Genomic DNA, 144,179 nt, shown 5'->3' with positions numbered 1-144,179 from the left:
CCCAAGTTATTGATGAGCAGAAATCTGAAGAGGAAGAAGAACCACTCCGGCCTACCCAAATTAGTGATGAGCAGAAATCTGAAGAAGAAGAACCACTCCGGCCTACCCAAATTATTGATGAGCAGAAATCTGAAGAGGAAACAGAACCACTCCGGCCTACCCAGGTTAGTGATGAGCAGAAATCAGAGGAAGAAATGGAACCACCCCGGCCTACCCAAGTTATTGATGAGCAGAAATCAGAGGAAGAAATGGAACCACCCCGGCCTAGTAGAATATGAGCTTTCCCAAGGAAAGGCATTTCAACAGCAGAAATCATTATGGTTTAACTATGCCTATAGGAATTGGGAAGCAATGGAACAGTCTCGTGCACAGAACAAAGAAAATAAGAAATTAAAAGCCAGACTTTCCCTTATCCTTGATCTGGTCCAGCGCTTACTGGCTTCAAGAAAGCCTTCTTTTAATTACTCTGTATTCTTGAGAGAATGCTTGGCGTTCCTCCAATTGAAAGCAATAAAGGATGGCAGACCACACCAGGTCTCTACACCACAGCAATTCATTGAAACTTTTGCAGAAGCACCAAACAATGATCAGAATTTGTTGTGCGAACTCTATCTTCATAACGAGGCTATGCCTGAAGATAGAAAGATTAATTTACTTCCTATTTGTGGTGATATTCAAATAAGAGCTTTTATTTCCTTTTTGGCCAACCAATTCACTTGGCAGAATGCTTTCATGTCTGCACAACACAATGAGGAGAACTGTCTTCTCTGGATTCGCCCGGAACCACAGAATGCAGCCATCTTCCTCATGGAACATCAACGGAATCTACGAGAGACAGGCATGACCGATCATATTAGGAATCTGCAAGTAGAAATCTTGGAAGACTGCCAGCATTATGTCAAAGCTAAAGGACCTTTGGCCATAAAAGCAAATGACTTTTTCTGGGAACAGTGTCCCAAAGAAAGAAGGGAATACCATCCCTACAATCCCCTCAATCTGCAGGCAGCAATCTCAAGGATACCTACTTATGTAAAATGCATGAGACAATGTGCTGAACGGTGGATTGGGTACCGTTTTCATTTCCCTCTCTTATGGCTTCCTGGAGAACAATACAAGGCTCAATTTTCATTGACTAAAAAGTAAGAATTGGCAGCATGGAAAAGCATTCAAAATGCCCAAGGGTTCAGAGACGTGGCTGACAAAACTTTTTACACTTACTATATAAGCAATCTACACTGTTCAGCCCAGTATTCTGATTCCGATTCAGATTAGGCGTTGCATGCGGACATGCAACATTTTCAGTTGGGGGGGATGTTAGGTTCCCATTTTGTCTATTTTTGACTATATATTTTTCCATTGTATTACCCTCTTCAACCCTTAAGTGAAATCCTTTGCTAAGTGTTTTGGCTTAATCACTCCAAAAGGTACAAAATAACTTTCCTCATTACTACATGTTTAATTATTTAACATGTAATCATGCTATCTTTATAATTATTTCCTGAAGTTGATTAAAGTGTTGACTAATTGCTGAAACTGCCTAACTGGCACGATCACATTCTGTCGTTGCTGAAACAGTGGAAACATCGCAAAATGTGAAGCTAAAACAGCAAGAACAGCATGAAACTCGATGCTGAAATGCCACAAACAGCATGCGCACGTTGAGGAACAGTTGGGATTTGCGTAACAAATCTGCATTGGCAAAAGAGTCTGACCAATTACTATATTGGTCGTAATGATCATGATCCTCATGGCTGTAACAATATTTTGTTATCAAGAACTGGCTTTCTTATTTTTGGTACAAAAGGGTTGAAACTGAATGTATGAAAATCTGTTGTAATAGATGTCTCCTCTATAAAGAGGAGACATCTACATTAGAGAGGGGGTAACAACTGGTAACACTGAACTTGTAGTGAAGTGATGAGAATGAATCTCTTTCTGTAATATGGTTTATTGGCAGATGAATACAATTCTGTTCTGAGCATTTTATTTTAATTCTTGTGTTCTAGGGAATCTTGTGAGAAGGACAGGGCCCACCTTCATCACAAGATTCACCCATCTTCTTTCTGTTATGTGGTGTGTGTGTGTGATTTCTATTTATATTACAGTTACTGCTTCTAATGATATTTACTTTTGCTGAAACTCTGTTTTCCTTTTAGTTGATTGATGTTGCATATGAGTACCTCACCGGTGATTAGGATTCACAAAGTGTATGTGTGAACTGGACAACAGAGGTAGGTGCTGAAAGTCCTTACTCTGAGGATACGGTTTTGATCCTTTGTTGCAGGACAACCATCACTTCCTTTTGCAGACTTGTTTCTTTTAAGTTATTTGTTCTTACTTCATTTTCTGCAATAGGCTGTAACTATTGTAACTGTTGTAACACAGAGTAGGGATTTCATAAGATAGTAGACTGTTTATACTACAGCTTTTAATACCATTAAGATTGAGTACATACAGTACGTAGTCACCTTTGGAATAATCAGACTTTCCCGGGTTGATAATTAATGTGGCACTCGACTGTTTTATCATTAAACAATTAAAGTGACCAACAGCTCTCATAGTCGTGGACTGGCTCCATATAGTGTGATCCTTCATTAGGGTCCAAGGGTATTATTATACGCATCAGCTTCTTCTCAAAGATCATTTTGCGCTTCTTCAGATTAATTACCCCGTTCATATGAGTAGCCCAATCAATTCCCAGGAGCGTGGGGTAGGGATTGCTGCCATCAACAATCTTTATCACTTTGGAATTTTCTGGCATGCTCACTCCCTCAATATCCATGGTTATTCCCTGCAATCACCCCATGGGTATTATTTTTTGCTGATTAACCATCCTTAGTTGAATTGGAGACCATTACAGTGCAAGTTGCCCCATTTGTTCCCATGTCTGTTTCGGTAGAACATCCACATCTGATCCCAAATCCAGGATGACTTGCTCCATTTTGTATTCTCCGATCTACATGGTGAGTGTCATTTCTCGTCCCATTCTTGTCTTATGTTTTCCAATCTTCCGGACTACCCACGGTTCTCCTGGCGTGGTCCCAACACATCTATTGATAAGTTCCTGTAAACCTTTCACAACGTTACTGTCACGCAGTAACTTCATACACGTTTCCATGAAATTTGTGAGCATAGATGGGTCCATCGCCGGCTCCAGTTTATCTTTGCTTCCTAAACTGGAGGCCTTAGCAAAGCTCTTATTAGCTTCCATGAAAGTTTCCCAAGCACACTCCAAATCAAACTTAGCTTCTTTTGTCGAGGCTTTGCGAACCCAAGTACTATCTTCTGGCTATTTTCCTTTGTCATCTCCCATCATGATTCCACTTCAGAGCACAATGTTTACATTTGGATCTTCCTTGCACGGCTCAGACATCATCATCTGCAGGTTCTGAGTCGGGGGAGGCAGTAATGCTACTTTTTCACGTATCCTAGCTATCATTGTAGGACAATCTTCTATCTCATGATCAAACATCATGCAATACTTGCACGACGAGCGTGTTGGATTCATGCAATCCTGGGCATAGTGTCCCGGCCCTCCACAATTGTAGCAAATCAATTGTCCGTGACCTCTACCAGGTCCTCCTCTACCTTGGCCTCGTCCACGCCCTTGAAATCCTATCTGTGCAATCCCTGCATTCTGGTCAAGGGATCACGTTTTGGCCTGAACTTTGTAATCAGGCATTATATCCATCATCAACTCATAGATTCTGTAAGTACGCTCGTCATGTCCCACCGACCTACAAAAGTTTTAGAACATTTACTTCGAATTTTGCATATACTTCTATAACAAGTGAAAATTGTTCGTGGCGTGTTTTTTGGTTATTTGATAGATCTCATGCCAAAAAGCAGGTGCCGCACTAGGTCCTACTTGAGCTTTTGGCCTTAAAGGCATCAGCCATCCTCCTGCAAGGTAATTCATAAAAACCGTGTAGTGGTCTTTTTCATGACCCTGACTCTTGCATTTTACGCACCACACTTCTTCACGTACCCCTGGTCGAACTGTCTTGTCCTGTTTTAGATTCTGCATCTCAAGGCATAGATTCTTCAGCTGCGTGTAGATCTGCTGAACTCCTAGGTTAGGATCTTGCATCGAGGTCTCATGTAGCCTCATAGAAATCTCCAAGGCCTCTGCCTAAGTTGTTATCTTCTGTTACGATAGCGCAAACCTTAAATGTGGTAGTAACGAAGAAAAAAACCACTCGCGATGCTAGCCATCTGTCAGATTCATATTAGCTTTGTGAATCGTACATTTTAGCCTTTGATCTAGCTCCCAAGGAGTCTCGCCTGCTAGCATCGTGATCCCTTTGAATCCCACAATCGACTGCGCTTCAGACTTAGGCCTGCTAAATTCTCTATTTATCACTGTTTGGATATCCGCGACTCTCGCATTTGGCTTATTGTTGGAGTACTTAACATACAAGGTTAGTGCGTGATCCTACAGGGTGTAATTAACATCACTTTCTTTATATGGTCATCTGTAACACCTTGCACTTCCCATACATCTCTTACAACAAACTAGAATTAGTTTGGATCCTCGTTTCCCAAACCTTTGAACACAGGCAACTTCACTATGATTTTCATACTAAATCGCGGTGGTGGTGGAGTTGTTATGGGTGAAGATGGAGGTGATGGCAGTGAAGCCAATGGTGGTGTGGATAGAGGTAGGATTCATGGGATTCTTTGTCTTATTAGGTGAATAGAACTTCGTGGAGAGACCTTCGTGAGATCTTCCTCATCCCCTCGCAGAGGTGAAATCAAGGGACTATTTTCTAGACCCTTATGTCCATCATTCCTATAAACCTTTCCACTTCACATAGCCTCGAAAATCAAGTTAACTACATAACCCTCTTTTCGCACAACAACATTTTAATCCAAGTATTTAAAAACTTTACGTACTTACCTCGCGGTCCTTTGAGAAAGCATCGCTCTGCCTCGCTATAGCTGATTGAGGTGTCAACCATGAATTTAGTAACGAATCCTCCTATAATACAATCGAGCCAGTGATCGACGGCGCGCGTAATCTTATCCTCCGATGCTTCCAACCTTCACACTAGCTCTGGGGTCCACACAATAGGACCGTCAAGCTTCCACCTTCCTTGGCTATTGGTTAGCTTTGAGATCCATTCGTATAGCTCAGTAGGGAAGGACGCAAAAAAAATTCCATTGATCTCTGTATACAGGTAGCTATCTAACCACTCTTCTTTCACTAGTTGCGAGTTTCTGTTCTCCTGTGTCGTGAACCTGTGAATTCTTCTATCCAACCAGCCTTTCATTTCTTTCTTAGTTGGATTTTAGTGATACAACATCACACATCTCTTATGCAGATTTTGGTCCCAGCAACGGAATCATTTGTTTGCTTATGGGGGCCTAACCCAGGTTTAGAGTTATTTAGCCAAATAAATCCCTACACTACTGGCCCATTCGGCATCAGTTCGCGGAGCACAAAATGAAGTCTCACCTGAAGCCATATGGGGGAATGCTGGAGCCAAGTTTTTGCACCCTTGAGATGGTTGTGATGTCGGTTTATTCCAACTATTCCTGCGTTTGTGTAGGTTGCTTCGCGCTCTGTTCTAACCTTCAGTACCTTCGCGATCTATTACAATCAGTCTTCGCGTAGCCCTAACTAGGGGCTGAAGTCCTTTCGTGCTATTAGGGCGGCTAACTGCACTAATTCCCGAATTATACTAAGTATCTTACTTAGCTTATTAACAGATCTTGATTATCTTCACGTAAACAGATATTCTAACTTGCATTCACTTAGCCAATACAGTTATACACAATCGTGCATCATAGAAGCATTAGAAGTTAAATTCATACCCAATGTAACAGATGCATAAACAAGAAATAAATACACAGAATTTATAGGAAAATTCTCTTTATTAATTCTTCCAAATGATTATAGACTCAACTCGCCCTGTGCACTTAGCTGCAGGGGTCCACGCACTCAGCTATAGACTACTAGGTGTCTGTGCGCTTAGCTGCAAAGCCTCTTCCTATGCTATGACCCAAAACTAGACTTTACACTTCAGAGCTATCTCGCATACATCTTCATTATTCGATCTATTTCTTATTAGATGCCTTAAATAATTAGAGCTTCGCTCTATTTATACAATCCCATGGTCTGCGGACCATGGGTAGATCTTCTACAGCCGACATTACATTATCAAAATAGGGGCAGACAACCCTATGACTCTTTAACAACTACGCGCTCTGTGCCCACAAAATGTGGAGTCTTTACATTGGAATTACAAACTTGGACCAAAATCTGGGCTCTAAGCCCCAAAAGTACCCTTGGGGGATCCGTGCCCAACAGTCACACACATGTAACTGATTATTCTTTACCCCAATCGCACACACATAGTGGTCAAAGGTGCGACTGGGAGGTCTCAGTTTCTTGCACACAAGCTTGAAGGGAGCATCTAGTGTTTTTGAAGCAGATCAGGCATTTCGGTCCCCAGACACATGCAAAAAGTGGTAAAGGGTGTGACTGAGTAGCCATAGTCACTCACACAGTAGCCTAAAGGGTGTGACTAGGGGTTTGAGGTAGATAGAAGTGTATCTTTCCCCAGTCGCATGCATACAGTTCACGAGGGAACAACTAGGACTACCATAGTCACTCGCACATCTCCTCCTCTGTGTGACTGGGACTAAAAGATGAAATTTCAGTATTCCAAAGACTCCACTCAGTGACAAAAATGATTATCAGTTGACTATAGAAAATGGCAGTACATTATAGTCCTTAGAATCAGGGTTTTGAGTATAAGCATGATTAGGTTCATTCCATGGATGTCATAGTTGTTTTACTTGTTAGTTTCATAGACGAATATATGGATCATTGTACTCTCTTTTGCTGAATCATTTGATGACGATCTAATAAGAAGAAGAATTTACAAGGGTTTTCCCCATAGTTTTTTTTTCCCTAGTCTTGGACCAATCCTGGTCTCTCTATGTGTGCATGCTTTTCTTCTATTGTTCCTTTATGTTTCATTTCATTGATAATAATCATGTTGTTCTTTCTACATAGTTTCATGATGATCAATAATGATGTAAATGTGAATAATGTAATGATGATATGGGGTAATATTAATGCGTTAATGAAGAAATTAAATTATCTAAGAAAAGAATAGTATAGACCTTAAAATAAAATTAACAGTTACGTGCCCTTTAACTAATCAAAATATCTCAATTAAACTATGGAGGTTATAACTAACAATCCTCTTGAAAATCTACATTTGTCCCTCTTCTAGAAATTATTTGCACTTCAACTAACGTATTTTTTCCATATTTTTTCCTCTCTACGAATTAAAAAATATATCAGCCTTAATACTTGTCTCTTTTGCAATGTGCCTGATGGCTAAGGAAGCAAAACTAGATTCATTCTGGAACTAAGACACTTGTATTTGCATGAGAAATTCAAATTTACACAAATTTCATTTAATGCAGTCTACTCCCTTTTGGAAATTCCAATACCTATTATGTCTAGGAAACAAATGACAGACTTTGCTTTATGCTCCTGCATTAGACTCCCAAGGGGAAAATTATTCATGATCTCCCAGTCATGTGCTTCTATTGAAGTCCTCTTGGATCACAAACTTGATTTTGTCGATGTCCACATGCTTGGTTTCTTTGTAGTCCTGCTACAACTTCTTGACACCCTACAAAATCCCAAGATCATGTTTGTTGTTGTCAACTTGTCTTTCTAACATTAACATATTTAGAACAAATTGTTCTAGTGTTGAACTTTCTCATTAAATCTATTGCCTTTTCTCATTTTAGCTATTGATTTCTTGTTAGTGTCCTCAACTTCCTACTTGTCCATACTCCACTTGCTCTATTTAAGTATTTACATGTGGTCAATTGATTTTTGTTGTTTCATTTCTTTTTTACTTCATTATGCCCCTTCTTAGTCAAATCCTCCATTATCATACACAACTTATAAAATTGAATGTCCAGTTCATCCTTTTGTTGGTACATACAATTAGCATTGCTCAATTGCAACTTTGCTTCAAAATTCAAAAATTTAATGGCTTTAATTGCCATTCCTTTGTTTCCACAAGTCTTCAAGTCTCATTGTTCATCACCATACATTGTTTCAAGGATATTTAAGGCATTCAACTACCTCCCCTATGGCTCTTTCATGAAATATCGACTTTCATTTACCAAACCTACATCTGCACATGAAGCAAATTTACCACAACAAATATTTGATCTCCAAAATCACCATCATTCAAAAGAATGGTTTTTTTCTTATCTTTGTTGTTGTTTACAAAAATGTATTATGATTTTCTTCCATGTGCAATGGACTCCTTTTGAACTTGTAATTCCTCTTTTATAGCCGACCAATGACATTACTATTGTATTCCTTCTTACTCTTCTTGTCTGCAATCTCTATGCAGTCCTCCGCAATCCGTATATTGAATAACCTTCCTTATAAGTTCATTATATCTTCACTAAATTATACATTTATAATAGTTTCATCCTTCATTCAATCTGCTGGAACCTTCTCATCCATCTCATCACCTCTTTCTTTGAATGAAATAATGTTTCATTTTCGGTTTCTCTTAGAAACTCCTTCAACATCAATTTGATTTCCTCATTAAATTCCATTAACATTGCATCAAAATGTTTTTGTTCATCCCTTCATCCTTCTTTCGGTTATCTTAATAAGCCAACTTATCATGCTCTCTTTATTAACCAGTCCTTGCAACTATCTCCCATAGTAGAATTTGTCCATTATATATGATGTCCACTTGGATTTCCTTTAGAATATAATTATGCCCTTCCTTCTCCTTTAATAGAATATCAGTTCTACTCTTCTTCAATTCGTTTAAAAGGAACTCCTTCATCTCCCTCTATCTTTATGATAGTTGTATATGGTTATCCATCTTCACTATTCTTGTGACCTAAATCATACACAAAATATCATTTTTAAAAACATAAGGCTCTCTAGTTCCATTTGATGCATTTATCATCAATTATTCATGTTGATTGAACTCTTCAACCAATCAACAAGCTCTCATGAAGTTTCTCATGAGCATAATCATCATCTCCAAGGATTTCTCCTTTCTCTGGTTCACAATAATGAAATTCATCTTCCTCAAATTCTCATCATGTTCCTTAGCTTCTTCGTCAAATTTCTTGCAAATAGTTTCTTAATAGACCATTTAACCTGCTTCTTCATTCTCCATTCACATCTTTGGTCCTTTTCACTTTTCTATAGAAACATCATCATTATACTAATTTGTTCCTTCATCTCAACAAATCTTAATTCAAATTCCTCTTAACTCATCATTTTCATCGCTATGTCGGTCTCGTTGGCATCTTCATATATTTTGTCGCGGCTTTCACTTGAACCATTGTCATGACCATCAGTAGTCATCTCTGTCTCCTTCTCTAAAAGTAACAAGTCTATTTCACATTAGTACAAGACACTTCACTAATCTTCTCTCCTTTGAGCTTTTTTCTCTCCTCTAGAACCTTATAAGCTTCCTCTACTCTTAAGCTTCTACACTCTACTCACTTTAAAGAGCTTCACTAGTTCCTTTCTTTTTGGACAAACCCTACCCACATTTTCAACTTTAGAGTTGTCTTTATAGCTCCTATCCAACGTCAGTTGGAATTTTTTCTCCACTCTATCATGCAATCTCTATTCCAAGGGTTACCACAAATTATTTCCTTCTCTATTGCTAATTATAATAAAAGAACACTTTGTCCAACTTAAATTAGAAACAGTAAGACCATAATATCTATCATATCTCAACAGATCTTCTCCAAGAACATTTGAGTTTTTTAATTCACACTATGTAACAACCGCGGGTTAGCTTTCCATGAAATCAAAATAAGACCAATGTCATGGGACATGTCTTCTAAGCTTAATGGTGAGAAAAACATCCTAGTGGGTGTCACTTTTGGTTAATTAATGGCTATGGAAATTGACAACGACATTGCAAAGGAAAAGAGGCAATAATTGACATTTTATTTATGAAATAAAGGAAAATAGGAGAAAAGGGAGTGATAAAAAAGGCTTTTGAGGAACTGTTCAGAGTATTTTGTCAGGTCATTCATTGGCTCTCTTATTCATTCTCTCATTCTGTCATCTCTTGAACACTTAGAGTATTCTTGGAGCATACTTGGAGCAATCTAGTATTCAATTGGATTGAAGAAACAAGGCAAAGAAAAGTAGGGAAAGCGTAATGGAATAATTGGATCAAAAGATACAACTTGATTACTTTGCAGGTATCGAGTGTTGGGTAAAGTTAATTTCTTAATAAATAAATAAAACAACTAATCACCTAGACATTAATTGTCAACCCGAGGAGCGTCTTTTTATTTCAAGGCAATCGGCAAAATATATGCATAACAATACCAATAGCTAACACTGTTTCTATATGATTGTGTTCTATACTATCAAGCTCATTCAACAAGAAACAAAATGTAAGACTTGAATAATAAAATTAAAAAGAAGAAAGTAAATGATAGGAAAAAAAATTAAACTAATCACACATCGTTGAATTGGAATTTTAATCTATTGCACCCAACATAATTCAAATGCTAATCTAGAGCAACATATCAAATGAAATCTAGAAGTTACTGGAAATAACAAATCTGGAAAATGCAACAACTTAACAAATTACTTGATTAAAATGGAAATTTAAATTAAAGAATAATGATTGAAATTCAAAGAAACAAGCACTCAACTAAGCTACTATAGATGTTCAAGGCAACACCTTGTCCAAGGTAGTGGGCCCAACTACCCAAGACTAAGTTTTTCCTTGAGAAATAACTCAGATGAGATTAAAAATAATAGATGTAGAACTCAATGGATAACTTCCTTCATTAAAACATATGAGAGAAATAATTACAGCATAATGAAGTTCTTAACTTTCCTCAAATTCAACAATTGTTCATCTCCATCTCTCATCTCTTGTCTCTTCTCCTACATCCTATCTAAGAAATTTCCATCTCCTATCTCCTCATTGTCTCCTAATTATCCCCCCCAATTATCCTCTTTCCTCTTTAATCTCTATTTTCATTTAAATACACAGAGAGCAAAGGGAAGTTACAAAAAAGTTGATTACAAACTGATTTCCATTACAAATTTGGATTGTACAAAAAAAATTGACCAGTAAGATCATATTTGAAAAATATTTCCATCAACATTCAGCAGGAACAAGTCGAATTTAGTATTGCAATTGGAAGAATTCGAAAAATGGCCGGAACAAAAAATCTGAGAAAATTAGCTTCGAAAGACCTTGCGTGTCTCTCAATCCAAACCTAATTTTCAAAAACTTCACATTAAAAAACTAATTTGGTCCATTCTGGACAAAACCCATGTTTTGGAATTTCAATATTCTCCTTCATTTGTCCGAAACTTCCAATGAAAAACTGTCACTTCTTATTCCAATGAATTTCTGAGTTGGAATATTTAATTATGAGTTGGAGATCAAATTTGCAGTTTGGAAAAGATCTTGGAGGTTAAAATAGTGAATGATGGTATAAAAAAATTCATTAATAAACCATCATTGGTAAAATAATGCATAATAATCATCAATTTATTAAAAATAAATGAGAAGAAATAATATTTATCCATGAGAGCATAAATAATTATAAAATGGAATTATATGATAATTTATGATAAATGATGTGATAAAGAATGGTAGAAATCTATGAAATAGATGTTAAAAAGTGATAATAATAATAATGGCAAATTAGTGGCTCAACATCGAGTTGCATGTATGATTTACTTGCTATTTTTGGCATGCATGTTATATGCATGTGGTTTCATTGTCATAGTGATTTTCCTGGATTGACGGTGGTTTTAGCCTTGCCTTGCCATTTTCTTAATAGCCATGGTGTTGTGGGTTTTTTCACTTGTTGTTTTTTTATATTGGTGCTCATGTTCCTTATGGCTTTGGGTTGGAACAAATTCTCTGGAAACCCTAGAACACCATAGGTTAAGTTACTAGTCCCAAAGCCTAGGTTGGAACAAATGATATGTTTCCCTTGGTGGGTTGAGTTACTAGTCGCTAGAGTTGGGTTTAACAAACACTTTGGATCCCTGAAAGGTTGTGGACTCAGTTACTAGTTCCATGAACCCTAGACAACTTGGGTAGAGATCGATCTGCTTGGTGTTAGTGATGTCTCACAATGAGGTGGAATCATTGTTTGAGGATTGAGGTAGTTTGGCCACTGGAAGCCTTGGTTTATTTTTTCTTGGTTTATTACATGAGATCCCACATTCATTCTTGGAATATGGTGCGGGGGTGACTGGCTGAAAGAAAGATTTAGTTCAACCTAGTCTATGGTCGGGTGGTACATGGAAGTCCCTGACATGGTTGGTACTTGCATATGTTAATATGTGTTATTATTTATTGATGATCAATGAGCATAATTGTTGATTTACTATTGTTTATGTTATCACTCAGGTTGTCCCTGAAGGTTAAGAAAGGGATACAGCCGAGGTAACCACAAACCAACTTTGGACTGCAGGTTCTAGCCTGCCTGCAGTCAGAGAGGGCTCTCTCTTATAGATTTAGCTTTGTTTGAAAGTATTTTAGGCTAGGTCTTGGGTTCAGGGGGTTCTTTGTTTTGTTTTGGTGGGAAAATTGACACTTTCAGGTAGAGAGGCAGAGTATAGCCTGAATGTTTCAAACCATTGGGCGTGGAGTCGAGGAGGGGAACTGCAAGTGCGTCTTCTTAATAACAGTGAGGGAACATGGAACAAGATAGCCGAGGTTGAAACAATTTTCAGATTTAAAGGATGAAATGAATGCTAAAGAAGGAGAGGCAGTTAAGAATCTCTCCAACAGATTAGCAGAGAAAGTAACATGGCGCTACCTAAGGGCAGTTAAGAATCCCTAGATAATTGGCCAACACAGGTGAATTGGGGTAAACATGAGCCAAAAGGAATTAAATATTGATAACCAATTCATTCAGTGGAAAACATCAAAAAACAACAGGAATCGAGCATAGAGAGTATTTAAACTAATTCTAGGCTACTCTTTTTTCCTGCTATTTAGATAATGGTAAACACATAAACAAAGATAAGAGGCACTTATTGTTTCAGGCCGCAGCACAAGAATTCCATCTTTAGTCTCCAAAAGCATTTATCAATGACAGACAGTTTTCTCTCCAAGCTTTCGACAATCTTTGATTACAGAAAAATCCAGGTATACACAGCGAGTCTCTAGTGAAGAATTCTCAATTTTCCAACCCTTAAAACTATACAGAGGGTGGTATATATAGGGAAAAACTTTCTATCTACTGTTTTTTATTACATCTTGACCTAATCAGGTCATAATTAACTGACCTAACTCTACCAGAAATAAATGCATGAAATAACTCGGGCTGCGCTGGGGCGGACGTGAACAATAATGAATAAGTGATGTAGTCCTGGGTGCCTTGGGGCAGTGTCTTCGGAAATAAATATGCATGGGTTCCTGCTTCCTTACTGTCCTGGTGCTTTGAATGCCTTAATGGTGATTTGAGGGCAAGGATGGGCTAATGCTTATTGATTTGACTTTCTGGGGGCTTCATCAATGCGCAGGTGCTTCGAGCCCCTAAACAAATCTTTGCTGATACTCTTTGGCGTCTTTTCTTCCACTGATACTCTTTGACAAAATCTGGACTGCTGATCTGATATGCTGCGGGTCTAATCACCAGTAAATGGCCACTGTTCGGCCTCTGTATCAACTGGAATTGTTTTTTGTTCCTTCCGGTATGCTCTGTGAAGAAAACGGGTCATTTTTGCGCCTTTTCGGGCTTCCTGGGGCCGCATGATGAGAAGATTCCCTAAAGATTCCTTGAAGATTCTCCATTTCGGCCTAAAAAATCCTGCGATGAGCGATTTGCGCAAATCGCTCATCAAAAACTGCCTGAGAATTGGATTCCGGGGCCCCGAAGTGCGATTTTCGCGCCCAAAAAAGTGTTGATGACGTCAGCATGATGTGACATTGTATGGCGGGTGACGTCAACATGACGTCAGCAAAGCGATGTGGCGGGATGACATCAGCATGACATCATCCTGTACGGATGATGACGTGGCAGGTACAGCGGCTGGGACACGTGGCAGTGATGTGGCAGGAGGCCACGTAGGCGGGTGACGCGACATGTGACTGGGCGAGGGGGTGATGTAAATGGTGACGTGGGGTGTGATGTGGGAAAGTGACGTGGGGTGTGACGTCACCGGGCAGGGCGGTAAGCAGTATTAGGGCACACCGCTTTTTGGGGATGGTGGTTTCGGGGGATGGGGCTCCGCCACAGCCCAACGCTTGATGCATGGTGGGAGTACGGCGGTAATACCGCCCATCCCCCAGACGCTAAAGCTCGGGCACTTTGGAGATGGGATGGTCCGCCCACCGTAGATCTGTGGGGCGGGGGATCTAACGGTTGGCGGCGGACGCGAAGTGACGGCGGGTTAGTGCGGGGTATATGCGGAGTATATTCATTTTTTCTTTTTAATATTTGCGCGGGTGGGTTTAAAACTTAGGGAAATGGGTTTATGTGGGTTTTACGGGCGCAGATTAATATTTACACATCGAAACTTTGGGTTAGGGGTGGAATATGGGTTTTTTACAGCGCTGGGGTGAAATTTTACAAGGAAAAAAGGTGACAACATGGGTTTTTTTGTTTGGGGGTTTTAGGGTTAGGGAAGAGGTTACTAGCTGACCAGACGTCAGACTAGCTCCTTAATGATGTGGATGGGCTAAAGACAGCCCCGGATGGACTGTGATTTCTCGGACTTCGTAGAATTATGGCTATAATGCCAGAGAGGGGATATTTACATAGGGGAGTCTTATATACATGATTTTAACAAGGGAAGTGGAAGACTGTTAAGGAGTTATATAATAAAGTTAATAGTTAATATGGAGATGAAAAGAGGGCGCTAAGGTGTGAGACCTTATGCCATTATGGGGAAAAGAAGGCTCACAGATGATGACTGAGCAGTCCTTGAGTGAAGCAGATCCTCACCAAGGCGAATGTCATGGAAATGATGAAACTGAGAGGCTCAAAAAGATCTTGACCTCTTGGGGGATGTTAGCAAGTGACTTGGGGGGAAATGAGGAGAGGGGAGGTTAGTGAATTCCAGCTCGAGTACCTCCTTTGAATGCAAGACTGCCTGACAACTATGATCTGAAAAGATAAGACATTGTGAGATACAAAATTGATCATCAGTCATCACTCTGCCACCGAACAGCTACCTACCCAGCCTACTGTCCTAACATTTTTTCTTCTTTTTGTTTTGGGTGCACTTAGACTTGCAGACCCAGATTCAAAATTTTTATTTTGGATTTTCCTATCTAGATCTGCACTTATTTCTGCCAGGGCCCAGATTAAACAGTTGGGTCCCTTTGATTCTCTACCTATCTACAAATCTGCCAAGATTAAACTGTTTGGACTGATGCATTCTCTATATTCTAAAGAAGGAAATTGAAACCTAGGGAGACCAAGATTGGACTGTTTGGACCTCCCTTCAAACTAGAAAAATTCTTAAAAATGGAACAACTCATCAAAATTCGAAACAACAGTGGCATCTGGATCAGCACACTTCATGGCTTTTTCTTTGGTCTCTTCTGGAAATATGGAACACTGCAGCTTGCAAAGTATGACATATTTGGCATGTAAAAATGTCAATCATGAAAAATGAAACCTTGTTGCAACAGGAGGCTAACAGTGGCTCCACTTGGGGATGGCTTTTCCTAGAGAAAAGTCAAGAACAGCAGGTCAGATTGCCTTGGTCTTCTGTTTGTTGCTGTGGACTGGGAAATGCTTTTTTGTTCTGACTGTTAAAGTATGAAACTTTGAAAATGTGAACCACTTTCTCTTCTCATCTGAGTTGCTGTGAATTGTACAGCATCGCCTGCTTTCTTCTGCGTGCTTTATTTTTATGTGCAATCCTTGAGCAACTACACTGATATAAAATGAAAGTTCTTGCTCTGTTTTGATGCTTCTGAGATTTGAAGAATTTGCATCGGCTGCGTCCTTTTCAATTTTACTGCTTTTCCTTAACAATCGGCCTGTTTACACAAATTAAACTGAATGCTGATATATACAAATAATATTGTACAAAAGGTATTTACAGAACTTGCATTGTTTCAGCAACAAGGATCATGATAATGTTTCAACATTCTGCCATTCACAGGGCCTTCTTCCAAGGTGCTGTCCTCCATAAATCTGAGAAAATAGGTGTTGTTTCCTTGAACAGCAGAAATTTCAAATGGACCTTTCCACAAAAAGTCGAACTTGGCATGTTTTCCCTTGTCTTCTCTTCGTGAATCCCACTTTAAAACTTTGTCACCGATTCTGAAATCTTCACCTTTAGCTCTCTTATCAAACATTTTTTTGAGCTTTTCTTGTAAGATTTGAGCTCTATCATAAACTTGTTCTCTGGTTTGCTGAAGGTGAATTGTCTGATTAATCCTTCTTTGAATGTCATTTGGTTCAGCCTGAATCTCTTGTAACAGCTTGATAGTAGAAATGCCCAGGGATGAAGGAAATCTAGCCTCCATGCCATATACCATCTCATAAGGGCTCATCCCAATGGATCTTTTGTTTGAAAGTCTGTCTTCCCATAGGGCATTCACTAGCTTCTTGTGCCAGTTCTTCTTTTTTTCTTCTAGTACCTTCTTTATGATGTTGATGAGGCTCTTGTTAGATGATTCGGCCAATCCATTACCTTGAGGGTAATACGCTATGGAGTGGCCCAGTGTAATATGGAATCTGTGGCAGAAATTGATCAGCTTTTTGGACTTAAAGGCAGCAGCATTGTCAGTGATGATTTTCTCGGGACAACCAAACCTGGAAAGGATGTTGCATTGAAGGAATTGGATAATGATGGTATCATTGGCTTGTCTACAGGGAATGGCTTCAACCCACTTAGTGAAATAGTCGATGGCTGTTAGGATCCATTTGTGCTAGCCTGAGGAAGAGGGATGAATTTCTCCAATGAAGTCAAGGCCCCATTGTTGAAAAGGATTTTCGGTGGAGATTGGTTTAAGGGGCAGGGGCAACACTTTTCTCTTTCCCTCAAAAATTTGGCATTTGTGACATGACGTGGAAAACTTTTTACATCTGCAAAAAGGGTGGGCCAATAGAAACCAGCCCTCAAGATTTTGTTTGCTATGGATTTCCAGTAGAGATGTCCTCCACAATCACCTACATGGAATTCTTTCATGACCTTCTTAGTTTCATTCATGGTTAAACAATTTAACAATATACCTTCATGATTTCTCCAAAATAATGCACTATCTATAACACAAAACTTTAAAGCCTTCATTTTCAAAAATCTTTTCTTCGTTCTGGACAATCTTGGGGGAGCACACAGGTTTAACAATACAAAGCAAATATCAGTGTACCAGGGGCATTGCAGAAATATTTCACTGATCTGTGGAGTCGCCAGCTCCAGTTCATTGTCCAGCTGGTTAATGTCTAAGGCCTGAAAGTTTGTTTCAGACATAATTTTAGCTAAACCTTGTCCCTTTATCAGCTTGGTTGGTTTTATTTCAATGTCATATTCGAGGATACTTGCAATCCACTTACCTCTTTTGCCTTCTAATCCGTCTTGAGTCAGTATGTCTTTTACAACAGCGTGTGGGACGTAGGCAATCACGTGTGAATACAGTATGTACACTCTAAAATCCTTGATGGCCTTGACAAGTGCGTAGGCCTGTTTTTCCATTATCGGGTACTTCAATGGGGCATATCTTAAGGTTCGACTGAAAAAAGCAATTGGCTTTTCAGCTCCCTGTTCATCCTTCTGCAGCAGGACAGCAGCTATTGTATGCTCGGATGCAAACGAAAATATGATAAAATCTTTATCGAACTGTGGACTAGTTAGGACAGGGGTTTGAGTTAAGGCAGATTTGATACTCTCAAATGCTTGCTTAGCTTCTAGGGACCATCTTACCTTGGCATCCTTCTTTAACATGTTGCTTAATAGTCTTATTAATTCAGCCAGATTTGGAATGAATCTTCTCAAAAAGTTGATTTTTCCAAGGAATGCGTGTAGCTCTTTTATGTTTCTGGGGTATGGAATTTGGAGGATGGCTTGTATTCTCTCAGGATCAATTTTGATCCCATCCTTTGATATAATGTGGCCACGTAATTTTCCTTCTTCAAGGCCAAATAAGGAATTCTTAGGATTCAAGGAAATTCCATATTTTCTGCATGTCATGAAAATTTGCCTGAGGTGCTTGAGATGTTCTTCATCAGATTTGGAAAATGGGGTTAGATCATCAAGGTAGACAACTAGGAAGTCATGTATTTCTTTGGCGAATGCAATGTCCATTGCTCGTTGAAAGGTAGCACCAGCGTTTTTAAGTCCAAATGGCATCTTTACATATTTAAATGTTCCCCAGGGTGTGGTAAAGGCAGTTTTGTCTTGGTCGTCTGGGTGAACAAGTATCTGGTTAAAACCTGAAAAACCATCTAGCAGGTAAATTCTAGATGATCCGACCACTCTCTGCAATATGTGGTCCATTTTGGGCAAAGGACAGTGGTCGTTTAAGGAGACTTGGTTTAAGTTTCTGAGATCAACACAACGTCTGATTTCACCTGTCTTCTTTCTTGTAGGAACAAGATTGGACACCCATTTAGAAAATCTGATAGGTGCTATGATGCCTGCTTCCCACATCCTTTTGCTTCCTTCTCAATCTGGGGAAGAAGAAGGGGGTTAATTCTTCTAAGTTTCTACTTGAAGGGTTTCTGGTTTGGTTTTAAAGGAATGGTGTGTTGAATCACCGATGTGTCATAGGATTTCAAATCCTCATAGCTCCAAGCAAATACGTCTTGGAATTCTTTGAATAGATCAATGTACTTGGGCTTTTGATCAGGTGGTAGATTTTTGGACAATTTGATCATTTTTGGGTTATCTGCTATCCCGATGTTGTGTTCTTCTATTTCGATGTTTATTGGTTGCAGTTTTGGTTTTCTGGGAACGTCGTTAGAGTCAAACATGTCTTCTAGCGGGGTTAGACCAGCAGGCAAAAAATTATCTTTCAGGTCAATGATTTCTGCCTCTGTTTTGTCTATTTCTTCTACCTGCGTTTGTTTCAGCTGTTCAATGTTTTCATTGTCAAAAATAGTTGGTTTCAGGATCTGTTTGGCTGTTGCAGCGTTTAGAATTTGCTGATTTTCTTGCTGATTTTCAGCTGTTTGCTGTTGTGGATCTGTCATAGCATCCATATCAATGTTGATGTTTGAAAATTCATGCGCAAGGGTAAGGAAATTATTAATCTGGGCATCGTTCTCGAACACTTGCCAATCTCTGACATTATTTGGGACAGTGGGCCTATGTTTTATTTCAGCCGTGAAGTGATGGCTGGGGTCAAAAGGGAGCTTGCACGTACTAGCAAAGGTGGCTAGGCTGTGTGCATGAATGTTGTGATTTCTAGAAATCTTGTCAAGCTTGAATTCAGTGAATGACTGGAGTATGTCAGTAGCAGCAGTTCTGTAGGCTCTCATTCTATTGTCATTGGTAACAAAATTACCTTTCATCTGTTGTATAACTAGATCAGAGTCACCCAGGATAGATATTTTAACAGCTCCTAGAGTTTTTAATAGTTTAAGGCCTAAAAGAAGAGCCTCATACTCTGCCATGTTGTTTGTGCATTTAAAGTTCAATCTGTAGGCATGTCCTTCTGCATGGTTATTGTATGCGTTATGAATCTAGACACCTGCCCCTGCTCCTAACTTGTTAACGGAACCATCAAACTCTAAGAACCATGTGATTTCTTGCTTGTTGACGATGCTAGGAGTTTGAGCTGTTACAGGACGGGGCAGATCTAAAATTTCTGTGTGGGGAGGTTCTTGTAACATGCTCGTTGCATTTGCTATTGTGACATTTTCGTTCATGTTGGTAACCGATTCCTCATTGATAGGTGTGTTTGTTTCTAAAACCAGCGGTTTATCATCAGTGGGCAGATTTATTTCATCATTAAATAAAATGAAGGAATCCATATCGGAATGAATCGAATAAATGGGAAAATTTTCAGGCCTGCTTTCACTACTTACTACATACTTCATGAGTGTTTCTCTGTACAATCTCTTTGGTTGCCCAAAGACTGAAATAGTAGCATAGGAAAGGTCTAATTGGAGGGATCCTTGGAGCTTTGCTCCCCATGATCTCGAGAGGAGCATACCATACTTTGGTGGGATATCAGCCACCACTACATCCATGAGGATGGTTTTGTTGGGATATTGGACTAAGGAGACACATAGATCGTTAATGAGGCCTAAACATTTCACTTTACTCGAGTCAAATGAGTATAAATCTTTGTAAGGTCTTGTGATGTCGAGGTTCAGTTTTTCCATAACTGCTTTGGGCATAAGATTGTGCGATGCCCCTGAGTCAAACATAGCGTTGTGTAAGACTTTGTCATGTATATGCAGACTAACATATAAGGGTGGAACAGGTCCTTGTGCTGACTTTCCATTAACTTCTGGACCAAACAATAGTTCAGGGGAATCATCCAAAACATTTACATCATCTTTGTTTTCTGGTAGTTGAAGTGACCTTTGAATTTGTTGCCTATATACATCATGTTTAGCCAATTCTGAAAGAGGAATGGCTATCTTGAGTTTTCCGATCTCTGTTTCTAAATTAAAAGGCTTCTCCAATGGAGTCTTAGTATTGGCATTGGCAGTTTTTTCCTTTTCATTTAAATTTTCAGCGACTTGCTCTTGCTTATCAGTGTTACTGGAAATATTTGCGTGCGGTTTGGCAACTTCAGGCATACTTCTTGGGACGGTGTTTGAATTTTGTTTTGAGAAAGAAGGTGGCTGAGGCTGCTCAACCGTAGGCAGCGTGTCTGTTATGTCCTCTACAGTCACTTGATTTGAGTTCGGGACAATTATATCAGCTGGTTCTGTTACAATAGCTTTGTTTTTAATCTTGTTGGGCTCAGAGATGTCAATGGTCCTAGTTCTGAGCTTATACTGTTTGTGTACTTCATACATAGTAGTATCATAACCCTGTTTGAAATCAAAAGATTCGCCAGTTTTAGTCTGAAATTGACTGCAATCATGTTCGTTTTGGTCTTCTTGTGTCAGGAAAGTTTGATGCTCACCCTTTAGATCCATTAAATTCATGTGATCGTCTTCTATGGGTTGACTAGAAGTAGATCCTTCTACATAGTTGTCTTGAAAAGGGGGTCTAATGTCATGGTCTTGGTTAGGCCTACCAGCATTTATGTTCTGTGTCTTCCTGAAGTTTGGGTTTCTTATGGTGTTGGACTGCTGTCCTTCCCATGATGCTTTTCTCTCAACATTTTCTACCCTTTCTCCTAGTCTTTGCAGGCCATTAATGATAGCATCAAGCTTCTGGTCAAAGGCTGAGGGTTCTTCCTTAAAGGTGGTTCTCTTTTCCATTCTGGCTCTATTTCTTTGGCAATTAAGTTGGCTTCTACCGTGAAAGCAACCTTTTGCACGTCTTCAAGTGTTTCAGGAGCTCTTTCTTTCAACTGATATGCCATATCAGGGTCAAAACCATCAGGAAATTTGTACAAGGCCAGATCAGGTGGAGGCCTCAAATTCTGTGGTATTGCATTGTAGACGTTATTGAATCTTGCACAGTACTCCAAAACAGTCTCTTGAGGACCTCGTTTAATTGTATCATATTCAGCCAGTATATGCAAGGGGTCTTTCTTTTTCTCCCATCTGTTGGTAAAAGATAGGTAAGGCTCATCATGAGTGGTTATGGAATTTGCAGCAAGTGATCTTAACCAAGTTCTTACATCACCTGTTAGACTCTGAACGAAAATTCTCATTCTCACACTGTCATCATCTATTTCATAGTTCTCGAAATAGTCTTGCATCTTTTTGGCATGCTGAATGGCTGTGAAGGAACCGGTGGAATCAAAATATGAGATTTTCAATTGGTAATCTTGAGGTAAAGCCGCAGCGTTAGCAGGTAATTGCAGGGGTGCATATCTATTAGCCATATTGGTGGGGATAACAGGAACAACAGGGATTACAGGGACAATAGGAGTAACTGGAACAGTAAAAACAACAGTAGTGTTAGCAACCGTAGTGGATGAAGGTGTGGAAGGAGTACCAGGGGACGTAGATGATGAACTAATGGAAATAGGGGTGGAACGGAACAAAACCTTGACAAGAGTCGGCATACAGCTAGGGCAAGATGTTTCAGGGGTTTTATCAGCAAAATTTTCCTGTCCTTGTTGCTTCCTAAGGATTTTAGGGATTATGTTAGGGTTTTCAAAAACAGCTGGAGGATGTGGGTCTGGGTTTGACCTTGTATATCGTGAACTTTTCTTGGGAGCCAGCTTCTGAATTGTTTTTATTTTTATTTTTTGGAAGATTTTTTGTATTTACAAGGGCCAGATAAGATTTTGGAATGGCTGTGCATATCTTAAAACTAGCATGAAGATTGACTGAAGCAGCTTTTATCTAAACCTGTTAATGTAAGACAAAAACAGTTTCAAAGGCTTCCTGGCTGACATTCAGGCTTCATCTGTATTTTTAGGAAATATATAGCAATTAGAAAATCGATTTCTACGGGGGATTTTTAACCTTCTTCGTGAAACTTTATAAAATTAACTGAGGAAGGTCCCCAGTGGAGTCGCCATTATGTTATCACTCAGGTTGTCCCTGAAGGTTAAGAAAGGGATACGACCGAGGTAACCACAATCCAACTTTGGACTGCAGGTTCTAGCCTGCCTGCAGTCAGAGAGGGCTCTCTCTTATAGATTTAGTTTTGTTTGAAAGGATTTTAGGCTAGGTCTTGGGTTCAGGGGGTTCTTTGTTTTGTTTTGGTGGGAAAATTGACACTTTCAGGTAGAGAGGCAGAGTATAGTCTGAATGTTTCAAACCATTGGGCGTCGAGTCGAGGAGGGGAACTGCAGGTGTGTCTTCTTAATAACAGTGAGGGAACATGGAGAAAGATAGCCGAGGTTGAAACAATTTTCATATTTAAAGGATGAAATGAATGCTAAAGAAGGAGAGGCAGTTAAGAATCTCTCCAACAGATTAGCAGAGAAAGTAACAGGGCGCTACCTAAGGGCAGTTAAGAATCCCTAGATAATTGGCCAACACAGGTGAATTGGGGTAAACATGAGCCAGAAGGAATTCAATATTCATAACCAATTCATTCAGAGGAAAACATCAAAAAACAACAGGAATCGAGCATAGAGAGTATTTAAACTAATTCTAGGCTATTCTTTTTTCCTGCTATTTAGATAATGGTAAACACATAAACAAAGATAAGAGGCACTTATTCTTTCAGGACGCAGCACAAGAATTCCATCTTCAGTCTCCAAAAGCATTTATCAACGGCAGACAGTTTGCTCTCCAAGCTTTTGGCAATCTTTGATTACAGAAAAATCCAGGTATACACAGCGAGTCTCTAGTGAAGAATTCTCAATTTTCCAACCCTTAAAACTATACAGAGGGTGGTATATATAGGGCAAAACTTTCTATCTACTGTTTTTTATTACATCTTGACCTAATCAGGTCATAATTAACTGACCTAACTTTACCAGAAATAAATGCATGAAATAACTCGGGCTGCGCTGGGGCGACCGTGAACAGTAATGAATAAGTGATGTAGTCCTGGGTGCCTTGGGGCAGTGTCTTCTGAAATAAATATGCATGGGTTCCTACTTCCTTACTGTCCTGGTGCTTTGAATGCCTTAATGGTGATTTGAGGGCAAGGATGGGCTGATGCTTATTGATTTGGGGGCTTCATCAATGCGCAGGTGCTTCGAGCCCCTAAACAAATCTTTGCTGATACTCTTTGGCGTCTTTTCTTCCACTGATACTTTTTGACAAAATATGGACTGCTGATCTGATATGCTGCGGGTCTAATCACCAGTAAATGGCCGCTGTTCGGCCTCTGTATCAACTGGAATTGTTTTCTGTTCCCTCCGGTATGCTCTGTGAAGAAAACGGGTCATTTTTGCGCCTTTTCGGGCTTCTTGGGGCTGCATGATGAGAAGATTCCCTAAAGAGTCCTTGAATATTCTCCATTTCGGCCTAAAAAATCCTCCGATGCAAATCGCTCATCAAAAACTGCCTCAGAATTGGATTCCGGCGCCCGAAGTGCGATTTTCGCGCCTTTGCGCCCAAAAAAGTGCTGATGACGTCAGCATGACGTCAGCATGATGTGACATTGTACGGCGGGTGACGTCAGCATGACATCAGCATGGTGTCATCCTGTACAGACGATGACGTGGTAGGTACAGCGGCTGGGACACGTGGCAGTGACGTGGCAGGAGGCCACGCAGGCGGGTGATGCGACATGTGACTGGGCGAGGGGGTGATGTAAACGGTGACGTGGGGTGTGACGTGGGTAGGTGACGTGGGGTGTGACGTCACCGGGCAGGGCGGTAAGCGGTATTAGGGCGCACCGCTTTTTGGGGATGGTGGTTTCGGGGGATGGGGCTCCGCCACAGCCCAACGCTTGACGCGTGGCGGGAGTACGGCGGTAATACCGCCCATCTCCCAGACGCTAAAGCTCGGGCGCTTTGGAGATGGGACGGCCCGCCCACCGTAGATCTGTGGGGCGGGGGATCTAACGGTTGGCGGCGGACGCGAAGTGACGGCGGGTTAGTGCGGGGTATATGCGGAGTATATTCGTTTTTTAATATTTGCGCGGGTGGGTTTAAAACTTAGGGAAACGGGTTTATGTGGGTTTTACGGGCGCGGATTAATATTTACACACCGAAACTTTGGGTTAGGGGTGGAATATGGGTTTTTTACAGCGCTGGGGTGAAATTTTACAAGGAAAAAAGGTGACAACATGGGTTTTTTTTTTGGGGGGTTTTAGGGTTAGGGAAGAGGTTACTAGCTGACCAGATGTTAGACTAGCTCCTTAATGACGCGGATGGGCTAAAGACAGCCCCAGATGGACTGTGATTTCCCGGACTTAGTAGAATTATGGCTATAATGCCAGGGAGGGGATATTTACATAGGGGAGTCTTATATACATGAGTTTAACAGGGGAAGTGGAAGACTGTTAGGGAGTTATATAATAAAGTTAATAGTTAATATGGAGATGAAAAGAGGGCGCTAAGATGTGAGACCTTATGCCATTTTGGGGAAAAGAAGGCTCACAGATGATGACTGAGCAGTCCTTGAGTGAAGCAGATCCTCACCAAGGCGAATGTCATGGAAATGATGAAACTGAGAGGCTCAAGCAGATCTTGACCTCTTGGGGGATGTTAGCAAGTGACTTGGGGGGAAATGAGGAGAGGGGAGGTTAGTGAATTCCAGCTCGAGTACCTCCTTTGAATGCAAGACTGCCTGACAACTGTGATCTGAAAAGATAAGACATTGTGAGATACAAAATTGATCATCAGTCATCACTCTGCCACCGAACAGCTACCTACCCAGCCTACTGTCCTAACATTTTTTCTTCTTTTTGTTTTGGGTGCACTTAGACTTGCAGACCCAGATTCACAATTTTTCTTTTGGATTTTCCTATCTAGATCTGCACGTATTTCTGCCAGGGCCCAGATTAAACAATTGGGTCCCTTTGATTCTCTACCTATCTACAAATCTGCCAAGATTAAACTGTTTGGACAGATGCATTCTCTATATTCTAAAGCAGGAAATTGAAACCTAGGGAGACCAAGATTGGACTGTTTGGACCTCCCTTCAAACTGGAAAAATTCTTAAAAATGGAACAACTCATCAAAATTGGAAACAGCAGTGGCATCTGGATCAGCACACTTCATGGCTTTTTCTTTGGTCTCTTCTGGAAATATGGAACACTGCAGCTTGCAAAGTATGACATATTTGGCATGTAAAAATGTCAATCATGAAAAATGAAACCCTATTGCAACAGGAAGCTAACAGTTTACATGACTAATTTTTCATGGCTTTATTGTTGTCTAAGTATATGCTACATGCATGGTGTATTTATTATTATATGATGTGGTCGTGATCTAGATCTAATTCATGGTTTGACAGGCTCGTGGTTATTTTATATGGATGTATGAACTAAGTGTTTGTTGCAGCAAGTATGTTGGGGAAGAAAACCTTCTTGATGAACATCTAATGGAACTAGTGTAAACATCAGTGACCAATATATGCATCCATTACTTACAGGTACTATGTGCACAAAGTGTTTTTAAAAATGAATAACATGTGCTGGCAGAGTAACTCTCAATTCATGTTTACCTTGGTAAGTATGTTAAAGTAGGTAAATGTGGGGTGGTGTGTTACAAAGTGGTATCAAATCTTCTAGGTTCAAACACTTGGAGTGGATGGCCTTTATCATAGATGAAACCAAGAACAAAGGGATCAATGAGTAAAATTGATTTCATTTTTGTTATATATTTTCTTTTGTGGAGTTTCAGAAACTAAAATTTTATCCACATTGAGGGTAAATCCCACTCATAATGTGGTTAAAATTTTAGATATTGGTTCACAATATTTTAGGAATTATGATCAGAGGAAGATGACCCTCTTGAATGCATCTTTAAATAGGTCATTTTGGAATTTTTGAAATTAATTATCTTCTTTTAGGTTCTAAAAGTTAAAAGAATTTCCGCATTTAGGGGAACAATAACTAATTTTTTGATATAAATTTCAGATATTGGATCACAATATTTTAGGCAATATGAGCAGAGGAAGTTAAGCCTTCTGAATGCTCTTAAAATCAAGCCTCAAATAGGTCACATTGGAATTTATAATATAACTTTTCTTCCAGGTGGTCTCAGGATCTGAAAATTTGTCCAAAGTTAGGGTAACTTGCACTAATATTGTGTTAAAAAAATTAGACATTGGGTCGCTATATTTTAGGATATATGACCAGTGGAAGTTGAGCTTCTTGAATGCTCCTAGAATTGTGCACCAAATACAATTGTGTTGGTATTTTCGTTATAATTTTTTATCTATGAAATTTTAGAAGTTGAGACTTGAACCACAGTGAGGGATACCCCCACTGATAATATGGTTTAATTTCCATAACTTTTACTACTACAATGTAGGATATATGCATTGAAACACTCACCATATTAGTTTGCATGTAAAGTGTTTGAAGAAATGCTTACATGCAAATGTAATAGTAGTGGTTGTTTGAAGAAAATGTAATAGTATGGTAATTGTTTGAAGAAAATGTTATTTTTTGCATGGGATAGTATTGTAATATGATAATATTATTGTATTTGATCTATGCCTATTTTCATGCAAAGAATTTGAAGAGTTGCATGCAAGGAGTTTGAAAGGTTTCATGCAAGGAATTTAAAAAGTTGCATGTAAAGAAATGACAATTAGCATGATTATGTGACATGTTTTTAGTTAGTATGCTACAAGTGGAATAAGTAATGTTTCTAATTTGATCTCATACAAAATGTATTAGAAATGAAAATCAAGTTGTGGCAAGTGTGATTAAATTTAGTAGAGCTTTGGACATCCCATTTCTAGAATTGGACATTGGAGATTGGGCCATTGTAGTAGCTAAGTCCTTCTACCTTAGTGTGGACCATGGAAAGAAAGGTGGTATGTTTATAGATTGTTTGAATTATTGATTAACTTCATGATATGAGTATGTTCTTGTAAGATTACATGAAGGAATGCTCTTATTTTAATATGACTATACTAACACGATATGTGTTGAGAAAGTTTATATGCACTTGAGCGCAAGTGGGTGCTAGTTGTATCACTATGACTATTGACTATGAGTTGATTGTAGACTATGAAATGATTTTTAGTATTGGTAAAGGATGATTTCAAATTAATAGACATGATGTCTTGATATTTGGAACATGTGACTCAGATGTGTGAACAATTGAGGAGCAACATGTTTGGTATTAACATGACAAGGTGTTGACGGTGCTGGACCCGCCAACATTCAGGGGATCACCCTAGTATGAAGTCCCAACTAGACCTCACACCATTTTGTGTGGGAGTCCCATCTAGTATGATGGCCTGATTTCCATTATCTTAAATATCTGCATCAACTCTTGCTTGTCAGCACAGGAGAGTGGTCTCCTTTGTCTTCGAGTAGTGAGGTTCGTGTGCTCGGTGATTGCTAGTGTTACTTGTTTCAATGGTTCTTTCATTATAGATGGAGAGGGTGGGAGTGAGTCCCAAGTCGGTTGGAAGGAAGTCCCAACTCTGTTAGGAACAAACAACACAACAGGATGTGCATAGCTTTCGGAAGAGAAGTCCACACGGATGCGGTAGTCACAACACACAAGGGAAGATAACATGTACGACACTCAGCAGATGAGTCCACGCGAGTGCAACGGTTGTTATAGCAAGTTTACATGAAAGGTCTGTTTGATGTCCAAGGAGGTAACCAACACGGGTAGGACAATGATAACAACTCATACAACACATTTTCATTAATATATATATGCATTACAACAATTGAATGAGTCCAAGTTTTAAACACAGGTTAAAGAAACATGCATTACAATTGTTTAAGATCAATCTTAAAATAGTTACAATACATGTGTGAAAACATGATGGCCTGTTAACAAGCTTATGAATTAAGCGAAAGTTCAAGACACATCGTTACACCATACATCACTTACCCCATGGGCGGGGCATTGGAGCCACTACTTACTCCTCAGAGAAAAGATTACAGACTCTCAAGATTATGTTGGAGGAGCTGAGGTGAAAAATTCCCTTGCATGTACAAATGAGGGGGTATTTATAGCCAAGGGTGAAACTGACCCTTGTGGTTGTTTGACTACACTCATGACTGTTTGACTTCCATGACTTTTCGACTTTACTTGACTCTTCATACAACAAGCAGGTCTCTTGGACTTACACATTACATTACCTTGATTGACAAGATGGCACACAGTAGAGATGTGGAGGACATGACTCATGAAAAGACTCAACATGACAGTGCTGGTACATTTGTTTTTTTGTTGATGTGCATGTTGAGCTGCAGTGTTGTTGGGTGATGGATGTCCTCATGGTGTGTCACAACTTCACCTCTGCATGGAAAAGTGGGCAAAGTCTTTGATGGTCATTGGGTTCACTTGATGTTGCATTTGCACATTGCTCCTTGATTGTATGTTGGTAAGCTTAACAAGTTTGCCCATTTGCGAAAAGTGCATGTTCGTTTGTCCGTCCGTCCTTTCATGAACACATCTTTGCATGATCATCCGTTCACGAGCACATCTCTTTGCATCCATCATTTGTTCATCTATTGGTGAAAATGTCCTTCTACATGTACTTCCTTTGTTCATCCCATCTGTTGTCGCGCCATGTTTTTTATGTATCTGTATTTGCAGTCACTCATGACGAGACAACATCAAATCCATAAACTTCCTAGTCTACCATGATGCATGATCATTTTGATTTAGTTGATCGAGAGAGGAGACAAGGTTGTGATATAGGATGGAGGCTCTAGACACTGCTGATGAAAATTATGAATTAGTCACTGGGTGATGGAGATGGGTAATTCGGATCGACAGTGATTGTCTGCAGGGTCTAGCTATGCTAGAGGAAAAAACTACACAGCTTTTGAGAGGAATATTCTGGGTTTCGAGAAGGATGGGCAAGAAAAATCTGTGCAATTGCTGGAAGGAGCAGGCAGCAGGAGCCTGGCAGCCAAAACTGCACAGCTGGCTACTGGGACACTATCAGCTGGCTACTTGGACACTGGCAGTAAAAGCTACACAATTCCTGAGGGGAAATGGTATTCAGTTGCCGTAGCTTGGCAGCAAAAATTGCACAATTCTTGTACGGAACTGTCAGTCAGTTGTTGGAGCTTGGCAACAAAAACTGCACAATTCCTGGAGAGAACTAGCAGTCGACTGCCGGGAGCTATTGGCGGGAAAAACTATGCTGATACTGGGAGGCTGGACTGCTAATCACCTTTGCATAGTTTATGAGCTGAGTGGACTGTTGGGTAGTAAAGGGCTTGCTCATGAAAATTGCATAGTTTTCTTGGTGAGAAATTGGTTGACTAACTAGACGTTTGGATGGAAAAATTGCACAATTTTCTCAGGGAGACCGGGACGGGCACTAGTGCTTGTTTGCGCAATTTTATCAGTCAACGGAGGAGGCAAGGTCTGCAGCCTCTGTGCAATTTTTGAGGGAAGTCAGTCCCAGGGTGACTGTTGGGTCAAACTCTTCGGTTGACCAACATGAAGGTTGATTGATCTACTTCTGGGCAGCGCAACTTGAAAAGGCTTGCTTAGTGCTTCTATGTTGTTCTAGGTGACAGTCGATGGCGAGGTAATGGTCTGGCTGTTAGAGGGGAATCCGGTCATTAGAACTTCAGTAAAATTACTAAATGCGTGAATGTGTGAAAATGTGCATACATGATCTTGCAAACACACACTTACATGACTTGATGATGAGACAACTCGAACCATTGAGACACATATCCTCAACATGACTAACCGATGATGTGAGTGATAAGTGTGATGCTTGTGTTTGATTGTTGTATGATCGCAATGATGCTTGCATAATAGTGTATATGACTCCGTGTGTGACCGTGACAAATGTTTACATAGCGAACACAACATGTACACACGAAGCAAAGACCTTGAGCATGATCATAACATGGTCATAAGCATGACATTGACATCAACATGCAAAAGCTATGGGTGGAATGATCAAGAAAGGTGGGTGCGAAGACTCACATGAGCTCACAGAGTGAACCTAAGTGCGTGCATTCATCAAGTAAAACTCTCAAAGGAGGCTCCAAAATTGGATGTGGACCGAAATTTTGGAGGGTGTTGCAACCACTACAACACTTGGCGACACACTGGTAGAACTCTAGCTTCTCTGTTTTGATTCATTGCCAGCACAGGGACTTAGTCATTTGGGGAGTATTGAATCACTGTGTGGATTACTTCGGATTCCCCACTAACCCCATGGACATACATGGTCACCTTTTGCTAACTCAGTCAAACACAAAAAAAGTTCATCTTGATCACAGTGTTTCGAAATCGGGAAGGGTGGTTTAGCTCGGGAGTTGAATATTTTCAGAGAATAAGTTTTCATCTCTAGTGTTTCTCCACTGCCAGTAGGCCTGGAGAATACCATGGCGGAGTCACGTAGGAACACACGCATTGCTCCACTATCGGCGAGCCTGTTCAGTATCCCGATGGAGTTGCATGCTTCACCTCTCTGCGCAGGAATCCTTTCTCTTCTTTTGCCTTTGTATTTTTTCAAGAGGACTGTGCATAGGCACTTATTTATTTTTTGGGGTGGAAGAGGGATCCCGACTTATTGAGAGAAGAATATGTTGTTCCTTCATAGAAGCATGTAAGACCTCTGACATAGGTTTTCTCGTTTAGGTTTTCCCTTCTCCGTTTCTACTAGTTGGATGGGCTTGAACGCACATAACAGAAGGCTGATTACTGGAATGGGGCTTTCCATTGTGGACGCAGGTTCATGGTTGGACCAAAAATCCCCTTGGAGACGGCTCATATTTTTCATCAAGATTTCATCGGCCGAAGGATATAACCAAGCATGGAGAAGATGAACATAAGACTAGCCAAGTGCTATAGTGTCACAAGTCTCTTCTTATCTCAGCCACATACTCGTTCAAAATTGAGAATGCAGTAGATGACAACACTTATTTCAAGAAAAAAAATAGTAAGGTATTAAGAAACTCAAACAAACGAAAATAAAAATAGTAAGCGAAGCAAACCAAATGAAAACAACGATAGTAAGAAAGGTGAAAAAATGAAAACAACAAGCAGTAAGAAGACTATGTACATGGCATAGGGCGCGACTCGGCCTACTGGAAGTAATTCTTGAGATCTTCTCGATTGATAAGAAGGTGGTCAATCCTCCCGTCAAGTGATTGCAAACAATATGTGTGTGGGTCAAGCTTCTCACGGACTATGTATAGACCAATCCATGGGGACTAGAACTTTGGATGCTTGCATTTGTCTTCATGAGACTTATCCCATTTCAGAACCAAGTCACCAACACTGAATTTATCCTTCCCAGCAGACTTATTATCGAACCATCTCTTAATACAATTCTGGTGGAGTGTAAATTTTTCTTTTTCTTTCATCCTTTCTTTCTGAAGCTTGTGGAGTGTATCCATCCTATGCTGAGCTCACTGGTAAGGCTTGCCTTGGGACTCTTTGGATAGTTGAAGTTCAAGAAAGTAGATATTGGGTGGAAGGATGGCTTTTTTACCATAGACCAGGAAGTACGGTGAGGTATTCAAAGAGTGTTTTGGTGTTACAAGATCATCCCATAATGCATTCGTCAAGGCGGTATGCCAGTTGCGTTGTTCAAAGAAAAGTATCTTTTTGATTATGCGGATGAGGTTTTTATTCATGGATTCTACTAGACCGTTTCCTTGGAGTTAGTAGTTAGATGAGTTTTTCAGCACAATACCACTTTGTAATGCAAATTCATAAAGTTTCAAAGATGAAAAGTACGTTTCATTTTAAAATACAAGTGATACCAGAATGTCGAAGTGTAAGATGATGTTCTGTTGGAGGAAGCTGATGACCTCCTAGTTGTTCACTTGTTTGAGTGGAACTACTTCTGTCCACCACATGAAGTAATGAGTTGTAGTTAGAATGTAGTGGTGTTTCTTTGGCGAATGTGTGAATATTTACCCAATGATGTCTAGGTCCCACTATTGGAATGGTTCGGTCACTGTAACAGGGTGCATTGGGGATGCTGACCTTCTTGCCCTGTCGATGCATCGCTGACAAACCGGGCACTTGCAGGCATAAGCATGGGCATCCTTGAATATTGTGGTCCAGTAGAAACTGGCTCGCATAACGTTTTGTGCAGCAGTGTTTCCCGAAAAGTGACCCATAGTAGGTCCATCATGCAGATCTTGTTGTACCTTCTTTGATTCATGTGTCTCTAGGTACCTGAGAAAACCTCTGTTGTTGGGCTTCCTGTAAATCACTCCATACACTGACTGATATGCTAAGGCTCTGAGGTGCAATTCCTTCTTCTGTGTGATAGAAAAGTGAGAGGGTATGTGTTGTTCTCAAGGTACTAGCACACATCTACGTACCAAGAGGTTCCGTCTTCAGTGGGTGTTGCTCGCCTTATATCATACATCTCAATTTCCTGCTCCCAATCGGTGAGCTCTTCTTCACTCTTCGGTGCATGTACTGCTTCAGCTGCAAGTCTGTAGAGCCCATGTCCTTTGATCGTGTGAACTGGCTTGATTTCAAGATCATACTCTTGCAAGCCTGTCATCCAGTTCGCACGTCGTTCACCCAGTTCTTGTTGTACAAGCAATGTGCGGACTGCTGGGTGAGGGACGTAGACTATGCAATGGTTCTTCAACAAGTAGGGCCTGAAGTGTTTCACTGCCTTGTAAACTACATAAGCTTGCTTGTCAATGATGGGGTAGTTGAGTTCTGGTCCCTGCATGATTACGCTCATGAAGGAGATTGGATGTTCATCGTTCATCTTGTCCTTTTGAGTGAGTATTGCAATGAGCGAATTATCAGAGGCGAAGGTGTGTAGTTGGAAATCTTTCTTGAAGTCTAGGTTGTAGAGTGTAGGAACTCCTGCAATAGATTGCTTGATCTGGGTGAATGCATAATTTTACCTCTTGCCCTAGTTGTAGAATTCTTCTTTCTTGATCATGTCCTGAATAGGCTTGATTATCTGCACATAATCCGAGATTTACTTCCGAAGGAAGTTTACCTTGCCTAAGAAGGACTGCATGGCTTTCTTATTGGATGGTTGAGTGATATGTGTAATAGTCTGGACCCGATTCGGATCCATCTTGACCCCACTTTTGGCAACAATGTGTTTGAGAAGGTTCCCCTCAGACACTATGAATACACTCTTTTTGGGTTTCAAGGAAATCCTATATCTCCGACATCACTCAATTTTTTTATTTAGATGACATATGTGGTCCTCATGTCTTCTTGAGAACACATTCACATCATCGAGGTATACCACTACGCTCTGTCCGATGATTCTGCGAAAAGTGATTTCCATGGTGAGTTGAAAGTTTACGCATGCATTTACAAGCCCAAATTCCATTTGTCTGTAAGCGAACGTACCCCACTTGGTACAAAAAGTAGTCTTAAGTCTGTCAGGTTCTCCTACCAGAACCTGATTATATCCTGAAAAACCGTTGAGTAGGGAAAACATCTATGCATGGGGTAGTTGTCTTTATCTGAGGCACATTTCACATTTTGGAAATCAACACACAAGTGGATTTCCTTGGAATTTTTGCATACAGGAACAAGGTTTGAAACCCATGTGGAATGACAAACTTTGTATATGATCCGTGCATCCAACATCTTAGTAAGCTCTTTCTATATGAGGGTTCAAGTGACAAATGTAATTTCCTCATCTTTTGTTGATATGGCTTTACCCCTTCTTTAACCGGAATGATGTGTTGGATTATCCACGTGTCATAAGTTTTCAGATCATCGTACGTCCACGAAAAAACATCTATGTACTATTTGAATGAGAGGACAAATGATTTTCTCTCTTGCTGTATGCAACATGTACCAAGATTGACAAAATTCGGATCTTGTTCTTTTCCTAGGTTGATCAGTTCGTGCATCATGGTGGAACTATGGGTCTTGCTGTTCCTCGGCCCTTGAAAATGTTCTAGGAAGTCATAAATCTTTTCAAATGATGCTACACCCTTCGTGATAAGGTGGCCATTCCTGTTACTAGCTTCTGCTTGCAGAGATCGCTCATGCTCATCATCATCTATCATTGCATCTTTGAAGATGTTAGTGTTGGCCATGAAATTCAGTATCTATTGATCATCATTAAACATGCGTAAATTAGTTATGTTATCTGGGATAGATGGTTTACAAAATTTCAATAGTAAACCCATCCCTAATCGGTGACATTCGTGAAGCTATGTTTGCCAGAGCATTGACAACTGCATTACGCGCACCTGGTCCAACAGTGATGTTAAATGCTTGGAAGTTAGAGATTAGTCACCATACCTCTTGCTGGTAACTTTTGAGATGTGGTGACAAATAGTGAATGGTGTTACATACCTTCTGTACCACTATCTCTTAATCATCTACCACTTTGAGCATGACCACGCTGAGGCTGATGGCTTTCTGCAATCCCAACATGAGTGATTCATACTCAGCAATGTGATTCGTGCACTCAAACTCCAAGCGACATGAAACTAGATGCTACCTATTGTATGGGTCGATCAAGGCACACCTGGCTCCTGATCTGTCCTGTGTCTTTGATCCGTCAAAGTACATGGTCCACAACTCGTCTATACACAGACCGTTTGACGTGCTTATATCGTTGCTACTACTATTGCTATTTCTACTACTACTATTGGTACAATGTACTATACATGTTTCATTACCATCATTTGGGCAAGGAAGTAGTCCCAACTACGTGCGTGGTGGGATTGGAGCTGGCCATGTAGGATAACACCCCAACGTTGTTTCCAGGAGGTAATTGCCAAACATGAGTTCTACAAAGGCCAGTGGTTCATTCTTGCCATTGAGGGGAGTGACACTGTGCTTCATATACCTCTCAGATAACACCCTTTGATTACATTTTCCCTTGTACAGAAGCCACATGTGCAACCAGTCTATAACAAAATATTCGTTCAGCTTGCTGGACTAGTCTCTTCTGAGTAGTAGACCATATGCTTCTAGTATGTACACAATGACAATGTTGATGCATTGTTGGAGTCGACCGTCATGAGATAGTCAGATGATCACGTCTCTAAGTTCACCAATGACTGGTACCGATGTGCAATCAAGTTGGATGATTGTCACAGATGTCTCACTCCATTGTGCATTGATATTTTTAGAAATGGAGAGAAACATGACATTGGCTGCCGTGCCATAATCAACCAAGCAGTTTTGAACATTGCAATTAAAAACTTCAAATGAGAGTAGGAATGGAAGGAAACCTGAGTTTTCTTCTTCCATCCAGAGTGTGTTAAGCACAATGGAAAGTGATCCAGGAGGTGTGCTTACTCCTTTGCTGGTAGAGGTTGCATTGTCCATTGATATCTGTTCCAATGCACACAGTAGGATGTCTCACTGAATCTGGATCTTAGCTAACTCGAACAAACTGATGTTCGCTTGAGTTTTCTTCATGTCATGTACAATGTTGTGGTCTAGAGGTGGTATACTCACTGAGGTGTCCAGGCTAGAACTGATGTTCATGTTGTCCAACAGAGTGTTCTACAGTTTCCTGCTCATGGACATACTCATCTGTCATTGTCTTCCCAGACCTTTTTTGTGTTTTCTTCTTTGGGGCAGTCGTGGATCAGTCTTCCTCAACAGTAGTTGATAAGCCTCATCATTGGGTAATTATATGGGCCTTAATTCACCCTCTAGCTAGTCAAATCAATTCTTCTCATAATTTATTACATGTTTTGATTATATTTTGTTTAATGAGATGAGTTAAAGTGAGATATTATGCCTAGTGGACTAATATGCATTGAATACAGGTTTGGAAGAGAAAATCAAGGAATTTTGGCAAGACTTGTTAACTCTGCTACATTTTTGGACACCTTTGAGGGTCAAATGTAGGCCGGGCTGGGTTGTTGTGGCTAAAAAGGGGCTTGTATCAGTTATCTTTCTCATTTCCTTTCACCCCGCTCACACTCTCATTACCCCCACCACCTCTATTTTTCCTCCAAAACTATGTATGAACCCTGTTTCTCGAAGCCCTGAGTGCAAAGCTTAAGGCCCCGCACAACCATATTTATGTGATCTCGCGCTCCCATAGTCCATCACCATTTTGATCCCAACCATTGATCACCATAACTTGATCTAACAGTCCCCACTGCATTCAATGAACAATCTGCCCGTTATTTCCTTCACCGTCCAATCAACTCCACCGCGATTGGATGACAGTCGCACCTCCTGTGCCTTCGAACCACTCACGCGTTAACTCGCGGTCAAAGTGGTTTCTGTCACATCCCATCCACCACGCGTTGCCAGTTGATAGGTATCGCTCCCCCGTGTACGATTACTAGACAACCCCCGATAGCGGTGCGGGGAATACCACTTACCACTCAAACTTGCTCTCCCTCCCAATAAACCCCGTGCAGCTTCCGCGTCCGATGACCATTGGATCTACCCGCCGAAGATCTAAAGGCCCGTGATCATCCCGCCTCCTTTGATCTCTCGGTTGACTCATCTCCGCCGTCTATCCATCCAATCTAACGGCCGAGTTTCCTCCTCCATTCGTCCACCATGCAGTCTTCTCGTCCTCAACCATTCCATTCTTCCAAAGCACGAAGGTGGCTAATGTTCAGTACTCTGCACAGTTATTCCTTAACAACTGCATTTAACAGGAAGGATGGCCACGAGAGAAAGGACCAGCCTCGAGCAGATAAATGTATTTAACAGTCATGGAATTTTATCCTCCACAACACTCCACCTGCCCGAGAAGGACAACAGAGCATCCAAGAAGATCAATTTTGTTCTTTAAAGAAGGAAGATTGCATCAAAAACTCTATAAGGTAGTTAAAGAAATTGGTGGTCCATTATGACCCCTCCATGCGTAGAATAACAGAGAATTTTTGTAATCAACCTCTATATATACCCAGAAAACAGATGTAATCAGGGTTGATGGTTGTTGTTTTGATGTAAGGTTCAACTTCTCGAGACTGTAACTACTTTGATACTTGCTGCGTCTCGTCGGCATTTTCAGCTAATACATGCTTCTTTTGCTGTTAATTGCACACTTTTCACCTCTTTTCTGTTTTGGGTTGTGCTTGGTTTGCATTCCTTCTTGAACTCTTGATGTGTGGCATTAAAGGGGATGTCATCCCACCTCTGTGTTATAGTCTTGCATGTCTCAGTGAATGTATTAATCAGGTTTCTTTTCACTTAGTGACAGAGAACTGTCATCCTGTCTGTTCACTAGTGAATTAGATTTGCAGACCTTTTACTGGTTGCAGTCGGCCATCACAGGGTCCTTTGCATTTGCTGGTGTGGTCAGTATTCTCTATATTCACCCAATACTCAAACTGTGAGTAATTGGTGGTCTAAATCCTCATAGTCTGGGGGTGTTCACACATGTCTAGAGTCAAGAAAAGTAGGAGTGGTTATCTGGCTTGAATATGCATCATTCCTTCCATTCATTCATTTCCAACATTTAGTTGAGTTTGTGATGTCCTGAGCATCTCCAAGCTACAACCTAGGAGAGTTTCTTGGGGAGATAACATCGATTAGCGCCATTGCCAGGGAGAGGATATTGAAGCTCAGCTTCCCTGGGAGAATGACATAGTTCCATGCTATGATGATAGACAAAGTCTGGACACATTTCTGGTTGTAATCATCTATCTGGCGACTCTACTGGAGAACCTACCTGGTGGTGACTCCACATCCCAGTTCTGGCTCAGTTTGTGAGGCATACCCGGAGAAATCCTAAGAAATCACCAGCTGACCCAGTGCATGACCCTGAGAAGATTGCTAAGTAGAAGAAAACTTCACAGAAAGGGGCATCAGGATCAGGTAAGCCCAAGAAAACTTATGCATCTCTGAAAGATAAGGTTATAGTTGAAGATAAACAGTTTGGAGATTTAGAGCCTAGCATTTTTAGGATAGAAATACCTTCAGAGATTCATATAGCCCCTTGTTTAGTTAGTTCCCTTTTGGATCTCAGTCCAAAGAAATCCCCCAATATAGTCCATCATATTCCTTCATTTCTGTCATCCATTTCATTCTTCCTACCATTCAATCTGCCAGTATCCTTCCACATATCCCAGTCATGGCAGGCTAGCAAGCTCCCACGAAGATGGAAAGAATCATTACTGCTAGGTATGGACCCCTGGTCTTGCCTATTCCTTTGAATTCCATGCCTGCAGGAGAGTATCGGAAATATATGCCCAAGTTCACTGGTACAGAGGGAGTAACAGCTGAAGAACACCTTGAATCTTTCTATAGTTATGCTGATAACTTAGATATCAGTGAAGATGATGTGTGGATGAGAGTGTTTGTCTAGAGCCTTGATGGAGAGGCTAGGAAATGGTTTAGAGAATTGCCCCATAGGTCCATAACAGAAATTGAAGCGTTGGATGATGCATTCCTAAAGCAATGGGGAGATAGAAAAGACCTGCTCTACTACCATACAGAGTTTGGAAACCTAAAGAGGGAGAATGGGGAATCTTTGCTTGATTTTAATAAAAGATTTAACCATATATATAGTAAGATACTAGCTGAAGTAAAGCCTACCCCCACCTCTGCCAAACTCACTTATGCTAATGCTTTTGACTTTGATTTTTGCCTGCTTTTGAGAGAAAGAAGATGTGCCACTCTCTAGCTGATGTGTAGGATGTAGCACTGGAGGTGGAATCAAATATCATGGCTACAAAAAAGCTTAAAAGTCATGCTAATAGAAGAAGGTAGAGAAGCGAGGCTTCTTCTTCCTTTTCTTCATCTTCAGAACCAAAACTAGATAAGATGACTAAAATGATAGAGTCATTGGCTGCTGAGATATCTAAGCTGAAAGTTGAGCAGAGTTCTGGGAAAGCAAGGTTTCAAAACACATTTGCTCCAAGAAATCCAAATCCATTCAGAAGAGCAAATGAACAATTGCAAATCATTCAAAGGGGTAAAGAAGCAAATGAAGAACAGAAGGTTAAGGCCCCTTTCCAAAATGTAGTCATGGAGGAGGAGCAGTTTGAAGAGGAGGATGAAATTCACTGCATGGAAGATAAAGGTAGTGCTACCTTTTTGACATTGGCTGCATATGAAGAATCATTACTACAGGACCAAACCAGTCAAGAGTGGGACAGAGAGGTTGTTTTGTAGACTGGTGAACAACAAAGATATAATCTGAGGTCAAAAGCAAACAATGTCAAGGAGAGTCCTGCCCAAAGAGCTGCCGTCCAAACAGAGTCACAGAATATCAAACAAAAAAAACCAGCAACTGATCCAGTCATCTTCAAAGCACCAACTCAAGAGGTAAGAGGTCCTGATAAGTCCCCTTCCCCTTTCAGTTTTTAGTCAGAAGACCAAAAGTTAAAAATATTTGTGCCTCTGATAGAACTGGTAAAGAGTGAAGTTTTTAGAAAGCCTATCCTTGAGGCTCTTGAGCTGAAATCCACACAAACCTCCACTGACTATGTCAATTTGCAAGATGACAAGCCTGCAGTTGTGCTTAGCCCTATGATCGAACTTGTTGATAATAATTCTCCATCATTTTATGTCTCCTTGACCATTCATGACAAAATCCTCCAAAACTACCTACTAGACACAAGGACCAACCACAATTTGATGCCTAAAGCTGTCATGGAAGAGTTAGGCCTAGACATCACTAAACCATTTCATGATTTATTCTCATTCGATTCAAGAAAGGTGCAATGCCTAAGATTAATTAAAGACCTGGACATTACCCTAACTCAGCTACCCATGAAGAGTATGATGATGGATATTGTGGTAGTGGATGTCCCTCCCAAGTTTGGCATGCTGTTGTCCAGAGGGTAGATTAAGAGACTAGGTGGGACACTACAGAATGATTTATCTTATGCCACTGTCTTAGTTTTTGGAGGAGGAAGCAGGAGAATCTACAAAGAAGCACAGCTAGCATACATCATTAGTGATGAGAAGAATCCTTCTAATCATCCCATATATGTCGTGGACACCGAATTTGGAGCACGTATCCTCTAGATTGAAGAATCCCAGAAGGCCTCAATGCAGATCAAGAAACCAGTCAGTCAAGCCGAGGGAGAGCAAGGAAGTTAGGTTTGGGAGATGTTCTTTGATGGAGCATGTTCCAGGGAAACTGCAGGAGTCGGGGTGGTGCTGATATCTCCAGAACAAGAAAGCACCCATCTGTCTTTCAAGCTGGCTTTTCAAGTCACAAACAATATAGCAGAGTATGAGGCTCTGATATTGGGTCTAAATGTAGCCAAATACGGAGGAATCAAAAACATAAAGGTGTTTGGAGATGCTGATCTAATCATTCAGCAAGTAAATAGAACATTTCAAGCAAAGCACCCAAGGCTGAAAGCATACAGAGATGAGGTATGGAGACTCAATGATTATTTTGATAATTTCTATATCTCATACATCCCTAGAGCCAAAAATCAGCTTGCTAATTCCCTTGTTGTGTCTGCCAACATGTTTATTCCTCCCATGCCTCCCAGACTGGTTTATGAAGTCCAAATGAAATATAAGCCATCCTTGCCTGATAATGTATAGCATTGGAAAGTTTTTGAGGACGATGCTGAAGTAAATAGGTTCCTACAAGTCATTGATGAATTTTCTGAAATGAAAATTGACCAAGAAAATGAATGAAGCCTTGGAAGAAGATCCCCAATCCCAGCTTAGAAACAAAATTGGTAAAGATAGCATTGTTCAACTGCCCAGCAATCATATACCCAAGGGTCTAATTCCATTAGAAAAGCTGTTTGACCAGAATGATGTGCCTTATAGGGCTGCCCAAAAAGAAGATCAATCTGTAGTCTGTAAGCATGATATAGGGAGTCTAGGTCAGCCAAGATATATAAATCTGTCTACCCGTTTATCTGCTGACCAAAGTGCTGAATACTGCAATTTAATGAAGCAATTCGCTGATGTTTTTGCCTGGGAATATAGTGACCTGAAAACATATGACAAAAATATCATCCAACATAAAATTCCTTTAGAGAAAGACACCATCCCTTTTAAGCAGAAGCTGAGACCGATAAATCCTTTGCTCCTTCCTTTGATTGAAAAAGAAATAAAAAAGTTACTGGCTACCAAAATCATAGTCCCTCTTAGATACTCCAAATGGGTAGCCAACTTAGTAGTAGTGAGGAAAAAGAGTGGAGAAATCAGACTCTATGTCAATTTCAGAAATCTGAACAGATGCTCTAAGAAAGACAACTATCCTCTACCAAAGATGGAGCATTTGTTGCAGAAGGTTTCAGGAGCCAAAGTGATGTCTTTCCTGGATGGATTTCGGGCTATAACTAGGTTGTTGTACATCCAAATGACCAAGAGAAGATTGCATTCACCACTCCTTGGGGCACTTTCATGTATTCCAAGATGCCTTTTGGGTTGATGAATGCTAGAGCCACCTTTCAGAGAGCTATGGATATAGCATTTGTGGAGAGAAGGACAAGTTTGTCCTCATTTACCTTGATGATATAACAGTATACTCCAGCAGCCATCATGACTATTTGCAGCATTTAAAGAAAGTGTTCCTGAAGTGCAGAAGGTTTGGAATTTCAGTCAATCCTAAAAAGTCACTGTTTGATTTAGAGGAGGGCAAGCTGTTAGGACATGTTGTTTCCGCTACAGGTGTCCGAATTGACCCAGAAAGAGTAAAAGAAATACAGACTTTTTCTGTACCAAGATCAAAGAAGGATATCCAGTCCTTTTTGGGAAAAATAAATTTCTAAGGAGGTTTATCCCAAATTTTGTATAACTTGTAAAACACATTACCTCCATGTTGAAAAAGGGGTTGGAGATCAAATGGATTGATTCAACAAGAAGATACTTTGAGTCCATTAAGAAGGCTATTATGGAGGCTCCTACTTTAATTAGTCCAAATTACAACAAGGAGTTTCACATATTTTCATTTGCCTTTGAAGATACCCTGGCAGTAGTTTTATTGCAAGCATATGAAGAAGGTTCAGAGCATCCAATGGCTTTTTCAGTAAGACCTTAAGGGATGATGAGTTAAGGTATGACATTATTGAAAAACATGCATATGCTTTCATTACGTCTTTGAAAGCTTTCAGGGTTTATATTCTGCATTCCAAGATAATTGCATATGTACCCTCTGCTTCAACAAAAGATGTCTTAACACAACTTGATGCTGATGGAAAAGGGGCTAAATGGATTGCAAAGCTGATTGAATTTAATATAGAATTGAAGCCTACCAAGTTGGTCAGAGGTTAGGGTCTTGCCAAGTTAATGGCTGAAGAAAATTGCAGATCATTGGACATAGATTTCATGGGCACAATTGCAGAAAATTGTCAAACAGAAGAAGAAGCAGCTAAACCAGGGAAAGAAGAGTTATTAGCAGAAAATCTATCTTCTTGTGATTGGTACTCTGCAATAGCTAAATTCTTGCTGAAGTTGGAAATCCCTCCAGGCTTTACTCAAATTCAAGCTAGAACTATTAAGCTCAGGGCAGCAAAATATTGTATCGATGAAAATCTGCTCTACTGGAGGGACCCATCTAGAATGCTTTTGAGGTGTATGGACAAAGACCAATCTATTGAGGTTATGTAGCATTTTCATTCCAGCATGTGTGGAGGGCATCATTATTGGAAAAATATAGCCCACAAAATTCTCAGAGCTGGGTACTATTGGCCCACCTTGTTTTCTAATGTCTTTTCATTTGTTAAATCTTGTGACAGGTGCCAAGGATTTGAAGGAAAGCAACAATTGAAGTCCCTTCCCTTGAAACCAATACATGCTAATGGACCTTTTCAGCAGTGGGGCTTGGATTTCATTGGAGAAATCAATCCACATTCCAGTGGCCAACACAGATGGATCTTAGAAGGTTGATCATAATGTGGTCATGAAGTTTTTGACAGAGAATATCTTCACCAGATTTGGGTGTCCACATAAATTAGTCACAGAAAATGCAGCAGCCTTCAGGGCAAAGGAATTGGTAGACATGTGTGATTCAATGGGCATTAAGCTAGTTCATTCCACCTCATATTACCCTCAAGGAAATGGTCTAGCAGAATCTTCCAACAAAAGCCTGATGAGGATAATTAAAAAGCTGCTGGAAGACAATAAAAAGAACTGGGATTCTAAGCTCAAATATGCACTATGGGCTGACAGAGTGACCATCAATAAATCCACAAGGAATTCTCCATTTAAGCTAGTGGATGGCACTGAAGCTGTATTCCTGATTCAGTTAACTCTCCCTGTGGCAAAGTTCCTACAAAAAGAGCTAAATGAGGAAGAAGACATGACAAAAAGGATCACTGATTTAGCAGAGGTACATCAAATCAGAGAACAGCTAGTTGAAAAGTCTGCAGCACATCAAAAGAAGATCAAAGAAGCTTTTGACAGAAAGGCCAAATTAGATAACTTTCAGGTGGGAGACGTGGTTCTGAAGTGGGATGCACTGAAAGAGAAAAAGAGAAAACATGGAAGGTTTGATGCTTTTTGGATGGGGCCTTTTATTATTTCTCAAATCCAAGGGAACAATACCTTCCTACTGAAAAGTATGGGAGGGGAGACATTTTTTGATGGCCCAGTTAATGGGTGTTTTCTGAAAATTTACGTGATTCGGGCCTTAAAGTTGTAAATATGTTGATTTATCAGTTTAGTGTAGGATCAGTCAGACTCCATGCCCAATGGAACACTAGGAGATTTTGCTATTTTGTTTTTACAGGAAAGGCATTGATCTGCAAGTTCTTGAGACCTCAGAGGGAGGATCCCATCCCCAGAAGGAGCCAGTGTTAGCTCTGCTACATTTTTGGACACTTTTGAGGGTCAAATGTAGGCCGGGTCATGTTGTTGTGGCTAAAAAGGGACTTGTATCAGTTATCTTTCTCATTTCCTTTCACCCAGCTCACACTCTAATTACCCCCGCCACCTCTGTTTTTCCTCCAAAACTCTGTATAATCCCTGTTTCTCCAAGCCCTGAGTGCAAAGCTTAAGCCCCCGCACAATCATATTTATGTGATCCCACGCTCCCATAGTCCATCACCACCTTTTGATCCCAGCCGTTGATCACCATAACTTGATCTAACTGTCCCTGCTGCATTCAATGAACAATCTGCCCGTTATTTCCTCCACCATTCGATCAACTCCACTACGATCGGACGACAGTCGCACCTCCCGCGCCTTCAAACCGCTCGTGCATTAACTCGCGATCAAAGTGGTTTCCGTCACATCCCATCCGCCACGCATCGCCCGTTGATAGGTATCGCTCCCTCGCGTACGATTACCGCCCGACCCCCGATAGCAGTGTGGGGAATACCACTTACCGCTCAAACTCGCTCTCCTGCCCAATAAACCCCGTGCAGCTTCCGCGTCCGATGACCATTGGATCTGCCCGTCGGAGATCCAACGGCCTGCGATCATCCCACCTCCTCTGATCTCCCGGTTGACTCATCTCCGCCATCTATCCGTCCGATCTAAAGGCCGAGTTTCCTCCTCCATTCATCCACCATGCAGTCTTCTCATCCTTAACTATTCCATTCTTCCAAAGCACGAAGGTGGCTAATGTTCAGTACTTTGCACAGTTATTCCTTAACAACTGCATTTAACAGGAAGGATGGCCACGAGAGAAAGGACCATCCTCGAGCAGATAAATGTATTTAATAGTCATGGAATTTTATCCTCCACAACACTCCACCTTCCTGAGAAGGACAACAGAGCATCCAAGAAGATCAATTTTGTTCATTATAGCAGGAAGATTTCATCAGAAACTCTATCAGGCAGTTAAAGCGATTGGTGGTCCATTATGACCCCTCCATGCGTAGAATAGCAGAGCATTTTTGTAATCAACCTCTATATATACCCAGAAAACAAATGTAATCAGGGTTGATGGTTGTTGTTTTGATGTAAGGTTCAACTTCTAGAGACTGTAACTGCTTTGATACTTGCAGTGTCTCGTTGGCATTTTCAGCTAATACAAGCTTCTTTTGTTGTTAATTGCTCACTTTCCACCTCTTTTCTGTTCTGGGCTGTGCTTGATTTTCATTCCTTCTTGAACTCTTGATGTGTAGCATTAGAGGGGCTATCATCCCACCTCTGTGTTATAATCTTGCATGTATCAGTGAATGTATTAATCAGGTTTCTTTTCACTTAGTGACAGAGAGCTGTCATCCTGTCTGTTCACTAGGGAATTAGATTTGCAGACCTTTTACTGGTTGCAGCCGACCATCACAGGGTCCTGTGCATCTGCTGGTGTGGTCAGTATTCTCCATATTCACCCAATCCTCAAACTGTGAGTAATTGGTGGTGTAAAGCCTTGTAGTCTGGGGGGTCTTCACGCATGTTTGGAGTCAAGCAAAGTAGGAGTGGTTATTTGGCTTGAATATGCATCATTCCTTCCATTCATCCATTTCCAACATTTAGTTGAGTTTGTGATGTCCCGAGCATCTCCGAGCTACAACCTAGGAGAGTTTCTTGGGGAGATAACAAGACTAAGGTTTGAAAATTGAATGGGACAAGGGAGAGAGATTGTAGGAGGTAAATCCTCCTCATTTACTCCTCCCCCATTCCAATATTCCTCCATTAATCACACTAGCTCGGAGTGAAATCTGCCAAGTCATGAAGATCAAAAGGCAGCCAAGCAAGTGATAGACAAAGAGTTAGTTCATCTCAAGTTTGGGAGCTGAGCCTCCCTAGATTTAAGGAATTTGTTGGGGACTTCAGTTGTATAAGTAGAGAGGCCTAGAGCCTCATTAGGATTCGAATTTTTGTTGTAAAAACACTAGTTATTTTCAAGCTCCAGACTTGTGGAAGATATTGATGTAATTTTCTATTTTGATAATGAAAATGAGCTTTTTCTTGATCCAGCACTGAGTTAACTTAGAGGGTTGAAGCTCTTGGGTTAGGGCCCAACCCTAGCAGCAAAGGGTCCTCTTCTTGTATCTGTATGCTTGGCTTAGTTTAAAAGATTAATGGTTCAATTGTATTTAGAAGTATTTCATTGCAAGTAATGTAGATTTGATTAGTTGTTTATTAGTTTGCTTCTTGTTGGGTTGTGTTATATTCTTTCCACGACTAGCCCACGTAGTTAACCAAGGGGTTAGAAGGGGGTCGGAGACCCCCCTTCATTGCACTGATTGCATAGTGGGGGGAGTCACAAGGGGTTTGAGGGGTGCAGGTAACCCTAGTCTATGGGGTTTGGGGCAGCGCCCCAGAAAATTTTGGTTTTGGACCCTATGTTAGGTTGGGCGGACCTACCTATGGTTTTGTGCATGATTTTTCGCACATGGTTTTGGACGCGATGGTTTTCAGTCCATGGTTTTGGACGCGATGGTTTTTTAGTCCATGGTATTGGATGCTTCGGCATGTATAAATATTTATTGTAACATTGAAAGGAATATAATGAAAAATCAAGCTAGTAGTCCCAGTTTTGGGATCCAGGGGAAAATATCTGTGTATATGTATTTTATGTGTTATTCTCTCGCATTGTTTATTTTCTGTGTTTTAGAATTTGTATGCAAGTAATTTCTGTACGGAGTTAAAACCTACATTTGGTATCAGAATAGTTTTGGCTTCAAGGGGATGCCTTTGTTGCTAAGGGGTTTCGCTCGGGCCTGTGGTAGACCCTGTTCAGTGGGAGATCTGCGAGAGTGATTCTGGTGGTGAAAGAAGATGGCGAGCGGTGGAAAGATAGAGATCAAGAAATTAAATGGTCAGAGTTTTGAGTTGTGGAAACTCAATATGGAATATCTTTTGGTGGATAAAGATCAGTAATGTGGATTTGATTAGTTGTTTATTAGTTTGCTTCAATTGTCTTTAGAAGTATTTCATTGCAAGTAATGTGGATTTGATTAGTTGTTTATTAGTTTGCTCCCATTTGTGCTTTACTTCAGTAGCAGGTTAGAAAGGATAAAAGGAGCACCACAAAGCTTTCAGTAGGTGTCTTGGCCTCACCTCTTCCCTCAGGGATCATGATTTGAGGAAAAGACCCTTATGCAGCCCCAAAAAGATAGATTTCCAATTTCTCATAAGATTTAGAGTTTATTGTACTTGAACTAGAATTTGATCATTTTTGCAAGTGTAGGATTTAATTACCATCTCTTTAATCTTCAGCCTTACAGTAGATCTCATCCATGATTCATTTTATTCCGCAATTTTCCTCATGCATGAAGCAGACAACTAGTTCATTAAATTATGCTTTTCTAGCTTGTTAGAATTCTTCTTGTTTACATGACTTTTTGGCATTATAAATTTTTGATACAGAGCAAGTGCTTCAGAAATATAAAGAGATATCATAGCAGGAAACAACCTTCCAACTTCATCCATCCATAATCATTCCCCACTTTCGCCAAGATCTTCACCAATCTCATCATTTTACATAGAAATTCCTCCAAGCATGTTGAGCAAATCCAACCATCTCCTAACCTTGGTTTTGAGTAGTGAGTAATCCTAAGAATTTTCTCACTCCATTCCACCCATCCACCACCTTTCATAAGCCTCCCATCACCTCTAACAACCATCATTTTTCTCTCAGTTGTATCTTGTAGAAATATAGGGAATCTTGTAGGTTTCTAGTACATCCTATAGGTTTTCTTGTAGTGGCCTGTTTTGAGGCTGAATTGAAGGAAAACCTCTAGGAAGCCACACTAGGTCACCCAAGGGTATCCCAAACCTTCCAACCATCTCCTAAACCTCCCAACCATCAACCAACATCATTAAGCCACCTGCCACATTAACCAAAGATATTAGGGTTTACACTTGATTTTCCATAAAAAGAATAAAAAAACAAAACAGATTTATTTCAGTCCTTTACATGCATAGCAATAATGTTTGATGTTTTTAACTTCTATGCTTAGGACAGTAGCATTTCATACATGTTAGCTTGGCATTATTGTAAAGCATAGTTTCTTAGCAGTTAGTTAGGAAATTGTGTGTTTTAGCATTGAGTTTCGATCTCTTTCATTATTGTAGTAGATAAGCTTTCTCATAGAGTAGATTCCTCTTTCTTTCATTAGTTATCAAGCTTCTTCTGAATCCATAGAAGTCTGGCTTGAAAACCCTAGTAGTCTCTCACTAGCTGAACAGTGACAAAAGGAAGAACCATCACTTTTACTTGTGTGTACAACACTTTCACCTCCAAATTTGTATGAACTCCGGGTTGATAAAGTAAATATGGTAGCTCCAGGAGTTGCACCATTCTTGTTGCAATACTAGGTGCTCATCAGTAGTATCATATTTTCTTGTGCTTCCCCAAGTGTAAGGGGAGCCCCTTTACTCCTAAGTTGTAATGGTCATTTTTCTTTAGGGGTTGCTTCTCGGTGTTTGTCTTCGGCGTTGCTTGTGAACACCCATACATGTTCACCACATGCTTAGAACTTGATTCTTCATCAGGTGTAATACCTTCATCATTATCAGTGTCTTCCGGTTTCTCCTGCATATTGATTTCTACATCGATTAATGTATGACTGCATATAGAGCTTCTGACTCGCTTCCAGTCCAATCAATAGTTCTCAGGGTGATGTTCTTCATGGAATGAACAGAACTCAGAATTTGCATACTCTTCGAGGTGGAACAAGCTTTGCACAATTTTTGGAGTGTACTGGTTACTTCCTGATGAACTACTTCCCTGCCTTTGTATGGGAAAATGACTGCTAGCAGATGTGTTCATTTTTCATTGTTTAATTTCAGACACTTCTGTTGTCAAGTTCTTGACGAGGTGAGTGAGGGTTTCAATATCATTTATCTCCTTGTCTCTACCCTTGCTTGCCATCTCTTGGGACTTTCTGCTCACATCTTCAGAGTCCTTTTCTGGTTCATCATCCTTGATAATTCCAATCACGCACAGGTCTTTCTCAACAACAATAGCCTCCTCGTAGTTTTCCAATAGTGTTGGTTTCGTTGTTCGCTTGACAAACTGTGCAATGCTAGTCGACAGTGTAGACGTGTAGTAATCAACAGTGATGGAGTCATAAGGTTTGGTGTCTACTACAAACTTGTTCAATATGAAACATAGTTATCGATCAAACGAGAAAGGGAACTGGTAGCAAAAAATCACCTGATTTTGAAAAGTGGTGATGCGAGCATACACTTTTTTTTAGCATATTTTTGGCACATTAAATGTTCTTATGTATTAAGTATGAACATTTTTTTTCAATGTTAGTGATTTTCATGCTGATTTTGAAAAGTGTTGATGCAACGTCAACACATTTTTTTAAATGTTAATGATTTTCATGCGGATTTTTAAACGTGTTGATGCAGCATCAACACATTTTTTTAGAGGGCTTATTTTTGACACTTTAAATTTCTCTATGTATCAAGTGTGAACATTTTTTTTGTTAGTGATTTTCATCCTGATTTTGAAAAGTACTAATGAGCATCAACTCTTTTTGTTTAGAGGGTTTAGTTTTTACACTTTAAATTTTCTAATGAATTAAGTGTGGATATTTTTTTTAAATGTTGGTGATTTTCATGTTAGTAATAAAACATAAAAAATAATAATAATAATAATAAAAAACATGACCAAAAAAATCAAATGCAAAAAAATATATTAAAAAAAAAAACAAACAAAAACAAAAACCTATAAAAATGTAAAAAAAAAAAAAAGCATAAAGCATGATAGAAATAAAAATAATAAAGACATGTTAGTAATATAACATTAAAAAAAACCCGGATGCGGGTGGCAATTTGATCACCAGCAATGGGCAGCTGGCATGATAATGTAGCCTGCCAGGACGGCCACACCAGGTGGCTCTGCCAGGCATTAATGCCATTAAAGGCCGAGGAGATGATAGTGCAGAGGGGAGATGGGTTCGCGCGAGGGGACTTAACGGCTGTGTACGCAATTTTGTTGGGTTTCGTTATGGAGGCATCCAGAGAATTCTGCAAAAGGAATTACATAAAGGTGTATTTGCTACAGATTGGGTATGCTTGTTGTATTATTATGTTGTGCTCTAAGCAAAGTGGAGAGGAGGCGATCTCTGGAAGTGTGAGAAGAGGCAGAGGCCATACCTCTGCTCAGTGTTTGCTCTATCGATCTATGCCGGAGAAAATTGCAGTGAGAACTCCTACTCTGGTTCCGGTTTCTAATAGGGTGGTTCAGGAAGCTCAAGCTCTGCGTTTGGAGACTCGGCCTCCCACTGTCAATAGCTCTCAAGTTTCCCGGCTCATGGCGCCGAGACAGCGTGGGGTCCCGCGAAGAGGAGGTGTCTGGCGTATTAGTCGAAGGGAGGAGGTTCAAGCAAGGGAAATTCAGCCTTTGGCTATGGCAGCGCCTCCGTCTTCTCCTTCAGAGGAGTCAGACCAGCTAGATAGTCAAGTGCATACATCCCGTTTTACTTTCAGATGCCGGAGAAATCGATCTAGAGTGTCTATGCTGATCACCGTAATTGCGACAGAGGAAGATGATGAGGATTCCGATAGCCTGGAGGAAGATGCTGTGGAGCTGGCTCAGACTGGCATGACCCAAGCGAGGGCGGAAATTGGCAATGCCGTTAATCCTCCTCCAGGCGTTGTCAATCCTGAGGAGCACGCTCGTGTTCTGGGTCCGCTTCAGCCGCCCGCACTCCCACCGGGTTCCCGCCAGTCAGTGAACGAAGATGCAATTACACCAGAATTTGACAACAAAGTCTAAGGTGAGCCTTCGAAGGCTAAAGTACTGTTTTTGTTGCTGCACAATGGTCAAGTCTCGACGTTTTGAAGGGATCTCTTTTCTTTCCGAGATGCCCAGTTTTTGCTTTTGGGGTAGAGGAATACCCAGATTTCGCAGTGTTTCCAGATCTCTGGAATCACCTGTCATCCTACCCTCAAATGTCACAATGATATCAGCAGCAAGGTGCGAGAGGCATGCAAAGGTTCTTGGGTTCTACAATTATGCTGCTGTTGTTCTTTTTGGAGTAATCTCTCTTGTAAGTCAGAGGAATACACACTGTTGTTTTGTCCATGCTTATTTCTATTGCATCTATCTTTGTAATTCAGGTTGCCTTGCGCACCTGTTATGCTCTTCAGACGGAGGGTGACTTTATTCATCCTCAGAGGCTAGTACCTCTCTGTAAATATTTTCTTTCTTTCTTAATACAATAGCATAGTCTTTACATAGAAAAAAAAATATAACATTAAAAAAAAAAAAGAAAAAAAACAACAACAACAACAAACAAACAAAAACAAAAATAAAAAAACAAAAACAAAAACAAAAAACAAAAAACAAAAATAAAAAACAAAAACAAAAACAAAAAACAAAAAGCAAAAAACAAAAAAGAAAAAAACAAAAACAAAAACAAAAAACTTATAAAAATGTGAAAAAAAACCAAAATTAACTCGTAAGAAAAATAAAAAAAAATAAAAATGATATTTTTCAAAATATATATATATAATTTAAAGAAAAAGAAATTGATCCACAATTAAAAAAAAAAAACAACTAAAAAAAACCAATTAAAGAAAAAAACAAATTAAAAAACAAACCATTAAAAATAAACCATAAAAAAAAAAATTAAAAAAATATATATATAATTTTTTTTTTAATTTAAAAAATACTTCAAAAAAAATTCAGCCCCCTGCCATCCCTCACCCCCCTCTCGACCCCTCCTGTCACGCCCCTACACCTGCGGTAGTCTTCCAACCGCTTATAGCGAGGTGCGGCACCACCGAACACTTTCTTTTCACCAATACTAATGTTCGTGGACTACGCCTATTACACTTTTTCCTTACTTAGTTTGTGTTTCGCAACCAAGCAATATTATGTTTATCCTTTATACTAATGAACACCCATACTCATTCATTATCATCAGCAATTATAAAAGAGAACAACAATTGCACAGTATAAAGAGAGGGGCAACTCCCTGTAATATGAGTCTGCCTCATAATATATTAAGAACGTCAATTTCCAATATACAAGTATGTCTTGACAAGACCAAGTCTCATACTTAGCCAATTTTTACAATAAAGGCAACCCTACCTTTTACAACCTTGTGCACACCTTGCACGATGGGCGGGTGCTCACCCGAGCCACCAAGACACCCTCGCCAAGTCCAACACAAATCTGCACTTCGACCGAACACCGGGCACACCTTGCCCACGCCTTCACCCAACCTTCAAGTACGAATTACTTCTGTGCGCCCTCCAAGACTAGCGCATGAGCTATGCGCTCACTCCTTGTCCTTTCTGCGCACTTCTCTTGAGTGAATGCTTGTCGAATGATTGAAGTTTGAACTCCATCGCAATACATGTTTATACCCTCCTTTGTGCGTGGGTGGGCTGCCCAGCCGACCGCCCACACACCCCTACGCACACACCCGTTCAATGCTTGTTTCAAGTCGGCCTGCCCACCATGGTGTGTCGGCCAACCTCCCATAACAAACCTCCAACGTGGGTATAAACCATCGCATATTTTCAAGTGTCATAAATTCATCGTTCAGCCTTTCGTCGCACTGAACTCGCCATTTTGTCGCTTTACCGTGTAGCTACGCCCGCCCGTGCGCCCAAGCGCCCGCCCACGTGCCCTTCGTGCAACCCGACTCACCGATCGCCCGCCGTGCAAATGTTGGCATTATGATTCAAGTGTTGTCCTTGATGGCAACTCACTCAGAGGTTGGTACAGATACTCAGAAGTTGGTTCAGGTGATGGCAACTTACTCAGAAGACAGATCCTAGTACAGCTTGCCAAGGAAGTTCATACACGCAGGTTTGTTAAGCCCAAGTCGCGTGTACACGCAGGTTGGCTTCAGAAAAAGCGCGTGTATGTGGAAAAGCACCTTTGGTCCATGGCGGTTAGTCCTTGGAAGTTGTGCCTATGGTTTTGGACCATTGTATCTCGACGGGCGTGTCGATCCCTAGTTTTGAAGTTGATGGTATTGTGTTTCTATGGTTTTGGCTCTTGGTATTGAACAAGGCCTAAGGCTATATAAGGAGAAGATCACTAGGCAAAGAGGTAGTGTGTGTGGGTGTCTGACGCAGTGAGAGGATCTGGTATTGCTGGTTATCTGTTCGGGACGCTTGGCAAGGGTCGGATCTGACAGCAAAGGCAGAAGTAATCATTTCTAGATCTGCACGCGGGTTGCCTTTGGAGAAAGCGCGTATACACGCGGTTTTGGTACAGTGAAGTAGCGTATGCATGATAAGGGTTGATATTTCAGGTTGTTGCTGATTCTGATGGTTGTTGCAGAGTTCTAGATTCTGGTTTGGGTTCTGTGTTCTTGATGACAGGGTTTCAGTGATTCGGTATTGGGTTGTTTAATGAATTATGATGCAAGTATAAGTTGATGATTGTATTGCGGTAATGTTTGCTTTGTACTCTTGGATCCAGTCTGAAAATTGATGAAACGTGGTCCCTGAAGGTTGTAGGGTCAGCACCTACGTACTAGTAAATGGATCAGCTAGTACAAGAGCTGAGGGGGTTGTAGCTCCCTTCCAAAAGTAGTTGGAAAAACGAGAGAGAGGGTTGTAGCCCTCTGCAGGTTGTAGCCTGCATACTGGTAAAGGACTGCACCAGTATATTGTAAAAGAAGTTTCTCATTAAAGAAGAAAGAGACGAATTGCAGCAGGTGGTTTTCACCCACATTGGGTTTCCACCTTATATCATGGTGTTCATGTGTGTGGCTCTTGTGTGATGTTCTGTTCTGTTATACTGCACCTGTTTACTGCTAAATTGCTTAATAATGTTCTGATGCATTTACTGAAGATAAGATTAACTGAATCATAAGATATCTGCATATACGCTAGTTGCTTTAGACACAGTCGCGTGTACACGCGGGTTCACTTAACTGAAGTCGCGTATATGTTTCTGAGTATGAAATTGAAAAGGTTTTATTGATCTGACAATACTGATTCACCCCCCCTCTCAGTATTATTTCCAACAATTGGTATCAGAGTAGGTCCTTCAGAGGAAGCTTGATCGCTTGAAGGAAAAGATCCATCAAAATGGCTAATCCAGAAAGAGAGGCACACATCAGGCCACCAGTCTTTGACGGGAACAATTTTACTCACTGGAAGATAAGAACCACTGCATATCTACAGTCTCTTGGAGCAGAAGTTTGGGGACTCATAGAAGGAGGATACAAATTCCCATCAGCAACTCCTACAGATCCAGCAGAGAAAAAGCAATATGAGCTCAATGCCAAAGTAGTTAATGTCCTATTGAGTACTTTGACTCAATCAGAATTTATGAAGATCATGCATCTCAAATCAGCTAAGGAAATATGGGACAAAATCGTTACAAGCTACGAAGGAGACGATCAGGTAAAAATAGCGAAGCTTCAAACTCTCAGAATCTGGTATGAAACTCTTAAGATGCGAAGTAATGAAAGCGTAGCTAATTATTTCCTGCGTATGGATGAGATTGTGAATTGTATGAGGGATCTGGGTGAAGAATTTGAGGAAGTTGTCTTAGTTCAAAAGGTTTTGAGATCTCTGTCTACTAAATTTGATTCTAAAGTATCTGAAAAAGGAAGAACAACATCAAGTTGAGGTAAATATCTTGAAAGGTAAACTAGAAGAAAAGGATAAGCTTTTACGATTTCAAGATAGTTCTAAAGTCTTGGATGATATTCTTAATAGTCAAAGATCTCCTGCTATCAAGACTGGTCTTGGTTTTCATGAATATGTTGAAGGTGAATCTAGTTCACAAGGTGAGACAAGAAACTCTAATGAGAAATCTGAAATGCTCAAGGAACAACCAAGAAAAGAAATTCCTCACGGAAGATCCTTTACTCCTAACTATGGACGTGATAGACGATTATTTCCTCCGCTGAATAAAGTTGAATGTTATGTATGTCATAATCTTGGACATGTTGCAGCCAGATGCAGAAGTAGAATGGTTCAAGAAAGATCATCTCATCCCAGGTATTTCAGAGGGTATTGCTTTGCCTGTAATGCATATGGACACAAAGCAATTGATTGTGATAGAAGGAACATGAAAAATATAAGGTGTTATACATGCAACAACTATGGGCATAAAGCAAGGGAATGCAGAAGCAGATTTCAAAATTCAAGACAAGGGGACCATACATCATCACAGTTGCAGGAATTGAAGAAGACAGAGACAGAAAGGTGTGGGACAACTCAGTCAGCTGACATAACAGACACAGGGGAATCTGAAAGTGATGAGATTCAGTATTCCATCCTGCATACGCTGAGATAATGAAGACAAGTCGCGTATATACGCGAGTTACATGCTGCAAAGTCGCGTATATGGAGAAAGGGCAGCAGAACAGATGGTTATATGGAGAAAGGGCAGCAGAACAGACCCAGGTTCAGTCATGGTTGGCTCAGGCTCAGGGGAAGCAGAACAGACTCAGGAAATGGTTCAGACATGGTTGGCTCACTCTCAGGGGGAGAATATTCTTCAAATAATGCATTGTTGGCATTATGGTTAGAAGTTGTTGATAAATTCTATGAAGATAAATGATACATCTTACTGTTTAGGAATGGTATTGCAGGCTGATGCTTATATCATGATGCTGTTGGTGGCTTTCATAAGTCTTGGTCTAGATATTTCGTCTCTATGTCATGTATCTCTTGTGATATCTCTTTTATGGTGTCAAGGTCATGTAACGGCCTATGTTGGTTTCCCCACTATGCCTGGGATGAATGATGAATGATGAATGTATGTTGAGTCTTTTGGTGATAGGAAGGTCTTCTATAATGTATAAGTCCTTGTTCTTCTTGAAGAACATCTTTTGCAGATCTTGCCTACAGTCAAGGGGAGCATGAACAGCACAATTCAGCAAGAGCAGGATGGATAGATTGGTACACTTTGGCATTCACAAAGGGGGAGCATAGTTGGATTTTTCAGCAAGTACTCAGGGGGAGTATGGACAGCAGAAGGTATACCAAAGAAGAGAATATCTTGGTCAGCCCTTTGCCCTTGATGTCAAAGGGGGAGAGTGACTTGGTGTGATGGTTGCCATCAAGTCCAAAGGGGGAGATTGTTGGCATTATGATTCAAGTGTTGTCCTTGATGGCAACTCACTCAGAGGTTGGTACAGATACTCAGAAGTTGGTTCAGGTGATGGCAACTTACTCAGAAGACAGATCCTAGTACAGCTTGCCAAGGAAGTTCATACACGCAGGTTTGTTAAGCCCAAGTCGCGTGTACACGCAGGTTGGCTTCAGAAAAAGCGCGTGTATGTGGAAAAGCACCTTTGGTCCATGGCGGTTAGTCCTTGGAAGTTGTGCCTATGGTTTCGGACCATTGTATCTCGACGGGCGTGTCGATCCCTAGTTTTGAAGTTGATGGTATTGTGTTTCTATGGTTTTGGCTCTTGGTATTGAACAAGGCCTAAGGCTATATAAGGAGAAGATCACTAGGCAAAGAGGTAGTGTGTGTGGGTGTCTGACGCAGTGAGAGGATCTGGTATTGCTGGTTATCTGTTCGGGACGCTTGGCAAGGGTCGGATCTGACAGCAAAGGCAGAAGTAATCATTTCTAGATCTGCACGCGGGTTGCCTTTGGAGAAAGCGCGTATACACACGGTTTTGGTACAGTGAAGTAGCGTATGCATGATAAGGGTTGATATTTCAGGTTGTTGCTGATTCTGATGGTTGTTGCAGAGTTCTAGATTCTGGTTTGGGTTCTGTGTTCTTGATGACAGGGTTTCAGTGATTCGGTATTGGGTTGTTTAATGAATTATGATGCAAGTATAAGTTGATGATTGTATTGCGGTAATGTTTGCTTTGTACTCTTGGATCCAGTCTGAAAATTGATGAAACGTGGTCCCTGAAGGTTGTAGGGTCAGCACCTACGTACTAGTAAATGGATCAGCTAGTACAAGAGCTGAGGGGGTTGTAGCTCCCTTCCAAAAGTAGTTGGAAAAACGAGAGAGAGGGTTGTAGCCCTCTGCAGGTTGTAGCCTGCATACTGGTAAAGGACTGCACCAGTATATTGTAAAAGAAGTTTCTCATTAAAGAAGAAAGAGACGAATTGCAGCAGGTGGTTTTCACCCACATTGGGTTTCCACCTTATATCATGGTGTTCATGTGTGTGGCTCTTGTGTGATGTTCTGTTCTGTTATACTGCACCTGTTTACTGCTAAATTGCTTAATAATGTTCTGATGCATTTACTGAAGATAAGATTAACTGAATCATAAGATATCTGCATATACGCTAGTTGCTTTAGACACAGTCACGTGTACACGCGGGTTCACTTAACTGAAGTCGCGTATATGTTTCTGAGTATGAAATTGAAAAGGTTTTATTGATCTGACAATACTGATTCACCCCACCTCTCAGTATTATTTCCAACAGCAAACCGACTCGCCCGGCGCCCAACCGTGCCCGCGCCCGAGGACCTTACACCTCCCCTCTCTCCCGTCCCCTCCCCACTCTCGGCCCCCACTGCACCCCCTACCCTCCCCACTCTCGGCCCTCCCCTGTTATAGACATTTTTGTGCCCTACAACCCCAAGCATGAAGTGTCCATAAACCAAGGGCTCCTAAGTCCCTAAAAGTGTTGTTCTAACCCTTAAAGGAAGCTTCCAGAATCTTCTCCTGTGACACTTGCCTCACCGAATTCGACCAAGGATGAGTAAGAGGCCCTCAGTCTCCAAGTGGAAGCAAGAACTGTCAGAGAGAAGACACTAATAAAATCACAACCTAACTCATCCCCCTTACAGATATCTATATATGGATCCCTCATCCCAGAGATCCAGAGGCTGGAATTTTGCTTATTGTAAGGAATTGTTGTTGGTTTCTAGAGATAACATCAGATTGTTGGGTGATCTAAGCTTTGTTTGAGGTGAAGAGGGGCTTCTTTGCTGGGAGGTTGATGCTAGGTCGGAACAACTGGTTGTAACTCCTCCTGGATCTTTTCTTGTTTATCAATAAAAGCTATTTGAGTTTTCCTCCATGCTTTTGTATCATTGATGCTTGTTACATTTGTATGGTCAATTTACATCTGATCCTAGATTGTTTATGATTATAGATCCATGTCTTTGTATAGTGCTATGCTTCTGTGATCTGACAGGTACTTTGTGAAGCTGGGCGTGCAAGGGAGCAGGTAGCTGGGGACTATCAAAGAAGAGAGGGATCGAATCAAGGGATTAGCGCAAGACTGAGGTTGGTCTTTCTATTCCTCTCTTTCTATAATTCATAAAGGAAAAACATAAGTAGCTTTTCTCTGTTTGTTTTTAAGGCAGCTGTCACACCTTAGTGGGATAGAGCAGTTCTATATAGACACTTTTCCCTGTAACAAAATGGTGACTCCATTGGGGAAATAATTAGTTTGTTTGTTTATCATTCTTTGCTGTTTGTTTCATAAACTGATAAGTAGCATTCGAACTGCATTTTCCATAACAAATGCAAAGTAGACAACTGCTACTTCAATCCGTCTACTAGATCTGTTTATGATTTAAACAACTGATTCACAAACTATGTGATTGCCCTTGTGATAGCTCTTAGATCCGCCTTAGATCTACCCCTGATTGTTGCATTACTGATCGCTTTTTACTCGGCCAAAAACCAAGAACTGAACTGCAAACTGTGACCCGAAACTCGAACAGAGTCTCGTTTCTGGCCCAGCGCAGGTACTGTTCAGAGATTCTGAATTTCAACACACTTCCCGAGCGGACAACCTGCGCTGCATTTCAGATTCTCTGTGTTACAGGTGCACTGATCAGACTAGCTCTGTGCAGTTGTGGCTTCTGTGATTCATTCTTTCCAGTTCTATTCTTGAATTTTGCTGCCTGTGATCAGTATATGTCTATTTGAAACCCCTTTTCTTTGTTGTTATTCCGCTTCCTTTGTACAAAAGAACTATAGATATTTTTTGTGTGTTTGTTGAGTCGTTTACAGTTCTCCTTTGCAAAAGTAGCATAATCGTACTGTCGCCCTTTGATTTGAAACTGTCGCAAGTGTCAATTTCGATCGTAGGAGAAAGTTTGATTGCTGTTGATGGTCGATTATCCTGTTACTATTTATTTTGGTCTGAATTTGTAATTTTCTAGTGTCAAGGACAAGTATTCAGTTCAAAATCGTAAGGTGTTGTAATCGTCTCCATTTTTTGATTTCGAAAATAAGCTTGTTTATATTTGTCGCTTGAAAAGAAATTCAGATTTGTACATCAACTTTCTTTTTAGCATCGATATACTAAGAAAGTCGAAAAACAAATACATGCATGTGCATTTGCATATAGACAGTCTGATTGGCTTGATTTAGGAAAGTGCATTTAGAGTGTGTTCTTTGCTCTTTGTGAAAAGATTTTGTCTTTCTTTTCCCTAGTAGCTAGGATTTTCATTGCATAAAGAAGATAAAAAGTTTGTTTATCATCTTAGATTGCACTTTAGGAATTACATCTACATCTCGTGGTGAACCCGAAAGGCAAACTTCATAAACAAGATCAACTTAAAATAAATTCAATGAATCTAACAACGCTTTGGAACTTAACGCACAACATTTAGAGGTCTAGGCTAGAGACGTATTCCGGCGTCGTAAAGCCTGGTAACTGTTGTTCTCACTGATGGTTGGGTGATTCCTCCACTTTGAGACGATAAGTGCTAGTACGGCCTTGTGCTCCCACGTACCGTCGAGTATATTTTGGGAGAACCCAATAGGCTTAATCCTTTATCCATAGGAAGCCGTGTCTACCGCCCTATCGATCGCAATGCACTGAACACAACATTCGGGAAGATTGACTGCCGTACTGTAAAAAGTATTCTGCAGTTTTGCGATTGGTTTGGTACTCCCTCTACCTAGACTTCCAGAGCAGTCCCTTTCTTTCCTTTTCAGACTCCTTAACGGAAAAGGTCCATCTGAGCACTTGTCACTTTAGGCTCATTAAAAATCGAAGGCGACTAGAGTCATCTTTTGTTTTTTCTCGACTCTTAAAAACTGAAAAAACAAGTTGTGTCAAAGCGTCTAAAATTCATTTAATTTGGAAACATACTTCCCCTTTATTTTAGTTGATCGAGTAATCCGCAATCGTGGAAGAAATTCAATTGAAACCCCGTCGTTCGCGGAGGCTTACGAGTCAACTGTCTTTGTCTCTAGAATCGAAGCCAGTACGGACAAAGCGAACTCGTTTAACCAGTTCCAAATCTCCTATTAAAGTTAGAATAAGTGTTCCAATGACATCAGAGACTCCGGTTACTCCAAACATTTCTGGAATCCCTACCTCTACAGAAGAAGTTCAGCAGCCACAGAAGGACAGTGATACTGATCCTTGTCTGAGAGTAAACACTTGTGTTACCGAACCAGCTCCATCTACAACCGGTTCGGAGAGTCTTGCTCTTCAAACATCTTTCGCTACCGATTTCACACCTTCTTCGGCACCAGAAATATTCTACGGACCTAACGGTCTTCCCCTTCCACTTGGTTTGATTGCCATAGAAGAAATTGTAGAAGATCCTCAAACAAGTACTCCAACGCAATTTTCATTTGGGATCACTCTATATCCTTCTTCGTCAGAAGTTAGTCTACCACCAGCGAAAGCTCCTGTAGAATCGCTAGGTAATCTTTTGGATAGAATAAAAATGTATGAACAACCATCAACATTTAGGACTGTGTCGTCTGACACAGCGACGGCAGAACTCCCTGCTATCACTCCGACAATGTTCGCGGGTATACCATCTGTCCCGACTAGCTCTCAACCGCTAGAAGGAGTCCACTCAGGGGCTATCTCGACAGTATGGTTTGTTCCTGTTTTTTCATCCGGAATAATATCTGGAAACTCTAATGTTGAGTCTCAACAAATTGATCCATTTGGAGGTCAATTTGGGCAGTCCGGCCCCCAAGGGCAAACAATTCCCTTGATTTCTGGATTACCACCGTATGGGGGGCACTATACCCTTTCATTATCCCCTCCGGGAGGATATCCATACGGGAGTTCACAACAACATTTAGGTTATACTGGAATTACCTCAAGTGGTTGGGTACCTATACTACCTCAACAACCAAGAGTTGTATACTCGATGCAACAATGCTTACCTACGTCAAATATTCCAACTACGCCAGCTATTGTGATGGTGTCGCAAGTTCAAGCACTGCCTGTTGTATGCCAACCTCAGGTATCTCAGGTTGTAATGCAACAGCCCTTTGACCCTGCGACTCAACCACAATCGCCGACCGGTGGAACGACACAGGTTCAAACGGGTACAATTACCCCTCATCTTGGTCAAACTGTTAGTATCGGGCAACAACACATGGCTTCACAACCATGGCTGGTGCAATACCAACAACCGTAATTCCAACAAGTATACCAAGGTTCTGAGCAACAAATCTTTGCTAACAGTGGACAGCCGTACATTCAAAACGGTCAAAATCAACCATTTTACAATGGTCATGTCCACCAACCTTACCAAACATACCAGCATCAAATGCATTATGCCGGTATGCAAAGACCAACTGCTCAGGCAATCCCATCTTATCCTAGGTATGCTTCACCTAACCTGAATCACCAGTTACCCTTTGTGACAACTTTGGAGTTACCTGATTTAAACCGGTTAACCAACGATCCAATTGCTTACGCCCCTTGGTGGCCAGCGATTCCACATAAACTTCCATCAGATATTCCTAAATTTAATGGAAATCTGGGTGAAGATCCATCGAATCACGTGATGACCTTTCATCTATGGTGTTCATCAAACACCCTAAATGATGATTCGATAAGACTTCGCCTCTTTCAGAGGACGTTAATGGGTCCGGCGGCAAAATGGTACATCGAATTGCCTAGAGCTTTGTTCGACAACTTCAGTACCTTAGCCACAACCTTTCTAACCCATTTTCAGTTACCAATAAGGTACGAAACGGGAACAGAACTTCTTACAAATTTCAAACAGACAACGGCCACTCACATATCTGATCATATACATGAATGGCGACATCGTCGTAGAATGGTAAAAACATATGTCCCCGATTAGCTCTTAGCTGAATGGTTTATCAAGTCATTACTGCCTTCCATCACGGAAGATGTGGCAAAGGGGGGAGTCATAACAGAAGAGCAAGTTATCACTCGTGCGCAATATCTGGATTTGATTTACACTCAGTCCGGCACACTCTATGATAAAATACCCGACGCCCCTAGACCGGAATTCTCAATTCCTCCTCCTCCTACCTCCTAAATCGAACAATGACTCTCATGCCGGCGATGGCGTGATTGGCACAACAGACACGAAATCGACAAAGGCTACATCCAAAAAGGCCCGTAAGATTTCAGGTCAAAATGCAAAAGATGAACTTCTTGCTTCGGAAGTAAATGTCGTATCGACAGATAAAGGCAAAGAAACCAAACAACCAGGGAGCAAGAAAAAAGGCAAAGGGAAGAAGAAGAAACAGGAGGAATCATCACCTGAAAAATCTTCTTCAAACCCTCCTGGAGATAGGAAACCAAAAAATCCATGCCTTATATGCGATGAGGATCATTGGACCGCAAATTGTCCACACAGAGCTGAAGTTAAGAAACTCTTCAAGAATTCGAAAACCTCCGCAGTGTTAACTGATCCGTTTCCAAATCCAGGAACAAATCTGGTTGAAAGTGAAAATGCTTCCCCGTCTCAAGTGCTAATGTTGTCGGTTTCAAAACAACAAAATGATGCTTTGATATCGACAAGGAATAAATATTATGGGAATCCACAGCTGTCGAACAACAAGGATAAAGATCAACCTAGTAGTTCGACAACAACTTCGACAGAAGTTGCGCCACCCATCATCCCTAAATTAACGATAAAACCGCCAAAGGGAGTAGTACACAAGTCGACATTTAATCCCCGCGCTAGAGCAGCACAGCATTATAATATAGTGGAAGATTTGGCCCAATCGCCATCCGCTATGTCGATTCTTGAAGTACTACAGAATTTCCCATCCCAAAGGCAGGCTTTATTATCAGCCATTGGTGGGATAGACCCAAAGGATTCCAATCTTGTATCCTTCGATCATAAAGGATATGATCCTCAATTACTAGCTCAACTAGCTTTCCTTGTTCAAGTGAAAGCCCTCAACAAAACTATTCATCGAACAATTATTGATGAGGGGGCATCTACATGCATTATGTCGATGAGTTGCTGGAAAAATTTAGGATCTCCAACCTTGTCGCAATCTTCGATGACATTAAAAGCGTTCGACGAAAGAACATATACCCCATATGGTATCCTAAGTAACTTGAAAGTTGAACTAGGAGGGAAAACGGTAGAAATAGATGTTGAAGTCATCGATGGGAATCTTGATTACAACATCCTACTAGGAAGACCATGGATATATGCTATGGCAGTTGTTGTGTCGACCTATTTTAGGAAGATTGCATTTCCCTTTCAAGGAGGGATTACAATCATCGATCAACAAAACTTCCTCCCCAATGGTTCTCAAGTTACAGGAAGCATTCCCATGATCCATGGAAGCCCCCGTTCGCTTCAAAACTTTGGAGTAGGCCTACTAAAAGATCCTATACTAATGGGAACTTTCACCCTTCCACCTCCAATCAATCTGGCGGAAGTAGAGTCGATAGGAACCTGCAACATGATATCTTCTAAAAAGATCTCAGAAAACGATATCGACATGGATCATGCAATGGCTTTTCCCCCAAGCCCAATGGAAATATTGTAGCAATCAATGTTCCTAGCATGGGAGGCAAACCCAAATCAACGCTCATCAAGCGTTTGGATAGATAGGTCTAGAGAATATGGTACCCCTTCAGATCCTTGGTCGCGAATGCATGTCACCGACGAAGGAATTTTCCAATCAATGGTAATTAAAGGGGCACCATGGAATGATTCCCACCATCGTTCCCTTCTTCCGGATTGTGGAGAAGATACTCAAGATGACCTTTATCATCCTTCAGTTTTTGAATACCTATCAAATACTATAAACACGGTGGATTCCGAGCGAAACTTGTCCAACATTGAAGAGACAATCGCCATAAATATCTCGACCAAAATAGATGTTGTAGAGAATATTTATGTTGGCAAATGTTGTTCTCCTTCAGAACTGGAAATATACAATGCTCTTTTTCGCGAATTCAGAGATGTCTTTGCTTGGTCATATAGTGAAATGCCAGGCATTGACTCGAGTATTGTTGAACACGAAATTAAGATGTATCCAGATGTCAAACCAGTACGACAACGGCTAAGGCAGGTGCACCCCAAGAAAGCCGCTGCCATTAAGGCAGAAGTTGAAAAACTTCTCCATGCTGGTTTCATCTACCTGGTTCCTCTAACCGATTGGGTATCGAATATTGTCCCTGTTATGAAAAAACAAGGAACAATTAGAGTGTGCGTCGATTATAGGGATGTAAATCAAGCTTGTCCAAAAGACAACTACCCTACAGCCTTCATTGACCAAATAATTGATGAATGTGCCAGATGCGAAATCTTTTCATTCATGGATGGATTCTCCGGGTATAATCAAATAAATATCCGCCCACAGGACCAGTCAAAGACTGCATTTATTTGTCCGCGGGGCACATTCGCATATCGAAAATTACCGTTTGGTTTGAAGAACGCAGGGGCGACGTTTCAGAGGGCAATGAATTATGCCTTCCATGACATCAAAAACATCGTTCAACCATACCTCGATGAGCTTCCGGCTCATTCGCAAAAACGGACTCATCACCCGCAACATTTAAGAGCGATATTTCTACGTTGCCGACACTACAAGATACGACTCAATCCACACAAATGTGTGTTTTGCGTCAGTTCTGGTCGTTTGCTTGGCTTTGTAGTCTCAAAGAATGGAATTCGTCTCGACCCATGTAAGGTCTAGGCAATCATAAATTTGCCTCCACCTTCGAATTTGCTTCAGATTCAGAAACTCCAAGGGAAAGCAAACTTTCTAAGGAGGTTCATTCCAAATTACGCCGAACTTGCTAAAGGTTATACACGTCTTTTGAAAAAGGAAGTGCCCTTTGTCTGGGATCAGGTCGCGCAAGCTTCCTTTGATGCTTTAAAAGAATCCCTAATGAAAGCATCATTAATGTACGCTCCTGATTATCAAAAATATTTTAACCTGTATCTGGCTGCAGCGAATACAACCATCGCAATGGTTTTAGTTCAAGAAGTCGATGGAATTGAAAATACTATATATTATTTAAGTAAAAACTTAAATGATACAGAAAGCAAATATTCTTACGTTGAAAAGCTAGCACTTGCAGCTGTTCAAGCGATACAGAGATTTCGACACTATGTCCTCTTTTGGAAAACTACCATTCTGTCAGATTGCAACCCCATGACTTATATATTGTCACGACAGTTGCTGGGGGGAAAATATCCAAAATGGATAGCAATCCTACAAGAGTTTGATCTGGAATTTGTAAAATCCAAGTCGAAGAAAGCTCTAGTATTCGCAGAATTATTATGTGATCTCCCATCGTCGTCCAACGATGACACATCCGAAGAAAAAATCGTGGACGAAAATTTGTTTCTGATATCTGCAAGCAATGAGTGGTATGGATATATAATCATTTATCTCCAAACCCAAAAATACAGGCCAAACACCTCACACTCCGAACAAAAACGTATTTGATACCAAGCAAAAGACTACATGATTGTCGGTGACACGCTCTACCGTCGTGGTATCGATACAGTTCTGAGAAGGTGCCTCACCCATGAGGAGGCCGAAAAAGTCCTGAATGATTGTCATTCAGGCGCGTGCGGGGGGCATCAGTCTGGATATGCTATAGCGCAAAAAATCTTACGAGCAGGATACTTGTGGCCAACAATGTTCAAATATTGCATAACCGCAGTCAGAAGTTGCCATGCTTGTCAAATTTTCAATAGCAAAACCAGAAGACCACCCGCACCTCTGCAGCCAATAGTTGTCGTTGGGCCATTCGCCAAATGGGGCATCGATTTCATGACATGTAACCCCACCTCGACCGGGGGGCATGGGTATATCATAGTCGCAGTTGACTATTTTACCAAATGGGCCGAGGCAATGCCTACATTAGATAATACTGGTGAAACAACTGCCCTCTTTTTTTTCAATAATGTAGTCGCCAGATTCGGCGTACCACAGGCTATAGTCACAGATCATGGATCGCATTTTCGCAATCACATGATGGTCGAATTAGCTGCCAAACTAGGGTTGTCTCACGACAACTCCACTCCATATTATCTGCAAGCCAACGGACAAGTTGAAGCAATCAACAAGGTCATAAAGCGCATGCTGCAAAGGATGATTGGAGTTCACAAGAGAAAATGGCACCTAATCCTGTACTAAACTTTATGGGCTTACCGAACATCGGTAAGAAATGCAACCGGGTTTACACCTTTCCAAATGGTATATGGCCTGGAAGCAGTCTTACCAATCCAGTGTGAAATCTCGTCTCTCAAACTCGCAATTGATCTCCTCCCTGGAACTTCAGAAGAATAAGCTCGTTTCTTGAAATTAATCCAATTGGATAAAACCCGTCATGATGCCGCTTTGGCTAACGAAGCCCATAGGAAACGAGTCAAGGCGCAGTTCGACAAAAATGTCAAACCCCGTGTCTTCTCAAAAGGTGACTTGGTCTTGCTTTACGACCAAGAATCCGATAAATTGGGAGTAGGTAAATTTAAGTCTTTACGGAGGGGCCCCTATATTGTTAAACGAGTGTTAGCAAAAGGAGCCTACGAGTTAATGGATTATGACGGAATCCCACTGGCACAACCTCGTAATGGGTTGTACCTCAATCGTTACTATGCGTAATGGTAACCTGTATGCTTTTGTTATGTTTTTGTTTTCGCTAAAGTGTTTATTTTGGTCAAGTAATCCACTTTTTACATTTACTGCAGATGTCAAACCTATTGGAGTCATGTGTTGGATATGCCGACGGAGCGAGTCGTAGTTTGCGGAACCTATCCTCCGCAGCCTCGGCTATTTTGATCCAAGCGGCGAGTTAGTAAGTTTCAGAGGGGTATGTATTGGTCGATCAACAAATAACATCGTTGAATATAGCGCGTTGATAGAACTTCTCTCTGATGCCATCACACATTGTATACGCCGACTAATTGTCAGGCTAGACTCACAGCTCGTAATACTACAACTCAATGGTATATATTCATCTGAAACCCAGCTATTTATTGCATGTTCCTAAGGGTTAAGATTTTGGAAAGACAATTTGATTTTATTCAATATCAACATATTTCCAGAAACTTAAACACATTAACTAACTCATTAGCAAATTATGTGTTAGATAGACATTTGCAACATTTATAAAAAGAAACACACCATCAATGTTTGCATGTGGATCATGTAACTTAACCAAAGTAAAACTCCGAAAATCAAAAATATATATAACTGTTTATGGTTTACACATAATGTTCTGTAACCAAGACAAAATCGGTCAAATGACCCAAAAACTCAAAATTCTAGGGGGCACCCTAGTCTAATGATGCTCGTGATAGCAAGTCACAGCCTGTGTGATCATGCGTAAGAGACGAGTCCATCGTCTTGGCACACCAGTAGTATGCCGCTGTAACCACAAAGGTAGCTCGTCAGTCCTCACATCTGGAATACCAAGAGTGAGGCCCTCAACCTGCTCTTGTAATGCTGTGAGAGTCTCGGCCACATCGAGGTCATGAAGAATAGCGCTTCCGACGGCCTCTCCTGCTGGAGCAGCAGCTGGTACTCTCAGGCGAACTATTGGACGAACAGGACCAACATCTGCATGTACACATGAGTTTGATTAAAGTCTTGATAGAATAAAGCACAAGAACATTATAAACAAAAAAAATGATAAACAGGGATATGGTCAAAGATTTTACCAATGGCGCCCCACTGTTCGCCATCCGGCAGTACTAAATCTGGATCACCCCGGAAGTCCATGCCAGCGTATGGATACTCGGAATAAACCATCTCCTGATGATCAAACCACCTGAAGAAGGTATCAGAAAATGAAATCTGAGACTGGCCAGCGTGCCTAGACATATGGTCAACCCATCTCTACATACCGCGGCTGCATCAGTGGTATCTTCTCCAAGGCAAAGGCGATCAAAATAGAACCGTACCCAAAGTTCTTCAACCTCCCGCTCTTTATCTTGGTCAACTGTTCTTTCATCACAAGAAGTACTGCGTCGCACCAGTTGAACACCTTCGGTTGGAGGCATTCCAAGGCATGCTGCATATAAGATCGGTTGGCTACATGAAGAGCCGCACCACCGGCCATCCTACCAAAAGTAAACAGAATAGTCCTAAGGGACCTGTCAGTGACATCACGAATGATGATCTTGCCGTCTTTACTCATCTAAGATCCTTCTCTACAATACTGGCGAACATAATCTCTCACAGAGTCGCCTCCTCAGGCCGAACCTGACAAAGAGATGGGGGCACCCCGCCTCGATAAGCCAGTCAAGAAATAGATGTCTACTACAGTCAAGGGGATAGATTTGCCCCTGATCTAGAAAAACTGATTGGTAGGATCCCAAGCATTGAGCAAATACTGCAGTAAGTTGATCTGCTGTCTCATGCTAGAAATGCGGAAGAACTTCAACAAGCCACAGTTCCACAGTGCGTTCACTGTAACCAGATCATGTAGGGCAAGCATGTCCTCTTCTTCATGCTCACATTCTCGCCATGTAATGGTCATCTTACTCCAAAGATCTCTGAAAAACAAACAAGAGAAGAGTTAGATCCTGATTTTGGTAAGAAACAGGCAAAAATTTCCATCAAAAATTGTGCATTAAATTCCCTTTTTGCGCCCAACGCACCTGTAGCAGTGTTCTAGGTGCGTTGAATGTCAGATAGCCTTTAGACAGGCCAACATTCAACACAGCTTTCGATACACAGAGGGTGCGCTGAAGGCAGAACGAGTTCTTCAAACCCCAGGGGCTCAGAAAAGCTAGGAATCAAGCTCAAAATGCAAAATGGAAACCATGAAATGAAAGAGCTCAGGTTTAGCTCCTACCTGGTCCAGACGGTGCCGAGAATCGTCCATAGAATCTTCCGAAATCAGCTGATGAAAATCAAGGGGGAAAAGCACCTCCAAAGCTCCAACAAACCAAAGTTCAAATGAAATGGTAAAATGAGAGGTAAAAACACTTTTTCATTACTTTTACGTAGTTCAAAGTAAAATATTAGTGTTCTAACTCGTTTTCAAGCATATATTGTTCATTTCTGACTAGTTTGATGAAGCAGTTGAAAATACAGTACGATCTTTGAAAGAACAAAGCTATTTATGGTAAAATCAAAATAGGACCATCTAATCGAGCAGTTTTAGCACATAGTTCAAGCTCGTTAAAAAATAAACATAAGACATGAGCAAATGTTTCCCCCCGCGTTTAAGCTCGTTAAAAAATGATTTATTCTCCGGTAAATAACCATCATGAATGTAGTACTTCAGCCGTTAAAGCCTTGGTCGTGTTTGCACCATCACCTCCACTTTTTCATTGGCCGATCATTCACCTCCATTTGATTGTTTACCCATTTTGAGGAACAGCTGCGAAGAGTGATTTCACTAGCCATCCTTGTGACATTGCCGTGATTGGAAAATTCCAAACCTTATGTGGAATCAGCTGCTACCCGTTTTATCACTCGTTCCTCAAAAGACGAGTCTCCTTTAAGCTCTTTTCAACTAACTAGTAAAATATGAAAATATTGTCGAGCCATTGGCCTCTCCAGCTCATTAAAGGGACAGGAAGTGCTATCCCTCATCTAGATTTTAATCTTTTTGGACTTGAGGGATTATTACACAAAAAGATCGAGCGCTTGTTTTGTTCGGCTCGTTAAAAGTATCTAAAATCCATCCCTTCTGTATTGTTTTATACTTTTTTGGACTTAAGGGATTAGATGATGAAAAAGGAATTTTGGAGTTACCTTTACGTTCCTTTTCAAACTCTCTAAAATTGAAAAGGACCGATTTATCTTTGTCGTTAAACTCGTTAAAAGGATTAATAGCGACAAACTTGTCTATAGACGAGAACGAGTTTCACTATCGCTAGGCTCGTTAAAACATAGAAATGGGTTTGCCCGAAGGGCAAATTATAGAACAAGCATATGTTATCCTCCTCAAGCTTGACAAAAATAAAGAGGTACTGGTCAGCAATCACTGGGGAAAAATTGGGAAGAAAACTCAAAGAAACTTTGTTGGTAGCAAGTCGCTCTTGAACATGACACTTCCGCTCCGTGTCCGAGTCGGGTTGGGTTGTTTCATTCACCAGTCACATCACCATGGTCACGCCATACCATACACATCTAGGGTTAATGCTACCGATCCACCACATCAGTGTCGCCGATATGTTCAAGAGAAGTCATTCAGAGAATTCACCTGTGTCTCACCCACTACCATACATTATACTCCATTCTTTCATGACCGCCACCCTGAACCTTATATCACCAGATCGTTTTCACCTCCATTAAAATCATTTGCTCCGTTCCGTGTCATTGATGTGGAATTCATTAAGGCCCTCCTATGACGGATCACTTCTTGTCGACATCAGCTCATTATCCAAGAAGTTGATCTAGGAACACCCCATTCAGTACTTTGAAGCTTGCATGCCTCAATGGCAAGTTTCTCACTTCCGGCGATAGGTTTACATCAATGGCCTTCGACCAAAAGATTTTGCGTGGTGTTCGACGCCAAGTCCTTTATTCACACCACGTGAATTGTACTGCAGTACCTTCAGGGTCATTATCATTATCGGTGATTCCTCTCGCGCTCGTTAACAGTTTACATCATCGACTGGTAATCAAGCAATGTCTTTCCATGTTCGACTTCAGAACATTTCTCACGTGGATCGACTTGTACTTCGAGTAAAGATCGAACGAGATTGAAGACCCCGGATCTAGTTTCATCCATCCGGGCTACGATATATATTCAGGGAAATAAACACATTAAATGTACATCATTGCAGCACAGATAATCATCCTATCAAAAGGATGATGGCTCTATCAGAATCATCAGTCTACACTCAGACGGTTGTCTGTCCTATGTACATGAAAATTAATTTATAAAGTTGAGCATGGGAATTCCCGCCTCAGCTAGATCATGAAAATATTATGAAGATAATGTATTGTATTGTATCTTATTACAGGTCTCCTCCCAGCATTAAAAGAGCTTCGAATCCTCATAATAAAGCATTTCACCAGACACCAAAAGGTTAACAGCCTCATACTTTAGGGGGCAACAGTTATAGACATTTTTGTGCCCTACAACCCCAAGCATGAAATGTCCATAAACCAAGGGCTCCTAAGTCCCTAAAAGTGTTGTTCTAACCCCTAAAGGAACAAGGTCAACAGATTACAGCTTCTCCCAGAAGTTCTCCATGAGAAACTACTCAGAATTGGTCAAAACAGGATCATTGCAGCTGCTCCACTGGCTAGGTGCGTTGCATCTCACCCAAATACACTGTGAGGGTGCGTTGCATTTCAAAAGTCCATTCCGGGGGGTTGCGATGGGCGAGAAATGACAAATGGCAGTGTCATTCCGCAAGGTGGAGAGGCAATGGAAGCTTCCAGAATCTTCTCCTGTGACACTTGCCTCACTGAATTCGACCAAGGATGAGTAAGAGGCCTTCAGTCTCCAAGTGGAAGCAAGAACTGTCAGAGAGAAGACACTAATCAAATCACAAGCTGACTCATCCCCCTTACAGATATCTATATATGGATCCCTCATCCCAGAGATCCAGAGGCTGGAATTTTGCATATTGTAAGGAATTACTGTTGGTTTCTAGAGATAAACATCAGATTGTTTGGTGATCTAAGCTTTGTTTGAGGTGAAGAGGGGCTTCTTTGCTGGGAGGTTGATGCTGGGTCGTAACAACTGGTTGTAACTCCTCCTGGATCTTTTCTTGTTTATCAATAAAAGCTATTTGAGTTTTCCTCCATGCTTTTGTATCATTGATGCTTGTTACATTTGTATGGTCAATTTACATGTGATCCTAGATTGTTTATGATTATAGATTCATGTCTTTGTATAGTGCTATGCTTCTGTGATCTTACAGGTACTTTGTGAAGCTGGGCGTGCAAGGGAGCAGGTAGCTGGGGACTATCAAAGAAGAGAGGGATCAAATCAAGGGATTAGCGCAAGACAGAAGTTGGTCTTTCTATTCCTCTCTATCTATAATTCATAAAGGAAAAACATAAGTAGCTCTTCTCTGTTTGTTTCTAAGGCAGCTGTCACACCTTAGTGGGATAGAGCAGTTCTATATAAACACTTTTCCCTGTAACATCCTGTTGAAAATAATACTGAGAGGGGGGGTGAATCAGTATTATCTAATTCTTTTAATAAATCTTCCTTATTTTTTCTTTGAATTATTTTTGCATGTCAGTACCATAAAATAATGAGCATGAACAAAGAAAAACAGATAGTCACACCAAAGAACACAAGATGTAAGGTGGAAACCCAATGTGGGTGAAAACCACCTGCTGCAATATGTCTCTATCTTCTTTCAAATTAGAAACTTCTTTTACAATGGTTTTGTACTGGTGCAGTCCTTTACCAGTACGCAGGCTGCAACCTGCAGAGAGCTACAACTCTCTCTCTCTCTCGTTTTCCAGTCTCTCCTGGAAGGGAGCTACAACCCCCTACTTCTTTTCATAAAGCATCAAATGATCATCAAGTACATAAAAGTTACAGTCCACTATAGTTATCAGATCAGCAATAACAGAACTAACCCAGAACACCTTATCAACAGAAAAATTCAGTCAACAGAACAGATACGCAGTTTTCGCTTCTGTGGCCTGCGTCGCTACGTAGTTCACCTTCTGCTTCCCTGCGTATACCCGCAGAGATCCTTCTGCCGCACTGCGTGCCCACGCACTGTTCCTTCAACCGCACTGCGTATTATTACTGCAGGGACGCACCCAGATACATTATCGCGCCGCGTACTGTTACTGCAGGTACGCACCCAAAAATACTATCGCGCCGCGTACTTTTACTATGCGGACGCACCTGAACCTTAGTCGCTCTGCGTACCCACGCAACTCTCCTTCTTCTGCTCTGCGTACCCACGCAGGTCTCCTGTTTCTGCTCTACGTACCGGCGCAGGTCTCCTGCTTCTGCTCTGCGTACCGACGCAGATCTCCTGTTTCTGCACTGCGTACCCACGCAACTCTTCTGTTAAAAACCTGCAGCCTTCTGATTAGGGTCGAATAGCCAGTCCACCAGAGTGGCACAGTTGCTCGGATCTGATCATGCGCTCGAGAGATCGCCCTTCACAGATTCGCCTTCAACTTCCTTTTCATATAGATCAAGCTTTTAAGACCATAACCCAATATTTCAGATCTAAAGATATTCAATTGCAAAAGATGCTTAGCCAAGTGATCTCCTTTGCTTTATATAGGAAAGCTCTTCCTTAAAACATGGATCAATACCACGAGCCGACACCATAATAACCCAATACCGTCGGCTAAATACCAAGAGTAAAACATAAGAAAGCCCACATGTGAATTTCTCTGCCTTGAAATGTGTGCACTGGGGGGACGCACCTCCTGAACGGCTGGCCTGCGTATCTGGACGCGGTCCCTGCATGGTGTACCTGCGGGTACACACCTTCTGAACTGATTTCCTGCGTACTTCTTAATTTTCAACAAATTGAGAGCCTTGCCACGGGAGTTGCCATCAAGTACAACATCTGTAACATATAGCCACACCAGAAACATAATGCCAACAATCTCCCCCTTTGGACTTGATGGCAACCTCACAAACTTCAGCTTCATTCTCCCCCTTTGACATCAAGGGCAAAGGGGTATGCTCCCCCTAAGATCATGCTCCCCCTGAAAATGAACCAGATCTGCAACAAAGAACCATAATCCACCATGAAAGAGATAGAGACATATTGCAGCTATTTCCAAGATCTCCTTCTGACCATCCTCCATAATGCCAACAATGCATTATATGCTCCCCCTAAACCTGTACCATCAATCGGAAAAGGTTCAACAATAAGATGATGCATCAACAACCCCCAGCTTTTGCCTGAGGTATTCAAAAGTGTCCCTGGGCAATGGTTTGGTGAGAATATCAGCAACTTGTTCCTTAGAAGGAACATACTCCAGCTTGACCTTCTGTTCAAGTACTTGTTCCCGGAGAAAATGGTACTTGATTGGTATGTGCTTGGTTTTTGAATGCATAACAGGATTCTTTGAGATGCTGATTGCACTTGTGTTATCACATAAGATGGGGATTGGTGGTGTATAAGTGATTTGAAAATCCTGCAAAGTCTGCATCATCCAAAGGAGTTGGGTGCAACAAGATGCAACAGCAACATATTTCGCTTCAGCTGTAGACAAGGCAATTGAACTCTGTTTCTTGCTGAACCAAGATACCAGTCTGGAACCCATAAAGAACGCACCACCACTTATGCTTTTCCTGTCATCCACGCTTCCGGCCCAATCTGCATCTGTATAAGCATGAAGTGTAAGATCTGTATCTCTAGGATACCATAAGCCATAATTTTGAGTCCCTTGAAGATATTTGAAAATTCTCTTCATTGCCTGAAGATGAGTCTCCTTCGGATTTGCCTGAAATATTCCAACTATTCCAACTGCATGCATGATGTCCGGTCGGGTACCTGTCAAATAAAGTAAACTTCCAATCATAGATCTGTAGGTTGGTTGATGTACTGCTGCAGATTCATCATTTGCACTGAGGCTACATCCTGTGACCATGGGTGTACATACTGGTTTTGCATCTTCCATACCATATTTCTTCAAAATCTGTTTGAGATACTTGGTTTGAGATAAAAAGATTCCTCCTTCTTTTTGTTGGATTTGCAAACCAAGGAAATATGTCAGTTCTCCTAGCAAGGACATTTCAAATTCTTTCTGCATGACCAAGGCAAAGTTTCGACTCATAGCTTCTTCATTGCTCCCAAAAATGATGTCATCTACATACACAACAAGTATTAGCAATTTGTCATTTTCAACTTTTATATAAAGATTGCTATCTGCCGATCCTTTTGAAAAACCTTGTTGATGAAGATATTTGTCCAAATGGTAGTACCAAGCCCTTGGAGCTTGTTTGAGACCATAGAGAGCCTTTTTCAATCTGCATACAAGATTTGGATCATATCCAAGAATGAACCCATCTGGCTATTCAATGTACACTTCTTCTTCCAAGTCTCCATTCAGAAAGGCTGATTTCACGTCCATTTGAAATACTTTGAAGTTTTGAAAACTTGAGAGAGCAAGGAACATTCGGATGGCCTCAAGTCTTGCAACAGGAGCAAAGGTTTCTTCAAAGTCTATTCCTTCTTGCTGCGCATACCCTTTACAAACAAGTTTGGCCTTGTTTCTAATTACTTCTCCATTTTCATTCAATTTGTTTTTGAAGACCCATTTTGTTCCGATAACATTCTTATCCTTTGGTCTAGGAACCAGCTCCCAAGTGTTGTTCTTTTCGATTTGCTCAAGTTCTTCATCCATTGCTTTCACCCAACATTCATCTTTGCATGCCTCTTTCACATTTTGTGGTTCAGTGGAGGAGAGTAATGCCAAATAGCTTGAGGCTTCTGCAACTGTTCTTCTTGTTTGTACACCTGCTTCTTTCTGCCCCACAATCTGAGATTCTGGATGATTCTTCTGAACATATCTGGATGGGGTTTTCTCTTCTATTCTTGTCTGCTCCTCTGGTTCTTCTTGAGGTTCTTCTTGAGGTTCTTCTTCTTCATCATTCTGTCTTTGAGGGTAGCCTTCATCTTCTTCGATGTCTTCATGATGTACTTGCCTAGGAATGTATCCCTTCTCATCAACCACTACATCAATGCTGTCAACAATTCTGCCAAGTCTTTTATTGTAGCATTTGTATGCTTTGCTATGTGGAGAGTAACCAAGAAGAATGCCTTCATCTGCTCTAGGTTCAAGTTTTCCAAGCTGCTCATCAGTATTCTTGATATAACATTTGCTCCCAAATATTTTGAAGTGCTTTACCGAAGGAGTCTTACCACTCCAGAGCTCATGAGGAGTTTGAGTGTTGTTCACCCGGACATTTGTTTTTTTGAGAATAACAACCGCAGCATGTGCAGCTTCACCCCAGAAAGTTGTGGGAGTTCCTGATTCATCAAGCATAGCACGAGCCATTTGTTGGACTGTTCTATTCATTCTTTCCACAACTCCATTTTGCTGAGGAGTTCTAGCTGTAGAGAATTCTCTTCTTATCCCATGTTCTTCACAGAAATCGAAAAATTCATTTGAGGTGAACTCCCCACCTCTGTCGGATCTGAGGCACTTAATTTTGTGACCTGATTCATTTTCCACCAAGGCTTTGAAGGATTTGAATTTTTCGAATGCTTCATCTTTGTGCTTCATAAGTCCTAACCAGACAAACCTGGAGAAATCGTCAATGAATAATATCAAGTATTCTTCTCCTCTAGGTGTTCTTTTCGTGAATGGACCGCATGTATCTGTATGTACTAGCTCAAGAGGCATGCTAGCTGATCCTTCCTTCTCTGGAAAGTTAGTTCTGGTTTGTTTTCCAAACTGACATGATTTGCATATGGTGTTGTCAGGAATTTTCATATCTGGAAGATCGCGAACTGCCTGATATTTGCATGCTTTCCTTATTTGTGAAAAGCTTAGATGCCCCAACCTCCGATGCCATAACCAGTGCTCATCATCCTTGCTCAGATAGCATTGTTGTTGTCCTTCTTCAAATATGTACAGATTATTTGGAGTTCTTTTGCCTTTGATCACTGTTTTACCTGTATCAAGATCACGAACAAGACATCCATTTGATCTGAATATAACCTCGGTTCTTTGATCACACATCTGGCTGACACTTAGAAGATTATGCTTCAATCCATCAACATACAAAACATTTCCAGCCTTGACCTTTTCTTTTAACTGAGCAATGCCTTTTCCTTTTATAGTTGCAGGAGTATCATTTCCAAAAGAGACTTTCTTTCCCTTTTCTAGAGCAGAATAAGACTCAAGTTTTTCTTTATCACCTGTCATATGCTTCGAACATCCACTGTCAATGTACCATAGATTTTCCTGTCCCTCTGCATAAAATGCTATCCCACATCTTTCTGTTTGTGGTTCCTTTATTCTCCATGTTTTGGTGCTTGAGGCTTGTTCCTTTTTCTGCTGTAACCTGCTCCTGCATTCAGAGTCTTCATGACCAAAGTTATTGCAAATAGAACATTCAACTTCATTTTCAAGAACCGAAAAGTTGTTATAGGTCCTTTTTGTAATTCCTGTCATATTTCTTTGTTTTTGAGCTTCCCTAGTCATGATCGTTTTATATGCAACACATTGAGCTGCTTTGTGACCAAAGTTATGGCAAGAAAAGCATTGTCCATTGAAGAAACTTCTGCGGTTATCGAATCTACCAACCAACTGATTGTAATTTCTATTTTCATCTATTCTTGAACCAAATTGAGTAGATTTTACCTGTGGCTGGTTGTAGCTTTTGTTCACCCTTAAGATGGATTGCCCCTGATAGTTTCTTTTTGTAATTCGTCCCTGCTTTACCTGATGATCTTCATTGTGCTTTTGCTCATTTCTTCTTGCTGCATCAAGATAACTTTTTGAGGTGGATGCTTGAGAAGTTTCTCCATTATAGCCCAGACCTGTCTTGTTTAGTGGAGACCGCTGCACATTGATAATCTCATCCAAAGTTTCAGATCCTTTGACAAACTTGAGATTAATAGCTTTTGTTTTATCAATCTCTTTTCTAAGACCAACAATTTCACCTTCTAATTTTTCAAGATGTTTTTCCTTTTCATCAATTTGAAATTGTAGAGTATCAATGATCATGTTCTTTTCTTCTATACATCTCTTGAGTCTAGTAATTTCATCATAAAGGTTATCCACATCTATAGCCTCCATATAATCATCATCTTCAAATGCCATTAACAACTTATATCTATTACCTTGTTCATCTTCATCACTGTTTGATAGACCATCACTATCTTCATGAGTGTAGTAGCTTTTCTTATTTGCGTTCTGTTTCTTGTTCCATTTAGCAGGTTCCTTTCCTTTATCCTTATAAAGACATTTTGCAGCATAATGACCTACTCTTCCACAAGCAAAGCATTTAAAAGGTAACTTACCTCTGAACCTTCCAGAACCCCTTTGAAGATTTCTGACAAAATTTGATTCTTCTTCCTCTTCTTCTGGGACGTGGTTTGCTTCATAATAATCTCCTTTGCCTGATGCCTTGAAAGCAACTTCTCTTCTGTCTGATGGACCTCCCTTTCTCATTTCATAAGCAGTTAGAATTCCATGTAGCTGAGACATAGTAAGAATTCGTAGATTTTCCTTTTCTTCTATTGCAGATACTTTAGATTCAAACTTGGGGGACAATGATCTTAGGACCTTTTCAACCACAATAGCCTCTTTTATTTCTTCACCCAAATTTTTCATACAATTAACAACCTCATCTACCCGAAGAAAATAGTTAGCCACACTTTCATCATTATACATTTTGAGAGTCTCATACTGAATTCTGAGAGTTTGAAGTTTAGCATGTTTTACCTGTTCGTCTCCTTCATAGCTCGTGACAATTTTGTCCCATATCTCTTTTGCGGATTTATAGTGCATTACCTTCATGAATTCTAATTGAGATATACATCCTGATAGAGTACTGACTGCTTTCGCATTTGTTTCATACTTCTTTTTCTCGGCTGCATCTGTAGGAGTAGCTGAAGGAAAAGCATAGCCTGTCTCTACGATGTCCCAAACTTCTGTACCAAGAGATTGAAGATAGGCAGTAACTCTTACCTTCCAATAATTGAAGTTTGTCCCATCAAAAACCGGTGGCCTGATTGATGCTTCTCTCTCGTAGTTGCTCATGATGAACGATCTACCTTCAAGCGATCAAGCTTCTTTGAAGGGCCTGCTCTGATACCAATTGTTGAAAATAATACTGAGAGGGGGGGTGAATCAGTATTATCTAATTCTTTTAATAAATCTTCCTTATTTGTTCTTTGAATTATTTTTGCATGTCAGTACCATAAAATAATGAGCATGAACAAAGAAAAACAGATAGTCACACCAAAGAACACAAGATGTAAGGTGGAAACCCAATGTGGGTGAAAACCACCTGCTGCAATATGTCTCTATCTTCTTTCAAATTAGAAACTTCTTTTACAATGGTTTTGTACTGGTGCAGTCCTTTACCAGTACGCAGGCTGCAACCTGCAGAGAGCTACAACTCTCTCTCTCTCTCTCGTTTTCCAGTCTCTCCTGGAAGGGAGCTACAACCCCCTACTTCTTTTCATAAAGCATCAAATGATCATCAAGTACATAAAAGTTACAGTCCACTATAGTTATCAGATCAGCAATAACAGAACTAACCCAGAACACCTTATCAACAGAACAGATACGAAGTTTTCCCTTCTGTGGCCTGCGTCGCTACGCAGTGCACCTTCTGCTTCCCTGTGTATACCCGCAGAGATCCTTCTGCCGCACTGCGTGCCCACGCACTGTTCCTTCAACCGCACTGCGTATTATTACTGCAGGGACGCACCCAGATAAATAATCACGCCGCGTACTGTTACTGCAGGTACACACCCAAAAATACTATCGCGCCACGTACTTTTACTATGCGGACGCACCTGAACCTTAGTCACTCTGCGTACCCACGCAGCTCTCCTTCTTCTGCTCTGCGTACCCACGCAGGTCTCCTGTTTCTGCTCTGCGTACCGGCGCAGGTCTCCTGCTTCTGCTCTGCGTACCGACGCAGATCTCCTGTTTCTGCACTGCGTACCCACGCAGCTCTTCTGTTAAACACCTGCGGCCTTCTGATTAGGGTCGAATAGCCAGTCCACCAGAGTGGCACAGTTGCTCAGATCTGATCATGCGCTCGAGAGATCACCCTTCACAGATTCGCCTTCAACTTCCTTTTCATATAGATCAAGCTTTTAAGACCATAACCCAATATTTCAGATCTAAAGATATTCAATTGCAAAAGATGCTTAGCCAAGTGATCTCCTTTGCTTTATATAGGAAAGCTCTTCCTTAAAACATGGATCAATACCACGAGCCGACACCATAATAACCCAATACCGTCGGCTAAATACCAAGAGTAAAACATAAGAAAGCCCACATGTGAATTTCTCTGCCTTGAAATGTGTGCACTGGGGGGACGCACCTCCTGAACGGCTGGCCTGCGTATCTGGACGCGGTCCCTGCATGGTGTACCTGCGGGTACGCACCTTCTGAACTGATTTCCTGCGTACTTCTTAATTTTCAACAAATTGAGAGCCTTGCCACGGGAGTTGCCATCAAGTACAACATCTGTAACATATAGCCACACCAGAAACATAATGCCAACACATCCCCCTCTCCCCCTTACCCCCCCCCCCCCCCCCCTCGTCGCTTGGGCCCTTAGCCAACGACCTCTTGGGCATTGGCTGGGGACTCGGGCGAGGAGGGGAGGGTATAAGGGAGGGAGGAGGAGGGCCAAGAGGGGGGAGGGGAGGGGGGTGAGGGTGAGGGGTGGAGTGGGGGCCAGGTGGGGGAGGGGAGAGGGGAGCGGGGGGGTTAGGGGTGAGTGGGGGGTGGGGTTGCTAAGAGTGGGGAGGGGAGAGGGGTGAGGACGAAAGGTGAGGTGGGCACTTGGTGGGGGTAGGCGTAGGGACGGGGGAAGGGAGCAGAGCAAAGGGAGGCAGGATTTAATTGTTATTTATTTATTTGATTTTTTTTTTTTTCATATTTTTTTTTTTTTAAATTGTTTTATTTTTTATTATTTTAATTGTTTTTTTAAATTATTTTAATTGTTTATTTATTATTTTTTTTTAATTTATTTTTTTTTTAAATAAAAATTAAATCCTTTTTAATTTAAATATTTAATTTAAAAAAAAAAAATTTAATTTAATTTAATTTTTTGATAATTATTTAACATTTTTTTAAACCTTTTTTTTATTTATTTTTTTTTTTAACTTAGAAAATTTTCTTCTTTTTCTTTTTTATATTTTCTTATATTATATATGTTTTTTTTTATTTTGTTTATTTTTTATTTTTTATATTTATTTGTTTTTTATATTTTTCATTTTTACAGCTTAATTTTGATTTTTGATTTTTGAGTTTTATTTTTTTTACATTTTTATGTTTTTTTATTTTATTTTATTTTATTTTTTGTCATGAATAGCCCCCTTGCCACCCTTGGCCAGTTGGGCCTCGTAGTCACGTGGGAATTTTTTTTCTTTTTAAGTTTTTGATTTTTTTTAATGTGTATTTTATTTTTGTAATTTTTTTTTATTTTGGTTTTTATTTTATTTTACTCTTCTTCTTTTTTAAATTTTACATGGTATGTTTAATTTTTTTTACATTTTATAGATTTTTTTATGTCATTACTCTATATTTTTTATATTTGATTTTTTTTGTCATGTTTTTTTATGTTTTATTACTTTTATTCTTTAATTTTTTTTTTCAATATTTGAATTTTTGTTTTCTTATATATATATATTATTATTTTTTGTAGGGTATGTGTCGATGCTTATCTAGCAACCTGATCCCATTATGTGCAATTTGATAGTTGATTTTAAATTTTTTGTTATAATAAAGCGAGTCTGCCCCATAATGTGTTAATTTCATGGTTGGCCTTTAAGTTCTCATTACAATGGGTTGAGCTCACCTACACTGCATGTCAATTTGATAGTTGATTTTTAATTTTTTTCACAATGTATCAAGTTGTCTTAGGCTAAGATTTCAAAGTCGCAACATTTAAAAAAAAATTACTCTTGGTATAATAACTCTTTCATTTAGGTGTTTATTTTTAAAGTTCCTTTAGTCATAAATTTTTTCCATAATGTCATGCTTAAATTATTTTGAAAATTTAAGATTGATTTGTAGTTATAATCTTTGGTTTTAATTCCATTTTTGAAAAATTGTCAAGATTTTTAATTTTTTTTCTAAGTTGTGATATTTTATCTTTAATGTTATGGCTGAAAACAATTATAAATATTTTTTCTTAGCACCATGCTTGAAAATTGTTGGAATTTTAAGGTTTTTCAAAGAAGTGATATTTTAAATTTAATGTCATGCTTAAAAATCGTTGGAATTTTAAGGGTTTTCAAAGACGTAATATTTTATCATTAATGTCATGCTTGAAAATCATTGGAAATTTAAAGTTTTTCAGAGTCACGATATTTTGTTTTTAACATCATTACTAAAAGTTTTGAAATGTACCTTGAAAAAAAAGTTGTTTCGGCATCAACACTTTTCGATTTCAAGTTTTTTTGCACCAAACAAAATGGCTTTTATTATTTTTTATTGTTATTTTTAAAAAATATTGAAACACTTTTCGTTTTCAAGGTGTTTTTCCATGTTTTTTGGGGATTTTTAGGCTCGAGTACCAGTTTTGAGGTAATAGTTCCCGTTTGATCGGTAACTATGTTATGAGTGTAAACCTCTTATAGTCTTTTACCTTTTCTTTTCCCTCCATCTTCAAGTTTCCCAATTCTTTGAGTAACATGGTTGGGGTATTTTTATCAACAAACTTTTCAAGGAACATGCATTTGAATGCACCCCAGTTCTGTATGGAGTTTAGTGGAAGGTTGTGATACCATGCAGCTACACGACCGTCCAAGGTACATGGAAACAATCTACATGCTATGTCGTTATATTGTACCTCAAGGGTCTGTAGCTGTAGGTAAAAGTTGTCCAAATGGTCTTCTGTCTTCACCGTGCTGTCAAGATTAAACTTGAAGTTCATTTTCTCAGCTCACTTCGGCAGCTTGTGCAAAGCACTTAGCAAAGCAAATGGTCCCTGAGTCATCGATTCCAGATTTTGGTTAGCCATCCTTCTTCTTCGTTGTCCTCCTCCTCTCCTTCAGAATTTGACGGTTCTAACTCTGATTTTGTTGGTTCATCTCCACCTCCGTCTCCTCCACTACCTTCCCCTTCGCTGCCTTCCCCTCCGCCTTCAGTACTGGAGTCTGATCCCAAGATCACAAGGGTGTCTCATTCCCCTTGTCGAAAGATTGGAGGTTCCTCTCTATCTTCAATAGATTCTGCCATACCTTTAAATGTGGCAAGAACTACTTCTTCCACTGATGATACAACAAACCCTATGGGAGTGGCTTTTGGCTTTCTTGATGTGTATGGGAGATGTTGTATGCCTAAGATCAGTCTGATTGCTTTTGTGAACTGGCGGGTGATGGGTTGGACGAAGCGAAGGTTATGATATAAAATTTCGTGTTCAGTCCTAGGAGGTGATAATTAACCAACTGCAGAGTCACGCGTAGGTGAGAGGGAGTGCAAGTTACTGCCTTGACCAGATGGTTGATGAGTGAGTGTGAGAGGACGTTCATCCATATACAACTGGAATCCCTCCTTCTAGTGCCAGAAATGTTGATGGTGGTGGACCCACCAATATTCAGGGGATCACCCCGATATGAAGTCCCAACTAGAGCTCACAGCATTTGGTGTCGCAGTCCCATCCAGTATGATGGCTCGGTTGTCATTACCTTAAATATTTGCTTCAACTCTTGCTTGTCAACACAGGAGAGTGGTCTGCTTTGTCTTCGAGTAGTGACGTTTGCATGCTTGGTGATTGCTAGTGTTACTTGTGTCAATGGTTCCTTTACTGTAGAGGGAGAGGGTGGGAGTGAGTCCCAAGTTGGTTGGGAGGAAGCCCCAACTCTGTTAGGAACACACAATGCAACAAGATGTGCATAGCTTCCGGAAGAGAAGCCCACACAGATGCGGCAGTCACAACACACAAGGGAAGATAACACGTAAAACACTCAGTAGATGAGTCCGCGCGAGTGCAATGGTTGCTATAAAAATATTATGTGAAATGTTTGTTTGATGTTCAGAGAGGTAGCCAACACGGGAAGTACGTCGTTAACATCTCATATAAGACATTTTCATTAATATATATGTATTACAAAAATTGAATGATTTCAAGTGTTAAACACAGGTTAAAGCAACATGCATTACAAGTGTTCAAGATCAGTCTTACAATAGTTACAATACATGTGTGAAAACGTGATGGCCTGTGAGTAGGCTTTTGAATTAAGTGAAAGTTCCAAGACACGTTGTTACACCATACATCACTAACCTCGTGGGCGGGGCGTTGGAGCCACTACTTACTCCTCAAAGAAAAGATTACAAACTCTCAAGGCTATGTCAGAGGAGCTTAGGTGAAAAAGTCTCTTACATGTACAAATGAGGGGGTATTTATAGCCAAGGGTGAAACTGACCCTTGTGGTTGTTCGACTACCCTCATGACTGTTTGACTTTTTGAATTTACATGACTCTTCATACAAAAGTGGGTCTCTTGGACTACCACGTTACAATATATTAATTCATAGTATGGCCCACAATAGAGATGTGGATGACATGAATCATGACAAGACTCGACATGACAATGACGGTACATTCGTGTTGTTGTTGGTGTGCATGTCAAGCTGCAGTGCTGCTAGGTGATGGATGTCCTCATGGTGTGTCACAGCTTCACCTCTGCATGGAAAAGTGCATGGAGTATTCAATGGCCATTGGGATCAATTGATGTTGCATTCGCACATTTCTCCTTCCTTGTATGTTGGTAATCTTGACAGGTTCACCCATTTGCGAAAAGTTCATGTTCATCCGTCCGTCTGTCTATGAACACTTCTTTGGATGAACTTCCATTCGTGAGAACATCTCTTTGCATGCATTGTTTGTTAGTCCGTTGCTGAAAATGTTCTTCTGCATGTACTCCCTTTGTTCATCCCATCCGTCGACGTGTCATGTTTGTTTGTGTATCTGTATCTGCAGTCATTCATGACGAGATGACATCAAATCCATAAACCTCCTAGTCTACTATGATGCATGATTTTTTCGAATGCAGGAGACCAGGAGAGGAAACAAGTTTGCGAGCTGGGATGGAGACTCCAGGAATTGCTGATGAAAACTGCGCAGTAGTCACTGGGTGATGGAGATGGGCAATCCGAATCGACAGTGACTATCCGTGAGGTCTGGCTCAGCTGGAGGACAAAATTCTGCAGTTTTTTAGAGGAAAACTCCAGGTTGCGAGAATGTTAGGCAGGGAAAATCTGCACAATTTCTGGAAGGAGTGGACAACAGAAGCCTAGCAGCCAAAACCGCGCAATTCCTGGAGGGAACTGGCAGCTTGATGCTAGGACACTGGTAGCATAAATTGCACAATTCCTGAGGGGAACTGACAATCAGTTGTTGGAGCTTGGCTGCAACAACTGTGAAATTCTTGGAGGAACTAGCAGTTAGCAGTTGGAGCTTGGCAGGAAAAACTGCGTAATTCCTGGAGGGAACTTACATTCAGCTATTAGAGCTTGGTAGCAAAACCTATACAAATCCTCGAGGGAACTGACAGTTAGCTGCCAGGAGTTGCCGGCGGGAAAAATTGCGTTGATGCTGGGAGGCTGGCCTGCTGATCACCTCTGTGCAGTTTCTGAGCTGAGTGAACTGCTAGGCAGCAGAGGGCTTTCTCATGAAAACTACGCATTTTTTCGGGTGAGCAACCAGTCAACTGACTAGAGAGCTGGCTGGAAAAAGTGCACAATTTTCTAAGGGAGACCATGATAGGCACTATGTGTTTGTCCGGCCTGTCTGCGTAATTTTCTCAGTCAATGTAGTGGGTAAGGTCTACAGCCTCTACACAATTTTTGAGGATAGTCAGTCCTAGGGTGAGTTTCGAGTCAAACTCTCTGGTTGACCAACATGAAGGTTGATTGATCTTCTTACGAGCATTGCAGCTTGAAGAGGCTTGCTTGGTGCTTCTCCGTTGTTCTAGGTGACAGTCAATCGAGTCGATGGCAGGGCGAAGGTCCGGTTGTTAGAGGGGAATCCGGTCGTCAAAACTTCAACAAAATGACAAAGTGTGTGAATGAGTGAAAAGGTTCATAAGTGATCTTGAAAACACACACTTACATAACTTGACAACAAGATGACTCAAACCATCCAGACAAATATGCTCAACATGACTGACCGAAGGCGTAAGTGACAAGCGTGACGCTTGTGATTGATCGTTGGATGACCGCAACGATGCTTGCGCGACAGTGTATATGACTTCATGTGTGAGCATGATGGATATTTACATAGAGAACACAACATGTACACATGAAGCGAAGACCTTGAGCATGGCCAGAATATGGCTGCAAGCATAACATTAACATCAACATGCAAAAGTTGTGGGTGGAATGATCAAGTAAGGTGGGTGCGAAGAATCACACGAGCTCACGGAGTGAACCTGAATGTGTGGAGTCATCAAGTGAAAATCTCAAAGGAGCCTCTGAAATTGGATTGAAGCTAAAATTTTGGAGGGTGTTGCAGCCGCTACAACATAAGGTAATAGTTTATTTGTTTATATAACTAACATCTAAGTGAATGTGATAACACATAATAAGGTTAATTGTAGCAAGGTAAAAAGGTAAAAGAAAGGAATTGGGTGAGAATTCCTTTGGCTATGTTTCGAAACTACAATTCTAAATAAATGAATAATTTGCATGAATACAAACAGTTTTCTTAACCTTAAGTTTGACTAACGTTATGTGGATATGTGTTATATTCATGAATATGTATTTGATAGGTTGTTATCTTAAGGTTGATATTTGATATAAGAGGTTGATTTCTAATCCTGTAAAGGCATGAATAAAAGCATGAGATAATGTTGTGTGATGTAGGCAATCACATGGCAATAGATACTTCCATAGATCTTGAAGAAGGCTTGGGCTGAGGTTTCACTCATGAATCCTTGGAAGAACTAGGTAACCATGGGGGTTGATTCATGGTGTCTGTTGGAAGTCATATTCTTTCGGTGTTTTGTGGTTTGTTTGTGCTTGATTTGTGGTTTTGATTATGTTTGGTGCATGGCCATGCCACTTTATTTGTGGTGTTGTATTGTTGTTAGTTTTCCAATGTTTTTCTTCTTGTTTTCCTTTTGTTCTTTCCTTTTATGTTTTGAGGATCTTGGGAATTTGTTGGGAAAAAGGAAAGTTAGTGGAGCACAAGGAGAGCTTTGTGCTACCTAACAGGTGATGAAAGACCCATATGAAGCTTTGTGCATGAATAAATGATAGTTGGAGGTGAGAACATGACAATCAATGGGTCTGGTCGGGTCCATTGGGGTAAATGGAAAATGGCAGGACAATCACAAGAAAGATAATAGGAAAGGTAAAGTAGATGGGGTTAAGGTAACATATGTCTTGGCTAGGTTGGGAACTGTTGTTCTCAATGTTGTGTGTGACATGCATAGATAAAGAGAGTTATCTTAACCCATACCTTATGATATCTGGTTATTAAGTTGTGATCATGATTATGTTGATGTCTATATATGTATACATGTATGTATGTATGCATGTTAATGTATGATAGGGTCATCAGGGATCATGACTCTGGAGGAATGATTGCTTATGCATGTGAATGGCATGAAGAGGTTCTTGGTCTTATGAGGAATCAAGTGGGAAGAGTAGCCCTCACAGATCTCTCAGGTTAGTATCATGTGGATATGAATTTATATTATGTGCTTACACTATGCCCATGTTTATGCTATGGCAGGTAATGCTAATAGGTACATCAACGAAATAATAATAGTGTGATCTGCGTCATGCTAAGACAAGCATGGATTATGGAAAGACACTAGAAGCAAGGTTCACTGGTAGAGACAATGTACTCTCCGGATGTGCAGTGTTGTGTACATGTTTTATATGCGATGTTGTATCCATGTTGTATGTGCAGTGATGTGTACATATGGTGTTGTGTACATGTTGTATATGCGGTGTTGTGTACATATGGTGTTGTGTGGATGTTGTATCTACAATGTTGTGTACATATGGTGTAGTGTGCATGTTGTATATGCCTTTTTGTGTACATATGGTGCGGTGTGCATGTGGTACATGTGGTGTTGTGTGCAAGTGGTGCTATGTACATGTGGTACATGTGGTGTTGCATGGATGCAGTGTTGTGTACACGTTGTGCAAGTGGTTTTGTGTACACATTGTGCAGGTGCTGTTGTGTACATGTGGTGTTTTGTACACATTGTGTAGGTGGTGCTATGTACATGTGGTGTTTTGTACATGTTGTGCAGGTGGTGTTGTGTACATGTGGTGTTTTGTACACATTGTATAGGTAGTGCCATGTACATGTGGTGTTGTATATACGTTATGCAGGTGGTGTTGTGTACATTTTGTATTGTGTACACACCATACATGTTTTGTTGTGTATATGTGGTACTGTGTTACAGTTATTGTGTAGTCATTATATCATGACATTTATATTTGTTGAGTTGTATTTTTCACACATATATGTGTTGTGTTGTACACTGGGTGTAGGTGTATGTCTTGTGTTGTACACCAGGTGTAGGTGTATGTGTTGTATTGTACACCATGTGTGGGTGTATGCATGTGATGTACATTGTGTGTGTGTACATGGTTGAAGAGAAAGCATTAGGTGCTTTCCAAGTGTGGTTACCGATTCACTGTCTACAAAAAGAACAAAGGATAAAGGTAGAAGCAAAGGACCGATTGAAGGATACATATCATTATTTCTTTTTAGTGTTTTATTATGCATGCGATCTATGATTCTGTTTTATGATGATTGCATGCGATTCATGATTTTGATTTATGACGGTTCAGTTTTGAGCTAACCGGATGTGATATGTTTATACATGGTGATTTGATCAAAGAGCTAGTTTGACTTGTTGTGAAAAGAAGTAAACGGGATTGCAGGTGTACCTTATTTACAAGCTACCGATAAGGTATGGCTTAAATTTATTTCATTTATTTTGAATCTAACGACAACTATGTGCTTGGTACAGGAAAGCATGGAAAATTCTGATTTGAGTGGTTGGAATTAGCTGCCAAAGAATGTTATCGACAACAACGAAAAGAATTGGAACATGAAAAAATATGTTGGTAAAGCACTTCAAGAGTAGGGCCATTGTGGGAAACTAATACCCAATAGTGTCCATTAATTTCCATGAGCATGCTATGACCGATATTATGGTTTTGAGGTAGGGATATGCCTTGGTTTTTGGACTTCTGATGTGAGGAAACCTTGCCAAGGGATGGATCACCTAAGGGACTGTGTACCAGAGAAGGGAATGCCAATGGAACTTAGAAGGTGTGTGACTGCATGGAAGGGGGTGATCAGATTTCCTGAGGGACTATGTAGTAGAGAAGGGAAGGTTAGGGAAATAATTTATTTAGAATTGTCAGATGGAATCATAAACACATTGGGAGTGTTCCCTGGAACAATGAGCCAGTTATTGTTCGTTGAGAGAACAAGTAGCACAAGGATTGTAGTGCTAGACATAAGATGTGGACCTTGATTTTAGAAGTGGATTTCGGACTTCGTGGGAAGGAGGTTAATCCTAGTACTACTCCTGAGGGTGGAGGTGTAAGCCTCTTGATTCCCTTGTTACTGATACAAGCATTGTATAATTATATTTTCTAGTTGAGAAAATGTGCATATGTGTATATTATTGTAAATACTATTTCGAGTTGTGTTTATAAAGCTCCATAGACAATATGATTTTTGCTGGTTGAAGCAAATGTGCATGAGTATATGTTGTTTCCATTGCAAACGTTGTATTGAGCTAGGTTATAAAGCTCCATAAGAAGTATGGTGGTCATGTTTTCAATAGTTGATATGTGTTAAATACTACAATGAGTTGTGCTATAAAGGTCCATAGGTAGTATGTTTTGCTGATTATAAGTGTTATTGAACACCAAGAATGGTGTTCCCTCAAGGGGGAGGGGTTTTTAATAGCCCCAGGTTAAGTTTCCATGTAATTAAAATAATACCAAGGTCATGGGGCACATATTCCAAGCTAAATGGTGGGCAACACATCCTAATGGATGTCACTTTCGGTTAATTAATGGCTATGGAAATTTGCAAAGGCATTGGCAAAGGAAAAGGGGCAATAATTGACATTTTATTTATGAAATAAAGGAAAATAGGAAAAAAGGGAAATGAAGGGTCACAGATTTGCATGCAAGGGAAATTAGAGGAAAAATGAAGGAAAATGAAGAAAATAAAGGACTCAATAATATAAAGATTTCTAAGGACTAGTTCACAGTCTTTTGTCAGTTCAGCCTTTGGCTCTCTCATTCATTCTCTCATACTCTTGCACACTTAGATTATTCTTCGAGCATGCTTGGACAACTCTAGTATTCACTTGGATTGTATAAAAAAGACAAAGAAAAGGAGGGAAAGTGCAAGGTACGAGTTGGATCAAGAGCTACACCTAAACTGCTTTGTAGGTATCGAGTTGCATTTATGATTTCCTTTCTAGTTTTGGCATACATGGTATAGGCATGTGGTTTCTTGGTTATGTGTTATCATTGGCATGGGTATTTTACTAGATTGACAGTGGTTTTAGCCTTACCCTTCCATTTTATGGATAGCCATGGTGTTGTGGTTTTTTTCACTTGTTCTTTCTGATTGTTTCTCATGTTACTTATGACTGTGGGTTGGAACAAATTCTCTAAAAGCCCTGGAACAACTTGGGTTGAGTTACTAGTCCTAGAGCCTAGGTTGGAAAAAACACTCTGCAGCCGTTGGTGGGTTGAGTTTCTAGTCCTTGGAAGGAGGTTGGACAAATGATCTGAAGCCTTGGAAGGTTGTGGGTTGAGTTACTAGTTCCTAGAGCCCTAAACAACTTGGGTAGAGACCGATCTGGTTGGTGTTAGTGATATGTGACCATGAGGTGGAATCATTGGTTGAGGGTTGAGGTGGTTTGGCCTCTGGAAGCCTTGGTTTGGTTTTTGTTGGTTTATTCAATGAGATTCCACATTCATTCTTGGAATATGGTGTGGGGGTGATTAGGTGAAAGAAAGATTTGGTTCAGCCTAATCTATGGTCAAGTGGCACGTGGAAGTCCCTGACTTGGTTGGTACTTTGCATACATTGTTAATATGTGTTATTATTTATTGATGATCAATGAGGATTATTTCTAAGTATATGCTACATCCATGGTGTATTTATTATTATATAATGTGCTCTTGATCTAGAACTAATTCATGGTTTGATAGGCTCTTGGTTATTTTATATGGATGCATGAGCTAATATCTATTTGTTGTAGAAATTATGCAAGGGAAGCAAACCTTTTGATGAACATACTATGGAGCTAATGTAAATAGTGACCAAACTACGCATCCATGAATTACATGTACTATGTGCGCAAAGTGTTTGTAAAAATGAATAACATGTGATGGCAAATTAGATCTCATTTTTGTAACTACATCTTGGAATTTTTGCCATGCATAGTAACTCTCAACTCATGTTTACCCTAGTAAGTCTGTTAAAGTAGGTAAATTTGGGGTGTGGTGTTACTCAATACTACACCATTCTTTTATTATCAATCATCTCCAAGCTTCTACTAACAATTCTCTCCAAATCTACTCCTCGCCTAGAATTGTCCACTCCCTTGTACCAGGTCCCCTATGTTCTATCTCTTTATTCAACCTCCCATAGCTCCTTACCTTCAAATATTAACACTTACTTAGATTTATTATAAAAAAAAACATGTTTCCTCTTTTATTTCTTCAATGTTTCTTCCTTTAATGCTTCATACATTATGCTAATGTATTTTGCAACTCTAACCTCTTGCATTGGTATCCTTTTAGTGTTGCTGACAATCCTCTTTAACTCTACTTAGATACCACTTTGATTGAGAGTATTAGAATTCACACCTACTTCCTCATTGGTTCGGTGATCTATGAGCTATAAATAGTCATAGTTATGCTTTACCCTATTGTGGAATCCCTTCTTTCCTTAATCAATCTTATTTATCCCTTCCTATTCAAAATGCAACATTATTAGTGTTTTTTTTCTTAACTCATAAAAAATGCAATAGCAATGCACAATCCCCCAAACTCTCTATAGGAGTCACAAATCCAATAGTGCACCCAACCTACACTCAAAATCCAAATTTCATAGGCCTCAACACTGAGGCTTTACAATATCTAGCATGTTACTAGACGCAGAACCACATGCTTAACTACAAAGGTGCTCAAGCCTATTGTCCCTCACAACCTCCTCTCTTCTTTGTCGATTCATTGGAAGTGATCCAATTGACTATGATGCTAATATATGGGACTTATATTACCATTAAATGCCCCATTTTCAGGATTTTGAATGAACGAGACTATCTGGGACTTGTAGCCCAATTGTCACAACTTTACTTCTTTCTTGATAAGGCAGTGGATGTGTGATGAAAATGAAACTAACATGATTTTTTTATCTGTTGAACTTGTTAGTTGATGATACTACCCCTATGGTTGTTGGATTTGACTAGTAAGTAGTTTCATCATCACTAAGTCTTTGTTATCTTCGATAGCTAATGGTTGATAGATGGAAATTGCAACATACAAGAAAATATTTGTTCCTTGGGACCATTAACAGATAGATTGGTTGATGGATCTTGATATTGGTTTTTGCAGAAATATGCTTCATCTCTATGCAGCCCAAAGGCCCTTCACTCAGCTAACTCAATAATAATTTCTACTGTTATTGATGGGAAAATATTTATTCTTTTTGGTTAAGGGTGCACTCTTAAACATAATTGTTTTTAATTTGATGTTCATGTTATATGTTTGTTGGCTTTGGGAAGGCTAAACTTGGATTTCCATTGCAACCACGAAGATATATATTGATCCTAAGCTACTCCTGTAGTAGCTGACCCATGTCCATGTTGGTTTGTTTGCAAGCATTCACACATACTTCTATTTACTATGACTAACTGATCTCAATTTGTACTATGCACAAATTATCGTCTCTCTAGTTCTCCAGAAAATTCTTATCTCAATCCACTTCAACTTATTCTATGCATAGGATATTCCACACACAAGAACGACCTTCTTCTTGCACATCCCATCTTGCAGATTCTTTCGCATCACATTACAACTAGGAAATACAACCTAGCTATACCAAGTTGCATATTAAATTAATACCTAGACACAATAGGCATAAAGAATTAACATGCATACACCAAGATAGTGGATTCAAAACCCATAGTTGTTATAGACATATTTGGGCACTGCAACCCCAATCACATATGTCCATAAACCAAGGGCTTCTAAGTCCCTAAAAGTGTTGTTTCATACCCTAAAGGAGAAAGGTCAGCTGATTACATTATCTCCCAGAAGTTCTCCATGAAAAGCTACTCAGAACTGGTAAAATCAGGACCATATAGACTGCCCAGTGCTAAAGGTGCGATGCATCTCACCTTCCACATTCAAATAGTGTGATGCATATTGGAAAGCCCTTCTATAGGGTGCGATGAGCGACAACAGAAAAATGGCACAAGAAGTTTTCTAGGTGGAAACCCAGAGAATCTTCTAGAAGCTGCTCATTTGACACTTTCCTCTCTGAGTTCGCCCAGGGATGAGTAGGAGATATAAAATATCCATGTGGAACCGAAAACTATCAGAGAGATGACACTAATCAAAATCCCAGAAGCTAACTCACCCCCTGCAAATATCTATAAATGGATCCCTCATCCAAGATATCCAAAGGTTGGAATTTCGTAATTTGCAAAGAGGTGCTGTTGGTTTCTCTTTCAAGACATTGTTGGGTGATCTTGCTTTGTGTGAGGTGAAAAGGGCTTTCAAGCTGGGAGGATGGTGCTAGGTCAGACCAAGTGGTTGTAATCCTCTCTTCTATGAGTTTTACTAATAAAGCTATATGAGTTTTCCTCGATATTCTTGTGTATCTCTGAATATTGTGTTTGTTATATGCATTTGTATGGTCAATATATATCTGATCCTATATTGTTTACAGTGAAAGATCTCTATGATTTGATGGTATTATGCTGCTGTGAATCTATAGGTGCTCTTTGAAGCTGGACAAGTAAGGAAGCAATGGCGAGATTCTGTCAAAGGGGAAAGGAAACAAGCTAGGGGCCAAGCGGAAGACTGAGGTTGGTACTCTTTGCTTCTTTTTCATCTCTTTCTCGTAAAGGAAAAACAAGTGACTTTAATCTGTTTGTTTCTAAGAGAGCTACCCGTCTTAGTGGGACTAGCAGCTTTGAATAGACACTAGATTTCCCAATAACAATAGTCAATTGTAGAGACCAAGTGTTCAACATAATGGAGGTTAATGTCACACAATTTTTATTAACACAAGGTTTCTACATGTCTAGCATGATTATGAAATAATTGGCCCATTTACTCTCTCTCTCTTACCTCTCTTGGTCCTTAGCCTTTCTTGATTATCTCTACTGTATCCTCTATTATATTCCCTCCTTCATACTTCAACTCCTCCTACATACCCTTTAATTAATAAAAATAACAAAAATTACATTATGGAGGATATAACTAACATTCATCTAAAAAATATACAATTGTCCCTCTTCTAGACGTTAGTGCCACTTCACCTAGCTAATTTCTTAAATTTGTCCTCCTATATAGGGATTACAAAATATATTAGCCTGATTACTTGTCCCTTTTACAATGTGTCACGTACAATAAAACAAACCTTAATTCCTTCTAAAACCCTCACAATTGTATTTACATGAGAAATTCAAATTTACGTAGATTTTAATTGAGGGAATATGCTGCCTTTTGAAAATTCCAAGACCCCTTAGGTCTAGGAAACAAATTATGGACTTGGGTTTATGCTCTTACATCATGCCTCTTTTCAAATATCTCAAAGAAGGGTAGAGAGAAAAAGAAAGAGAACAATTCTCTTTAGAGATTGATGCAATATGAAAAGAAAACAAAGATGAGGAAAAGGTGAAGGAAGAAGCCTTAGAAAAGAAACAACTTGAATTTGAAGCTAGAAGAGAAAAAGAAGGGCTATCTCAAATCAAAGGCATAAATAGAGAGAAAGATGCTACTACTAGAAAGGAACAATAGGAAGAATTGGATACATATAGGATGAGGAGGTTAGTAAGGGAAATGAGTTAGAGCCTTCCCCGAATCATCTTGATAAAATATGGTCGCTCCAATAAGCACTCAGGAAAGTACCCAGTTACAAAGGTCCATCATCACTCATAATATTATTTCATCTATTCCACTAATCCCTAAATAAGCAAGTGATGTACATGTTATTCATAATCCTATGGATCTAAGTGATGAAGTTGTTGAGCTAGGCGATTATTAGTATGGTAATTATAGAAAAGTTGTCATTTAGAATGTTCCTAAAAAAAGAAAAATAGGATTGGAAAGAGAAGAGGTAGTTATTTTAGAAGGTCCCAAAAATAGGATAATATGGAGTGTTGTTGGCTAGAGAAATAAAGAATTCATTGTATATACTTCCTCCATTCTAGGAGCTCTCACTATGGAAAATAAGGTGATGCCTCAAAGCCTATCTAAATATGTGGAATAGTTAACCCAGGAGGTAAAATTGCTACAAGAGAAAATGAAAGAAGAAAAGTAGTGAATGGAGGCCAAGCACTAGGATAGGATAGAGGATCTACATATCATGCTTTGTGATTTTAAGGCTCAATATGAGAAACATATGGCACAATTGAAAGAGGCTCACACTATTGAGCTAAATTCATTGAAGTGGAGTACCCATAAATAAGTTAATACTAAATTGGAACAATCCTAGAAGGCCTAAATCGACCTTTAAGTACTTAAAATACACGCTTCGAAAATCAATAACAACCTTCAAAAGGTAAAACATTATTTTTGGGGGATGTTGGGGGGAATTCAAGACTACATTTTATAGTTGGAGTAGATAATCAGTGAGAACAATGCCCAATTAGAAGCTCGATAAATAAATATAAAATCTTTGCACCAGATCATTGATTGGTAGAAGAAATAACGAGATTGTAACAACCCTCATGAAAATTCAATGTAAAAATATATATAAGGGCACGGATGATGGGACACATATTCCAAGCTGAATGGCGGGAGGACGTACTAGTGGGTGTTCATTTGGTTGTTTATGGCTTAAGGAAATTGGTAAAGGCAATGGCTAAGGCATTAAAGAAGCAAAAAGGTATTTTGTCACATTTATTTATGAAAATAATGGAAATTAAGAGAAAATGAAGGTGAAAGGTCATAGGTTGCATGTGAGAGGAAAGTGAAGGAAAATAATGGAAAATGAAGAAAATAGAGGTCTCTTTAATAAAAAGGCTTCTAAGGATCAGAGGGCAGGCTAATCAGTGCGAGACTTGGTCAGCTCAGTATTGGAGCTCTCTCTCATTATTATCTTTCTCTCTCTCATACTCTTAGACACAAATTTTTCTTGGAGCACTATTAGAGGGTGTGCCATACTTGGATTCTTGGAGCAAGAAAGCAAAGGAAAAGAAGGAAGGTGTAAGGACGTATCAGGATCAGTAGCTACATCAAATTTTCTTGCAGGTACCGAGTTGCATGTATGATTTTTTCATTATTTTTGGCATGCATGGCACATGCTTGTGGTTTCTTGGTTGTGATATGTCATTGGCATGGAGGATTTCTTGGATTGACATATGATTTCCTAGCCTTGCGATTTCCTGGATAGCCATCATGATTGTTGGTTTATTTTCATTATTGTGCTTTTGTTTGGTTCTCATGTTTCCTTAGCTTGGGTTGAGTTATTAGTTCCTGGAAGCCTTGGTTGGACAAACGCTCTAGAAGCCCTGTAATGGCTTGGGTTAAGTTACTAGTCTTAGAAGTCGTGGTTGGAAAAATTCTTTGGAATCCCTGTAATAGCTTGGGTTGAATTACTAGTCCTAGAAGCCTTGGTTGGAAAAATGCTCTAGAAGCCCTTGGTGGGTTGAGTTACTAGTCTTGGAAGCTCGCGTTGGACAAATGCTCTGGAAGCCTGGAAAATGTTGTGGGTTGAGTTACTAGTCCTAGAAGCCTTGGTTGGAAAAACGGTCTAGAGCCCGGCAGCAGCCGTGGGTTGAGTTACTAGTTCTGGGAGCCAGGTTGAAACAAACACTCTCGAGCCATGGAAGGTTGGGATACAAATCGATCTGATGTGGGTTTTGTGATGTCCGACTATGAGGTGGAATCATTGTTTGATGGGTTGAGGTGGATGGCCTCTAGAAGCCTTGGATGAGTTTTGATTGATTTTTTCTATGAGGTCCAACATTCATGCTTGGAATATGGCACGAGGGTGAATGGCTGAAGAAAGATTTGGCTCAACCATTCTATGGTCAAGTGGAAGTGGAAGTCCCATCTCAAGTTTGGATTTTTCATCATTAACGAAAGGTTATTTCTCTTTGTATATCTATGAGCATTATGGTGGATTATACGTGGTTTATATGGATTTGATTTCATTGGTATTTTTGTTCGTCTTATGCTAGTTATTTACATGTTTTATGACAACAACCATGAGTGGCTCTCATCATGTTTTTACTTGTTATTGAATGATCAATGTATAACAATGTAACTTTGAAACTAGAACTATAAACTCAAAACAGGAACTCTGGCCAAAAAACCCACGTAAAAACATCAAAAACAGTGCTAAAAACGAAAAGTGTAACACATTTTTTTTTTCTAGGGTAAATTCTCAACATGTTTTAAAAATGGTGGTGAAAACCATTTTTTTGTGCAAAAATTGTCCAAAAAACACCCTCAAAATGAAAAGTGTTGACGCTGGGATAACACTTCTTTTTTCAAAGGGAAAATTTCAACATTTCAAAATAATGACATAAAATATTTTATCATGACCCCGAAAAACATTAAAATTTCAAAAAACTAATGAAAACATAAAATAAAATTAAAAATTAAAACAATGAAAAAACACAAAAAAATAAAGTTAAAAAAATAACAAAACCGTAATTAAAATATATATTAAAAACAAAACATAAAATCAAAATCAAAATCAAAAAATAAATCATATATATATATATATATATGAAAACAAAAAAAACCAAACATCAAAAAAAAAATCAATCATAAAAGAAAAGAAAAAAAAAAAAATTAATTAAAAAACTAAAAAATAAAAGATTATAAACAAATAAATAGTAAAAAAAACATATTTAAAAAAGAAAAAATGGAATATATATATAGATATATATATATATATATATATATATATAGATATATATATATATATATCGTGTAAACCACAAAAAAATTTGGCAAAAAAAAAAGAAGCAAAAATATGGAAAAGAAAAAAAAAGAAACATTAAAATAAACTATAAAATTAACTAGGTAAAAATAGAAAAATTTTAAAAACATTAACAAAAAACTAAAAAAAAATGAAAATTAAAGACAAACTAGATTTTAAAAAAAATAGAAAATTAACAAAAAAAAAATTAAAAACTACTAAAATTAAGATTAAAATGTTGACTACTTAAAAAAAACAAATATAAAAATATATATAAAAAGGGAAAAAAAGAATTATCTCATATATCAGAAAAGAATTTGAAATATATATATATATATATATAAAGTAAGTAAAAATAGAAAAATTAAAAACAAACTAGATTAAAAAATAATAATAATAATAATAATAAAATTTAAAAAACTAGTAAAATTAATATTAAAACATTAAAAAAAAACAAAAAACAAAAATATACTGATATATATATCTATATAGATATGAAAATTTTAAAAATATATGTCTTTTCAAATTAAAAAAATAAATAAATAAAAAACATTTAAAGTTTATAGAAAAATATGTATTTTTTATTTTAAAAAAATAACACAAAAAACTTAAAATTAAATTTTGTTTTTTAAACAATTTTTTTTATTTAAAAAAATTATTAAAAAATCATATACTTTTTTAAACAAAGTTTATTTTTTATTTAAAAAAAATTATTAAAAAATTTAAATTTTTTTAAAACAAATTATATATATCACAATTTTTTTTATTAAAAAAAACAAATTATTAAAAATTTTGATTTCTTTTAACGAATTTTTTTTATTTAAAAAAAATATCGCTCACCTAGCCGCTCATGGTGGCATGACCATGGGCTCAGGGTTTGCATGCAGGCCCTTCACCCAGGGCCGCACCACCACGAGAGGCAGGCGGGCGCTATTTTTTAAAATTTTAAATTTTTAATTAAAAAAACGGTTTAATTCTTTTTTTTTTAATTTTTTAATAATTTTATTTTTAATTAAAAAAATGTGTTTCAATTTTTCTTTTTTGAATTTTTTTTTAATAAAAAAATTGTTTATATATATATATATATATATATAGATATAATAATTTATTTTTTTCAGTAAAAAATTTAAAAATTTTTAATTTTTAATTTTTTTCTTTTTAAATAAAAAATGTAAGCTTAAGATATATATATATATATATATATATATATATATATATATGTTTTTAATTTTTTTATTTTTTTTGAAAAGAAATATATATTTCTAAAATTTTCACATATATATATATATATATATTTACTTATTTCTTTTTTTTTTTCTTTTTTCTTTTTTTAAATTTTAATTTAAGTTTATTTTTGTTTTTTAGTTATTTTTAAAATGCTTTTAATATTAATTTTATAGTTTTTTTTTGGTTAATTTTCTACTTTTTTAATCTAGTTTGTTTTTATTTATTTTTTTGCTTCTTTTTTTTTTAAGGTTTTTTTGTTTTTTTGTTTTTGTTTTTGTTTTTTTTTTCAAATTCTTTTATAGTTTATGAGATAATTTTTTATTTTTTTTAACATTTTTTTTTATATATTTTTTTATATTTGCTTTTTTTAAGTAATGAACATTTAAAAAAAGAAAAATAAAACAATTTGAAAATTCGTTAAGTAATCATAATTTAAAAAAATAAATAAATAAAATAAAATTGGAGATAATAAACTTTAAAGTGTGAAAAATAAGTCCTCTAAAAAAAAGACATGTTGCATCAACAGATTTCAAAATCAGCATGAAAATCACTAACATTTAAAAACAAATATTTATATTTGATACATAAGAAAATTTTAAGTGTCAAAAATATGCTCCCAAAAAAAAGAAGTGTATTTTGCATCACCACTTTTCAAAATCGGGTCACGTTTTTACTACCCCTACAAAACGGGTAATCGTATCGATTATTTAAAATGCTAAAAACTATGCTCTAAAAAAATATGTGTGTTCTGCATCACCCCTTTTCAAAATCAGGTCAATTTTTTGCTATCTCTACGAAACGAGTAATAGTATCAGTTCTCGTTCCAAATTTTACGTTGTTGTATCTATGACCTAATGGATGAAATGGAAACTAATGTGATAAGGAGATAATGGTTCATAGTGTTTCTCAAATAAGTATGAGATCCCTATACTTAACTCTGTTATTTACACATGTACATTACATGTCGATGATATGTTTGACGAAATCCCTATCATGGCTAGTATGTGTTCAGTCAAGGTCTTGAACAAGTATTTGCTTTAGTATTGTCATTTCCATGTTACTTTATTGATTTGAAGAGATGGATCAGTTCTGGGTGGTGACCTAGGCTCTGGGCCTAAAAAAGTGGCTCAAATCCCAGAGTCGTTGGCACAACACTGACAATTTTGGTCCATAATCATTGGCAGGTAGGCCTGTGAGAGCGACTTTAGGTTGTTGGTCACTCCCTTGCCCATAACATGAGAGCTACTATGGCCTAAGAGACCTAAAACAACAGTGGGACCTAGGGACAGGCTGTCTGAGTGGCTGACCTGTCCTCTGAGGGTTTTGTTGTTGATGTTGGATGTCTTTATGATGTGTTTATGTTGATTCCAATTCCTTAATGTGACTTAAGAGGTAAAATCATATCATAGTGGCCTTTCATCGCATGCTTACCTAGACTGGCCAATTGCTTGGGTAAATGTGGGAGGAGGGTGTTACACGTGGGATCAGAGTGTGGTTGTGCTCTCCTTGGGCTATATGTTGATCATGCTTTTATGTTGATTGAATATGTGTTCCTTATGCATGTAGTCCATGTGCTCGTTGCATTTGCATGATGTTGATCATGGTTGTAGTGATGTTGCCATGTGAAGGTTGAGGTGTTGTCGTAGAGTATGTCTTCATGTGTGTATGGTTGATCATGCAGTGCTAGGCACATCAGTGTTTTCCTATTATCAAGTGCACGTGAAGTGGTTGTTGTTGTCATGCATGAGGTCATGGTTGTGTAGTTGATATGGTCATGCATTGATGACTGGACTCTGGCTAGAATGGTGTGTATATGGTTTCATCCCCATGTGTTATATGTCTATATGTAGTTGTTATGCATGTATGGTCTTGGTTACAGTTATGCATGACTAGTAGACCAAATATTCCTTGTGAAGTCATTGTATGCAATTTAGGTCATCGTGATGTTATTGGTTTTTATGATGCCAATGTGTTGGCTGAGATAGAGTAGGAGATGCAAACTATCAAAGTGAGGTTGCAGCATTGGACTTTGGGGTGAGAGCAGAATGCCATACAGGTATGACATGTTTGACATGCATGTATGTAATTTAAGGATCTTTATATGCATTAGATTTATATACATTAGGTTTATGTACATGTCTTTTGATGTTATGGCTACATTCATGATAGATGTTCACTGACTAGTGTAGTTATATGCACATGTGTTGGATAGTCAAGGATGGTAGTAACCTATGGTTGTATTCATTGCTATTTTTGGTTTATGTTAGTTAACTTGATGATCATGTTATATGTTGTTGATGAGTATGCTATGGGTTAACTTGTTGTTGTTATATGATAGTTAGCTTGATAATTAGGGTTATTTCATTGAGATCTTGATGTTGTAATTTAGATTGGTCATATGCGTGATGGTTATGTTCATTCCATTGAAGATCTTGATGTTATATGTATTTTGTTAACCTAGTTTGACCTATGCAGATGGTTATGGTTGCAATATTCACATATGAGATGACATAATTGTGATATGGTGTCGTAGTAATCTACATTGATCGTACATATGTGATTGTTATGCATGAACGACAAATGCTTATGAGCTTATGATGTGAACATGTTAGTTAGTTACTGCTATGGATATCATGATTTAGGTTTGAGTTGATATGTTGTGAAGTTGTATCATGCTAACCTAGATTGATTGTGCAGACAAGATAGCCTCCCCTGAAATACATTAAGGTATGAGTTCGCTTATGTCGTATATTTGGTGCTTGATTGTTTGATTATGTCATCTATTTGGTGTTCAAATGTTTGGTGTCTATTACGTCATCTGGTTGATTCATTTAACATGGTATGTTTGCAAGTTGGTTGAATGTTTGATGAATTGCATAATATGAGTATGTGTTCCAATGATCTTGTTTTAAGATGATTGTACTAATACATATGTGTTGAGACAGTTGATAGGTACTTGAGTGTAGTAGGTGATAGTTGTAGCATTATGTCTAATGACTATGAGTTGACTATGGATTATGACATGTTTGTTAGTCTTGGTAAAGGTTGATTTCAATTAATAGATATGATTGTCTTGATATTTGGAACATGTGGTTGACATGTGTGAGCAGTTGTAGGGTAACATGTTAGGTATTAGCGTGACAAGGTAACACTTTATGTGTTTATATAACTAACAGTTTGGTGATGTGACAATACATAGTAAGCCTCGACTGTAGCAAGGTAAAAAGGATAAAAGAAAGGAATTGGACAAGAATTCCTTTGGCTATGTTTGGAAGCCCTAATTCCAAATGAATGAGTGCCTTACATACATGGAGTCTTCTTAACCTTGATTTTGTCTGACATTATGTGGATATGTGCTATAGTCATGAATAGGTATATTAGTGAGTCTCTAGTTTCATGTGGATTTATCAAGGGAATTGGAGTCCCTTGAGAGATGGCGTGGATGTGTTCAGTTACAAACACTATGCTTGGCACGAAAAGGTAAGGTAACTGGTGTATTGTTATATTTAGTTATGCACTGACAACTATGTGTAGATGGTAGTATGACGTAGGGGATTGCATGACGAAGAGATTGCCATGAAATCTTGAAGAAGGCTCAGGTTGAGCTTTCCTTGGGAACCATGGGGATTGAGTCATGGTGTCTATTGCTAGTCTTGTGTTTTTGTTCTTTTGGTGTTTTTTTGTGCTTGATTGCGGTTTTTGTTACATCTTGTGCATGGCCATGCCACTTGGGTTGTGGTTTCATTATTGGTTTCACGATTTCCTTCTTGGTTGTTTCTTATCTTGCCTTTTACGTTTTGATTATCTTGGGAGTTGATTGGGGAAGAGGAGAGTTGATGAATCTCAAGGAGAGGTGTGGTACTCAACAAGTAATGTAAGTCATGGATGAAGTTCGGTGCATGAGTAAGCGAAGTAGAAGGTAAAGACTATGACAATTGGTTGGACTGGTTGGGGCCAATGTGACAGTGGTAGTACAAACATGAGAAAGGTAAAGTAAAAGGATATGAAGTGCCATATGCCTTAGCTATGTTGAGAATATTATTCTCAATCTTACACATGTGTTGCATGAACAAAGAAAGTTCTCTTAACCTTGACCTTATAATATCTGGAAATATTTTTGTGATCATGATTATGTTGATGTTTAAATATTATACATATAGGTACATATGTACGTATGTACATTGTTATCTAACAGGGTCATCATGGATCATGATTGTTTTATGCTAATGTTTATATATATGTATGTATGTGTCTATATATCTATTTCGTTGTTTGACAGGGTCATTAGGAATCATCATTGTGGAGGAATGATTGCTTACGTAGGCGAATGACATGAAGAAATTCCTAGTTATTAGGAATCAAGTGGAAGAGTAGTCATGGAAAATATACAAGGCCAGGACCATGTGGTTATGAGTTGATAGTATGTGACTATAATATTTCTATATTATGGACAAGTTATACCAGGGAATACATCAACAAAATGAAAGTAGTGTGTTTGTGACATGCTAGGATAAGAATGAATAAGACACTGGAAGCAAGGTTTCTTGGTAAGGTAGTGTGGTTTCGGATGTGTGGTATTATTGTTGTGCATATGTCATGATGTTGTACATGTTGCATCTGTGATGATTGTGCGCATGCAGTATTGTGCAGACGTAGTGTGTGTACATATTGTTTATGCAATCTTATGTACACGGCGTAAGTACAGATTATGTTATATGAATGCTTCGTATTCAGTGTTAGGTACAGATGGTTCTATGTACATATTGGATATGTGGTATTGTGTACATATTGTATGGTGTGCATGATGGATAAGTGGTGTTGTGTGCATATGGTGTTGTAAACATGTTAGATATGCAGTGTTGTGTACAAATGATTCGATGTACATGTTGGAAATGCAGTGCTATGTACAAGTGGTGTTGCATGTATGTTGTACTTGTGGTGCTATGTACATATAGTGTGGTGTGCATGATTTTACAAGTGGTATTGTGTGCATGTGGTACTGTGTACATGTTGTACAAGTAGCGAGGTGTGCAGGTGGTGTTGTGTACATGTTGTGCATGTGGCGATGTGTGCATGTGGTGTCGTGTACCTGTCGTGCATGTGGTTTTGTGTACCTATTGTACTATGTACATGTGGTATTGTGTACATGTTGTACAAGTGGTGTACTGTACATGTGGTATTGTGTACACATTGTACAAGTGGTGTATTGTACATGTGGTATTGTGTACACATTGTACAAGTGGTGTACTGTACATGTGATGTTGTGCGCACATTGTGTAGGTGGCACCATATACATGTCATGATGTGCACACATAGTGCAGGTGGTGCGGTGTACGGGTGGTACTATGTACATGTTGTACATATGGTACTAGTGCACTTGTGGTATTTCGTGCGTGTCATACATGCTGTGTTGAGGGAATGTGGTACTATGTATGTTCATTATGTGCATGCATGTATTGTGTGGTGTTGTACATTTGGTATAGATGTATTGTGTTATGCACTCGGTGTAGGTGTATGTGTTGTATGTCAGGTGTAGGTGCATGTATTGCATAGAGTTGTATGTTGTGTGTGTTTATATGTGTGTGATGCACACTATGTATATGTACACCTGGTTGAGGAGAAGGCACTGGGTGTTTTTCTGGTGTGGAAACCAATCCGGAGTGTGTATGAAATAAAGACAAAAGCAGAAGCTAAGGATTGATTAAAGCATAAGTATTAGTATTTTATTTAAGTTTTATTATGCATGTGATTTATGACTATGGTAAATGATGATTATATGTTATCTATGATTCTGTTTTATGATGGTCACATGTGATTTATGATGGTTGTGTTTTGAGCTAACCTAATGTGATATTTTTATATATGTTGATTTGGTTAAATATACTAGTTTGACTTGTTGTGAGAGGAAGTGAACAAGATTTCAAATGTACCTTATTGACGAACTACCAATGAGGTATGATTTGAGGTTATTTCAATTTATTTGAATCTAATGGGAATTATGTGCTTGGAACAAGAATGCATGAAAATTCCTAGTTGGATGGTTAAAATCAACTCCAAGAATCAAGAGCAACAGTGAAAAGAATTGGAATATGCAACAGTATGTTGGTAAAGAACTTAAGGAATAGGGCCATTGTGGGACACTAGTAACCAATTTTGTCCATTGATTTCCATGAGAATGCTATGACTGGTATGATGGTTTTGAGGCAGGTATATGCCTTGGTTTTTGTATCTTCCGATGTGAGGAATCCTTGCTAAGGGATGGACTGCCCAGAATGGGGGTGCCATCGAAACTTGGAAGGTGAGTGACTGCACAAAAGGGTTGACCGAATTTCCTGGGTGAATGTATAGCAGAGAAGTGAAGGCTGGTGATGGATTTGTTCTAGCCATGAGCATTGCCATATGGAATCAGATGCACATTGGGAGTGCACCATGGAACAATGAGTTGGTAACTGTTCACTGAGAGGACAAGTGGTGTAGGATTATAGCGCTAGACATTGGATGCAGTTCGATTGTGGAAGTGGATTCTAGACTTCTTGGGAAGGAGGTGAATCCTGGTATTACTTGAGGGTGGAGGTGTGAGCCTCTGGATTTCCTTGTTACATATGCAGGCATCATATCTTTTTATTTGTTGGTTGAGAAAATGTGTATATGTATATGTGGTTATTATAAATACCGTAATGACCTCTATTATAAAGCTCCAATAAATGGTATGTTTGTCATGTTTTAGCAGATGACCATTGTAAATACTGCAATGAGCTATGTTATAAAGCTCCATGGGTAGTATTTTTTGTTTTTAGTAGTCTTGTTTGTTATAGGTGTCACTGAACACCGAGGATGGTGTTCCCCCAAGGGGAAGGGTTCTGTAACAGCCCTGGTAAAAATTCCATGTAAATATATATATAAGCCACGAATGATGGGACATGTATTCCAAGATGAATGTTGGGTAGGACATCCTAGTGGATGTTCATTTGGTTTTTTATGGCTAAGGAAATTGGCAAAGGAAATGACTAAGGCATTAAAGAGGAAAAAAGCTATGTTGGCACATTTATTTATGAAAATAATGGAAACTAGGAGAAAAGGAAGGTGAAAGGTCGTAGGTTTCATGTGAAGAGGAAAATGAAGGAAAATAATGGAAAATGAAGAAAATAAAGGCCTCATTAATAAAGCATTTTTTGAGTATCAGTGGGCAGGCTAGTCAGTGCGAGACTTGGTCAGTTCAGTGTTGGAGATCTCTCTCATTATTCTCTCTCTCTCTCTCTCATACTCTTGGACACTTAGAGTTTTCTTAGAGCACTCTTGGAGGGTGTTGCATACTTGGATTCGTGGAGCAAGAAATAAAAGGAAAAGCAGAAAGGCACAAGGAGGCTTTGGGATCAACAACTACATCAGATTTGCTTGCAGGTACCGAGTTGCATGTATGATCTCTTAACTAGTTTTGGCATGCATGGCACATGCATGTGGTTTCTTGGTTATGATCTGTCATTGGCATGGAGGATTGCCTGGATTGACAGTGGATTTCCTTGCCTTGCCATTTCCTGGATAGCCATGGTAATTGTGGGTTTATTTTCATTATTGTGCTTCTGGTTGGTTCTCATGTTTCCTTAGCTTGGGTTGGGTCATTAGTTCCTGGAAGCCTTGGTTGTAAAAATGCTCTAGAAGCCTTGTAATGGCTTGGGTTGAGTTACTAGTCCTGGAATCCTTATAATAGCTTGTGTTGAGTTACTAGTCATGGAAGCCTTGGTTGGAAAAACGCTCTAGAAGTCCTTGGTGGGATGAGTTATTAGTCCTGGAAGCACTAGTTGGACAAACACTCTGTAAGCCCGGAAAATGTTGTGGGTTGAGTTACTAGTCCTAGAAGCCTTGGTTGGATAAATGCTTTAGAGCTCGACAACAGCCGTGGGTTGAGTTACTAGTCCTAGGAGTCAAGTTGGAACAAACACTTTGGAGCCCTGGAAGGTTGGGATAGAGACTGATCTAATGTTGGTTTTTTTATGTCTGGTCATGAGGTGGAATGTTTTTTTGATGGGTTAAGGTGGATGGCCTCTAGAAGTCCTTGATGATTTTTTATTAATGTGTTCTATGATATCCCACATTCATGCTTGGAATATGGAGTGGGGGTGAATGGATGAAGAGAGATTTGGATCAACCATTCTACGGTTGAGTGGAACATGGAAGTCCCATCCCAGATTTGGATTTTTCATCATTAATGAAAGGTTATTTATCCTTGTATATATATGAGATTTATGGTGGATTATATGTGGTTTATGTGGTTATGTTTTCATTGGTATTTCTGTCCCTATTATGCTAGCTATTTACATGTTTTATGACAATAGTCATGAGTGGCTCTCATCATGTTCTTACCTGTTATTGAATGATCAATGTATTTATGACCTACTAGATGAAATCATAGTTAATATGATAAGGATATAATGGTTCATAGCGATTCTCAGATAAGTATGAGATCCCTACACTTAACTCTATTATTTACACCTGTACATTACATGTCAATGATATGTTTGACGAAATGCCTGTCATGGCTAGTAGGTTTCTAGTCAAGCTCTTGAACAAGTATTTTATTTAGTAATGTAATTTCCATGCTTTACTGATTTGAAGAGATGGATCAGTTATGGGCGGTGACCTGGGCTCTGGGCCTAAAAAAGTGGCTCAAATCTCGAAGTCGTTGGCACAAGACTGAAAATTTTGGTCCATAATCACTAGCAGGCGGGCCTGTGAGAGCGACTTTAGGTTGTTGGTTGCTCCCTTGGCCATAGCATGAGAGAGAATATGGCCCAAGAGACCTAAAACAACAGTGGGACCCAAGGACAAGCTATATGATTGGATGACTTGGGTTTTGTTAGTGATGTTGGATGTCTGTATGGTGTATTTCCGTCAATTCCAATTCTTTAATGTGACTTAGGAGGTTGAATCATATCATAGTGGTAGCTCGTCACATGTTTACCATGGTTGGCCAGTTTCTTGGGTAAATGTGGGAGGGGGGTGTTACAATGTAAATAACAAGGCTTTGAACCAAGTCATTGACTGGTAGAATAAACAAAAAGATTCTCCAAATTCACTACTCTGACTTGATAAGAAGAAAAAGGCACAAGACTGGTCACCGACCAATGTTTAGAAATTAAAATAAAATATAGTTATAATGACTATGGATGAAGCCATGGGTATGGATAATAAAATGTGGGCCTCCGTCACAGAACTAATAAAGAAATGGGACCTCAAATCCATACAGGATTTTCCTAGCACTACACCTATCAAACTAAAACTTCAGGAGATAACTAGAGTCTAGAAAGGTGTGGTTACAAAAATTCCACAAATTTAAAAATTTGATGATGATTCGATGGACAATTTCATCATTTCCCTTGCCAAATCGGTAGTCCAATTCAATTATTACATAGTCGGGATGAAGAAAGATATCAAAAGTTTGGCGAATCAGGTATTAAATGGGAAGCAATAGTTGCAGAAGATGGAAAGTCCCTACATACCCAAAATTTTGAATATTCATGCACATGGAAGACCTATCAGTAGAATTTAGCATCGAAGAAACCTTTAACTTAGCATTGGTAATAGTGGAGTTCCCAACAAATCAAATCTTGTAACTATGGTATAATGTATAAATAGGGAAGCTCCTCATAGGAAAAAGAAAAGAAATGTGAGGGGAGAGGTTAGATGTTTCCTGTTAAGATTCCTTTTTGGAATATTATGTAAAAAAGGCTTTACTTTCCAATTAATGCAATTAAATCTTCATAAGACAAATATGTTTCCTTTCATATGGTAATTATAGATGTTAATTGTTTATGAATCTTGTATTTTTTCAAAAGCTTAAATATATCATCATTCTATTATAATTAATTGGTTTGTCTTAATGAGGAATATGCTTATAATGATTGTAGAAAATATCAATATGTTGATGAATCTAGAATATTTAAATACTTTATAATTACTTAGGAAAATAACTCCCTTTGTAGAAAATTGAAATCATACAATCTATTGATTGAATTCCATAATTCTAAAAAAATAATATTCAGTATAGATAAAATAATATAAGTAGATGCAAGGGTAAGAATGGAAATATAATTATAAAAAGAGTAGCATTAAAGTTAGATATAATTCAAAACTAGAAGAACAAATCCCTACCTAGCAGTGGCAACCGAGCTCGCATTATATTATGAAAACAACTCACAAAATAGAAGAAAGAGATAGATCAACGAATTCAAAAGTAGCCTCTTCGAGGGGGAAATCTCCTTTACATTACACGAATGAACAATTCTTGAATGATACAAATGAAGAGACCACCATTCTATATATAGGAGTCTAAGGGGTCACAATATAATTAGAGTCGGCATAACAATAATAATGTAAGGGCACAACAATAATAATATTGGGCTTCTATGGGGCACAATAGTAACAGTATGGGGACAACATGGACACAACAATAAAAATAAGGGGCTACAATGACACTAATAATAAGGGAATACACTAGTATTATAGGGACCTAACATGCCCCTATCCTTAAAAAAGAGTTGTCCTTAATGCTTGAGTAGTTATGGATGCTTCTGTATAAAATTCTCATCTTACCATGTGGATTCTTTAGTAGATAAGTTCCACTTGATGAGGTACTCTGAAATTGATCAATTTCGTCACTGTCGAGTTCTTGTTTTTGTGACTACTTCAGGTTCCAATATGACTTTTCCTTCTGCATCAAGTTCTGGCAATATTTTTTGAACTGGGAGCTTGTCACCTATAACCTTCTTTAAGCATGAAATATGGAAAACTGGGTGCACTTAGGAAGATGCAAGAAGTTCCAATTTGTATGCCATAGTACCAATCTTTTGCAACACCTTGTACGAACCATAATACTTTGGCGATAATTTATTATCCTTCTTAGCTTGCTTAAGGGACATTTGTTTGTATGGTTATAGTCGTAGAAATACCCAGTCACCTACATCAAAACTTCTTTCGTTGTGATGTTGATATGTTTGTTGTTTCATTTTATTATGCACCAAAGTGAGGTTATCCTTTAAGAGTTGGAGAAATTTTTTTTGATGCCACAATGTGATCTTCCACTGCTTGAACCTTAGAATTTTCTCTTAAATATGATGTGATGGATGGTGGATGATATCCACAAAATTCCATAAATTGGGTCATTTTTGCTGCAGTATGGAAGGAAGTGTTATACCACCATTCAGCGAGAGGTAACCATTTGACCCATTGTGTCTATTTATCAGATTCAAAGCAATGAAGATATCCTTCCAAGCATTTGTTCACTATCTGAGTTTTACCATTAGATTGAGGATGATAAGTTGAGTTGTGAGCTAACTGAGTACCTAGACAAGAAAATAATTATGTCCAAAAATCTCCAATGAAAATAGGATCTCTGTCACTTACAATAATCTTTGGGTTTCCATGTAGCTTTTGAATTGTTTCCATAAATGCAATAGCAATTGTACTGGCTTTAAATGGATGAGATAATGCAAAAAAGCGTGCATACTTGGTAAGTCTATCAACTACCACTATGATGACACTCTTTCCTTCAGACTTGGGTAAACCTGTGATAAAATCCATAGTAACCTCCTCCCAATGTTGGCTTGTAACGGATAAAGGTTGTAATAGACCTGGGGTCTTAATTGTCTCAACTTTATTTTGTTGGCAAACCAAATATTCTGCCACAAAATTTTGAATATCAAATTTAAGGCCATCCCAAAAAAATTCCTTCTTAACCCTGTGGTAAATTTTTAAAAGTCCTGAATGCCCTCCTAAGGGAGAGGGTTGCAATTTCAAAAGAATATTTTGTTTGAGTTGGGAATTCTTATAGAGGTATAAGCGATCTTTGAACCATAATGAATCATTTTTCTAGCTAAATGTATCAGATGTACTAGGACCTTGCTACAACTTTTGAATGAGTTCCCACACTTCTTTGTCATTCTTCCATTCATCCCTACTTCATTTATCCAATCTATTTGGATAATAGAAATGGCACAAAGCAATGCTTACACATCCTCATCATTTCTTGAGAGTGCATCTACACCAACATTTTGCTTCCCTTTTTCGTACATCATTTCAAAGTCATAACCCAACATATTTTTCACCCATTTTTTCTTCTCTTCTGAAGATAATCTTTGTTCTAAAAATTATTTAAGACTATCATGATATTTTTTTACCTTGAAGTGTTTTCCCATTAGGTAAGGTCGCCATTTATTAAGTGCATGTAGTATTTCCAACATTTCCTTCTCATAAATAGCTTTGTGTAAATACTTTCCTTTGATTGGACGACTTTCGAAAGCAATGGGTCTTTCTTCTTGCATTAAAACAATGCCAATTCAATTTCCTGAGGCATCACATTCCACAATAAAGGTTTTTGTGAAGTCTAGCATAGCTAAGATCGATGCTTGGCACATTTCCTCTTTAAGATGTTGAAGGCCTTCGTTTCTTCCCAAGTCCAAGAAAATGCATCTTTCTTCAGTAATGTTGTAAGAGGTGTTGCTATTCTCACATAATTATTAAAAAACTTGTGATAATACCCTGTCAACCCGAGAAATCCTCGTAAATGCTTTATGGATGTGAGGATTTTCCATTCCTTAAATGTCTTTAATTTTCTAGGGTCTACCATAACACCTTCATGAGATACAATATGACCCAAATATTCCACCTCTTGTACTCCAAAGAAAAATTTGGAGGTTTTTTCATATAATTGTTTCTCCTCCAATAGTTTGAGCACTCTGTCAACATGTTGAACATGATCCTTCTAATACTTGTTGTAGATTAGTATATCATCAAAAAATACTAACACAAATTTTCTAAGGAAGGGTTTGAAAATGGAATTCATTAGACCTGGAAATGTAGAAGGTGCATTGGTAAAGCCAAAAGGCATGACCAAAAATTCATAATGACCCTCATGAGTTCTAAATGTAGTTTTCAGAATGTCTTCAATCTTCATTCTGATTTGATGATATCTTGAACGAAGGTCCAACTTGGTGAAGTAAATTGATCCATGCAATTCATCCAATAATTCACCAATGATAGGAATGGGAAATTTATCTTTAATAGTGAGTTTGTTGAGCTCCTTATAATCCTAACACATGCACCATGATCCATCCTTCTTGTGCACCAATACTATTGGAGCAAAGAAAGAATTTTGAGATTGAATTATACCAGCCTCTAGCATTTCTGCAACCATACGTTCAATTTCACTCTTTTGGGCATAGGGATATATGTAAGGCCTGATGTTTGGAGGAACACTTCTTGGAATCAAATGAATAGCATGATCATGATCATCAATGGGTGGGAGGCTTTTGGAGTCTCAAATTCCTTGGAATGATTGTCCAAGACTTTTTGGAGATCTAGAGAAATAGATGATTTCAATGTGGTAACCTTTATCGAACATAATTGTGCAATTAATCCTCATTTTTATTTCTTTAGAATATTTGTCATGCCATTAGCGCTGATTATATTTCCCTGTTTCCCTGCGATACCCCTTAATTCAACTTCCTTTCCTTCTAAAAAAAAAATCAAGAAAATTTCTTGAAAATTAAAAGCTATCATAGCCAAAGATTGTAGCCATTGGACTCCTAGTACAACTTCAGACCAACCATTGTAATAGAAAGCATTGGACTATTCAATACATATTCTCCCATGGATAGCTTGATATTATGGCACTTTCCAGAGAAATTTATGGTTCTTCCATTTGTAACTATAAATTGGAACTCTGGTGCTGGATATAGGAAGCAATTCAAATCCTTTGTTATCTTACAATGAATAAAATTATGGCTTCTACTTGAATCAATCAACACTATTACCTTTTTCTTCTTGATTTGTCCCTCTATCTTGATAGTTTGAGGAGTGGTAATTCCGGCCAATGCATTACAAGATATGGTCGGTTTCATTTCTTCTTTCTCTAGGGTTTGTTCATGGTGTGTATCCTCTTCTTTTGATTTTTCTTGTTCCTTTTCTTCCTCCTCTTCACAAACTATGTAAAATAATTTATTCTCAACACACTTATGACCTTTAGTTTATTTTCTATCACAACTGTAACAAAGCCCTTTTTCTCTTTTTTCTTCCAATTGTTGTGATGTCAACCTTGTAGGTTGTGGAAGGCTAGGGGAAACAACACTTCCATCTTTATAGTTGTGAGTGATAGGCTTCCTTGTTGCCATAGTTTTTCTTTCACTTTTTCTTTCCAACCTTAATGCCTTCTCCAATGAATTAGGTTCCCAAAGGCGAACCTCATGTTGGATGTTATCCTTTAAAGTACCTATGAAAACATCAGTCCTATGCTCCTCTAGAATATATTATACCCTTATATTAATTTTTTGGAATTCCTCAATATGCTCCACCATTGAACCCTTTTGTTTGAGATTTATCAATTGGCTAAAACAAGTGTTTCTTTTTGTATCCTCATAATGTGGTATCATTTCTTCCGTAAAAATTTCCCAAGTGACAATTTTCGTACGAGAGAAAAGCCATCGATACCATACAAAGTGATTAGATTCCAAATATAAAGTTCCAATGCATACCTTTTGTGTGTTTTGCACATTATGGAAATTGAAATATTGCTCCATCTGTAGTATCCATGTTATGGGATCCTTGTCATTAAAATTCCTCATCTCAATATTTGGAACATGGTGGGTCTTTAATCCAAAGTTAGAGTCTATGAAATCATGAATAACATTTCTTTTTTTCTCATCATGAGTTTCCTTTACTACCCTTTCACCATTAGTAAGCATTTCTTGTAGCAACTTTGTCAAATATATCTTCAAATATTCCATGTTGCCTTTAAGTTTTTCTTCTATACCATCCATATTAGCTTCCATGCACTTCTTTATACCATCCATCTTGGCTTCAGTTACTTTTTGTGAGAGCGAAATTTGTTGCACTTGGTCTCGTAATTTTGATATATCATGTTGCATTTCTTCCTCTTCTTCATGTGTCATAGTAGAGATTTCAGGTTGCTTACTAGGTGTTTCCATTTTATTTCTTCAGGTCATCAATGAATGATAATTATGCTTCACAATTCCCTTTGAATCACTTCAAACTATTTTCTCAAACAAAACTTATGCAAATTTAAAAACAATCTACACTCTTTTTTACCGCTTTGTATGAGCTTGATATTGAAACACCTATAACTTTGTAATTTCGGATCTCCAAATTCTGAAATTGCGGCCTACAATAGCCCTCTGATTCCTCTTTCCAACACCAGAAGTATGATTGCGATTGAATTTCCCAAGAAAGAGTTATGCCCAATCTCCCACAATGACCTACTTATAGAATAATTCAGTAGAGAAAACTTGTATGATGTGCCATGTGTCACTGTTTCAACCTTTCGCTTTGAAAATGATATCCAACAAACTATAGTCGTCCTCTTTCGATCTCTTTTTACGAAATTTGAATTCGATGCATAGAGATAAAGTTATAACGATATTTCCAAGGTGACATGTTTGAGATCGAATTCGGGAGTCTGCACAAACCCTAACTTTCTCAGTTCATATATCCTAAAATATAGTGAGACAAGCTCTGAAATTTGGTCACACGGTTCATCCTGATTTCGGCTCAAATGGATTTTACTTTTAGCTTCTGAAACTTTGTAGAAAATAATTTATAGTGAGAATTCCACGATGACCTGTTTGAAGCAGTGAAACCCTAAAATCCAAAGCTTTGATACCAATTGTTATGCAACCAGCTCACAAAATAAAAGAAAGAGGTAGATCAAAGACTTCAAAAGTAGCCTCTTCAAGGGGTAAAACTCCTTTACATTACAAAAATGAAAGATTCTTGAATGATACAAATGACAAAACCTCCTTTCTATATATAGGAGTCTAAGGGGTTACAATATAATCAGAGACGACATAACAATAATAATGTAAGGACACAACAATAAAAATAGTGGGCTTCTATGGGGCACAATAGTAACAATATGGGGACAACATCGGCACAACAATAACAATAAGGGGCTACAATGGAAATAATAATAAGGGAATACACTAGTATTATAGGGACCTAACACATTCTAGTCAAAGACTACCATACCAAATGAGAGAAGGTCTAATTGGGCCCTACAATTCGGTTTTCTCCATAATTGATGACTTCTTAAAGACTCTTCCTTGTAAATATGTCAACAAGATAGAAGTTAGCAAATACCTCTTTTGTATTAAGGAAACCCATACCCTAATTTCTTACTAAGGTCTTCATTTTTTAAATGTGATAAAAAAGGTGCAAAGGTGGTCACATTGGTGGACACCAACACAACACATAACTTCATAAGTAAATGGAATTTTAAGTCACTTTTCCAAGAACAAAGGACAATATGATTTGATATATGGTAATGAACTATGGGTTGCAATCACTAGCTAGGATAAGTGAATGGACAATTAAGTCATCTTTCTGGGAACTGAGAAGAATATGAGTTCATACATGGAAGTGAACTATAAGTTCATACTATCTAGGATAATCTGTTCTACTTCTTTGAGTATAGGAGATTGGATTGGTATCTTGGACTTAACAACTGTCCCATTGGACAAACATGAGATGATATTAGTACATTTTCAAACATGGTAAGACAATCACATTCATATTTGAGGATCAATTCATATTCTTGGGTGAAGCCAACATAACAAACTTGTCAATGGCTAGGAAAAGTGACCTTTGATGGAACCCAAGGGTTTATATGATTATATAGTTTGAGGGAGTTTGGGAAGAAATGTATATACCATGTGACTTCATGTAGCAACGAAGGAGGAATTCAAACATAGCTTCTTCGATCAACATGGGAATAGAGGAATGAAGATTGACGAGTGTGGAGACTTCAATAAATTCCATTATAGTGAGACTTGGTTAATTGTAGGTTCAACAACAATCCCTAGGAAACAAAGCCATGAGAACCCTTGCAACACTTAATAGGAAGGGGAAGAGGTTGGACAGGGGGATAAAGTTGGTGCCATGGTGGGGAAAGGCGATGTTGTGCATTTGGTGCAGGCGAAGGAGAAAGTGATGTAGAACATTATCTTCATTTATTTTGTGGTATTATTTTTATTTTATTTTTAATTTTTGTTTTTAAATATTTGACTTTTAAAAATTATTTATATAATATTTTTTCATGGTCACACACCTTTTTTTTCCATTCATTTTAATATTAATTTTTTGGAAATCTAAGTTTATTTGAAATGGTTGATATAGATACATACATGGAGTTTCTTTTTTCATTTTAAAGTTGGTTTGTTTTTTTAATCTAAACTTGGATTTTCTCATTCTTTATTTATTTATTATATTTCTTATTAATGATTTAAAATATAACATTGCTAGGTTTTAATGCAAAGATTTAAAATAATGTATAATTTGAAGCTAATAATGGATCTTTTGGATTTTGGGTCAATTTTAAAATTTACTTTATAAGGATATTAATTTTCAAGGTCATATTTTCAAAAAAGATGTAATTTTGGCTTTCAAAAGAAGAGGTGCTATAGGAACACCATCAACTTAGAGAGTGATTTTAATATTTTGGTCATAATTATTGGAACTTAAGCCTATGTTGGTTCTTCACATCTATGAAGCATGTATACATAGCTAGTTAAATAATTGACTAACATGAGACAATTAATTAGACAAATAGTGGAGTATTTAACTATGCAATCAACTAAGTGGTCGATGGATTGGTAAAATAACCAGCTACTAAATAGTTGGTTGAATAATCAACTAGTGGGACTATCAATTCATTGGTAAGAGGGAAAAACTAGAAAATTGGGCCAATTTGGATAGTCAGTTAGCTAATGAGAAATGAGTAAACTAAATCAGTAAGCCAACTAAGAAAATAACATGGATTTCATGGAAATGGTTGAAACTACTAATGCTCATTTGTAGACTGGATCTTCAACAATTCAAGGAATTAGTTGGATTTGGACACTATAAATAAATGACACTATGTGTTTATGAAAACGTATGGAACTGATCATTTTTTCATTATTATGCATTATGATATTCTGGTCACAATGGAATGTGCTAAGTGTTGTAATGATATATTTACGCACCACCTATCATCTTGGAGCTAATGATTCCTATGTATATTCCTTTTAGATTCTATTTTATATTCTATGTTCTTAGGTCCAAAATCCAACATAGTATTAAAACTCTTGGTTCTGACCTAGCTCTGTTGTCTTTAAATCATGCTAAGTTGGAATTTAAAGTGATTAACTCTAGGATGATTGATTTACTTACGAGAACCTGGTTTTTTAAACAAATTAGATCTACTAGAAATTTGAAGATTGCTTCCATGGTTGATCCAATCATTTTGAATGGAAAAATTCATGGTGTTTGGGCACCAAATATGGAAACCCTAATAAAGATGAAAGGGCTCTAGCAATATACGAAGACTGTTATTTCACATCTGAAGAATTACTAGATGAATTTTCTCATTAACTGATCCAGCTAGATGTTGGTGGTCACCCACATATTCCACTTGGACCTCCACCATTGTCTCTTAGTTTTCCAGTTTCCTTCATTGTAGCACAATTTACTATTTTTGGTAGTTTTCAGGTCCTGAACTTCTGGAGCCATTTTGAGGTGCTAAACGATGTTTTTTGGGAAAACTGGGGCTACCATCGATGTTTCCCTAATGTTGGGCACTCAGAAGTTGTAGTCCTAAGGTAGATCTTTCTAATGAGCTATTGTGCAGGTCAAATTGAGATTGTATGCAAAAGTTACGACCCGAGGAAGTGGATGTACCAATTTACCCAAACGGGGCCCATAGTTTTGGTGCTTCATCTCCTAGGGTTAGGTTTTTGGATGTTTAGGGTTTACCATTGTTTCTCAATAATAAATAGGCCTTCGAGCCTCATTGTAACACAATTCAGAGGCATGTAGCTACCACATCTCTTCTTAGAGATAAGCTACAATCGTCAGAGCTAGTCTTATTTCCATTATGTTTGTAATAATGTTTCAGAATTTGATATTAATGAAATGAAGTGTTATTTCTGCTGCATCTCTGTTTTTATTGTTATATTTTGTAATTTTTTGCGTTCATGTTTAAGTTCGAATCATTTAAAAAAGGAAATATGAGGTCATTGGGGTCATTACAACCTATATTTATCAAGAAATTAGTTTTCATACAAGTGGGATTGACTATCCTCATAAGGTGTGAAAGAAACTAATCTCATTATTTAAAAAAGTCAACAAAATTAAGCTCATACGATTAAAGAAAAATTTGATTTATATTGATCCCCATTCCCTTGAAATGGTTAAGGATTATATAGCGTGTGTCGAACTACAATTGAATTTGGGAGAATGCATGAAGAAGTTTTCAAATAAAGATGGATAGCACATTGAATTGCTCATGATCAATCTGCGAACACCTTATGATGTGTTTTATTCATCATTCTATACCAATTAGAGATTATGAAAGGAAGATAGTAAGGACTACACCTTTGAGACATTCTATGATTTATTCATTAAGGGCCAATAAAACTTTCTTGATAAAGGATAGCTTGTTAGTAAACACTAGGGTCACTACTTAAAGGTGAGGGAAAGTTGAATGGGAAGGAGACATGAATTATGGTAGAATGAATCAACCAAAAATTTAAAGACAAGTGTGATGGATTAGTATCAACAAGGAAGAATTGAATTAAGAAGACATTTCAATATAGTGGGAAGTGAGGACATGTTGAGAAAACATGTTGGAAGAAGCATGATGATCTTGAGGAGAAGGTTATACAACTTGGGCTGAAAAATCAACCAATCAGTTAGTTAACAATTTCACTTATCAGTTGGAGCTCAAGAGTTACATGCTCACACCATATAAAATTATTGGGTAGTCAATTTTGGTTATATTCATGATATGGCAAAAAATTCTTCTTAATATTCCTCCTTTGATAAGGCTATTGAACAAAAAAACCTATCGAGCAAATGATTTTTCTCTCAACATTGCTAGTCATAGCGGCATACCTTGTTGACATGGTAAAATTGTGAATATCTATCATGTACCAAGTCTAACTGTGAATTTATTATCGGTTTCCCTACTAACACAAATTTGTAAAATTGAATTTTGGCCAAATCAATTCTTTGATAAATATCTAAGAAAATATAAGTAGATTTTTTCCAGAGTTCTTAACTAAAAGGATGGGTTATTTTAGTTTCACAACTTGCCCTAAATAGATTTTGAACTGACTACTCTCATTACATATACCAATGATCGAAGTAGACTCTACCATGAATGACTTAGACATCTATTTTTTTTTAGGTTAAACAATAATGTCAATGCAGAACATGGTTGTTGGTTTACCAAAGGTTCTTCCACCTGATGGAGTCTATATGAGATGTTTTCTATGAAAGCATCATTAGAAACCTTTTGACTTTGGGAAAGCTTGGTGTGTGCAAAAACCACTATAGTTAGTTCAAAGTGACCTTTGTTGCATTAATAAGCCTTTGTTAGCAAGTGCAAAGTATATTTTAACCATTATTGATTATTTCTAAATGTTTACTTGACTTTACTTCTTTAAGAGTAAGATTCATATACTTGAAAGATTCAATGAATTTAGAGAATTAGTTAAAAATTGATGTGGTCGACCCATTAAATGTTTGAAATTTGATAAAGGAGGAGAGTATGTAAATTATCATTTGAAGAATACCTTGTTTAGTTGGTTATCTCTTTGAAAAGTTTGGCCGCCCATACTCCTCAATGAAATGGTGTGGAAGAATGTAAGAATTGAACTTTAGTTAATGTGACTTGTTGTCTCTTAAAGGCTAAGAATTTATTGAAATTATTTTGGGATGAAGTTGTTTACTATGTCAATCAATTATATTTTGAATCTTCTTTTGACTAGAGGTATCAGTTACGTGACTCTAGTCGATGATGGAGTGGTAATAAGCCATCATTTGGTCGCCTCATAATTTTCATATCTATTGCTTTAGCAAATATTTTAGATAATTCTAGATAGAAATTTGATGCAAAGAGTCATGCTTGCATCATGATGGGCTACAATGAAAATTCAAGTATATCGACTATTTGACCCTATCAAACATAAAATTATTATAAAGAGGAATGTAATATTTGATGAGAAGTCTTTTGGCATTAAGTTATTGAATTCTTCCACTAGATTGTTACATAGTTATCTTTTATATATTACTGAAGACAATGGATTGACTCAGTACATTTTTTTAGTATTTTGATTGCTTAATTGACTACTACTTTTTAGTCCATTGATCGATGATCATACAACATAAACTATAATTCATGATCAATTTTCTAAATTAAATATCAATTTACCAACTTCATGTTTACCTTAGTGGGCTATTAAAATAATTGAAGCCATTATACCTAATGTTGGTGATGTTTTCTCAAGACAACATACTCATAGTCAGAAGTAGTATGCCATCATTGCATTAATGTTTCCTCTTCATGGGACTTGTGATCCAAAATCCTATTCTAATGGACAAGGACAAGTTGATTTGGAATAACATATACAAGCTAAGATGTTTTCTCTTTTAAAGATCACACTTGGGACTTAGTTACTCGAAAACAAGGGAAAAGTGTTGTGAAGTGTTAATGGGTATATAAGAGAAAATTAACTTCTAATTGTGTTTTTTAGTGTCATAAGGCTCATTTAGCCACAAATGGATTTTCACAACAAGAAGGAATTGACTACATTGAAACATTCACCCTGTTGTAAAGATAAATTATGCTTAACCGATCCTTTCCTATGTTGCTCATTTTGGATGGAAACTTTATTAAATAGATATTAAGAGTGTTTTTCTTCATGGAGAGTTAATGGAATTTCCATGGGGTAACCACTCCGTTGTGTGATAGATTCTAACTTTTTCTATTGTTGGAAAAATCATTATATGATTTGGTATGCTAAAATTGATTTATTATCTCTCAATCTTGGGTTCAAATGTTATGAATATGGTCACAATATTAATGTGTTACACATTAGCAATATTACTTTGAATTTTTTTTTTATATGTTGATGATTTGGGCATAAGTCGCAATAATACTAATCAAATTCTCGAATTGAAGAGTCTACACTATATCCTATTTGAGATGATAGGACTTGGTCTTTTTCATTTCTTTCTTGGTCTCCAAGTTTTTCCATTAACTCATTTTATCTTTCTCTCTCAATTTAAATATGTATTGGACTTGTTGAAATAATTGAATAAGGACAATTATAATCCATATGTGACACCCTTTCACTTGGATACTAAGTTGACTAAATATTGTCAATATCCAAAAATTGATGCGACCCTTTATTGACAACTTGTTGATAGTCTTATTTATTTAACTCATAGTTGACCTGACATTTCTTTTGCAATTAATGTGATTTACCAGTTTATGTAGGATCCATGAAAAAGCCACTTGAAAGCATTTTGGATCATAAGGTTATGCTGGTTCATCAAACCTCTAGAGCTTTTGGAGATAGATAGTCGAAGGATTGACTAATAGGAGATAGTTAGTCGAGTGGTCGAATAGTGGAGCAATCAACTATGAAATCCACTGAATGGTCAACAGGTTGGTCAAGTAAATGACAAGCCAATAATCAGTCAAGTGTCAACTAATGGGATCCCTAACTTAGTTATCGGAGGAATCAAATTGATGGTTAGGTTGACTAAAGTAGTCAACTAGATGACCATTGAGTTGACTAGAGAAATCAACTAGTCATTAAAATAATGTGGATTTCATGAATACAATTAAAACTATCAATATTCTTTTGTAGACCAAATCGTCCAAAATTCAAGAAAGATTAGATTTAGAACTATAAATAAATGACACTATAAATTAAATATGTACTATCATGAAAATGTATACAACTTATCATCATTTCATAATAGAACTTATCATTATTTCATAATTATACATGATAATGCTCTGATCAGAATGTACTATGCTTAATTCATGTAACATTTTATTTAAACACCACATATTCTTGCAAATAATTGTTCTTATATTTATTACTTTCTTAATCAGATTTTATTTTTTATTATGTAATCTTAGATTCAAACAATAACATTACTCATGGTTAAGTACATAGTGTAAAAATATCAATGTGGTTGCAATTTTAACCTTGGAAAAAAAATATTATTGTTAACATTGTTTTTCATTAATAATAATATTTGCCCCACACATAGAGAGCTATGCCATTCAATTTGGAAATATATTTTGATACTTGTACACAAAAATACCACCTGCCGATTAGGCATGAGCATTGTACACTTTGATTATCAGTTTAAATATACCAACGTTGAAGATCATAAATCACACATCGAAATTTGAGGATAGAAGAACGTCATAAAGTCGTGGATGAATCATGGTTCATAAAATACATATGGGAAATAGAGGATAGGAGAACACCATAAATTCATCTCTAGAGAAGATCGTGAAATAATTTTGCATGGCAGGGTTTCGTTTCAAGAATCAACTTTCAAGTGGCAAAGCTCGAATTAGGACTGGCAACCTCAAAATTAGTTCCACTCCACTATGACATGCAGTTTTTGTATGTATTTCAGGGATTTTCCAGGGATTTTATGGCCTACAGACTCGCAGGTGTCCTGGCGCTGAAAATCCTCTTCCTCTTGAGACCCGTCGTCGAAATTGAGCTCGTAACTCAGAGGATCGTACTGGAATTTCGAGGGCTTGGAACTGCAGATAGTTCTGCCGTCCGTCTTGATCTTGCGAACAAACTGTTTCCATCTAGGCCCGCTGCAACAGCAGCTTCCGTCATCGTCGATAATGGATTCCGAGAATTCTCCGGCTCGTCTGATGCTGTTCGACCCCTTGCGCCACCAGTTCTGATAATCGCCGTCCACAGAATCTACCCTGGGGTTCGATCGCGTGACCTTCCGAAACAACGAGGGCCTAAGGAGTGACCGCTCGTCGTCTGAGGTGCAGCAAGCGAAGCAGGAGAAAAGGAGGCCTGCGATTGTAGAGTTGCGGCGGCCGAAATTGGCGTCATTCATTTCTACGGCAGGATTTGAACTCGGAAACCGCAATTTCCAGAATATATGAGAGATTCCAAGGTTGGAAAAGGAGGTTTTGTCGAAAACTTGATTAGGGTATCGGCCATATGGTAGGCATCGAGAGCAATGGCCAATTTGGACGAGGATTCCAAGGTTGGGAAGACAGATTTTGTAGAAAACTTGCGTAGGGTATTGGTTGTGGAATATGCGTATATACTATAGAGTAACCCGGAAAGCGTGTACGAGGAGTCAGCTGTTCCAGTTGCGTGTGTTGCTGCCAGTTGGCATAATTGAGATGGGTGGAGGCGTGACAGGATGTCGCTGTCATTGTCTGACGTGGAAACTTGAGTGTTCGTATTTTTTCTTCTCAATATAAAAATCATTTAGAGTTATTCACGGAATATTGGTGAATTATTATGATTATTTAATTTTTAGGTCAGCTGGATTATGCAATGTAATAGTGAATCATGGGTTGGATTTCTCACAATTTAGGATCCAAGTGTTTGTGTTTATTTAATGAATGGGTTGACCTTGTGTTATGATTCTAAGGATTGTTCACGCCAACGGCGGGTCCATGGGTTATGAGTGTAAGGATAGTTCACGCCAATGGTGGGTACCGTATATTCCTTTCATGTTTGAATATGAAGGGTCTACGCAATTATGACGCACATTCGCAAGGTGAATATATGTAATGCAACAAAAGTAGAAGGGTGACACAAAATAGACACAATAAAAAAATTATGAAAGGCAAGGTAGGAGCAATAGGATATGATGCCTCTCAAAATCGGGCCCTATGATGGAAAACCAATTACATCTACGCCATAACCTTATCACAGTTGACATGAAACCAATTACATCTACGCCATAACCTTATCACAGTTGACATGGGTTTCTTTTAAATTAAAAATAAAATAGTGTCTAAATAATGCTAGTTTATATATATATATCTAGATATATAAAATAAAAATTCATAATGTCATTTTTAATGGATTAATTTAATGTAAAAAATGTGGTGCATTGGTTGAAATCTCCCGTGGGTGCTTACCTAAAAAAAAAACTATTTAAATAACCACATTAATTAATATATTTCAAAATCAAAATTATATATTCATTAGATTAAGACTCAAAGTCATTATATCAAATTTCATCAAATTGAACTTCGTGGTGGTGAGGATAAATCATCTCTGCAAAAAACCTAATTGACAAAATTCATATATATATATAGAAAAATAAATTTAATGCATAAAAAGAACAATGTGTAAAAAAAATCGGTGACTTCCTACTAGGAAGGGGATGTGTAATTGATTCAATTCTTAATATACTAGATCCATCTTAACACAGAATCTATCAAGTGTCGAGAGGGATCAAATCTCTTAAGGTGCAAACCTATTTTTGAGTGCAAAACTTGAGGAAAGGTTTGCACCTCGAAAGATTTGATCCCTCTCAGTGCTTATAGATCCAATGTTAAGATGGAGAGGGATCAAATCTCTTAAGGTGCAAACCTATTTTTGAGTGCAAAACTTGAGGAAAGGTTTCCACCTCGAGAGATTTGATCCCTCTCGACACTCATAGATCCGGTGTTAAGATGGACCTATGAAGGTTTTAGTCTTGTGTAGTCATACAAAATTTGTTGAACATCTAATTATTTTGATCATTTTAAATATGCTAAATATGTCTAAGATTAATTTGGGAAATTTAATTTAAATTTTTCTTAGTTACCTCAGCCTCTCGACGCTTATAGATCCGGTGTCAAGATGGATCTATGAAGGTTTTAGTATTGTGTAGTCATACAAAATTTGTTGAACATCTAATTATTTTGATCATTTTAAATATGCTAAATATGCCTAAGATTAATTTGGGCAATTTAATTTAAATTTTTCTTAGTTACCTTAGTTTGTTGAGATGAGAACATCTAATTATTTTGATCATTTTAAATATGCTAAATATGTCTAAGATTAATTTGGACAATTTAATTTAAAATTTTCTTAGTTACCTCAATTTGTTGAGATGAAAGAGACTGTTAGTAACTTGAATGATGAAAAATGATGAAATACAAATTTTGACTGCAAAGTGTTAGTGTAACAATTTTGACAAATAGAAAATGTGAATACTAAGAATATAGCGAATTACAAACAATATTCATTGCAATCAATCTGAAACTAGTTTCTTCTACTATTGTTATTGTCACACCCATTAGTTTTTCCATTTTCTCTTATCGATCATATGAAAAGAGTAGTTGGAATCAAAGACCATTCAAATATTTAACTCAAGCTAAGTAAACAACATACCTTGTCTCTGTTGCTCTCCAATAGTAACAATTTTGACAGATATAAAATGTGAATACTAAGAATATAGTCAATTACAAACAATCTTCATTGCAATCAATCTGTAACTATTTTCTTCTACTGCTCTTATTGTCACACCTATTAGTTTTTCCATTTTCTCATATAAATCATATGACAACAATATTTGGAATCAAAGACCATTCAAATATTTAACTCGAGCTACTATAGTAAACAACATACCTTGTCTCTATTGCTCTCCAATATTAATAGTAGAAAAGAGTAGTTGGAATCATAGACCATTCAAATATTTAACTCAAGCTACTGTAGTAAACAACATACTGTCAATGTTGCTCTCCAATATTAATAGTAGTTTTCAGTAGTTGGAATCATAGACCATTCAAATATTTAACTTGAGCTATTGTAGTAAACAACATACCTTGTCTATGTTCCTCTCTAATATTGTTTCTCTCCAATATTAATAGTAGTTTTCAGTTTTCAATAGTTGGAATCATAAACTATTCAAATATCTAACTCGAGATACTGTAGTAAACAACATACCTTGTCTCTGTTGCTCTCCAATATTAATAGTAGTTTTCTCGAAATTCAATCATTGTGACTTATGGAGTGTTAAACCCCAAAAAAAATTCAATGGTAGTTATTTTCTATTACCGCATTTGAATGCAAAGTAATTAAAAATGTTGAATGATGGAAAATGGGAATAATAAGAATGTACACAATTATAAATAGTTTAAGTTTCAAGAAGCAAACATTTGGGGTAAGCAAACATTTTATTTAGGATGAAAATTAAGTATTGTATTTATGGTTAAATAGTTTTTATGTGCTTACACTGAGAGAGAGAGTGTGTATGTTTTGGGGGTGAGAAGGAGAGACAAGGGGAGATAGAGATATAGATGGGGGGGAGAGGGAAGAAGAGGAAGGCAGAGACAAGGAGGGAGGAAGAAATATAGATATGGAGAGAGAAATGTTAGAGAGAGAGAGAGGGAGGGGAAAGGAAGGCAGGGAGGGAGGGAGAGATAGATAGATATCAACAGAGAGAATGTATGTTTAGGGCTTGAGATAGATAGAAAAAGAAGGAAAGACAATGAGAGATAGAGATATCAATGGAGGAGGTAGAGATGTGCTTACGCTGAAATCAATGCACACTATTAATCTAATTACTTTGAAATTAATGTATGAAAAGCAATGCATCTAGTGCAAGAAAAAAAATAGGATTAGAAATCAATATCCACACTGAAACCAATGCATCTAATGAAAGCAATCAAATATGAGTAGAAATCAACATCTACACTGAAATCAATGCATCTACTGTAAGGTATTAAATATGATTAGAAATCGACATCTAAACTGAAATCAATGCATCTAGTGCAAGTGATCAAATATGATTAGAAATCAATATCTACACTAAAACCAATGCATCATGTGCAAGCAATCAAATAGGAGTAGAAATCAACATCGACACTGAAATCAATGCATCTAGTGTAAGGTATTAAATAGAATTATAAATCGACATCTACACTGAAACCAATGCATATAGTGCATGTGATCAAATAGGATTAGAAATCAAAAACCACATTGAAAATCTAAAACATTCATGAATTTCTAGATCTAACTTCTATGTTTGTATTTGTATTTGTGAGACTCTTTCTTCTTTCCTCTCTCTCCACCTTTCATTCCGTGTATATCTCCCTCTGCCTCTCCTTCTCTCTTTTCCCCTCCCTCTATCCCCCGTCTCACTCTATCTGTCTCTCCCTAACTTTCTCTATCTTTCTCTATCTTTCCTCTCTCCCCCTGCTATCTATATTTATACCTCCCTCCATCTCTCCTTATTTGTCTCTCTATCTGAACCCCCTAAACATATGCCACGCTCTCTCTCTCTCTCTCCCCATATATATCTATCTCTCCCTCTTCCTTTCCTTCTCTATCTCTTCCCCTTCTTTCTCTCTCTCTCTCTCTCTCTCTCTCTCTCTCTATCTCTCTCCCCTCCATGTATATATCTATCCCTCTTCCTCCCTCCCTCTCTTTTCCTCTCTCTTCTACCCCATCCCCTACCCCATCTATATCTCCATCTCCCCTTCTCTCTCCTTCTCACGCCCAAAACATACACATTCTCTCTCCATATCTATCTATCTCTCTCTCCCTCCCTCTTCCTCTCCCTCTTCCTCTCCCTCTCTCTCTCCGCCTTCTATCTCTCTCTCTCTCACACACACTGACTCTCCATCTCTCCCTTGTCATCCCTCTCCACCTTTCTCTCTCTATGTCTTTATTCCACTTCCAACTCCGTCTCTCTCTCTCTCTCTCTCTCTCTCTCTCTCTCTCTCTCCTCTCTCTCAAGTCCTCTCTCTTTTTCCTTCCTCTCTCTCCCCTTCTCTCCCACCTCCCTCCCTCTCTCCCCACATCATACACACACTCTCTCTCCACCCTCTAACTCTGTCACTATCTCCCTCACTCTCTCCTTCTCTCTCTCCTCCTCTCTCCCCCCTCCATATCTATGCATCACTATCTCTCTCTTCCCCTTCTTTCCCTATCATTATCCTCTAATTTTCTCTCTCTTCCCTCGTCTCCTCTCTCCCTCATTCCATATTCATCTCTCCCTTTTCACTCCCTCTCTTCCCCCTCCTCTCTCTCTTCAATTCTCTCTGTCACTGCATCTCTCACCTCTATGTCTCTCTCCCACACTATATTCGCCCTTCCATCTCACTCTCTTTCTCAAATATGATCCCAATGTATTGTATTTAAGAAAGTATTTAAATTAATAAAAAACATAATTGGTTGAAAAATATTAAACCTATATTTTGGATCAATCAAGTTAAAGAAAATATAATAATAAAAAATTAAAATAATCACACACTATCTTTCCTCTATTATTGTTAATAAGTTTTCTTTCTCATCGCTTGCATATACCCTAGTTCTTTATAATATTATTTATATTATATAAATTTCACATATGTATATATAAAAGTATTCTCATTCTTTAGTTTATTAAAACCTTCATTTAATATCTATGAAAATATTGATAGTAGTTGCCAGGATGGAGGGTTTAGATATACCTAAAAAGTAATTATAGCACTTTTTCTCTTAGATTTAATTAAAAAATGTTATTAAATTAAATTAAAATAAAATATTTGTAAAATATTTTTATTTTGAAATAAGTTATTGTTTTTGGGCATGTGGTATTGATAAGCCATGGTATTGTAACAATTTAAAGCCTAGATCCATAACATAATAATCCAAAGTCTAGACGGCCCATGGTATTGATAAATCATGGTAGTAGCTCATGGTATTATAATTTCTTCCCTCCTCTCCCTCTCTATTTTTCTCTTGTGGGTATTGGCCCATGGTATTGTAAACAGCCTACTAAGAAGTTAATAATATCCATGGTAAATAATCATGATTAAAAATATTGTCATATTGTAAATATTAAGTTTTTATCCGCTTATTAGTTAAATTTATAGATGGAACACATCTATATTAATTGTTAGAAATATATTGATTACATAAAATATAATATTACAATATTATATGTTACCCAATATTTATAACCACCCCCACCTAATAAATAATGGCCCAGGGGTAGGGAGAAATACTAATTAAAATGTAATATTAGGTCACACCCCACCCTAAATATTACATTCTACTCAATATTTCCCCTAACTAAAAACCTAAACGCAATGAAAAATAAATTTACCAAATGCCACGAAATTTACGTGGTTATTATTACAGGATATGCCCAATTGAATTGAATCCTCTACTTCCTTTAGCAATTTTTTTTTGTTTTTAATATTTTTTAATGTAACGTTACGTGACAACATCTTGATGCAGGAGCATCCAGCTCCGAGGAGACAGAAGGTGGTTGACTGTCTCATGGAGAGAACAAGAACTAGCAGAGAACACATGCATAGCTGGACAGGTTATCAAACTTGTCATTTGTTTTAATTTTCTTTATTATTTGTTTTATTTCCCAGAAGGTCGTTAGAGACCATAGAAATTGCAAACTGTGAATTGTTTTAGTTTAGAAATTAGTTAACAGTAAATTAGCATTTTAGTGAAAACAAACTGGTTGGCAGTTGTAATAATTCTGGTTAGACAGTTCAACTGGAAGTGGAAGCAGTTATGCTTCCCAGATGTTAAAAAAAGAGGGAAAAAGATAGTGAAAAAAAAACCCCTCGAGAGAAAGAGACACAGAAACATTCCTCTGTAATAAAATTGTTTATTTTGAACCACTGCTAAATTAATTCATTCGGTTGATATTATCTGTGATTACATCCATTGAAATAATAGTACTGTAAGCATATAATTACAGTGAGCCTATAAATGAAGATAGTAAACTGTAACGAATAGAGCACGCGCTGCTACAGGAGGCTATTTCCACAAAGAAAGGAGGACCGACAACTGACATCAACAAAAGTGACCAGGTAACGAATATACAAGTTTTCACACCCTTTTTTACAAAACATATAATTGCTGGAAACGAAAGTACAGTGATTTCATTTAACTGAATTATTACAAGTAAAGCGCATAATAGAGGTTTTCTGAGCATAAAACGCTCACCAAAATGAGTTTCATTTACAAATGAAACCGCTCCAAGCAAATAGATGCCACAAACAGGCTAACAGAACCGTAAACGACAGAGGACAATATAGTTCATTTGCAAACCCAAGTAACAGTGAATATTTACAGACAAGCATTAAATGACAGAGCAGAATATTGTTCGTCCATAACCGAGGTGACTGCAACTATTTACAGACGAGAACTTCAATTTCTTTACAAACTAACAAGCGAAACAACGCCGGAAGGACCCTACCCGATATATAAGGCTTGAGGGTTTCGGGTTATCTCCAGCAAACGTAGGGAGTATAAACCCTCGGCGGCCAGACACCTGAAACAACCTGCAAGAACGAAAGTGGACGCGGATTAGCACAAACCGAAGCGAGAAAAACAAATAAGAAGAAAGCCAGCAAATGAACGAGCCATAACCTATGGCTCTCACCTGAAGTTGTAAAGGCAGCGTTGCAAAACCAACCGATACCCATAACCTGAATAACAAGGGACGAATTTGTCAGAGCCTGAAACAGAAGTGAAGACAGAGTCTAGCATCGAACCAGAGCTTACCTCTGAGACAAGGTTGAAACGAAGTGGTTTACTGAAGCGTGGAGCCGAAGGGAGCTTGTCACAGAACCAGTCACAAGTTAAGAGTTTGTGGAATGAACCCATTTGACAGAAAACAATTAAAGAAACAGTAAATAAAACGCATGACGGTGTAAGGAACCAACGGCATGTCGCCCTCACAGGAATCCCAACGCGCAGAATAGCGAGAGGCCGGAGGCACTAGAGTAACTTGATGCCAGAACGAAGAAGCTGTAAGCGCAAAAACCCTCCGCAGAGCAGAGCCGGGGTTTAACACAGTAAACAATGAAATGACCAACAAAACCAAGGATTGGTTTGACAAAAGGCGGGAGTGACTTGACAGACAGAACCCACAGGTGGAGTTTCACAACCGGTACCGCCGGTTAAAACCCTCCGAAAAATCTAGAGGCCTGTACATTCGCATTTACACCAACGTCAATCGCATTAACTATTGCACAGTGAAACAGCTACGCCACGTTGGAGGGCTGGGCCATCACATCTCCCATCTCCCTCATATACTGGGTTGTAGAGCGCAAAAATTGATGTAGCATATATATATATATATATATATATATATATATATATATATATATATAAAATCCAAAAGTTTAATGTGGATTACAGATAAAATATTTCAATGTCAACTATGTATATATTATATATGATTAAAAAAATTTATATATTATATTAAGGAAATGGAGACAAAAAATTATAGTTAAAGTATTTCTAGTAATTTAATATTTTACATTTTGGTTCTTAATGCAACAAACTGAGGTAACTAAGGAAATTTTAAATTAAATAGACCAAATTAATCTTAGACATATTTAGCATATTTAAAATGAACAAAATAATTAGATGTTCAACAAATTTTGTATGACTGCACACCACTGAAGCCAGCCTAGATCCATCTTAACACCAGATCTAGCAAGCATCGAGAGGGATCAAATCTCTCAAGGTGCAAACAATTCCTCAAGTTTTGCGCTCAAAAAATAGGTTTGCACCTCGAGAGATTTGATCCCTCTCGACGCCTAATAGATCTGGTGTTAAGATGGATCTTCTCGAAATTTCTTTACCTAATTTTCTTTGTTATTCAATGAATAAGCTAATCGATCTCTTTTAAAATTGTATATATACGTTTTCAAAATTGAGTTTGTTAATATTCGCTGACACATATTTTTTAAATATTTTTTATCGTAACATTACGTGACAACATCTCCCTCATATACTGCGCTGTAGAGTGCCTCTTGAGGCAAAAATTGATGTAGCATATATATATATATATAATCCAAAAGTTTAATGTAGATTATAGATAAAATATTTCTATATATATATATAGATAATCCAAAAGTTTAATGTGGATTATAGATAAAATATTTCAATGTCAACTATGTATATATTATATATAGTTAAAAAATGTATATATTATATTAAACAAAATTAGATAGCTAAGCAAATTTTAAATTAAATTGACAAAATTAATCCTAGACATATTTAACATATTTAAAATGATAAAAATAATTAGATGTTTAGCAAATTTTGTATGACCACACATGACTGAAACCAGCGTAGATCCATCTTAACACTAGATCTATCAAGCGTCGAGAGGGATCAAATCTCTCGAGGTGCCAACCTTTCCTCAAGTTTTGCACTTAAAAAATAGGTTTGCACCTCAACAGATTTGATCCCTCTCAGCGCTTGATGAATCCGGTGTTAAGATGGATCTTCTCGAAATTCCTTTACCTCATTTTCTTTGTTATTTGATGAATAAGCTAATCGATCTCTTTTTAAATTGTATATATATTGTTTTCAAAATTAAGATGGATCTTCTCAAAATTTTAAATTAAATTAACCAAATTAATCTTAGACATATTTAGCATATTTAAAATGATCAAAATAATTATATGTTCAACAAATTTTGTATGATCACACACGACTAAAACCAACCTAGATCCATCTTAACACCTGATCTATCAAGCACCGAGAGGGATCAAATATATCGAGGTGCAAACCTTTCCTCAAGTTTTGCACTCAAAAAATAGGCTTGCACCTCGAGAGGTTTGATCTCTCTCAGCGCTTGATAGATCTAGTTAAGAAGGATCTTCTCGAAATTCCTTTGCCTAATTTTATTTGTTATTTGATGAATAAGATAATCGGTCTCCTTTTAAATTATATATATATATATATATATATATATATATATATATATATATATATATATATATATATAGATCGTTTTCAAAATTGAGTTTGTTAATATTAGCCAACGCATACTGGGCTGCAGAGCGCCTCTCGACGCAAAAATTGATGTAGCATATATAATCCAAAATTTTAATGTGGATAACACATAAAATATTTCAATGTCAACTATGTATATATTATATATAGTTTAAAAAACGTATATATTATATTAAACAAATGGAGACAAAAAATTATAGTTAAAATATTTCTAGTAATTTTAATATTTTACATTTTGGTTCTTAATGCAACAAAGATTTGTTAGAGTTGTAAATAGAACTATGTAGTCTACACAATATAGGTGCTGAAGAGATTTTGAATGTGTTGAATGTATTTGCACATTCAAAATGCACTTTAAACAATGAAAAATGAAAAATTACACATTATATATATATATATATATATATATATATATATATATATATATAATAATAATAATAATAATAAATTTATACTAATTATAAATACGGTCATATCATCAATTTCATATTACAAATCAAATAACATTTAGATTGCATTGTATATATGTAGCTTATTTTTAATTTTTAAAAGAAGGATATCGTATTAGTCTTTAGGCTTCCCATTGGACTAGGGTTATGGTTTGGTGGATAATGTAATAATTTACAGGGTAAGTTCCTTAGATAGAACACCAAGGGATACCACTCACAAAGAGATCACATATCAATACACTAGTATTCTTGGCGTGGTTAAAACCCTTAAAGAGGGAAACAATCCACGACCTAAGCTAACGCGGCCACTTCAAACAATTTATTAATGTAAAAGAAATTAAATTTACATTAACATCTCTCATGAACGGTCACCTTACAAATGACCCTCCATGCTCTGTAAATAGAGATCATGGACCAATCAGGTGTTAAGCCACATATCAAGCGTTGGTAATACTGAGGAAAGAATGAACCGTTGGATGACTTCATATCTAGAACATATCGTGACCTTCAGATTGTAAGTGACAAAAATACACAGTGAAGAAACACACTTTACCTAACTCTACACTAGACCAAGTTATACTTAACTATTTCCTATGTGCCGAAATATCCTAATAGCTCCCCTTATGAACAACTTGGGATAGGATTGAAGGATGTAAAAATATGACACAATAGGAGAAGGAAGGAGGCATTAGAGCCTATCCCCCCTTAGTGACAACTTCTTGAACTCCAACCATAAATCGAAGTTTAGTAAACTTCGCCTCTGCGAGAGCCTTTGTAAAGATTTCTGCAACTTGATCATCGGTTGAACAATATTGCACTTCAAGAACATGGTCGTGAATGATATTTCTATTGAAGTTCATGTGTAGTTCAATGTGTTTGTTGCGCTAATGTTGGACTGGATCTTTGCATAGTTGAATGGCACTTTGATTATCACACCAAAGTGTAGTCGGATGTTGCTGTTGAAAGCCAAACTCTAACAGGATCTAACAAATCCACATGGCTTCCTTACTAGATTCTATGACGCCATGATACTCTGGTTCTATTGAAGAAAGAGAAATGGTACTTTGTTTCTTCCAAGCCCGTGTAATAGGTCCAAAACCAAGAGTGAAGACGTAGCCTACAGTAGACTTTCAATCATCAGGGTCACTAGCCCAATTGGAATCAGTGAAATCAACCAATAGAGGAGATGCTTATGCACTGTAATGAATCCCAAACTGAACTGTACCTCAAACATAACGAAGTATTATTTTAGTTGCTTTCCAATGAATTTCATGTCGGTTTTCATAAACTGAGTAATAAGGCCAACAACAAAGGAAAGGTCAGGATGGGTATGGGTCAAATACAAAAGTTTTCCTACAAGCTGATAGTATAAGGTAGCATCAACTTCAAGGGAAGTACAAGTTATTGAAAGTTTGGCTCCAGACTGAAAGGGAGAAGGGGGTAGCTTACAGTCTTCCATGTGAAAGTGGTGTAGAATATTGCAGGCATACTTGGACTAGGAAAGGGAAATACCTTCCTTGGATTGCAAGACTTGAAGACTAAGAAAATAATGCAAGTATCCTAATTCTGTCATTTCAAATTAATTTTTAAAGCTGGACTTCACATGTTTTATAAGGTTGGGATCACTACCATTAAGGATAATATCATCAACATAAAGAACAAGAATGATAAGATACTTACCCACTTTCTTGGTGTAGACAATATTTTCAGAATGACACCTAGAAAATCTAGTATCTAAAAGAAAGCTATCCATTTTGGCATACCAAGCCCGAGGGGCTTGCTTGAGACCATAAAGGGATTTCTTAAGCCAACATATAAGGTTGAACTTTGTTTGTATAAATCCAAGGGGTTGTTCCATATATATTTCTTCATGCAAGTCCCCATGCAAGAAGGTAGATTTAACATCCATCTGATGGACTTCCTATTTGAAAGAGGCAGCAAGGGAAAGAACAAGGTGGATCAAGTTCATTTTGGAAACAAGGGAGAAAGTTTCAATATAGTCATTTCCTTCAACTTGTGAAAAATCATTAGCAACAAGATGAGCTTTATGTTTATAAACTTTTCCATCTAGTCCAAACTTGGTTCTGTAAACCCATTTGCATCTAACAAGTTTTCGTCCCTTTGGAAGAGGAACAAGATCCCATGTATCATTTTCCAATAATGAACATTATTATTCTTTCATAGCTACGTCCCAATATGGATGGCTTGAAGCTTCTGCAAAGCTGTGAAGATCATAATTCACTATAGCTTGAGCCAATAAAGAAGAGGCTCTATCAAACTGCGAACGTGTGTGATGTTGATCTGTGGGATCACCTGCAAGAGCACCTACTGCATCCTGAGTAGCGTAGACCCATTTTGGAAGTTGAGGAGTTGAAGGAGGATCCCGAGAATGTGGGGGAGGATTTCCATCCTTGCTGTCATCATTTGAAGAAGAATTTTTTTTAGAAGTAGAAGGGATAGAGAGAGGTGGTACATCCACCAAACTAGGCTCGTAGGCCGATATATTTCCAGTAAACTTTACATATCTTCTACTGATAACATTTTTGTATTTAGGTGGAAGAATTCGATATCCTTTGACATCTTCAGAATATCCAAAAAAAATAAAGTTTTCACTCTTAGGTTCTAAGGCTTTATGTTTCTCATCTGGAATATGGGCCCATGCTTCGCTTACAAAAACACGAAAGTGACTTACATCTGGTTTAATTGAACTACATGCTTCTTCTAGAGTGATATTCTTTAAAACCTTAGTAGGAGTGTGATTTAATATGTAATTTGCATAGGTAATTTCTTCTGCCCAAAAAGTACGACTAAGTCCTTCAGATTAAAGCATACAATAATTTAGCCATTTCCTTTAAGGTGTGATTCTTCCTTTCGGCTACACCATTTTGTTGTGGAGTATATGGAACAATATGTTTCATTTGAATTCCATGCTTAGTGCAAAAGTTGATGAATTTGTTGTTAACATTTTCTCCACCATTATCAGATCTTAGCTTAAGAATTTGATGTCCATATTGTTTCTCAACAAAGGCCTTAAAGGCCAAGAAGATGTTAAATACTTCACTCTTGAGTTTTAAGAAGTATACCCAAGTGGATCTGGAGAAATCATCAATGAAAGTTAAGAAATACTTAGAGCCAGAGAATGAAACAACTGGAAGTGGACCACATAAATCACTATGTACAAGCTGTAAAGGGGCTGTGGTGTGCCAAGAGGCACTTTTTTCAAAACTATCCCAATGATGTTTTCTGAGTACACATCCGTAACAAACACCATCTCTGCAAGATATCATAGGAAGACCTGTCACCATATTTTCTTTACATAGATTTTGAAGGGAGCGATAGTTTAAGTGACCAAATTGCTCATGCCAAACTTTGCTCACTTCATCATTATGAGCAACAAATACTGAGGCAAAAGTTGATGACCCAAATTTGTTAAAATTATACAACCTTGTAGAATCATCAACAATTCCATTAGCTAAAATCTGTTTAGGATCTCTTAGGTCCTTAATTCCAACATCGTGAGGTGAAAATTCAACGGTTTTGCCTTCACCTGAATGAGTTATCCGATATACAGATAAAAGGTTGCAGGATAAGGTTGGAACACATAATACATCATTAAATTGACCATTGTCTAGATTAATAGCTCCAGTCCCTACAACACTAAGAGATCTATCATCACAAACAATTTTTGGTGTTACAATCATTTAAAGAAGAAAGCATGGCTCTGTTTTTGGCCATGTGATAAGAAGCTCCAGAATCAGTGAGCCACCAATGAGAATGAGAAGAAGAAGATACATTTAGTGCATAACCAGACCGAGATGCTTGACAACCACATGTAGAAACTGTTATTCCTAAAGATGAAGTTGAATTTGAAGAGTGCTCCAAATGGATGTCATGCTTCTTCATTGCTGCTTCCAAGGCTTCCATCTTCTTAAAACATTTGTATTCTAAGTGGCCATCTCAATTACAAAAGTTGCAATGTCTATCAATCTTCTTCCCTTTGTCTTTATTTGCCTTATCATTTTGTTGAATTGATTTTTCATTTTGTTGAGGCTGAAAGTGCTTAGGACCTTTGTTTGGTTTATGACCATTCCTTTTAGGATATTGCTTCTTATGATTCTTTGAATTTGGTTGCTACTGGACTGCTAAGGCTTTCTTAGAAGAGTTTCTAGTATTAAGAAGGCCAAGATGTAAGAGTTTTTCTCGTTCTCTTATTAAAGAATCATAAAAGGAATCAAAAGAGGGGGACTTGTAGGCGTGTCCTTGAGAAATAAAGGCTTCTCTAGTAGAATGGAAGGTGGAAACAAACACAGAGTAGACTAGTCCTAACTTAATAAGAATGAAATAGATAAGGCTACCATCTTCTTTCTTAACCTTAACACCTTCGAAGAGAAGTGTAAGGGTCTTGAACTTGGAAAAAAAATCTTCAATAGAAGAAAAACTATTGTGGTCCAACGTAAACAACTCATTTTTGTGTTTATGGGCTCTAATTTCATTTTTAATTCCAAAAACTTTATTGAGTTGTTTCATTGCTTCATCAGTGGTATCAAGTTCTATGATATGGAATCTAAGGTCTGGAGAAATAGACATCCTTATCAACCCACATGCTTCATATTGCTTATTTTCTCATTTGACTGCCTTATCTTCATCTTTATGTTTAGATTCTTGTCTTGAGGCTATTCTATAAAGACCTTTACTTCTAAGTAAATCCTCCATGTAGGAAACCCATTGGAAGTAGTTGGTGTTGTCAAGAATAACTTGGCATGGACTTTCCATTTTAACAGAAAATGAATCTATAAATGTTGAAGCTAAGTGTTCCAATGGAAAGATCTAAAAAAATTAGGCCAATTAGAAAAAAAAAGCTCTGAAAATGACTTTCGGATGAAGAAGTTCTGACTTTTTGAAGAAAAGTTGTTGAATATGTCGATGAAGAACGTGAATGTGTGGAAGTGAATGATAATGTTATAGTTTAAAAACGCCCACACTGACCCCCCCCCCCCCCCCCCCCCCCCCCCCCCCCCCCCCCCCCCCCCCCCCCCCCCCCCCCCTTCCAAACTTAATCTAATTAGCTCACTTTTAAAAAGAAAAAAAAAATTATGTGACCACTTTTATAAATAAGTGAAAGTCACTTTTACAATGATACTTTATGAGCAACCCACTAAATTGTAACTTCAATAAAAGATAAAGAGACTTTAGAATTATAAGTGACTCACTTTTTATAATGGGTAAGAACACTGTTACACAAAGTAACTTTAAAACATAAGTTACATGTGATTTTTGAAATAGTAACTCAACAAAAAGAAACACTTGAACCCAACACCTCTATTATCATAAAGTAACTTTGGAGCGAATGAGCTAGTTTAAAAGGGGTGCGTGCTTACCTGAGAAAGCCCTTTTTGCCTACAAAACAAAAAACCACACAACCCAAAACGGACATGCACAAAAAACCAAACCTTACGACTTGAAGTTAGATTTCGCCAAAAACTAAATATTTTCCTCAATGTTTTTGATTTTCCAAGATCACACTAAGGCGCGATGGAAAAAAGAATATGCATGAGAAAAATCATTTCTTTATGTTTCTGATTTTCCCGAATCACATAGAGTCATTGGGAAAAGAGCATACGCAAAAATGAAATATATAGATCCGGTAATAAAAAACAGAGAGATAAATAAACCGAAATAAACAGAGAGATAAATAATTAAAACTGCAAATAAAGACGATATACCTCTAGATTTTAAAAATGATGTAGCTAGGGCTACCGGAAACCTTTTCGCGTGAAACGAAAGGGGTTCCTCACTGGAATAGATGCTCCTAACACAATAGAGTAGTCCTCTTGGCCCGAAAGCGGTCAGAAACAATAGATCTAGGAAATGACAGTCGGATGCAGTTGTACTGGCTTCAGATTTGGATCACCAACGGATGCGACCCTCAAATAGCTCTGATACCATGTAGGAATTTACATGGTGAGTTACTTAGAGAGAACACCAAGGGAAACCACTCACAAACAGATCACAGATTAGTACATCAATATTTTAAAGTGGTTAAAACCCTCAAAGAGGGAAACAGTCCACGACCTGAGCCAACGCGGCCACTTCAGGCAATTTATTAATGTAAAAGAAAGAAAATTTACATAAGCTTCTCTCATGAACGGTCACCTTACAAATGACCCTCCATGCTCTTTAAATAGAGATCATGGACCAATCGGGTGTTAAGCCACAAATCAAGTGTCGGTAATATTGAGGAGAGAATGAATCGTCGGATCACTTCATGTCTAGAACATATCGTGACCGTCAGATTCTAAGTTACAAAAGTACATAGTGAAGAAATACACTTTACCTAACTCTACACTAGACCAAGTTATACTTAACTATTTCCTATGTGTTGGAATATCCTAATAGTAAAAGTAGTTGAATTTATATTACACCAAAATTTGATAACTACAAGTAAATTCTTATTAATTTTTATTATATATGATATTTGAAATATTATTTTTTCTATGGTTAAGATAATTTGATGAGACTCAATTGTCTTTGGTGTGCATTATTTTTTTTTGCTATTTGTCGAGATTAAATAACACTTATTATCCTTGCGGGTGGAGGTATAACACAATCAGTAATTCCTTGATTTTTAATTAAACATCATTTGACAAAAAAAATTAAATAAAAATATATAATGTAAATATGAAAAAATAAAATTTTCTATTTTTTATATATTTTATATATTTTAATTTTATTTATTCAAAATGTGATTGGTTCAATTTATTTTGGTCTTATTGTGAAATAATCACTGATAATTGTGAGTTCATAGTCATTTCAAGATGACTCATCTATGTTATGGAGCAAATAAATTATGTCAACTATCATTTGATAATTGGTTGTATTAAAGCAAGAACCTCCAAGTTATTGTGAAATAACCTTCTATATATGAAAATATAATAAGGAAATTATCTTGCTATAAATAAATAAACAATCTTCATAGTCATTTCAAGATGACTCATCTATGTTATGGAGCAAATAAATTATGTCAACTATGATTTGATAATTGGTTATATTAAAGGAAGAACCTCCAAGTTATTGTGAAATAACCTTCTATATATAAAAATATCGTAAATAAATTCTCTTGCCATAAATAAATAAATGAATCTTCATAGTCATTTCAAGATGTCTCATCTATGTTATGGAGCAAATAAATTATGTCAACTATGATTTGATAATTGTTTGTATTAAAGCAAGAACCTCGAAGTTATTGTGAAATAACCTTCTATATTTGAAAATATAGTAAAGAAATTCTCTTGCCATAAATAAATAAACAAATCTTCATAGTCATTTCAAGATGACTCATCTATGTTATGGAGCAAATAAATTATGTCACCTATGATTTGATAATTGGTTGTATTAAAGCAAGAACCTCCAAGTTATTGTGAAATAACCTTCTATATATGAAAATATAGTAAAGAATTTCTCTTGCCATAAATAAATAAACGAATCTTCATAGTCATTTCAAGATGACTCATCTATGTTATGGAGCAAATAAATTATGTCAACTATGATTTGATAATTGGTTGTATTAAAGCAAGAATCTCCAAGTTATTGTGAAATAACATTCTATATATGAAAATATAGTAAAGGAATTATCTTGCCATAAATAAATAAATGAATCTTCATAGTCATTTCAAGATGACTCATCTATGTTATGGAGCAAATAAATTATGTCAACTATGATTTGATAATGAGTTGTATTAAAGCAAGAACCTCCAAGTTATTGTGAAATAACTTTCTATATATGAAAATATAGTAAAGAAATTCTCTTGCCATACATAAATAAACGAATCTACAATATAAATATAACAAGACTATGTATCATCACATATGAATTGTAATGGGTTACGGAGTCATAAATAGATTATAGGAGTAAATATTTTAGATCATGCGAGTAAATATTTTCAATGTGTGCATAATTTCCTTCAGAAATGTGTGATCCCAAATCTTGTACACATCAAATAATTCACAAAGCATGCAAGCTAAGAGGTGAGCCACATCCATATTTTCAATGTGTGCATGATTTCCTCCGGAAATGTGTGATCCCAAATCCTGTACACATGAAATAATTCCCAAAACATGCAAGCTAAGAGGTGAGCCACATTCATTTGTAATTATCTAGGGAAACAATACATGATTTTTTAAAATCTATTTCAAAGAAATTAAATAGAAACATAACCCAAAACATGCAAGCTAAGAGGTGAGCCACATTCATTTGTAATTATCTAGGGAAACAATAAATGATTTTTTAAAATCTATTTCAAAGAAATTAAATAGAAACATAAGTGAGTTCATTTGTAATTATGTAAGGAAACAATAATTTGTTTTTTTTTTTTTCAAAGAATTTAATTAATATTTTATTATTTAAAAGAAATAAAGGTTTACTTGAATTTGGAGTAGTGTTTATATATATATATATAAGAGAAAGCCAACATTTTGAATAAAAAAATATTTGACTTTATTTATGTACTATTTTTAAAAAGCACAATTTAGAAATTTTATTTTAAATAATTTATTTAAAAAAATTATGATTTTCGTTCCAATTTGGTTCAAAAAATATTGTTTCACACTCTCACGACCTCAAAAACGGCTTCCTCGCCTAACAACGGCCTTGGCGTCCCTTCATTCCTTTGGCGAACCTCTGATGAACTTCCTATGAACTTCGAATAAAGGTTCAAAGAAAAATACTACCACAACAGACAATATAAATGCGCAAGGTACTCATATGCGGAATGGTATACTCATATTATTTCAGAATGGAGTTCAAAAATTTTACAGAGAGATACTTTATCAAAGAATGACTATCTTTGCATTTATTGGGCTTTATGTTGTTCGCAAGGAACAAGCAATACCGAAGGCTACCTGATGAAAGATAGGCTCTACCTCAGAATATGACTTGACTCAGACTCGATGACTTCTAAAATGATCTGGCCACTTTAGGTTCTTACCAGTGCCGAGCACACTGATACACAGGCTTCTCAGATCACACTGACTCTCTATGATTCTCTAAGACTGGATGCCTCCACAATGAGCGTTACTCTCATTATATAGAAAATGAGAGGGGACAAGCATTCCTGTAGGCCATCGGTGGACGGACATAAAAGTGGATAGAATCATTGCTTTTGGGTAACACCGAGGCGACATCCACACAAATATTCTAGTCCGGAAAAGAAAATATTATGGAAAGGGATTCTGACAGAACAAAGTGGATGCTTTTTAGTCTATCAAAGCCCACGAGAAAAGATAGAAAAACTGTTTACACAGTGGAAACTTCTAGTACAGCAAAGCCCACGAGAAATCTAGTCACAATTAAGTCCTTGTGACTGGACATCATAATTACACTATGGATGCTTTTACGGAAAGCCCATGTGAACCGTCAGAACACAGTGAGTTCTGGGAATCTATTTCTTTTGTACAATAAATCATCCCAGGCTTTGGTGAATATCCTGCGGACGATCATAGGTTTACCCAAAACAATTTGATGTTTAACTTTGGTTAAAACTAACCACTCTAGATGTTCTTTCATGTATTCTTTGAGTGAATAGTTTTCATCATAAAATGGCGACCATTCTCCAACTGTCATTTCTTTGACAGTTTTATAAATGGGATGAAAACATTCTCCAATATTTTGTTCAAAGCATAAATCACAATGTTTTCTACAATATGACTCATGGTATATAGGATCCATTGCAGTTCTATTTACACCATAGTCACGCCACCAATCTTGGAACCATTCACAATGGTTGTTTTGCTGGAAGGTGCCGGTTGTACTGAATTTCAACTTTGTATAGTGAGTTTCTACTTTATCATCAACATTGAGGAAGTCCCACCATAATTGCTTATAACCTGCAAAATCATACACAGTGTCAGGAAAAATAATTTTTGGATCACCTTTTGGCCAGAGAGTAGCAGGATGAGTTGGCCAGTGTTTAGATCCTGTCCAGGCAAGATTTCTGGTATGATAAATACAAAAATATTTTTCGTATATGCCAGTGCTGGCCCCTCCATGGTACCATATGCCACCAATATCATGAAAATTTTGTTGTAGGGCAACTTCTGCAATTCTGGCATCTCTCTGTGCTTTTTCATAAATCATATCGTGGATCCACTTGCTTCCTTTTGGATATACTTTCCTTTCCGGTACAAGATGCTGGATGTCAGTATGTGGTTGTAAATTTGCATCTAGTACTTTTGTATTTCTGAGCTGCCATGTGGGTTTCCAATTCATTTTGTACTCTTCCCAGTCCTGATCTTCTGGGATTGTTCGTAGGACCTCTTGCTTTTGGTTCTGGTCCCATTCAGTGACTATCATCATAACATGCTCATATGGCTCAATATATTCTCTGCTGAGAAAATTAGGGAGACTATTCTCTGCTCCTTTGATATGCTCGACCTGGAAGTCGAAATTAGCAAAAAGTGCTTGCCATCTGGCAAACTTTGCTTCTCCTGCTTTTCTGATGTCCTTTGTAAGGACCTTCTGAAGGGTTGATGCATCAGTTCTTAGCAAGAACGGTTTGTTGATGAGATATACCTCAAACTTGCTGATGCAATTCCAGGCTGCTTTAACTTCTTTTTCTATTGTTGAGTAATTTTGTTCAGCTGGATTCCAAAATCCTGATGCAAACTAAACAATCTATTCAATATCTCCCTTATTCTGCTTTAGTTTGCCTCCCCACCCTA

This window comes from Pinus tabuliformis, chromosome X (assembly GCF_031772625.1).
Source record: "Pinus tabuliformis cultivar Carrire ecotype Pingquan chromosome X, CPIR1, whole genome shotgun sequence".
Lineage (NCBI taxonomy): Eukaryota > Viridiplantae > Streptophyta > Pinopsida > Pinales > Pinaceae > Pinus > Pinus tabuliformis.
This window is presented reverse-complemented; position numbering follows the sequence as displayed.